Source organism: Cnephaeus nilssonii (assembly GCF_951640355.1).
Source record: "Cnephaeus nilssonii genome assembly, chromosome: 20".
In the NCBI taxonomy this organism is placed as follows: domain Eukaryota; kingdom Metazoa; phylum Chordata; class Mammalia; order Chiroptera; family Vespertilionidae; genus Cnephaeus; species Cnephaeus nilssonii.
The window spans coordinates 43479913-43620763 of record NC_137091.1 but is presented as its reverse complement, the minus strand read 5'-3'; the positions used below and the strand labels follow the sequence as shown (position 1 = coordinate 43620763).

Genomic DNA, 140851 nt, shown 5'->3' with positions numbered 1-140851 from the left:
TTACAGAGAGGAAGAGAGAGGGATAGAGAGTTAGAAACATCGATGAGAGAGAAACATCGATCAGCCGCCTCCTGCACACCCCCTACTGGGGATGTGCCCGCAACCAAGGTACATGCCCTTGACCGGAATCGAACCTGGGACCTTTCAGTCCGCAGGCCGACGCTCTATCCACTGAGCCAAACCGGTTTCGGCTTGTTGTTCTTTTTTAAATATATTTTTATTGATTCCAGAGAGGAAGGGAGAGGACAGAGAGATAGGAACATTAATGATGAGAGAGAATTATTGATCGGCTGCTGCCTGCACGCCCCCCACTGGGGATCAAACCAGAAATCTGGGCATGTGCCCTTGACCAGAATGGAACCGGGGACCCTTCAGTCCACAGGCCAATGCTCTATCCACTGAGCCAAACCAGCTAGGGCGGTGTGTGGGTTCTTGACCTTGTGCGGGGAAAGATTTCACAGCAGGAGTCCAGGTGGTTGTGAGAGTGCGTTCATTAAAGCTGGGACAGCGACACAGGAAGGGCTTCGGGTAGAAGGAGCTACAGGAGACGGGGCTGTTTGCTCACTGGGGAGTCAGAGACAAGGGGGCCTGGGACAGGCCGTCGCTCCCTGGCTGCAAGTCTTTGGGGGCCCTGAGAGCTCGGCGGGAGAGGGCAGAGATCACAGCCGAGGGGGGAAGCCTGGGCACGCTCCAGAGGGAGGGCAGCGCTGGGTTCTTGGTCTGGAGGTTTCTCGCTCTCCTTTGAGGACAGGCATCCTAGGTTCTAGAACGGGCCAGGCTCATGTATGGTGAACCTGCATGATCCCGTTTCTCTGAGGTTCTAGAACAGGCTAAGCTCGTGTCCGGTGATCTAGGTCAGGATAGCTGTGGGGGAATTGACAGGGCGGATGAAATTGGAACCCCGGCAGGAACCTCCCAGGCCGGTTCCGTGTGGGCTCTCGGCGCCCCCTGGCGGCCACTCTCTCGCATCTGTCTCGCTTCCCCTTGAACTTGGGAGATCCAGCATTTGACCGTCCACAAAGGGACACTCAGAGAGAAGGGCTGTTAGTGTCCACGCAGGACCACAGGCGGCGCCACGAGACCGCTCCTGGCGTGGTCACCTGGGGTCCCCACCATGGTGCTCCCACCCCCTCATAACTCCCCCACTGCCCCAACCTCCAGCAGTTCAGTTCCCAGAAATTCACCCCCGACCCACCCTCCTCCCTCCTGGGGGTGCTTCCAGCCGCCCTGGTCCCCTCTCCCCACCTCTCTGGCCGCTTCCTCTGTGTCCCCTTTGCTGTCTCCCTCCATTCACTCAGTTCCCCTCATTCCTCCACCCCCTTAACTCGATCTCCCTTTCCCACCTCCCTCTTTAAAAAAAATTTTTTTAATTGATTTCAGAGAGGAAGGGAGAGGGAGAGAGAGATAGAAACATCAATGATGAGAGAGAATCATTGATTGGCTGCATCCTGCACACAATCCAGGCATGTGCCCTTGACTGGAATCGAACCCGGGACCTTTCAGTCTGCAGGCCGACGCTCTATCCACTGAGCCAAACCAGCTAGGGCTATATATATTTTTAAAGATCCAGAATCGGACCATTTCTCACCTCCACTGATTCCGCCCTGGCCCAGCACCATCACCGCCCCCCTCCACTGTTGCAATTGTTTTCTTGCTGTTATTCCTGCTTCATCTCTTGCCCCCACGATCTGTTTCCCACCTGCAGCCAGAGGGACTCTGTCTGGTCCCAGGTTGCATCATGGGCCTCATTCCCTCCTTGGCTGCAGGCACCCAGGTCCCCTTGCCCTGCCTGAGGTTCCCAACCCCAGGGCCTTGGCACGGAAAAGGCTTTCCCTGTGGTGTCCGTACGGCTGCCTCTCTTGTTTTATTCCAGTCTCTGCTCCAATGTCAGCTACCAGGAGAAGACTCAGAATTTTGGCTTGGTAGCTGGGTGGGTGAGGGCGTGGGGCCAAATGGCAGGGCTATTTTAAAGGGAGAATAGACGTGGCTTGGGTGGGACTCAGATCCCAACGAGCCACTCTCCTCGTCTGTGCTTCAGGTTCCTCAGCTGTAAAAAGAGGGTCACAATAGCATTGTCTCACTGGGACCAGAACAAGGACCGGGGACACAAACAGCTTTGTCCATTCGGAACAAGTATTGACGACTTAAATGACACATCATCAATCAAAGAAAGGGAGCCCTGGCTGGTCTGGCTCAGTGGATAGAGCATCGGCCTGCAGACCAGAGGGTCCCGGGTTCAGTTCTGGTCAAGGGCACATGCCCGGATTGCGAGCTTGGTCCCCAGTGGGAGGCGTGCAGGAGGCAGCCGATCAATGATTCTCTCTCATCATTGATGTTTCTATCTCTCTCTCCCTCTCCCTTGCTCTCTGAAAACAATAAAAATATGTTTTATAAATAAGTAAGTAAGTAAGTAAATAAATAAATAAATAAATAAATAAATAAATAAATAAAAGGGAGGGATCCGTGATGTTGCCGGGTTCTGGTCTGGGGACTTATGTGAGTGACATTCCAGAGTTGGGGTCGCAGGATGTTAGACCATCAGCTACCCCCGCCCCGAGCATGTTGGGCAGGAAAGGCACAGAGGGGTGGAGGCCTCGGCCATCCCTGTGTGCTCCTGCCTCGGTGGAAGGCTGGGCTCTCTAAGCGGGAGGAAGGAAGTCCTGGCTGGGCCCTGACTCTGGGCAAGTCTGTGTGGCTTTGGGTTAGTCCCTTGCCTTCTCTGAATCACCATCTCTTTTGTTGGCAAATCAACACAGCAAAAATGTCCACTTTTCACTCGGTTTTGTTTCATGCTCACCTCTTAGAATTTTAAAAACGATTTTCCTGCCCTAGCTGGTTTGGCTCAGTGGATAGAGCATCAGCCTGCAGACTGAAGGGTCCCAGGTTCGATTCCAGTCAAGGGCACATGCCCGGGTTGCGAGCTCAATCCCCAGTGGGGGTCGTGTGGGAAGCAGTCAATCAATGATTCTCTCTCATCATTGATGTTTCTAACTCTCTGTCCTTCTCCCTTCCTCTCAGAAATCAATAAAAAATAGCCTATCTAATAAAGAGGGAATATGCTCATTGACCATCACGCCCTCACAAAATGGCAACCCCATAGCCTATAAAGAGGGAATATGCTAATTGACTGTCACACCCTCAAAGATGAGGGCATCACCTTCCCCTGATTGCAGGGTGGACTCCCACCCCTGAGGGCTCCTGGACTGTGAGAGGGGGCAGGCCGGGCTGAGGGACCCCCCACTCCAGTGCATGAATTTTCATGGACTGGGCCTCTAGTGTATACATATATTTTTTTAATGATTTTCTTTAACATAAAAGTAGTTCATGCTTGTCACAGCAGGAATTGAAACCTACACAGAAACCACCCCAGGTGTTTCAAACAGGAAGATATTGACTACAGGGAACCGGGTGCTTACAGAACCCTGGGAGGTGGAGCAGTGGGCTCTGGGCCCGGCCTCAGGGATGATGCCCAGGATGACAGACAGCACAGAGCCCACGGACCAGGGGTGCTCCTGCCTCGGAGGCTGCCACTGGCCCCCCTGGTTCAAGACCATTGTCCTGGCTGTGACCTGGACCACTTCTGCCCTCCACCTCTCTGGAGGGACTGTAACTGCGGAGGTTGTTCTGCGTCCAGAATCCAGTGGCAAGAGGGTCTGGGAAAGGCAGTGGCTGCTCCAGCCTCGGCAGTGAGGCGGGTGGTGGAGGCCAGCCAAGCCCACTGTGTCCCCCAAAATAAAGAGCAGGGAGCCCTGGCTGGTGTGCTCAATGGTTAGAGCACTGTCCCGCACATGGAAGGGTCTCGGGTTTGATTCCCGGTCAAGGGCAAGTACCTGGGTTGCAGGTTGGATCCTGGCCCTGGGTTGGAGCACATGTGGGAGGCAACCCATCAATGTGTCTCTCTCACATTGGTGTTTCTCTCTCTCCTCACCTCCCTCCCTCCCTTCTCCACTCTCTAATGGGCCTGCGCTGGTTCCATTCCAGTCAAAGGCACATGCCCGGGTTGTGGGCTTAAGCCCCAGTAGGGGGCATGCAGGAGGCAGCCGATCCATGATTCTCTGTCATCATTGATGTTTCTCTCTCCCCCTCTACCTTCTTCTCTGAAATCAATAAAAATATATTTTAAGTCAATGGGACAATATCCTCCTGTGAGGATTAACAAAACAAAACAAAACAAGAACAGGGAGGAAGCCGAGACACAGAAAAGCAGATGTGAGGAAGAATATGTCAACAGATGGTCCTTGGCACCAGTTCAACACCAACAGGAATCCCCAGTTTGGGGTGCGGTGACAAAGGGAATTTTATTCCGTGCAAAACAGCTCACTGTGACACATGGGGGCAGCCCGGGCCCGGGCCCCTCTGGCGGGTCGGCTTTGCCCCTCCGGGTCTGCTCTGGTCTGAGCCGCTCGGCTTTGCGCTGCTGCACTTGTCCGCTCTGCTCCAGCGAAACACGGCCAGGGTTTCAGCTCAGCCAGGGAAACGTCTTCGGTCTCAGGTGGAAAGGGAAACTGTCCCAGAGCCCGCGGGGAGCTGGCTTACACAGAAGTTCCCAACCCTGGTCCCGGAGTAGTTTCTCCTCATGCAAATGAGGACTCCAAGTCCTTGCAGTTTGATTGGTCCAAAAAGCACTGTCCTGATTGGTCAGAATAGAGTTGCTGTGGCTGGTCGCCCTGCACAGCTCCGGATTGAATGGGGAAAGCCTCAATCCTATTGGTTGAAATAGGATTCCAGGAACTGCTTTATGGACCACAGGGCAGAAACACCGTGCGGGCAGGCAGTTCAGTGCAGAGCCAGGTAACTCAATGCGTGTCTCCCTGAAGTGCAAAGTACATGAGAGGCCTGTGTGGAAATGGCTGGTTCGGCTGTTTTGTTTGTTTTGTTTTGTTTTTTTGTTTTAATTTGAGCCCAGTTAGCCACCAGGAGTCCTTCTTAGTCGGTGTCTTCTTTCTCAGCGTTCACAGTAGCAATCCCCATCATTCCCCATCCAAGTGTGGCCCGCAGCCCCAGCGTGCATCCTCCCGGGCCTTCTCTGCCTGTGTGTTTATGACATTGTAAACTAGTCGGGGTCATATTGTGCCCTGTCCCCGTTTAACAGTTCTCTGGGACAGATCGTAAGTTTTCCCCCAGATCATTAAAAATCTTTCCAAAAGCTGATCTTCCCTAAGTGGTAGTGAAATACCCCAAGTGTGGACATCCCCCTTGTCAACGCCCATTTCTTATTGCTCTACATTGGGACTTTCTCTTTCTGACCTTCCAGATAGCACAGCACAGGCATCTTTGTGTACGTCGAGGAGTCTCTGTCCACATTTCAAATTCCTATATATTTTTTAAGTTTTCTCCATGATAGAAAAGGTGGAGACCCTGGGAAAAGCCACAGGAAGGAGAAAGCAGCCCCTAGGATCCCCAGAGACCGTGGGCAGGTCGGGCTGATGAGCCTGTGCGGACCTGTTTGTCCACAAAGCATCAGAACGTAAACAAGTCCGTTATTACGCGTGCGTCCTGCCCCTGGGTTAGCGGCCACAGAGTCTCCCTCCCTGGAAAGGCCGGGCTGCCTGAGTCCATGACCACATTTCCTTCCATTCTGCACCGCGCTCTGCGGGACCGGCCTCTGCATTATGCTTCCCCCCAAGTTTCCGGCCACTTCCTTCGGGCACGTTCCCAGGAGTGCAATCAGTGGGCCAAAAGGTAAAGTCTTTGTGAGGGGGCTTTGGCACAGATTGCAAGTTTCCATGCCTTTTTTTTTTAAAGCCATTTTTGTTTTTTCCCTAACATTGTTTTAATGGCAAACACTCATCTAGGATTTACCCTGTGCCAGGCCCCGTTCCAAGCACTTTCAGATACAGACTCACTTTGTCCTGGCGATAAACGAGTGAGGTGGGTAATATCATGATGTCCATTTTGCGAATAGGAACCCTGAAGCACAGAGAGGGTGAGTAACCTTCACAAGGTCACACAGTGGATATGCAACTGAGCTGGGATTTGAAATCGGTACGCTGGACCCCCAAACCCCAGCTCTTAACCATTCTAGGCTCCCGCCTACAGATGACCCCCATCCTCTGAAAGAGTCAAGTCGTCCTCATTCCGCGGGACAGATTACCCAGTTAGTGGGTAGACCTTCCCAGTTGTTTTATATCACAGAGGCAGGTCCAGGTTTTGTGGTGCCTGAAGCTTTCCAGTTTGGGGAACCCCTTTAGGAAAAGTTACAAATTCAACGAGAGATGCAGGGCCTTGGAAGGAACCAGTGCCAATAAGTAGCCAAAACAAGCTCCCTCGGCATCTCGCTCAAGCCCATGTGCCTGTCTCCCAAAGTTATTAGGGATGTTTTCAAACAGTAGTCAAGCTTTCCGTATACCCTCCCACCGAGACCCTACCATTCACATTTCACTGCACTCTGGTTTGTTTTTAAAAGTATTTTTATTGATTTCAGAGGAAACATCAATAATGAGAGAATCATCCATCAATTGGCCACTCCTACATTCCTCCCACTGGGGATCAAGCCCACAACCCGGGCATGTGCCCTGACCGGGAATCGAACTGTGACCCTTGGTTCCTAAGTCGATGCTCAACCGCTGAGCCACGCCGGTTTTTGCTGCATCCGCCCATTCATCCCGATGGTTTTATGCACTCCCAAGGAAGCCACAGGCATCAGTTCAGCTTGCAAATCGTTTAACTAGAGTTCAGCATCCCAAGTTTTTCCTTTTGCTGTAAAATTCAGATGTGAAAGGTAATTGACGTGCCGTGAAGCACGCACATGCCTTTGCCACAGAACCGTCTTTGCACACACGGGAACGGGCACGTTTCCCCAGGCCATAAAACAGCGTGAATTTCCTGCGGACTCGGCCTCACTCAAGGCTGCAGGATTTGCCCTTGAGCAGCTGTGACCACCTCACCCCATCCATGAATTGGGCGGATGCGCTGATGGCCACCTCTGGACATTGAGTTTCCTCCCTTCTCCCAGCAGGTTCCTCAGATTCATTCCCCAGGATGTTTACTGGGTCAGAGGCCAGGGCTTAAGGCTTTTAAAAAAAATCTTTATTGTTGAGTTTTACATAGTTTGGGGCTCTTTAGCAGGCACCTGGAAGCTTTCATTTCCACCTCAACCTACCATCCTACCTCTCCCCCACCCAAACTGCCCCCAACCCAGCTGTTTTATCTGTACAACATTCCCTCTTATTTTTAAGACAGGAGAGGGGAACAGTTCTTAGTCATGATGTTTTACAGGATGTTGGGGGGACGGGGGCGGTGGCTCTGATGTCTCCCCCTTCACCAATTTATTTTCTAAATTGCTTGCTCTATTTTCATAAGTACCTTGTCCTGGAAAAACCTTTCCAAGTGGCTGCAATAAAAAATAGAGAATGCTGCCCTAACTGGTTTGGCTCAGTGGATAGAGCGTCGGCCTGCAGACTCAAGGGTTCCAGGTTCGACTCCAGTCAAGGGCATGTACCTTGGTGGTGGGCACATCCCCAGTAGGGAGTGTGCAGGAGGCAGCTGAATCGGTGTCTCTCTCATCGATGTTTCTAACTCTCTATCCCTCTCCCTTCCTCTCTGTAAAAAAAAAAAAAAAAAAAAATCAACAAAATATATTTTTAAAAAATATATGTTTAACAGAAAACTAAAAATACTGAACACTTGTCTCTTACAAAAGATACACTAGACAAAGTCAAAAGGAATAGCCTGGAAGAAATGTTTGGAATATGTATGCCGGACTTCAGATCTGTAATAAATAAAGAGCCACTACAAATAAACAAACATGAAAATGACAAACGGCCTAGAAAAAAAATGGTCTAAAGGTCTGAACCTGCACAGAAGAGGGAATTGCCGTGATCCTACAGCGATGCTCGCCCTCACGGGCACAAGTAAACAGCAAGATCACGTGGTCGTGAAGCCACGAGGGAACAAGTGGGCTCTATGCGGCTGGAGGGTAAAGGTCAGCACAGCCTAACTCGTCAAATGACCCCTTAGATATACTTCCCTTCAGCCCAGACTCTTGACCTAGACACGTGACATGGCACGTGCAGCTATTCGCTCCAGTGCCACTAGGGGCAATATGGGCCTCGTAGTGGAATCTGACACGCTCTGTCCCTGAGCTGTGACAAACAGGAAGTGCCTTGTAGACCCTGCTCATTCCCTACCGTGCACTACAAGGCAAGTTAGAAACCACGCATGGTATGATTCTACCCAAGAAAAATAAAAAATAATTTTATTTTCACATGGACAGTACGGTTTTTAACAGTGGCACACGGGACATAATGGCTCCCTTTACCCCAACTGCAGTGACAGCCAGCTCCGCAGAGGGTTGAATGGAGGGCAGGTCACGGATGACAGCCACGGGTTTTGGTCTCTTCATGCACCGTCTCCATGACTAACAGTGACAACAGTCCTTTAGTACTTGGAGAATTAAGGTTTCGGAAAAGATTACATAGGTGTGTGGGGGAAGGAAAAGTCTCTTTCCATGCTTCTGTTCCCTCGCCTGTAAAATGGGTAAGTCTAGCGCCCTTAACCGGGTGGGCGTGAGGGCTCTGCCTGAAAGCCACTCCCACTGTGACAGGCCTGTCATCAAAACCCGCCCCTCACCGCCTGGGCCAGAGCAGGGGGCTCCCCCAAGCCAGAAACCCAGGTGGGACCTCCGCTCCTCCCGAGCCTGCCAGCGCGTCTCCTCTCAGACCCTCAGGGGAAAGGGGGGCCCAGTCTGTCCCCTAGGGACAGGCCCTCTGCTAGTCCTGGGCTCTCGCCAGGGCTGGAGGACATGAAGGTTCTGGAACCTACACCCCTGTGAGCGAGAGGGGGACAGACAGAAGCTGCCCACAGAGGGGGAGTAACACGCGAGGCCCAAGTGTTGGTCCGAAGGTGCTTTATTGAAGGGCGAGGCTCCGCATCAGCAGCAGCTACAACCTGGGGACAGAGGAGGGGGCTGAGGGTAGACGAGGGCAGTGGGGGCCCCATGTTCTCACCCACTTGACACCCCCTCTGGTTTGGGCTCTTCCATTTCCTTTTGGGGACCCTCCTGCCCCCCAACTCTGGGTTCAGGTGCACCTGGTGCACAGTTACCAGGTTGGGACAGGCCTGGGGACCCCGTGGATGCCACAGGAAGGAGAAGGGGCGTCACTCACTGGATCTCCCGGAACGCCCGCTTCTCCACGAGCTTCACTTTGTACTTGCGCTTGAACCTGGAGAAAAAGGAGAGCGAGCTGGTTGGTGGTGCATGCCCACCAAACACTGGGGGCCCCCCCTCCAGGCAGCGGCCCTCACTTGGCTCTCTCCCGGGGCTCGATCATGTTTCTCCTCTGGAAGCTCTTGAACCGGTCACGGAGGATGTTGCCCTCGGGCTGCGGAGACAGAGGGGGTGTCATGGGCGCTGGCAGAACCCCAGGCCTGACCTCTGACCTCTCCCGGAGGGTCCAGCCAGGGCTCAGGGAGGCTCACTAGTTTCCCGTCCGCAGAGCCTCGGGCGCCAGGGCTCCGCTGGCCCTGAGCTCCCGGGGGGGACGGTATGACCTCCCGCTGCCTGAGCTGGGTTTGGAGGATCACAGGAGGAGGCCGGTGAGGTGGAAGGGGGCGCACAAGCAGAGGGAGCGGCGAGGCCAGGCCAGGGGTCAGGGGTCAAAGAGGGGCACAGCAGGCCCACTGAGGCAGCACGGGGCTGCAGGCCAGTGGCCGGGCGAACACTGGGCTCCCTCTGGGGCACTGGGGAGCCATGGAGGTTACGAGTGGGGAGGAACACGGTCCCTTCTGCGCTTTAGGGTGACCCTCGGGGACTGGAGAGGACAAGGGCGGCAGACCAGGGGCTGCGACGGGGCCGGGCTGGGACGAAAGGCCTCTGAACCCATCACATCAGCTGCCCCGCACCCTGGGGCCCGCCATCTGACCCGTGCCCTCAGCCCCCAGGCATCAGCCCCACTGGCCCAGCCTGGGGGCAGCCATAGTGTCGCCCACAGCCCCTGGGGGGCACGGGGAGCAAGGATGATGTCATCACCGGGCACGGGCCCCCGCACAGCCCTCGGCACCCCCAGCTGGGCCAGTACCTTCAGGGTCCGGAGCGAGTCGGCCAGCTCTGAGCTGAGCTGCACGTCGATGTCGGGGGCCTGGTACCTGGAGAGCAGGGCAGGCGTTCAGGGGCCGGACCAGGCAGAGTCCAAAGACCCCTCCTGGGGAGTGGGCTAGGCAGTGGGCCTCTGAGGACACGGGGCTTCGGGGGAGACGCGGTCTCGCAGGAGGGCCAGGCTGAGCACAGGCAGGGCACTGGGATGGGGATCAGGGCCCCCGCCGGCCGCCCCGAGGACCCCCCGGGCCTCACTTGAGCCGCCCCAGCCTGCGGGGCTTGTCGGCCTCGGCCAGCCGCTGTGCCCGCCGTCGTTCCCGCCGCCGCGCCAGCTCTGCCAGCCGCTGTGCCACCTGGGCCTTGATCCCGCGCAGCCTGAAGAGCTCCTGGTGCCGCAGCCGGGCGGCCCGCACCGCGGCCTGCTGTGCCCGCTGCAGGACGGCTGGGGTCAGGCCTCGGCGCAGCGCCCTCTGCCCTGCGGGGCCTGGTCTCCACCCGGGCCCCCCGCCACCTCCCACAGGATGGCTCTCCTGGCCACCTGAGCCCCGGTCACAACAGGCCAGCTGCTCGTTTCCCCACAGCTGTGGTCTCCCGAACCTTCCTCACCCATCAACCCCAGCGCCCCGAATGGGCAGGAGGACCTCGGTCTAGCCTGTCCCCCTGCAACCCCTGAACCCAGAGTGGTGTCTGGAGGGCGCTGGGAAACAGTCTCAATCAGCTGGCAGAGCAGCTGCGAAGATCCCAAATGGAGGGGGAAAATAGAGAAGGGGTCGAGGGACCAGGGAGGGCGGGCGGCGGACATGATGGAAAGTGGGCTGAGGACAGAAGAAATCAGGCTGCGGGAGCAGAGAGCAGACCTGAGCCCACGTGCTCACCAGCATCCGGGCGGCCTTTTCCCGCCGACGCTGCTGCTCCGTCTTCTTCTCCACAGCGGCCAGGCGGGCAGGCGTGGCGGCCTCGGCTCCTCCGAACTGGTCATCTCTGGCCTGGTCTCCAGCCCCCTCGGGCCCCTGGCCCTGGCCCTCGCCTGGCTCCCCCTCCCCATCCGACTCCTCCAGCAGCCCCTGGCACATCTCCTCAAATGTAGACTCCTGGGGGGAGAGGGTGTCAGTGGACAGGGAGGGTGTCAGGGGCCAGGCAAAGGGGAGACTCGGAGGAGGGGAGGGGTGGGCAGGTGTGGGCTCACCTGGGTGGCGGCCTGCTCGGCGGGGGGCAGGGCCAGCTGCCGCTCCAGCTTCTCCGCCTCCCTCTGCCGCTGCAGCTCCACCTCGTGGGCTTCCCAGAGCAGCGTCTGGGGGGGACAGGGTAAGGTAAGTGCGGAGCCCCGGACCTGGTCCCCCACCCCAGCACCCAGCCCCTCCTCTCCCTGGTTCCCAGTTACAGCCTCACCCGCCCTCCCCGCAGCGGCTTCCCTGCCGGTTCTCGTAAAGGACAGTCTGGGCTGCACACACCGTGATTCATTTACATGAAACACCCAGAAACGCAAATCCGTGGGCAGGAAAGAGCGTGGTGGTGCCTAAGACGGGGGGACGGGACTGGGGGCGATGAGCATTGCGGTGATATCTACAGGGCTCAGCGCATATACGTGGCACCACCGACATGTGCCCCTAAGTGGGCGAATCCTATGGCACAGGAATTATTACATGTTTTTATATGGCAAAGCATTACATGCTTTTAGAAAATGATGATCTTCCCTCCTCCTCCCCAGCACCCCGCCGCCCACACCTGTCCAAGGGGAGCAGACTGCGGCCAGGCTCCTCCCACCATCTGGGTGCGGCATTTGTTTCTGCCGACACCACGCCGCTACCATGTGGGCCCCCCCTCCACTCCTGCTGTCAGACACCCTCTAATGCCCGATGTGGAACAGCATTCACGCGTGTCCTGCACCTACTCATGACCTCGTTCCTCTCCGGGAACATGTGCTCCCGAGGGGTGTCCCCACTGTTCACACCTGTGCTCAACATACGTCTGCGATGAACAGGGATCTCACAGCCAGGTTTCTTGTGGCTAAACTGCCCTCGGCCTTAGGCACTTGGCCACAGGCGTCTGTTAACGGCTTACTAAGGCGCTCTGCACCCACGTGCCGTGAACTTCCCAAGAGCTGTATCCACTGTACCCGCCTGAAACTCCCATTCTCCTCCTCCCACAGCTCACTGCCCCGTCCTCAGCTGTGTCCCCTCCTCCAGGAAGCCCTCCTGACCCCCAAGCTGGGTGTGTGGCCCCTCTGGGTTCCCCCTTCCCAGCCCCGCCTCTGGGTCATCACTGTCTCCTCTGCTGGACTGCGAGCCCCCGGAGGACAGGCCTGGGACTAACTCTGAGCCCCAGCTCTGGGTGGGCTCGGAGAACGTGCCGGCGAGGGAAGGCCGACCCCGCGACTTAGGCACCGGCTGAGCGGGCTGCGTACCTGGTGGTCCTCAAAGGACGGGTTGTAGGAGGCTCCGGAGGGTGTCACCTCCACAGCAGGCACCTGGGACGGCTTGGTGTGGAGACGCGGCGGCCGCTGGACGAAACGCCAAGCAGGTGAGGCCTGGGAGCACCGGGACTCCCTCCTCACGGGCTCCAGGCTGGGCGGTGCCGTGGGCGCCCGTGTCTGGGACAATGGCCACCTGGTTCCCCGGGAGTGGCGTCCCCAGGACCAGCCAGCCCCCTGCCGGGGCTCTGCCCACCTTTCCTGAGATCAGCCCCCGTGACCCCGCGGCCTGTCACTGACCCTGCAGCAGCGCCCAGAGCAGCCCTCCACCCCCTGGGCACCTGTGAGAGCCACACAACCCGGGCCCACTGGGCCCTCTGCATCTTAACCAGACCCCAGCGATCGCGTCTCCCCCCCCCCCCCCCCCCCCCCCCGGGCTGAGCAGCACCCGCACAGCACCTCCACTTGCAGACTTTCCTCGTCCCTGCCCCCTGCCTGCCCCTGGCCCCCCCAGCAGAAGCCGGGGGTCACCCGGATACCCTGCCCTCATCCCCCTCCCACCTCAACCCCGTCTCCTCACAACCCATATCCCACCCTCTCCTTTGCAACAAAACAGCAGAATAAAACTCTGAAACCTGAGCTGCTCCCTCTGCCTCCCCCCAGCCTCCCCCACCCCCAGAGGACGCCTGAAGGACGCCCCCGCCCCCCTGCCACTGCCTGGCCTGGAGGCTCCCCAGGTCCCTAACCCTCAGCACCATCTTCTCTGCGGCAAGGGCTGCCCTGAAGCACCTGCTCTCTCCCCGCGAGGCGACCAGCCAGGTGCGTCCCAGCAGGACGGGCTCTGCGCCCCGAGCTCTGCGGCCCAAATGCAAGGGCGTCCCCCGCTCCCCAGCCCCTCGCCCCTGACCGCCCGGAACGCCACTCACCTTCACTCCTTTCTTCTTGGTCTGCTCCAGGAAGAAGGGGTCCTGGCCAGCCAACGGCCGCTCCAGAGGGTCTGCGGAGGCAGCGGGTGCTGGGGGCTGGCCCGTGTGGGGAGCCGCCATGACCCCTCCGACCCTCCCTTTCCACAGATGGCTCTGAAGCCCGGGAGGGAAGAACTGACTCTCAGACCCCGAGGGGCCCCGAAAACCAGGCAAAAAGCAGCTGGCGGGCTCCCGAAGGCAGGAGAGCGCGGGGCTGAGGGCGGGAGCCGGCCCTCCGGACGCCACTTCCAGACTCTGCCGAGGAGGGTGAGGAGGGTGGAGACACCCGCAGGGCACCCCTTAGACATCACGCACGCTGTGACCCCCCCAGGTGACTGCAGCACTCACTGTCTGTGGCCCAGAGGTCGTAGAAGGGCCGCTCGGCGGTGTCCTGGGGCCCGGGCCTGGCGTTGGCCGCAGGAGGGCTGCGGAGCCGGGCCTGCGCCCTGCGCACCTCTCGGGGCAGCTCGCCCTGCTTTGCCAGCCTCTCCCATAGCTGCTCCTTCCGCTTGAGCTTCTTGGCGTTGGGGACCTGGTGGGCAAGGATGCTGGGCGGGGGAAGCGCACAGGCAAAGTGGGTGAGGGCAGCCCGGGAAGGGCCCGGCTCCCCAGTCGGGCTCCCCACCCCTGCTCGCCCCACCACTTGGGCACCCCACCTCCAGCAGCCCCTCTCCCAGGCCAGCTTCCTCCCAGCAGCTTCAGAGAGCATCTGCCAGGTCTGTCTCCAGCCCAGGCCTCTCTGAGCCTGAGGCCCAAAAAGCAATGCCCCAGGGCCCTTGCCCCATATCTCCCAGCACCTCACACCTCACACACCACACCTCACACACCACACAACGCCGACCTCAGCATGCCCCTCCTCCTGCCACACTCCCACCCTCCACCCACCATCCACCCATCGCCTGACCACCTGCCCCTCCTCCAGGGGTCAGTCACTAAGCCCGGCCTGACCCACCTCCTGCCCCCCCATCCCGAGTCCCTGGCAGGTCCAGGTCCCATCCTCGCCTGCTCCAGCCACAGCCCCCCAGCCCTGCCTCACACCCCCTAATCGTTCTCCAAAGCCCAAATCTGACCCCATCCCGGCCCTCCAAGTGACCCACCCCCTCCCCCTCCCTCCCCGGGAGCTGCTTCCGGGCAGGAAGTGAGGGGCTGAGCACAGGCAGGAGGCCCACGCCGCGGGAAAGCAGGGCCCAGAGTGTGGGCACTCACTCTTTGGGGGCAGGGATCTTGGAGGTGTTCTCTAGCACCAGGTCCACCCGCAGGGGCTTCTTGGGGAGCAGTGGCCTCTTCTGGCCTCTGGTCCTCTTCCTGTCGCGCTCTGGGAGTGGAGGGAGGAGAGGAATCAAGGCCTAGGCCTCCGCCTGTCCCAGGCCAGCTCCTCACCCCCCACATGGCCGTTCCATGGCACCTGCGTCCCAGCAGACTTGGGGGCCCCGGGCTGACTCAGGCCCCTGCCTGGGGAAGGACGCCCCCAAGGCTCTGTCCCCCACCACACGCATCCCCCGGGCCAGCTGGACCAGCCCTGTGCTGGGCGCAGAGGGAGTCAGCCCCACAGCCCACACACAAGAGGCTTCCGGACACGGCGGGGACACGGCCACAGAACCAGAAAGACCAACAAGGAAGGAGCAGGTGGCCAGGGAGCTGGGCTCGGGACCCGACAGGCCGATTCTCAGCACAACAGCCTTTACGTCTAAAACCTCCGTGAGAAGCAAGAGCTCCAGGACAAACCCGTTCCCTCCCGTTCACCGTGGGACCCCGTGAAAACGACTCTGCTCCTCTGGCTCCCAAATGAGATGTCAACGCCGACCTCGCAGGGCGGCTTGGGCGCCAAGCGGTGACACCCGTGAGCTCGCAGCCACTGCCGCCTCTCCGCCCTTTTTAACCTAAAGCAGAACCTACACACGCCCCTCCTGCTCCCGAGACCTCCCTCCCCCCGGCGCAGCCTTCCCTGCTTCCTCACCGGCCACGGGGCCGTCCTGACTGCCTGCCTGAGCCCAGATCCCCTCCTGTGAAACCCACCTCGTCAGCAGCCACCCTGCCCTCGCTGAAGGTCTCCTCTGCCTGAAAGCGGGCCCGGCCCCTCACTGACCTGGGTCCGCTCGCTTTGGTGAGAACAGGTCCCCTGACTGATCTCCATGACCGGGAAGGGTGTCCCGCTGCAGAAGCCGCTTGGCATGTGCTCGACACGGCTGTCAGCGTTCCCATGAAGCAGACCCCTTCGCCTGCTCTGCCCCCCGTTACAGCAGAAGCCTGTTCCCGGTCGGTGTCCAGGTGCTGACAGACACCCTCACCGTCCCTCACTCACTCCCCCACCTGTCTCAGCACCTCCCGGCCCTGCATTCCGGCAAATTATAACCAGCGGGTTAAGACCAGTTTCTCACCTACTCCTTCAAGTGGGCCCACTCCTTCTTATTAAAGCAGGTTTTATTAACTAAAACTGGTCTGATTCCTTTACTGCAGGTCCTTGACTTGCTTTTCGGCAAACTGATGAGCCCCGATATTTTACGTCTAATCTACTCATCGAGACAGACCCCTGCTGCCTTTTCTGTGCACTGAGATCCGATACCTCCTTTAAGTTAGGGCCCGGCCTGCTTTCTGCTCATCTCAGGCCCTCTTGTTTGTGAAAGGGTTAAAGAGAATAAAACGGAGCACAAAAAGACTTATTGTGCTCAGCAGACATTTTGCAGAAAGCTTGCAGCACCGCATAGCTCAGACAACCAGACACCTGGTCCAGGGAGGAACCAAGGATGGACGGGACCCTGACGTCAGCAGAGCGGCTTGCAGCCAGCAAGGAGGAATAAAAACCTCTCCCTGCTCTCTTCGCTGATGCCTTTCTCAGGCTCAGCCCCCCTGTACCCAGGTGCCGGGAATAAGTCTTTTTTCATACGTTATGGCCTCATGTCAGAGGTGCGCGACCCCGGCCCACTCCAAACCTTCCAGTTTACAGTGAAGCCCCTCTTAGGAAGTGTCTGCCATCCAAGCCATGTCATCCGCGCAGACTCTCAGAGGCTGAGGTGGGCTAGACAACACCAATCATTGCCTAGCAACGCCACAAAGCCCTTCCTCACCTCTGTCCTTGGGGCCAGTATCCACGAAGAAGAGTTTATCATCGGGGGCCTCCGATACCAAGCCACTGGGAGATGGAAATACAGAATGTCAGCCACAAAAATAAAAAAATAAAGAACGTCAGCCACAGATGTCCGGGAGGGAGCAAGGTGCTGCGGGAGGAGTAGGTTTCGCTTCGCAGGGAGGGCCCAGCTTCCGCTTAGGCTCATTCAAGCCTCGTCTTGCTGGGGTGGGACCCCTGCAGGGTCAGGCTTCTCCCGGCGGTTTACAGGACGCAATACTTAAAGTCCACTACGCCAGGCTGGGTGCATGGGTCACAGACTCTAGAAAATTACAGGACAGGTTTCCCTGAATTCTAACTTAACGGGGAGTCCCATACCTGGTAACCCGACCAAGTCCCTCAGCCGCCCACCCAGGGTCCCCAGCACAGGCGCTCCCAGCACCCGGAAGTCCCCAGCCCGCTCGGGCTCCCCGGACCAGATAGAACGTGGCCCAACAGCCGGAAGTCCCGCCCCACGCACCCGCTCGTGCGCTCCTGTAGCCGCACGTCCTCTAGGAATTGATCGACTTCCAGCCCCAGCGGCTCCTGCGCGAGCCGCCGCCAGCCCCGCTTCTTATTTCTTGGGCCTCGCCGCCGCCGCCTCAGCGCTGGGTCCACCGAAGTGGGCCGCAGCCCCAGGAAGCCGGAATCGGCCTCGCTTTTCGAGCGGAGCTTGCCGCTACCACCACTGCTCCCTGCCGCCATCTTGTTAAAGGAAGTCTCCAGCTGCCGGCAGCGGAAATCCGGCGTGGGGCATGCGCGCGCAGATCTCCCGCCCACTTCCGGGACTCGCGGCGGCGGGCGCCATCTTGGTAAAGGGGATGGGAGGAGCCAAGGGGCAGGGAGGCAGCCATCTTGAGCAAGGGTAAATGGCTCCTCCCTCCTCTGCGGATTCCCGTCCGCCGCGGGTTTTAGGTACTTGGCTCTCGCCCCGGCCAAACATCATTCCCAGACGCCCAGGAATATTTTTAAATCTGAGTGTTATTTTTTAAAAATAGTCTTCTTAGAAAAGGAAAATCGGAACCATTACTGGCAGATTCGGGGCAAGGCACGTTCCAATCGCAGAACGCTTGGCCGGTCAGTGTACCAACCCTGGAATCCTGGCAATCCGGGAGCTTTCGGGATGTGGAGGTTGGAAGCATAGGAATGCACAGGCGAGGCATGTTAGGAACACACTGTTAGGTCTCCGCAGGCGCACACCCAGGGCGTTCACCTTGGGCAAGCTGCGGGCGGAGCTCCGCCTCGGTTTCCCCGTCTGTAAAATGGGGGTGCTAACAGCACATCTGTCTCATCGACTTTCCTGGAGAATAAACGAGGTAATATATTCCTGCGAAGCTTTTACGATTGTGCCTGGCACCTAAACGTTAGCCCTTGCCGCTGCCTCAGCCCTGCGCTTCATCTCGGACCCAACCAAGTCTTCACTGTTTACAAATAAGGAAGGAAGCTCGGCGGCCCTGGCACCCAGCCCAGGGCCCGGGGCCTCGTGGAGGCTGCTCTAGGCTCCGAGAGGAGGCCAAGGCGCCGGGAGGGGAGGAGCCCGCCGAGTCGCACAGCGCGGGGAGCCTCGGGAAGGAGCCGGGCCCTGGGAACGCGGGCGCCCGCCACCCCGGCGGGGGACTCGGCCCGCAGCCCGCCCCGCTCCCGGGTGGCCGCCAGGGGGCGCGGGGAGCCGCGTCCCGGGCGCCGTGGGTGTGGCCTCGGGCGTGTGTCCACCGCCCCGCGAGGGCGAGTCCCCGGTGTGAGCGCGCACACGGGTCCGGCGGGAGCACCGCCCCCCTGACCCCCCGGAGCCCGCGTGTCCCCGGAGGGCCGCGTCCGGAGCTGCGCGCCCGGGGGCCGGGGCAGGCCGTGCCCGAGCTCGCGCGCTCAGCACCCCACGCCCAGGGCCCGGTTCCCAGGCCCCCGCGGCGGGCGGCGGAGGGAGGGGTGTCCCGGAGGGAGGGCCCCGGAGTAACTTTTCTACGGAAAGTATGTCGCCCTGGCCCCCAGCCCAGACTGAGTCATCAGGCTCCGCAGCGTTGAGTCACGGCCTCCACCCTCGCCCCGGAGAGCTCGGAGGGGACCCCTCGCCAGTCCTGCCCGCCCTCCTCCCCCGGGGTGGGGAGCCGGGCGATCCCCCCCACTGCCCGTCCCCAGACAGCCGACTCCCGCGTGGAGAGAAGCCTTGGCTTTATTGCTGTGGGGCCGCCGTCCCCTCCCAGGCACCGGGTGGGGGGTGGTGAGCGTGGGAATCCCAGCCAGCGCCCCGGAGGGGGCATCGTCCAGCTATTTTTATCTCCCCCGTCTTTTCCATGGGGTCCCCACCAGCGTCAAGCACTAATATGGGGTGATGGCAGGAAAGGGGGTGTGTGAGGTCCCTACAGGGAAGAGGGGGGGGGGCTGTAGCACCAAGAGCCTGTCCCCCCAAGACATCCCTGAAAAGGGGACTAGAGTTAAGCCCTGGGGTCTTTTCTATTTGGTAGGGGCGCCCCTTAAATATGACCTGATGGTGGGCAGCGAGGCTGGGCCCCAGGGGTCTCAAGTTCGGACCACCAGCTGCGTGGGGGGGGGGACCTGGGGGAGAGGAGCCAGGCTGGGTTTTCAACCCAGGGCAGGTGGGCGGAGGACATAAATGCCCCACAGTCTGGGGGAGCAAAGATCAGGGGGCTTTGGGTCCCCTGAACATGCTTATTAAAGTAGGGTGTGACGAGCTCAGGGAGGGGCTAAGAGGGGTCCCTGTGAGGAAGTAGGAGGTTGTGTCTCCCCTGGGAGTCCCCAGTGGTCCTAAGGCCTGAGGACATGGGGGGCAGGGGGCGGGGGGGTCCTTTCCTGGATGGGCAAGAGGAAGAGGGGCAGGGGGCCTGTCTATTAGTCATTTTATGGGGCGAGGCGAGGGGTCCTGCCCAAAAGGCGGGGCGGGCCTGGTCAGGGCTGGTGTGTGTGTGTGTGAGCGACAGGTCGTGCTCTCTCCTGAGAATGTCAGCTCCAGGAAGGCACGTGTCTGCGTCTCTGCTGGGATCCCCAGTGCCTAGAACGAGCCCCAAACCCAGAACATAGTAGGTGCTCAATAAATACTTGCAAGAATGATGCCGGGATGGATGCCTGTGTGTTAGTGTGGGTGTGGTGTGCCTCAACGTACGTGTGGGTGGAGGTGTGAAGGGCGAGCAGAGAAGTCTTGCCCCTCCCCTGGTCCCCTCTGTCTGGCGGTGGGGGGGTAGAGAGACCCCCATCCTTTCGGCTGGGAAGGCGGCAGGCAGGGTGCATGTGGCCAGGGTAGGGATGTGCGTGCAGCTGACCAAAGCCGGGGAGCCACAGCAGGGCCGGCGGGAGGGAGGACCCTCGGGCAGCGCCGGCTCACTCTGCGGAGCCCTTGTGGCGCCGCTTGGAGGGCGGCACGAGGCGCCGGGGCAGGTTGGTGGGCAGCCCGTGGCCCTCGAGCTTGGCCTCGATGAGGTGGCTGGCCAGGGCGAACTCCTCGTCGTCCAGCATGCCATCCCGGTCGACGTCGCTCAGCTTCCAGATGCGCCCCAGCACCGAGTTGGGGAGCTTGGTGCCCACCATCCAGGTCTTGGCCTTGGTGCCGCTCAGCTTGCCGTCGGCGGGCGCCAGGTTGTAGAAGATCTCGTCGTACTTGGACTTGTCCTTGGTCACCACCCACTCGGCCTCGTCGTCCGAGCCCTCCTCGCCGTTCTCCAGGGCCTCGTCGGGCCCCCGCTCCACGAACGGGCCCATGTGGGTGCCCTCGAAGGCGCCGCCCTGCACGCCCACCTCGGTGCTCTCCAGCTCCTCCTGCCGCAGCAGAGGCATCAGCTTGGCGATGTCGTGCGTCAGCAGCTCGTCCAGAGTCTCCAGCAGCTTCGGCTTCAAGGAGTGGAACTTGGTGAAGTCGTGAGCCATCAGCAGCTCCTGTGGGGGAGGGGAGAGGGGCGCCGGGAGTCAGGGGCACTGTCTCAAGGCCCCCAGCCCCTTGGTGGCACGGGGACGCTGGAGCAACCCGGGCAGCAGCTCTTGGCCCAGCGGTGCAGACACGTTTGGATATCCGCCTGGTGCCCACCACTCAGAAGGGACCGGGGAACAGGGTCCGGGCGGCCGCCCCCGTGCAGGGCGGGCCCTGGGATCACTGGACAGTAGGGGGCTCGGGGGACCTCCGGTGACTCAGGCAGCCGCCTGGCAGCTGGCGGAGGAAGATTTCAACATTTTGACATCAGCTCCAGAGCACTCAAGAGTCGGCTCTCGGCCCTGCCTGCCCCCTTGGCACACCAGCTGCCCGGCCAGCACCCCACCATGATGCAAGTTAAAGAATGCAATTCCTGCCCGAGCCAGCTTGGCTCAGTGGATTGAGCGTCAGCCCGCGGACTGAAGGGGTCCCAGGTTCGATTCTGGCCAAGGGCACATGCCTGGGTTGCGGCTCAATCCCCAGTGGGGGGTGTGCAGGAGGCAGCCGATCAATGATTCTCTCTCATCATTGATGTTTCTATCTCTCTCTCCTTCTCTCTTCCTCTCTGAAATCAATGAAGAAATATATTTTTTTTAAAAAGAAAAAAGAATGCAATTCCTGCCGCTCTGTTAGCTCTGTTACCCACAGCACGGGAAGGCTCGCTGCCAGTGCGGGAGTTCGCTTCGGGATCTTTAAGAGACCCTGGGGACTCCCAACCCCCAAGAAGTCTTCTTTTGCTGGAGCAGCTGCGGGGCTGGGTTTGAGGCCACCCTGCTTCTCACTGAGGCAGCTCCAAGTCCCCGACACAGAGTCACGACAAACACTGACCCATGACAACGGCAACACAGTAACTCCCAAAGCCGAGGCGCAGAGACCCACTGATCGCGACCATGAAGAGATGAGGTGTGCCTGGCCAGCGTGGCTCAGTGCTTGAGTGTCAACCTATGAACCAGGAGGTTCGATTCCCGGTCAGGGCACATGCCCGGGCTGCAGGCTTGATCCCCAGTGGGGGGCGTGCAGGAGGCAGCTGATCAATGATTCTCTCTCATCATTGATGTTTCTATCTCACTCTCCCTCTCCCTCTGAAATCAATAAAAAAATATATTTTCCCCCAAAAAAGTGATGGGTGTGTGATGATGAAGCGGGGGCAGGACTCCAAGGCGGGGCTGCGGGGCGCCCACCCAGCACTGCCACCTGGGGGCTGTGTGTCCTCGGGTAAGGGACTGTACCTCTCTGGGCCTCAGTTTCCACCTTTGTAAAACAGGTGGGTAACAAGCACTGCCCTCCTTTGTGGGGGCGAGGCGAAAAAGGCTAAGTTAATTCATCTGGATAAAAATGCCAACGTCACATTAACGGTGCAGCCCCAGCCGGTGGCTCGGTTGGAGTGTCGTCCATGCACCAAAAAAGGCTGCGTTTTAAAATAAAATAAAATAAAATAAATGCCCTAGCAGGTTTGGCTCAGTGGATAGAGCATCGGCCTGCGGACTGAAGGGTCCCAGGTTCGATTCCGGCCAAGGGCACATGCCCGGGTTGCGGGCTTGATCCCCAGTGGGGGGTGTGCAGGAGGCAGTCAATCAATGGTTCTCTCCTATCATTGATGTTTCTCTCTTTCCTTCTCCCTTCCTCTCTGAAATCAATAAAGAAATATATATATATATTTTTTAAAAGGTTGCGGTTCGGTCCCCAGTTGGGGCACATATGGGAGGCCGCCGATCGATGTTTCTGACATCAGTGTTCTCTCTATCTCAAATCAATAAACATATCCTCGGGTGAGGAGTGAAATAAAAAACACTGTAACAATATTAGCAGCTGCTGTTTAGCCCAGCACTTCACAGTTGGCAAGCTCTGGAGATATTTTTGATTGTCACTGCGGGGGGTGGGGAGGGTGTGTGGCTACTGCTGGTGAGTGGAGACCAGGATGCCACTAACTATCCTGTGACAGAGTTCTCTGGCCCCGGATGTCAGCAGTGCTGAGGCTGAAAGGCCTTGAGCTGAGGGTTTGAAAGCATCAGTACCCGGTGCTCCGGCAGCAGGGAGACACGGCCGTCAGGATGCCCGTTTTCCAGTGGGACAAACTGAGGCTCAGGAAACGAAGCCACGTGCCCACGTTCACGGAGCTGGTCAGCGGCCAAGGCAAACGCACGCTCCCAGGATTCCTCCGCCTTGGGCTGGAGACATCTCAGACCCAAGGGTCACAGGCCGGGTCAGCCCTCAGAGCAGGCTCAGCCTGGGCAAGGCTCCAACCTGGACCCGGTCTCCACGTTGACTCGGTCACTCCTGACCTGCCCACCTCCTCTCCATCTACCCGGACCCACGGCTTTCCCAGCACCAGGTAGCCCCAGGCCTGGGGATGTGCGGAGCCGCTCACGCGTCCCCCAAGGTCAGCACCGGAATCCCTGAATGTTACGCGCGTTCCTGGCCACGTGGAGGGAAGACTCCACTTCCCAGCTTCCCTTGCGGTTGGCCAAGGCCATGACCCAGTTCTGACCAACTGGATGTCAGCACGAGTTACAAGCGCAACGTCAGTAGACTCGCCCTGTTCAGTACAGTAACCACATGTGATTCTTTAAACGTAAATGAGTTAAAATTAAATAAAACCTAAAATGTCAGTTCTAAGGTGGCTAGTGGTTGCCATTTTGGAGGTGGCAGCAGAAAGCACTTTCATGCCCTGACCGGTTTGGCTCAGTGGATACAGCGTCCGCCTGCAGACTCAAGGGTCCCAAGTTCAATTCCGGTCAAAGGCATGTACCTTGGTTGCAGGCACATACCCAGTGGGGAGTGTGCAGGAGGCGGCTGATTGATGTTTCTAACTCTCTACCCTCTCCCCTCCTCTCTGTAAAAAATTAATAAAATATATTTTTTTAAAAAAGAAAGCACTTCCATCATCGTAGAACGTACATGGGACAGCACTGTTTTATAAAGAGAGAGCCTGCCCCATTAGCTTCCCCTCCCCTCCCCTCCCCTCCCCTCCCCTCCCCACTCCTTGCTGGCTGGAATGCAGACGCAAGGGCTGGAGTCTCCACAGCCCTTTTGTGCCATGAGGGGTTCTTGGGCCCGGAGGCCAGGCATGGAGGGGAACTAAGACAGGGCTTGGGTCCCTGGCTCTGTGAAGCATACACCAGCCCTAAATCATCCTCCAGGACTTTTATTTACGAAGGAGAGAAATAAACGTCTATCCTAATGAAGCCATAATTATTGGGGATTTTTTTCTTCACTCCCTTTTCCCACCTCATCAAACCATGCTCCCATGGAACCATGTGCAGGAGGTGCTTCCAGAACCTGCCATGCAGCCTCCGGTTTTCCAGACCCCATCCCGGAGCCCACAGAATCCTGCCCCCCCCCTCCCCCAGCCTCCCTGGGGCGGCCGCCCACCTGCATCTTCTGGCAGTCGGGGAAGTCGCCGGGCGAGATGTGGTGCTCCAGCTGAATCTTGGCGAAGATGACGGGCAGCTTCAGGATCAGCTGCTTCTTCTTGTTGTCTTTCCCGAACACGGAGGGCATCTCCTTCTTCAGGTAGCTGATGATGTACGCATGCACCTACGGGGGAGAGTGCCGCCTGAGCCCACCTCAGCCACCCGGCGGCTCACCGCGTGTGCCCAGGCCGGCGGGGCTCAGTGGGATGGGTGTCCGCCCCTGTGCCGGAAGGTGGCCGGTTCGATTTCCCATCAAGATGCATGCCTGGTGCCCTGACTGGTTTGGCTCAGTGGATAGAGCGTCGGCCTGCGGACTGAAGGGTCCCAGGTTCGATTCTGGTCAAGGGCATGTACCTTGGTTGCGGGCACATCCCCAGTGGGGAGTGTGCAGGAGGCAGCTGATTGATGTTTCTCTCTCATCAATGTTTCTAACTATCCCTCTCCCTTCCTCTCTGTAAAAAATCAATAAAATTTATTTAAAAAAAAAAATGCATGCCTGGGTTTCGGTCTAGATCCCTGGGCAGCCAATCGATGTTTCTCTCTCTCCCTCCCCCTCCCCCTCTCCCTCTCCCTCTCCCTCTCCCTCTCCCTCTCCCTCTCCCTCTCCCTCTCCTTCTCTGTCTCCCTCTCTCTCTCCCTTCCTCTCTCTCTAAAAATCTTTTCATTTAAAGGTTCCCAGGCCTCCTGCTTGGAGTTGCTGATACACTAGGTGCAGGGCAGGGCCTGAGACCTCTGCATTTCAAACTGTTCCCGGGAGCTGCTGCACCATTGCCGTCACAGGCAGAAGGGCCCCCCCTCTCTGGGGGGCAACCTGGGCCCCTCCCAGGCTGACGCACCCTCAGCACCGTCCACTCCCAGACCCACACACAGCCCAGCCTCTCCCGGCCCCTCCGGCCCGGGGCTGAGGCCGGTCAGCATTCCTGGGGACGCTCTGTCTCAGGGCGCCCTCTGTGGAATTCGGGCCCAGCCCCCAGAGCTGTGTCCCCCTCAGCTGCGCCCATCTTGGGGAACAAATGGCACCCCCACCTACTCCTCCCCAGCGGAGGCCAGAATTCGGGAAATCAGTCCTGATTTCGATCTTCTTACGGCTCCCCGGCCTCCTCCAACGCTAGGGAGTCCTCTCCTTGCCGCCTGCCGTCACCCTCTCTCTCCTGGGGGGACACACCAGTCACCCCATGGCCTCCCGGCTTCTCTTGTCCCTACAAACCCTTCTCCACGAAGCAGCAGCGGGAAGTTTTGGGGTTTGTTTGTTTGTTTTTAACATACTTTTATTGATTTCAGAGGAAGAGAGAGTGAGAGATAGAAACATCAATGATGAGAGAGAATCATTGATCCGTTGTCTCTTGCACGCCCCCCACTGGGGATCGAGCCTGCACCCTGGGCATGCGCCCTGACTGGGAATTGAACCTGGACCTGGCGATTCATAGGTAGATGCTCAACCACCAGCCACTCGGGCTTGGCTGCTTGTTTATTTTTTTAGGGAACAAACACCAGACCACGAGATGCTGCTCCAAAGGCTCAATTTGCTTTCCATCCAAGTTCAAAGTTCTTAAAGGGCCCTACAGCAGCAATTCTCAAAGTGTGGTCCGGGGAACCCCAGGGGGTCTCGAGACCCTTTAGGGGTTCAGCCAATCAAAAGTGCAGTGGAACCTCGGCGCTCACAGTTAATTCGTCCCAGAAGGCGGTCTGGAAGCCGAGTCGCTCTTCCCATTAGAAAGAATGTACACGGAATTGGTTCCAGACCCCAAATGAGTCCCTGTCTTAACCTTTCTTATCCACAGTACATGTCTAACGTCCTGGCTAATTGATAAATTAGCACTTCGAAAACGAAAAGGACATGGAATGTAAATGAGCATTTAACAGAAAGGAAAGGAAATGTACAGTAAAAAGGGAAAATCTAATAATAAGCAGCAACAAGAGCCAAAAAACCCCAGGAAAATATTCACAATACAACGTCCTGGCTGGTGGTCGCGCGTTCTCTCGCTGGTTTGTCGCCTGGGAGACCTGACTGATCACACAGGTGCCGGCATGTAAGGGGCGCTGGGGTGAGAAGCAAGCTGTTCAGAGGGGAGGCCTCAGAGAGCGGAGCCGAGGCGAGACTGTGTTTGAATAATAATAATAAGACGCTTTTTTTTTTTTTTACTTTTCATTTCCTCCCGAGTGGACGGTGGAGGTTTTTTTTAAGGCTACAAGATAGGGGAAGCCAGACAGCAAAGAGATTTGCAAAAATGTAGGACAGGTGCCCTGGCCGGTTTGGCTCAGTGGATAGAGCATTAGCCTGTGGACTGAAGGGTCCCCGGTTCGATTCCGGGCAAGGGCACAGTTGTGGGCTTGGTCCCCAGTGGTGGGGCACGCAGGAGGCAGCCGATTGATGATTCTCTCTCATCATTGATGTCTCTCACTTTCTCTTTCTCTCTCCTTCCCTCTCCCTTTCCCTTCTGAAATCAATAAAAATATTTTTTAAAAATGTAGTACAGGCACCCTGTCCTCCCTGACTTTTTTTGTTTCGAAAATAGTTAATTTTCATGCAACATGTTACTTAGGTTGACTGATGTGTGTTGTTACTTTAAATGATCATATAATATTAATTATTGATATTTATTAATATAAATTAAACATGATCAATAACCTACTGGCAACATTTCTAATAAATGACTACTTAATAATTCTGGAACCATTCGTTACTGGTTCCTTAATATCACGTGATAAACATTAAACATTGTCTCCGTTCTGAATTCTAACACGATCAGCACAGACACAGTCCATGTGAGACAACTTCTCTGGGGTGCTCAGTCATTTCTAAGAGTGTGATGGGGTCCTGAGGATGGAAGGCTCCAGAAGCACTGCTCTCCCTGACTCGGCTCCTGCTGCCTCACCCAACAGTATCTCCCCCTGGTCGCTGCTCCAGCTTCCTCGCCTGCCTTCCTGGCTTTACCAGATGCCGCTCGTCCCCCACCCCAGGGCCTTTGCACATGCCACTCTCTGCCTGGGAATCGGCCTGGGCTCCCGCAGCTTCCTTTGGCGTCACCCCTCACACAGGCCATCCTCTGGGAGCAGGTGCCCCCCCCCCCACCGCCCCATCCAGTTATTTTCTGTCTCCGCCTTTATCGTTTTGTTCACACTTATCACAATTCGTTACTACGTTACTGCTCGGTTGGTTTGTTTGTTCTGTCCCTTCCCATCAGACTGGGAGCCCCGGGCGGGCCGGGGCCTGGCCCGGGCCTCTGTCCTCCGCGCTGGCACAGCATGCACACAAACACTCGAGAAATATTTGGAGCCCCAGACAATGCGCGGGGGGGACCTCTGAGCCGCAGGCTCGTACGTTATCAAAAAGCAAACAGGGAGGGCAGAACAGTGAGCACACTGCATCCCATTTTAAATAGGAAGCTAAAGAATGACATGTATGTGCTCACATGAAAACAATGCATCTAGGAAAAGGCGCAGAAACCAATCCTGGGGCGGGCGGAGCCCCGAGAGCTGGGGGCAGGGGCGGGAGGGAGCGTGTTTGACAAACGTGAATGCTTTACCATGAGCTGGTCTCAACCGTTGGCTTAAAAACACTTATTAAATGAATCATACGTTTAGAATGCTAACAATTCTGGTGAGTCTGGCTGGTTCTGCACCCTCACCCCCCCCCCCGCCCCCCCCGTGTCCTCCGGCCACCCTGGGCTCCTGTTCAAGCAGGTTCCTTGCTCAGGGCCTTTGGGCTTGCTGTCCCCTCTGCCTGGTATGGTCCCCCCAGATCTCCACTCAGCTCCCCTTCCCCTCCTTCAGGCTCCGGCTCAAATATCACCTCCTCCGGGAGCCCTTCCCTAACGCCCCTTAAACAGTCCCTCACCCGTCTCTCTTCCCTCTGCCTCATTTTTCTTCAAAATCCTTATTGCATGCGATATTACAGATTCATTTCATATCCACTTCCTCATTAAAAGTAATTCTAGCCCTGGCCGGTTTGGCTCTGTGGATAGAGCATCAGCCTGCGGACTCAAGGGTCCCAGGTTCGATTCCGGTCAAGGGCATGTACCTTGGTTGCAGGCACATCCCCAGTAGGAGGTGTGCAGGAGGCAGCTGATCGATGTTTTTTTTGTTTGTTTGTTTTTTAATGTATTTTATTGATTTTTTACAGAGAGGAAGGGAGAGGAATAGAGAGTTAGAAACATCGATGAGAGAGAAACATCGATCAGCTGCCTCCTGCACACTCCCTATGGGGAATTGAGCCCGCAGCCCTGGCATGTGCCCTTGACCGGAATCGAACCTGGGACCTTTCACTCCACAGGCCAACGCTCTATCCACTGAGCCAAACCGGTTTCGGTTGATCAATGTTTCTAACTCTATATCCCTCTCCCTTCCTCTCTGTAAAAAAAAATCAATAAAATATATATATTTAAAGAGTAATTCTAATCTAATCTAATCTGGCTTGCCCCCAGCTGTGTCTCCGGGGCCGAGACCAGCGCAGGGCAGTTCAGTAGCGGGCAGCACCTGTTCCTTAAGTGCGTGTCCCTGGGCGGCTCAGAGCAGCGCAGTCTGAAGGTTCCGGGCCTCTCCAGACTCAGACCCTCCCAAGACCTTGGCCTCAGTGTCACAGCGCAGCTCCCCCCTCGGCGGAAGGGCAGAGCCGAGGACTCATCCGCACCCTACCCCGAAGAGGGGGGGCTGCCAAAAAGAGTCCAGAAGGGCTTTGTGCCCTTGGGGGAGAACTTTTTTTTAAAATCCGCACCCGAGGATATTTTCCCATTGATTTTTAGAGAGAGGGAAAGACAGAGAGAAACATCGATGTGAGAGAAACACATTGATTGGTTGCCTCCTGCACGCACCCCACCAGGGCCCTAACGGGGGAGGAGCCTGCAACCAAGGTATGTCCCCTTGACCGGAATCAAACCCGGGACCCTTCGGTCCACAGGCCAATGCTCTATCCACTGAGCTACACTGGCTAGGATGAAAGCATTTTATTTGATTTGATTGATTTGAGAGAGAGAGAGGAAGGCAGAGAGAGAGATCGGTTTGCTGTTTAGAGAGAGATGGATTCATGCATGCATTGGCTGATGCTTGTCTGTGTCCTGACCGGAGATGGCACCCGCACCCTCGGTGTACCAGGAGGAAGCTCTCGCTGACGGAGCTACCCGGCAGGCGCCAGCATGTTTGATGATGGGACTGACTGCGCAGAACCACACGCGGGGCGTGAGCAGGTGACATGGGGCAGGGGCGGGGCCTGGTCACCGGGACCCTGGGCCTGGACCAGCACTGGGGAGCCACGGATGGATGGATCCGCAGCAGGGAGGGGAAGGAGGTGTCCGCAGGTGAGAGGGGCCAATCAGGGCAGGGGTGTGGCTCGGTGTGGGCGTGGCCTGTGGAGCGGGGCCAATGGAGCGAGGGGGCGGGGCCCAGGGGCGGCTCCTGGGGGACCCAGCAGCCGGGAGGTGGTGGGACGCTGATGGCTTTTCCAGAGAGGAAGCGGGGGAAGGTGCCAGGAAGAGATAAGGTGGGAGGGCGGGGCGGGCCGGGGCGCGGGTCCCGGACTCCGGGGTTTGTCCCGGTTTCCGGAGCCGCCTCCTGTCCGGCGGGGCTCCAGGTGTCCGGCCCGACCCTGTCCCTCGGTCCCGCGGCCTGGGCTCCAGCTCTTGCCGCTCTGCCTCCCTGAAGGGGCCTGGGGGCTGGGAGCCCCAGGGAGACTGAGACTGGGAGGAAGACAGAGAAGGAGGGAGCAGATGATGGTAGATGAGATAGATGATAGATAGATAGATAGATAGATAGATAGGTAGATAGATAGATGATAGATAATGATGATGAAGATAGATAGGTAGATAGATAGATAGATAGATAGATAGATAGGATGAGGGAGGAAGAGGAGAGAGACCGAAGGAGGGAAAAATAATAAGAAAGAGAGGGGGAGCCCGGCCAGCGTGGCTCAGTGGTTGAGTGTCAATCTATGAACCAGGAGGTCAGGGTTCGATTCCGGGCAGGGGCACATGCCCAGGTTGCCGGCTCGATCCCCACTGTGGGGTGTGCAGGAGGCAGCCAATCGATTATTCTCTCTCATCACTGATGCTTCTATCTCCCTCTCCCTCTCCCTTCCTCTCTGAAATCAATAAAAAGTATGAATAAATAAAAAGAAAGAGAGGAGGAAAGAGGGGAAGAGAATGAATGAGAGGCGCAGGGAGAGAAAGGGAGAAAGAGTGAGGGAAGGAGAGAGGAAGAGAAAGACCAAGAGAGAGGCTGAGGAAGAGGTAGAAATAAGGATATAGAGAGAGACGGGGAGTCCAGAGCCTGGGCAGAGCAGGGAAGAAAGGTGGGTCCTGAGGCTCCAGTCCACACCGCGCCCTCCCTCCCAAAGAGGATTCCTGGGGTGGGGGTGGGGGTTCTGACTCACCCCCTCCGAGCTGCTCCTTAAACCTCTGGCTCCTTCACCTCCCGGGCCTCCCGGCTTGCCCAGCTTCCTGCCCCACCTCCATCCTGGCAGCCGCCCCCACGAATGTTCCATTTGGCCTCCAAAATCGCCCTGAAACCAGTACTCCCCCCCCCCCCCCCCCCCGCCAATAGCCCCGTCCTGATCCAGGCTCCTCCCAGCTCCTCGGCACCCAGCCCCCTCCCTGGTCTGTGCCCGGGTCTCACCGCCCGGAATCCACCCTGCCGAAGGCAGCTAGTCTGACCCTGTCCCTCCCTTACACTGCACCCTCCGTGGCTCCCCAGGGTCTTGGGACAAAGCACACATTCCTGGCCAAGCCCTGGGCGCTCTGACTCCCACGCCTGCCAGCCTCAGAGTCAGTACCGCCTGCATCGGGTTCAACGGACATTTTCCCTCGTCCCCAAGCTTGCCATGTTCTCATCTCCAGCCCAGGTGCTCGCCGCTCCCACTGCCTAGAACCCCTTCCCTGCCTGGTCCTCATCCTCCAGTTTGCAGCCCCCTCCTCCAAGAAGCCTTCCAGGGTTCCCCCGGGCTCCCCAGTCCCAGCCCTGACCATGCTGGGTCTTCACGGTCTGGGGATGGGACTGTCCCGTACCACCCGGCACAGGGCCAGGCACAGAAGAGATTTTGTTAAATGCGTTTGTTCAGCGTCATTCGTTCAATACACTGAGTGGCCAGATTATGATGATCTCTGAACGCATAATAATCTGACCATTCAGTGTATATCCTATATAATAAAAGGCTAACATGCAAATTGTCCCCTCGACCAGGAGTTCGACCAGCAGGCAGGCCGACCAACTGCCCATGTCCCCTCCCCCTGGCCAGGCTGGCCGGACCCCACCCATGCACGAATTCATGCACTGGGCCTCTAATATCTATATCTATATCTATATCTATATCTATATCTATATCTATATCTATATCTATATCTATATCTATATCTATATCTATCTAAATCTATATTTATATGCACTGAGTGGCCAGATTATTATGAGTTCAGAGATCATAATAATCTGGCCACTCATTGTAACTGTTTACTGAGCACCAGCTCTGTTCCAGGCGCTTGGGGTGCAGCAGGGAACCAGTTCGGAGAAAGATCCCTGCTTCTGTGGTGCTTAAATGTGAGCAGCGGAGACAGCAGTAAACACCAAAACCCACTGAATGGGTAACTTAGGACCAGGTAGTATGACCCTATGAAGAAAACTGCAAGAGGAATAAAGCAGGACTTGCAAGGGGGAGTAGGGGGAGAGGGATGAGGGGGCGTTATTTTCATAAAAAAGGAGGCCAGGCAGGGAAGCCTCCTTGAGAGGTGACGCTTGAGTAAAGACGAGATGGAGGTAGGTGACAAGTGAGCCAGGTGTACCAGGTGGGAGAGGGGTGAGTGAGGGGAGGTCTCCAGGAAGAGGAAACAGCAAGTGCAAAGGCCCTGAGGTAGTGCTGAGGAGGCCAGTGTGACATGCAATGAATGATGGGAAGGAAGAGGAAACAGCATGTGCAAAGGCCCTGAGGTAGGGCTGGGGAGGCCAGTGTGACATGCAATGAATGATGGGAAGGAAGAGGAAACAGCATGTGCAAAGGCCCTGAGGTAGGGTTGGGGAGGCCAGTGCGACATGCAATGAATAACGAAGGGAGTGGACGATGACAGAGGAAAAGCAGGTGGCGGGTGGGAGGGATCGCTGTGGACCACAGGGAGGGCTTGGTTTTTGCTGAGACAGGAGTCCTGGGCGGGACACGGTACCATCTGACTGGCTGCAGGTGATAAATGAAGGGCTAACAGGACAGAGAAGAGACAGGGAGACATGGAAAGAGACAGAGACAGGAGCGCAATGGTAGAGGAACAGTTCTCCACGCAATCCTGCTCCCGCCAGCTCCCGCCGGTCCCCTGTGCGCCAGAAGGCCCCGCTTGGGGAACGCTCTTGGACCGGACAGCTCACTGCTCAGAGCTGATCAGTTGGCGACTAGCAGCCAAGAGGAGGGTCAGAGGAAAGCCTGGAGCCGCCCCAGCCCGCCGCCCCCTGCCCGGCCCCAGGCCTGCTCACCCGCACCAGCTGGGCCCTCTTCACCATGCCCCCCAGGCCTGCTCACCGCACCCGCCGGGCCCTCTTCACCATGCCCCCCAGGCCTGCTCACCCGCACCGGCCGGGCCCTCTTCACCATGCCCCCCAGGCCTGCTCACCCGCACCGGCCGGGCCCTCTTCACCATGCCCCCCAGGCCTGCTCACCCGCACCGGCCGGGCCCTCTTCACCATGCCCCCCAGGCCTGCTCACCCGCACCGGCCGGGCCCTCTTCACCATGCCCCCCAGGCCTGCTCACCCGCACCGGCCGGGCCCTCTTCACCATGCCCCCCAGGCCTGCTCACCGCACCGGCCGGGCCCTCTTCACCATGCCCCCCAGGCCTGCTCACCCGCACCGGCCGGGCCCTCTTCACCATGCCCCCCCAGGCCTGCTCACCCGCACCAGCCGGGCCCTCTTCACCATGTCGTTGAGCTTGCGCAGCGCGGCGTGGCGCGGCAGGCCCTGGATGTCCCGGAACAGGTCCTGCTCCTCCAGCTCGAAGAGGCGCCGGTTGTCGGGCACGAGGAGCGGCTGGGACCAGAAGGAGCCGATGTAGACGCGCAGCACCTCGGGCGTGCCCACCACCTTGCCCAGCGCCCACATGAGCGCCCCGTACACGCGCATCAGCTGCTGCGTCTCCACCATGTCGGCCTTGTTGAGCACCACGCGGATCTTGTCCTCGTGGCCGCGCAGCGCGCCGATGGCCTCGGAGAACTCGTCGGAGATCTCCAGCTTGTGCGCATCGAACAGCAGGATGATGAGGTCCACGCGCTCGGCGAACCAGCGCAGCACCGCCGGGAAGTCATAGCCTGGGGGGCGGGGCGGGGGGCAAAGGTCAGCCCCCCTCCAGCCATCGGAGGCGTCCATCCCTTTGGGTTGACTATCAGAACCGCTGTCTATGTGAAATAGCCAAGGACCTCAGAGCACCCCACTGCCCCGGCTTCGCGCAGCCCCATCACTCTGGCCCCAGTCCCTCAAGCCATCTAGCTACAGGGGCAATAAGCCCTTCCCTTTTTCTTTCATTCATTCATTCATTCATTCATTCATTCCTGCCTCATTCATTCATTCAGCAGATGCCAGTGGTATGCCTTGGTTCGGGTGTACAGGTTGTTAAAATACTGCAGTGTTGCCCTGGCTGGTTTGGCTCAGTGGATAGAACATCCGCCTGCGGACTGAAGGATCCCGGGTTCGATTCCGGTCAAGGGCACATGCCCAGGTTGTGGGCTCCATCCCCAGTGCGGGGCGTGCAGGAGGCAGTCGATCAATGATTCTCTCTCCTCATTGATGTTTCTATCTCTCTCCCTTCCTCTCTGAAATCAATAAAAACAACAACAACAAACAAACCCCCACAACAGCGCTGAGTGCATGGGGATGAGTCATTCACCCTGCTCTGTGCGGGGACACGGCTTGCTCAGGCAGCCCAGTCCCGCCCTTACCGGGCTCACGGTCCACTGGGACACAGACCTGTCCCCACAGTGGTCAGGCCGGGGTGGGGGAGCCCCGAGGGGATGCCTGAGCCCGCCTGGGGAGTCCGGGAGGGCCCCTCAGAGGAGGGGCTGCGGAGTGGCCCCCTGGGGGACGGGGCGCTAACTGGCAGAACAGGGAGCCACAGCTGATTCCCTGAGGCCACTTCATGCTCCGCTCCATAACTCACTGAACGTCCAAACACCCCAGGAAGACCCACACGTTTATGCCCCCCTCTTTCCAGAGGAGAACATGGAGGCACAGAGAGCTGAAGGGATTTCCTCAAACACACCGGAGAGGAGGCCGCAGAGCGGGAGTCTCCCCGGGCCTCCACGCCCAGCCTCCCGAGGAGGAAGCCGGCTCCTCGCGGCAGCTGGGGCCTGAGGGACGGGTGGGGCACATTGTGTGGGGGGAGGAAGGGCCGGGTCACCAGAGGGACGGCAGCTGGGGCCCCCTCCCTCCCGTTTCTACACAAACACACACACAGCCCGGATTTGGAAAGTGTGGCTCATGCCGGAGGGAAGGCGGGAGGGAGATTGAGTCAGCGTGGGAACGGGAGACGTGGCAGAGACAGGCCGGGCGCCTGCGCACTCACCCAGGAAAAACAGTCACATTGACACTCCCGTAGCACCTACTGTGTGCCACACACTGCTTTCAGTGCTCTGCACAGTGTTTTTAAAAAACATATTTTTATTGATTGTAGAGAGAGAGGAAGGGAAGAGGGAGGGAGACAGAAACACTGATGTGAGAGAGAAACATTGATCAGTTGCCTCCGGTATGCACCCCAACTGGGGATCAACCCCGAAACCCGGGTATGTGCCCTGACCAGAGAATCCAACCTGCACGCGCTCAACCAACTGAGCCGCGCCGGCCAGCACTCTGCACGTTCTGACATTTAATTTTAACCCTCAGTGCACCTATGAGGCTGATACTATTATTATTCCCATTTTACAGATGAGGAAACTGAGGCACGGGGAGGTTAAGTAGCTTGCCCAAGGTCCCACAGTTCTTAAAAATAGCAGAGTCCAGATTTGAACCCGGCCAGAGCGCTCCATTGCGCTACAATCACACACACACATTCACAGATACTACACACACGGGCAGCCACGCACTCCGCCAATGCTCACACGCGTGTGCTCACACGCAGGCGCCCACCCAGCACACACCGGCCACACGCTACAAGTTGCAGACGCCCAGACACACTCTTGCCCACAACCTGGGACCTACACAGCTATCCGAGGTCACACCGTCACGCCCGCGATGCACACACAGCCCCGCAACCCCCCAGACGCAAAGGCGCCCGCACGGACACAAACACACAGTCCCACAGAGGCACAGCCCTCACGCACTCTCACTTGCACACCCAAGCTCACACTGTGCACAGAGAACTATCACACACAGTCCCCACAGCCCCCTACAGTTCTCCGAGGCACAGTGTCAGCCAGGCACAGGCACAGACTCCCAGGGGCGCGCGCACTCTACCCCCTGCCAGGGAAGGAGACCCTGCTCTCTCCCCTGCCGTCCCCCCCCCACACACACAAGGCCTTTGGGCCCCCTGGCACCCCTGCTCTGGTTGCAGACCCGCTAGGTTCCGTTCTCCCAGGGACCCCGCCCCCTGCCTCCCCCCGGGGCTGGCGGCGCGCCCTCCGATCGCTCCCGCAGCTGCCCCTGCCTTCTCCCCGGGGACGCGCGCCCGCTGGGCCGCCGCCAGGGACGCCGTAACCCTCCGCGCCCTCGCCCCGCCCCGCGCCCAGCCTCCCGGTCCCCTCTGGCCCACACTGCTGCCTCCTTTGCCCCAATTCCTGGCCTCCGGGGCTCGGGGCGGGGGACGGGAACGCTGGGCGGGGGTGCGGGGCACAGATGCGGAACGCTCCGGGCAGCGGTGGGGCGGGCTCTGGAGGCCCCGCTGGAATTCGCCCCCCGCCGCTCCCCCTGCACAGCTGTTTATAAATTCCAGGCCACCCTTGGCCCCGGCCCAGGCTCCCTCCCAGCCCCTTCCCAGCCCCATCGGCGGCCCAGGCCAGCCCGGAGCTCCAGCGCCCACGGCCTCCCGGCCGGCTCGGCCTCCCCTCTGGGCCTCGGCCTGCCTCCCTGCCTCGCTCTCTGAACCCCTCTCTGTCTCTGACGTTGTGTATCTCTCCCTGCCTCTCTCTCTTGATCTCTCCCTCTCAGTCCTTCGGGCCCAGACGTGCAGCTGCGGCCTGTTCACACGTGTTCACCCACCACCTCCCCCACCGGCAACGTGTGCCAACGCGGGAGACTCACAGCCTCTCTCCACCAGCTCCCTTCCATTCCGGGCAGCTGGCACAGGGCAAGTCCTAGCAGGGACCCGGCCCTCCTCCCTCGGACCTGGGAGTCCCCGTAGTCAGCGCCCTCCTCCCTCAGACCCAGGGGTTCAGGCCCCCAGCCCCTCCTCCCTCGGACCCAGGGGTCCAGGCCCCCAGCCCCTCCTCCCTCGGACCCAGGGGTCCAGGCCCCCAGCCCCTCCTCCCTCGGACCCAGGGGTCCAGGCCCCCAGCCCCTCCTCCCTCAGACCCAGGGGTCCAGGCCCCCAGCCCCTCCTCCCTCAGACCCAGGGGTCCAGGCCCCCAGCCCCTCCTCCCTCGGACCCAGGGGTCCAGGCCCCCAGCCCCTCCTCCCTCAGACCCGGGGTCCAGCTTCACTCACCGCGGCTCACTCTCTGTTTGGCACCCGACAGGATGCCTGGGGTGTCGATGATACTAATGCTCTCCAGGACCTGGTTGGGGAGGTGGGCGCACATGAACCTGGGGTGGAAGGAAGGGCAGGGGTCAGTGCAGGGAGGGACAGGAGGAGAGGATACAAAAGAGGGGAAGCCAGGGTTGCACCGAGCTTAAATCAGGTCCAGGGAAGGGAAGACCTAAAGCGAAAAGGGAGATGGGACAGAGAATAAAAACTCTAAATAAATCAGAGGTGACATTTACTGAGCACGTACTTTGTGCCGGGGGCTGTTCTCAGCACTTTCATGATTGTGATTCATTTAGTCCCCAAACAATCCTGTGGTGGGGGGCCTCCGGTTATCCCCATTTGCCAGATGAGGGTCGGGGAGGCACAGAGAGGTCAAGTCCCTTGCCCAAGGTAGCCCAGCAGGGCAGGCTGGCTCCCCTGGTGAAGAGCAGAGACCGGACTGGGAACGTCCAGGAAGCGAGCAAGGCATTGGGGCTGAAAAGGGGAGAAACACGGGCGGGGAAGGGACAGAAAGGGGGGGCCCGGGGCCGGGGGAGGAGCCCCCTCCGGCGCACACCTGTTGAGGAAGGTGTTTCCGAAGGGGTTGAGTTTGCGGAAGGGCTTCTCGGGGTCCACGATGAGGGCGTTGCCCGGCACGGTGCCCTCGGTCTCGCCGTGCATGACGGCCACGAAGCAGTCGGTGGTGGGCTCGGGCCCCACGCGGGAGCCGGGCACCTCCTGCTCCAGCAGGTACTGGATGAAGCTGGTCTTGCCCGTGCTGTACTGGCCGGCCACCAGCACCATGGGCTTGCTGTCGAAGTCGGCGTCCTCCAGGGCGGGCGAGTGGAAGTCGCCAAAGCGGTAGTGCTCCTCGAGCGGCAGCAGCTTGGTGCGGTACAGCTCCTTGAGCGCCGAGGTCACCGTGCAGATGGCCTCGGGCCGCTGCCCCCGCGCCCCGCCGCGCTTCAACCAGCTGAACATGGTGGCGGCACACTCCCCACGGGGCGCTACCCGCTGGGCTCGCCGGCTGAGGGAGACGCGCAGGGGGAGAGCTGCCTGCGGGAGAAGGAGAGGGGGTGGATGGAGGACTGCCTGGTGGAGGAGGGGAAGGAAGGAGCTGAGCGGCGGACCGGGAAGAGGAGGAGGGTGGGATGGGCAGAGGGAGGAGCAGCGAGCACGGAGGATGCATGGCGGGAGGTGATGGCTGGAGGAGAAGGAAGGTGACTGTCCCATCCTAACGGCGGAATGACGGAGAAGGGGGGCTGGTGCGGGAGACCAAGGAAGGGACAAGGGAAGGGTGCCGAGGCCGCCCAGAAGAAATATATTCCTTCGCCCTTTTCTTCTCCCTTCTCCCCTCCCATCACCTCGCACATCGACCCTGAAATCCCTCCATGTGTCAGGAATGGTGGACCCAGAAACCGGCCAGAGACCACACACCTCCCCCTCCCCAGCCCCACTCAGAGCTCCCATGAGGAGTGATGCCGGGGAAATGCCAGGCAGTGGACGTGTGGGCCCCAGAAGGGGACGTGACAAACCGGCCACACATCCGAAAGCTCTGGCTGGGCTGATATTTTTTAAAATATATTTTATTGATTTTTTACAGAGAGGAAGGGAGAGGGATAGAGAGCCAGAAACATCGATGAGAGAGAAACATCGATCAGCCGCCTCCTGCACACTCCCACCTGGGGATGTGCCCGCAACCAAGGCACATGCCCTTGACCGGAATCGAACCTGGGACCCTTCAGTCTGCAGGCCGACGCTCTATCCACGGAGCCAAACCAGTCAGGGCTGGGTTGATTGTTGAGCTGCTCCCTGCAGAGTGGGCCTGACAAGGGCATCGAGGCAGAGAGGATGGTGTGTGAAGAGGCCTGAAGCTGTGACAGGCATGAACCGGGTGGCTGGCTGGACACAGGGGCCCGGAGGGGTGAGAGGTAAAGCTGAGCCATTGCCCAGGTGTGCCCAGGTCGGAGGGGCCTTGGGCGTTCAGAAGAGTAACTCAACATGTATGATCACTGCATGCCAGACGCTGCTCTACTCTCATCTTCCCAACACCTTGGTCAGGTAGGGCTGTTATTATCCTCACTTTTCCGACCAGGAAATGGAGGCTTAGAACGGTAGCAGTAACTTGCCGAATAAGCTAGAAAGTGCTCAAGCTGGGGCTCCAGGCAACCTGACCTCAGAGCCTGCACTCTCATCACAGGTCTAAAACATTAGGAAGAGAAATAATTACCAACCCAGCGGCAACGAGCACCCCTGCCCCCAGACTGTGTTCTCTACACGCCCCTCCAGCCCCTCGCTCTCTGTAGGATCTGTAGTGATGCCCCTTCTTTCCTTCCCGATCTCAGTCATTTGTGTCCTCGCTTCCTCCCAGCTCCTTGATCAGTCTGAGTAGATGCTTATAATTTTACTGATCTTTTCACACAGCCAGCTTTTCGTCATATTGGAGACTCTAAATATCATTTCCCACCGGAAGAAGCCAGGGCTCCTTAGAGACACGGCTGATCCTGGGGCCGCAGCAGGGCAAGAAGCGAGCCTAAATCAGATGGTGGGGAGGTGCTCAGAGACGGACGGGGCATGTCCCGGGGACACAGGCCCCAGCCTGAAGGGACTCCCCCTGGCTAAAGATTGGACAGTTTGAGCATCAAAAATAATTGCAAATCAGCCGGGGGCCGGCGTGGCTCCGTTGATTGAGCATCATCCCAGGCACCGCGAGGTTGCCAATTCGAATCCCGGTCAAGCTTGATCCCCAGTGGGGTGTGTGCAGGAGGCAACCAATCGATGTTTCTCTCTCATCGACGTTTCTCTCTCCCCCTCCCTCTCCCTTCTTCTCTCTGAGAAGCAACACACATTTTAAAAATAATCGCAAATCAAATATGTTTAAGAGTCCATAAAGTCATAACGATTTTTTTTTTAAGGAGGAGTCCGGGAGGAGAGGTAAAGAAGAGGCAGGAGCTGGGACCGGGCTGTCGGCCGAAGGAGGGGGCTGGGTTGGTGCCCTAGGGAGGGTGGGGCCCGGGGTACGTGGCTGGAAGGGTGCTGGGGCGGCTGGAAGGGCGATGGAGTTGGTGAGGTGGGAGAGGAACTTTTGTGTGGGAGGAGGACCAGGTAGGACCAAGAAGGATGAGGGCGGCGGAGGGAGACCCAGAGCCGGGACCTCCCCGTTGAGAGGACGGGGAGGGGAACTGAGAGCGACTGGTGGAGACGGGGAGCGGTGGGGGGACTGGGCAAGACTGGGAGGGACGCAAGAGTGGGGGGCAGTGTTACAGACCGGAGGGGCTGGGGCGTGGAGGGGGCCGGTTTCAGGGGGGCCTGGGGCCGCGGGAGACCGTGCACTCTGCGGGCGGGGACTGAGGGTCTTGGGGGAGCAGGGGCTCCTCGGGAGCCAGGGCGGGCTCGGGGCTGGGTGTCGCGGGGGCTGGGAGGTGACCGCCGCGGTCGGGGGCCACTCACCGAGGGGCGCGCAGGCGGCTGGGCTGGGCGGGGGTCCCGCGGGGATCGGAGGCGCCCGCGGAGCGGCCTGTGCTCGCGGTCCCGTCCGGAGCCGTCTGAGCCGGGTGGGGCCTGCAGCCCGGAGCAGGGAAGGGAGGGGCGGGGGGGGCGGGACGAGGCGCCCCCCCTCCCCAAACCCGGCGCCCGGCCTCTGGCGCCCCCTGGTGGGGAGCGGGAGGACGCCTTCGCGAGGTGGGTAGGAGCTGGGGTTTTTTTTTCATTCCCCGTTCAAATTCGGGTTCAAACTCTACCTCCACCGCCGGCTCTGGGCCCCTCCCTGATCCCAGCCCAACTTTTAGAAACATGTATTTTTACTGATTTCAGAGCGGAAGGGAGAGGGAGAGAGAGACATCAATGATGAGAGAGAATCATGGATCGGCTGCCTCCTGCACGCCCCCCACCGGATGGTGGCCTCCTGGTTCATAGGTCCACACGCAACCACTGAGCCACACCGGCTGGGCTCTGCCGCCTTCCTAACACGGGAATGAGAAGAACAATCACAACAGCAGCGACAATAACGGCGATTAAAAGGCTTGAGCGACCCTGGCCGGTGTGGCTCAGTGGATAGAGCGTCGGCCTGCGGACTCAGGGTCTCAGGTTCGATTCCGGTCAAGGGCATGTACCTTGGTTGCAGGCACATCCCCAGTAAGGGGTATGCAGGAGGCAGCTGAATGATGTTTCTCTCTCATCGATGTTTCTAACTCTCTATCACTTTCCCTTCCCCTTCCTCTCTGTAAAGTATCAATAAAATATATTTTAAAAATAAATAAATAAAAATAAAATAAATAAATAAAGAGCCTTCAGTGAGTTCAGGAAACTCCTCTGCTCACTCCTCTCCCTGGCTCCTCACACTCATAGCCAAAGCCCAAACGGTGGCCCACACGGTCCCACAAAACCCGCCATGTCTCTGCCCGCACCTCCCGCCGCCCTGTCCCTCTCGCTCACTCCCCGCCAGTCACTCTGGCCTCCTGGCTGTTCCTCCAGCACAGCAGCAGCCCTCCGACCACAGGGCCTTTGCACGTGCTGCTCCCTCCACCTGGAAGGAATGGCTGCTCCCGCCGCTCCTTCAGGCCTCTGCTCAGATGCCAGCCCCACAGAGAAGCCCTCCCTCATCTCTCTACTTCCTGCCGCGCCGCCATCTGGCCCCCGTGGCTGCTGTTTCTCTCCAGGCCACCACTCTGCCTGTTCCGCCTTCCTCCCCTTAAGCGGACTGTCTCCCCACAACAGCAGGAGCCCGGAGGGCAGGGATTCCCACCCGGGGGGGGGGGGGGGGGGCTCACTGCTGTGTCCCAGCCTAGCCCAGGGCCGGGCCCCGGAGGGAGGGGCTCGGTAAGGATTTGTTGAGTGACTCCCTCACGTTCACGGGGCGCTTCCCATGGGCAAGCGCCGCTCTGAGCTCTGACTTCTCAGAATATCCCCGAGAAGTAGGGATGATTATCCCCATTTTACAGGTGAGGCAACTGAGTCCGGGAGAAGTGGACTCCGAACACCCAGAGCGACGGTTCAGGGCTGAGCCCCTGCCTGGTCCAAGGCAGGTGTGTAGAAAACATCGCTCTCCTAATGCAGGTCCCCAGCTCGGTTTTCTCCCAGCGGGGGGCTCAGAGCGCACCGGGCCCCAGTCAAAGCCCCGCCCCGCTGCCTGCTTGCTGGGCCACCGCAGGGCGGGGCCTGCCTCCCTGGGCCCAGTTCCTCCTCTGTCTCCCCTCACAGGACCTCTTCCCTGGCGGCCCTGCCTTCCCCACCCCGCCCCAGTCCCCACCTCCTGTTCCTTCTTAGCTCTTACCAACATGGGCCAGAATGTGTCTGTTACTTATTTTACTTCTTTTCTCTTTTAAAAAATATATTTTATTGATTTTTTTACAGAGAGGAAGGGAGAGGGATAGTTAGGAACATCGATGAGAGAGAAATATCCATCAGCTGCCTCCTGCATGCCCCCTATTGGAGATCAAGCCTGCAACCAAGGTGCATGCCCTTGACTGGAATCTAACCCGAAAACCTCCTTCAGTCCGCTGAGCCAAACTGGTTAGGGCTTACTTCTTTTCTAAAATGGATTTTTATTTTTAATGTTATTTGTTGTTGTTGTTAATCCTCACCTGTGGATATTTCTCCATTGATTTTTAGAGAGAGTGGAAGGGCGAGGGAGAGACACAGAGAGAGAAACATCGATTGGTTGCCTTTTGTACATGCCCAGACCAGGGCCGGGGATCAAGCCTGCAACTAAGGTACATGCCCTTGACCAGACACTTCAGTCTGAAGGCTAACGCTCTATCCACTGAGCCACACCGGCTAGGGCTATGTTACTTATTTTTAATCTCCCCCACCCCAACCCACAAGAAAGTCATCTCTCCGAGGGCAGGGATTTGGGTCTGTTGTGTTCACTCTTGTTGCACCAGCGCCTAGAACAGTGCCTGGCACACAGCAGGCTCTCAGGAGATACCTAATTGGCTAAATGCAGCAATGGCCATATGTGTAAATAAGTGGAAGTTAGCAGTAACTAACAATATTACCACTAAGAGGCAGGCCCTATTCCTTTCTCTTAGTTTTATTATTGACTAGAGGCCCGGTGCACAAAATTCGTGCATGGGGGGGGGTCCCCTCAGCCCAGCCTGTACCCTCTCCAATCTGGAACCCCTTGGGGGATGTCCGACTGCCCGTTTAGGCCCGATCCCCTAAACAGGCAGTCAGACATCCCTCTCACAATCCTGGACCACTGGCTCCTAATCGCTCACCTGCCTGCCTGGTTGCCCCTACCTGCCCCCCCCCCCCCTTGCTGGCCTGATGGTTCCTAACTGTCCCCCCTGCCGGCCTGGTCACCCCACACAGCCTGCTGTTCAGTCGTTTGGTCGTCCCTCACTAACACCCCTGCCGGCCTGGTCGTAGGTAGCCATGTGCGAGGGTTAATTTGCATATTACCTCTTTATTATATAGGATTTTCAGAGGGAGGGAGGGAGAGAGAGAGAGGAACATCGATTTGTTGTTCCACTTATTTGTGCATTCATTGGTGGTTGCTTCTGGTATGTGCCCTGACCAGGGGTCGAACCCACAACCTTGGCATATGGGATGGCGCTCTAACCACCTGAGCTGGTCAGCCAGGGCCCAGGCCTATTCCGAAAGCTTGTCATGGACCATCTCCTTTCCCCCTGTTCTTATATTTATTATTGCTATTAATCCGATTTCTCAGATGGGGAAGTTGAGACACAAGAAAGGGAGTCTCTCTGGTCCAAGGAGTAGAATGACGAGGAGTCCAGCCAGGTTGCCTGGCGGCAGACCCCTACTTTCATTTCTACCCGGAGACTTCCCAGTCTCAGTTTCCCCATCTGTCCTCAGGTGAAATCCAGGAGGGTCCGTGTACTTGGCCTAGGAAACAGCGACTTCTGGACTTGACGCTGAAGCTCAGTGTGAGCCACAAGCCAGCAGCCTCAGCGGCCCTGGACCACGGCCCCGGGAGGAAGCCCGGTTTCCAGCGCTTTGCAGTTATGTTTGGTAGCTGTTTCCTCATCAACCCCCAGCCCAGCTCGCTCTATTTAATGTGTAATTCATAGCAGCCCCTATAGCGTGTCACAGGTCGTGGGTTTCTTAATAAACAGATAACTGTATTTCAGTAGAATTGCTTCTCTTGCAATCCCGTGGGTGTTATTTCACGCATTTAAAGACATTATTCTAGCCCTGGCCAGTGTTCCTAAGTGGTTAGAGCATCGGCCCTTGCATCAAAGGGTTGAGGGTTCGATTCCTGGCATGTACCTGGGTTGCAGGTTCAATCCCGGGGCAAGTGTGGGAGGCAGCCAATCGATGTGTCTCTCTCACATCGAAATCTCTCTCTCGTTCTCTTTCTCCCTCTCTCCCTACCCCTCCCCTCTTCCCTCCCTTCCACTCTCTCTAAACATCAATGGGAAAACTATCCTCGGATGAGGATTGACAACAACAAAAATGTAGACATTATTCTGGGAAGGGTCCGTGGAGTGAACGCCCTGCCTCATCAAACATCCTTTGAGCCTTAATAAGGGGCTACTGTCTCCTCACTCTCCCTGCCTGCTCCCTGCACCAGGGGCTCTTGGAGACCTGCCCACCCCCACCCCCCCACACACATGCCTAAAGCTTCCCCAACACCCTCACAGCCTCTGGAGCCCCCTCCCTCTTTTCCCATCTGTCAAAACTGGATGGAGAGTCCTAGCTAGTTTGGCTCAATGGATAGAGTATCCGCCTGTGGACTGAAAGGTCCCAGGTTCGATTCCAGCCAAGGGCACATGCCTGGATTGCGGGCTCCATCCCCAGTAGGGGGCGTGCAAGAGGCAGCCAATCAATGATTCTTTCACATCATTGATGTTTCTATCTCTCTCTCCCTCTCCCTTCCTCTCTGAAATCAATAAAATATGTATTTTTAAAAAAACTGGATGGAGAAATTCTGGCACATTCTACAACATGGATGGACCTTGGAGACGTTGTGCCAAGTGCAATAAGCCAGCCCCAAAGACCAAATGCTGCGACGCTTCACGCATGTGAGGCGCCTGGAGCAGTGACACTCACACAGACAGGAAATGGATGCCAGGGCCGGGCGGAGGGAGGGGGGCCATGTTCCGTGGGACAGACTTGGCGTTTTGCAAGATGAAACGAGTTCCGAGGGTGGATGGTGGCGATGGTTACACAGTGTGAGTGTACTTAACGCCACTGAGCTGCTTACGCAAACATGGCGGAAATGGTAAAATTAAAAAAATACATATTTATATATATATGGATTTCAGAGAGGGAGAGAAAGATAGAAATGTCAATGATGAGAGAATCATGGATCAGCTGCCTCCTGCAGCAGGTGCCCTTGACAGGAATCGAACCCAGGACCTTTCAGTCCTCAGGCGGACGCTCTATCCACTGAGCCAAACCGGCGAGGGCAGTAAACTTTATGTTACGTATATTTGACCACAATTTTTAAAAAATGGAGCCTGGCTGGCGTGGCTCAGTGGTTGAGCATCGACCTATGAACCAGGAGGTCACGGTTCGATTCCCAGTCAGGGCACATGCCCGGTTGCGGGCTTGATTCCCCAGTGTGGGGCGTGCAGGAGGCAGCCGATGGATGATTCTCTCTCATCACTGATGTTTCTCTCTCTCTCTCCTCCCTTCCTCTCTGAAATCAATAATTTTTTAAAAAATGGAGAAAGCAGCCAGTGAGCCTCGGAGTTACTCAATGAATCGTGGAATCTTTAGTCTTAGGTTCCAATCCTGCTCCGGGCCCTGGTTACTTGGGTCCCGAGGTAAACGTTGAGGCCTTTTCCCAGATGGGGGACAGTGGGACCCCACAGACACCCACCAGGCTGCTCCCAGCATCCGGGAACTTATCTAACAACTTTGGTCCCCAAGGCTCACTTTACGGGAACGGAGATCAGTTTGGGCCCCCTCCCCAGGGTGGGGGTAAGGGGCGAGGGGGGGAGGGGTCTCGCTATTGCCACCCTCGCCGCAGCTCCCTGGTAGCTGGTTCCCAGAGGTGAAGATGGTGGGCTCACAGCCAGGCCGCCACTTACTGCATCCCTCGGGCCTCAGTTTCCTCACCTGCACGTTAGATACAGGTGAAGGGCTTGGAGCCGCGCACGGGGAGTGCTCCGCACAGGTTTGTCATGTTCCTCTGCTCCGGGTGCGTGCAGCTGGAGCCCGCGGAAATCACCGGCAAACCTTTTTGCGTGACCACGTGGGGTCTTCCTGGAGCCTGAGGGAGCTGCCTCTCTCCTTCAGCGCTTTATTCTGCATGTGGGGGACGTAGGTGTGCAGCCCGGCAGGGCGGGGTCACCCCCAGGGGGCCCCATGGGTCAGCTTCCCCACCACAGACACCCCCAGGGGCTTGCAGAGAACTGCAGTCCAGCCGCCTGTACTCCGCCAGGGACCCGGCTGGGCGGATGCCTCCCTCGCGTCTGTTCCCCATGCGGCCACCAGAGGGCGCCGGGGACCCTGTCAGCTCCCAGCCCTCTGCTCAGAATTGTCCCGAGGCTCCCGCCTCCCTCAGGGGAAGGGCAGGGTCCTTCCTGGACCCCAAGGTCCTACACCACAGCCCCCCGTTGTTCCCTCTGACCCTGCCCCCGGCGTGGTGCTCCGTGCTGGCTGGTGCTCCTAAGCACAAGCACAGAAAGGCTGCGACGTGCCTCGCGGAGAAAATACGGGTTGGATGAGCCTCGTTGGGTGTGCGTTGGAGTGCTGTTGGCCGCGTTAATCAATCAACAGCATAGATTAGTAAATTGTCTTTCAACAGAAACACACATAAAACAAGCTGACACTCTGATCATTTGGCAAAAGTGCTGTGACCAGAGGCTTAAAGTATTCGTTAATTTCATGTCTCAGGAGACCACGGAACATTAACATGAACCAGGATCTCGGAGAAAACAAAATAAATGAATAAACGAAACAGAACAGAAACAGATCCGTGAACAGAGAGAACAAGCTGATGGTTACCAAAGGACAGGGGGTGGGGAGATGGGAATTAAAAAAACAAAACAAAAACAAAACCTGCCCTAGCAGATTTGGCTCAGTGGATAGAGCGACAGCCTGCGGACTGAAGGGTCCCGGGTTCGATTCCAGTCAAGGGCACATGTCCGGTTGTGGGCTCGATCCCCAGTGTGGGTGTGCAGGCGGCAGCCAATCAATGACTCTCTCTCATCATTGATGTTTCCATCTCTCTCTCCCTTTCCATTCCTCTCTGAAATAAATTTTTTAAAAAATTAAAATTAAAAGAAAAAATACGCCTGTTTGGTTGAGCTGTTCAGTCTTCCTCCTTCACTAAGTCTGTCCCCAACCTGCTCCCCCCCCCACACACACCCTCAGGGCAGGATTCCTGTGTGCCTGGTTCATGCTGCACCCCTGTGCCCGGAACAGGGCCTGGCACCCAGTAGGTGCTCAGCAAATACATGTGGGATAAGCCGCCCTCTCCCCCTCCCTCCCCAGGTCTCACCCCAACCCCCAGACTCCAACCCCAAAGACACAAAAGCAAAGGGCTGAGGGGGCGTCGGTAGTTTTAAAAAAAAAGATTGGTTTTTAATTTACAAGAGTTCTAAATGTACAGAATTCTCCATTAAAAAAATCGTTATACACAATAAATACAGTACAAAAATTTATCTTACAGTACTAGTTTTGTCTCCGAGATTTCAAAATCTGGCGCGGGTGGCTGGCGGCAGGAAGAACAGAGGGAAGACTGGTGGGGAGGGGGTGGGCGGGGGAGCCCGGCTTCCTGTTTTGGAGGCGCTCGGATTTCAGCGGGGGGGACGGGAGGACCAGAAATCTCTCTCTCGCTCACTCAGGCGAGCGCACCCGGGGACACAGGACCAGGAGCCGGACGCGCACACGGGGGAAGTGGCAGGTGCCCCACAGCGGATCCTGCAACGCGGGCTCACGCCCCTTCCCTGCGTTTCCCTTTACGGCCTGTTGGGGGCGGTGTTGCAAGGCTGAGAGCGGCCCCCGGATCCTCCCTCCCAGCGGAGCGCCCTCCAGGCCTGGGTGGGGAAAGCCACAGACAGGCCGGTCCCAGCCGGACACGCGTGAGCAGTGGGCGCCATCGGAGTGCCCCATCCCTGGCAGACACACGCGTGTCCCGGGACGCGGGGGCGGAGTGTAGCGGGGGCGGGGGGAAACGGGAAGCGACACACCAGGTTTACCCCTCTTTGGGGGACATTTTACATGGACAGCCCCCTCCCCTAGATCCACAACCCCACCCAAAGACCCAGCCGAAGCGGGTGGTGGGAAGAGAGGCTTTTGTGACTCAAATAACTTAGGCAAGAAAAACTCAGGGGACCCCCGGCTCGTGCCCCCAGGAGGCTGAGGTCAGATTCCCAGCTGCCGGGGTGACCACAGGAGCGAGGTGGGGGGGGTGTGGGGGGGGAGGGGAGACCAGCCCGGTGTTATCTGTTCAACGTCCTGGCGCCGAGGCCGCCGTTGTGACTGGAGGGCGGGTAGGCCTCCGGCCTGTGCAGGGGAGACCGGGAGGCGGGCGGGACAGCCGCCGGCGGGGCGTGGGGGTACGGGGGCGCGGGAGTCCGGCCCGGGGCCTGCTGCAGGTTCAGGATGCTGTCGATGGCGCTCTGCAGGTGCTCGGTGAGCGTGTCGTCCTGCGGGCTGTCGCTGGAGAAGCTGGCCTGGTCCACGTCGGGGGACTCCGACTTGCGCCGCTTCGTGGGGGGCAGCGGGGGCGCCTCCCAGGCGGGGTCCCGGCTGCCGCCGCCCTGCCCCGCGCCGGCCGCGGCCTCGGGCGGGGCCGCCTTCAGCATGCGCTGGTACAGCTCGTCCTCCACGGCGGCCAGCTCGCGGATCAGGCCGCTGGTGGCCTCGTCCACTTTGGCGGCCGCCGGGCTGCCGCCCCGCGCCCTGCCCGCGCCGGGCCCCTCGCCGCCCAGGGGCCTCCACGTTCTCGCGGTACGTCTTCCGCAGGGGCAGGCGGGGGCAGTGCGGGGGCCTGGGCCGGCGGCTTGTGGTCCGTGGCCGGGGGTGGGTGGTCCACGGTGCCGTTCATCTGGCCCGTGGGCGGCGGCGGAGGTGGGGGCCGGGGCGGGGGCTCGGCCGCCTTGAGCGGGGCGGGGGGAGGCGGCGGGGGCTGGTGCACCGGATCCAGGGCCGTGTTGTGGACGACCTTGCTGAGCCCCGCCTCCTGCTTGATCTTGAGCTTGAGGCCGATGCGGCTCCGGGCCTCGTAGGTCTTTATGGGGGGGCGATTGCGCGAGGGCATGGGGCCGTCCTCGTCCGCGTCCAGGGAGGAGGCGGCGGAGGACGCGGAGGACGAGGCCGACAGGGAGGAGGAGGCGCGGGCCCAGGTCACGGAGGGCGAGCCGCCCCCATGCCGGATCACCAGCTTGGTGGGCAGGTGCAGGGGGGGCTGGGCGGGCGCCCCAGACGCGGAGGGCGGCGGTGGGCAGTGGCTGGGAACCCGATGTCCCTCCGAAGAGACTGCGACAGGGAGGCCGAGAGAGCGCGAGGAAGACACGTACTCATCTGCAGAACGAGGGGGCCAGGAACCCCGGTGAGGGAGTGCCCGGCTCCTGCGCAGACGCGCTGGGGGGCGTGTGCACTGAGCAACTACCACCCCCGGGGGGCCCCCTTCCCAGCAATCCCCACAGCCCAGCACTGGGAGGGTGGGGAGGCACCCGGAACCCAAGACTGGATGCCACCTTACGTTTTGCAACTGGGGTACCTTGCTTGCTTCCCCCCAGCCTGGCTGTGCTCCCCTGCTTTCCTATCCCCGGGAAGAAGGGTCCCTCCAGGCCAGGCCGAGGGGTGAACAGGCACTCAGTTCCCAGGGAGGCCAGCCACCGCGGGAAGGCGGGGCTACGGCGCCACCTAGCGGCCAAGTAAGGTGAGCCCCCCTAGTCTAATTAGGGTGCGAGAAGGAGGGGGCACACCTCGCCCTCCCCCACCCCCCTCACCAGGCTTCTCCTTGGCCAGCTGCTTGTCCAAGGCGAGGGTGGTCTTCTCCTCCTGAATGAACATCCGGTCGATCATCACCATCTCCGCCGAAGGGCTCACCCTCTGCAGGGAGAGAAGATGGGCAAGTGAAGAAGCCAGGACGGAGGGAGGGGATGCGGGTGACAGGGCTGTGACCTAACAGCCAGCCTCCTTCCCTCCCCCCCTCCCTGCCTCCCTCCCTCCGCGAGGGCAGCGCAGGGTCCCGGGGAGCCAGGGGAGGCCACCCTACCCGGGACTCCTCCAGGAGCAGGAGGCGGTACTTGTTGAGCATGGCCTGGGTGCGCTTCAGCAGCTGCGTGGAGACCGTCTCGAACTCCTCGTCCACTGCGAGAAAGAGCAGAGGCCCGGGGGCCCCGACGTTGGGGGGGACTGGCGGGGCAGCGTGCCTGCCACCCCTCCGCAAAGCAGGGCCCGGCTGGGGGCAGTCCCGGGAGGCCTCACCTCGGTGGTAGTCACTGGGGGAGGGGAGGGCGCCCTGGTAGACGTGGTAGGGCAGGAGGCGGTGCAGGGCGTCCTCGAAGGAGGGGAAGGCGGTCTTGTAGTCCGGGTGCAGGACGGAGCCCTGATGTTTGTGCAAATGCTCCAGGAAGCTGGGGGGGGGGGGGGGGGGGAGACCACACATGCAGAGCCGGTGGTGAGGCCAGGAGACAGCAGGACCCCAGCCCCGGCCCCAGGCAGACCACAGCAGGTGCAAGAGGACACTTGGGACACAGGCGCGGACTGGCCTGATGTGTCTCCCTGAGTCTCTGATGACAACCAGAGGAAGCAGGTGCTCCCTTTACCTCCATTTCACAGGTGAGAAAACTGAGGCCCAGAAAGGGGAAGTGCCTCCACTCAAAACATACAGTGGGGAAGGAAGAGGCAGAGCCGGGAGTCAGCGGCAGAGCCTGAACCGCATCCTCCATGCTATGCCGCCTCCCGCCACCAGGGAGCAGCACGCCCCCACGCTGTCAGTGGCCCCACCGCAACCTCAGGAGCGCAGGGAGGCTGATGAGTGGGTAAAATCCTATTCTTCCCACCTGAGCTCAAGTGAGTGAGTGAGGTCCCTATCGTGTGCTGAAGACCAGCGCTGCCCACACCCCCTGGGGCAGGATTTGGTCTGTCCTGTTTCCAGAACCCAGCACAGGACGGCAGGGAGCGAGCACCTGACCAACACTCTCGGTGGAAGGAGGGCAGAAGACAGGGAGAGTGCACGGGCAAGCATCCACCCCAACACCCACCCCTCCACCCACCCCACCCACCTACCCACCACCCCTCCACCCACCCCACCCACCTACCCACCACCCCTCCACCGCCCCCCCCTCCGCCCGCCCTGTCCGAGGTGCCCAGGGCACACCAGTGCCTCCCTCCCAATGCTGGCAGCGCCGCGGGGCCACAGTTGCATCGAACCCTCACCCGTCGGCCTATTCTCCTGACTACAGCACCCCATTTTCCAGAGGGGGAGCCTGGGGGTCTGGGAGGGAACCCGCCCCGGGAAGCCGCGGGGCTGAGAGGAGGTGGCTCGGGGCTCTGCACCCGGGCTGCCCGACCCTTCTGCAGGGCGGCCCCGGGAAGGCGCGGGGTGGGGAACTCACCAGGCTTCTTTGCTGGGCTGAAGGGGGGGTGGTTTCTTCAGGCCGCTCAGCTTGCTGTCATACTGCAGGCAGAAAGGCGAGTGGGGGATCCCACGGGGAAGCCTGCCCTCCCTCTGCACCCTGACCCCCACCCCCCAGCCTGGGGCAAAGACAAGGCCCATCTCCCCCAGGGGTACTGCCCTGCCCCTCACACTCCACTCCAGGGGAGACCTGGGCTGGGCTCTGGTGGGGGACATGGAGAGGAGAGGGTGACACGCAGGCGCGGACCCTGGCACCCCCAGCCAGGGACCCTGCAGCCCCCTCCCGAGCGGCCTCCGCCTGCCTGCTGTCTGGACCCCGGGAGCACCCCCGGCACCTCCCTCCCTGCCCTCCCACAGACCTTCTTCCCACCCAGTCCTCCCTCTGCCTCAGGCCTTCAGCTCCCCCCCCCCCCCCCCCCCCCGCCATGCCCAGGCCTCCTGCACGGCTGTGGTGGGTCTTGTCTCCAAGTCTCTCCAGCCGGGTCCCTCCACCCGTCCCTCTCACTTCTACAGATGTGTCCTTGTCTTCCTGCCCCCCCATTTCCAACAGGTGGTCCCTGCCTCCATACCCCCCCCCCCCAGGTCTCTCCAAATCCTCTCTGGAGTTTCTCACCCACCTGTCCTGAGCTGCCACCTGAGCCTCACGTCCCTCCTCCTCCCTCTCAACCTCTCCCCTGCTCCCGCCCCAGGGACCACCCCCCCCAGGGACCACCCCGGGTCTCACTCAGGCCATCTCTCCTACGTCGCCTGCCGTCTGGGTGTCTGCGGGTCTCCCATGTCCCCAGCCCAGACTGTCCTGCTGTCTCACCACCGGCTGGGTGTGTCTCATCCGCCCGCCCACCAGCCTCCCTGCCCCGCTGGCCCTTCCGGGTTCGGTTCACTGGTGGCATGCTCAGCCCCCGCCCTCCACTCGGGGCCCCTTACCTGCACCCCGGAGGGCTTCCCGGGGCCCGGTGCAGTGGCCTTGGCCACACTCAGGGTCGGGAGGCTGCTGGCAAAAGCTTTGTTCTCGGCGGGAAGCAGAGGCGGGAGGCCTGGAGGCGGGGGGGGGGGGGGGGGGAACATGGCTCAGAGGTCACTGGCACAGAGGCCCCGTCCTCACACGTGACCCCCAAGCCTGCACCTCGCTGCCCCGGTCCTTTGGCTCGGTGGCCCCGCCAGCCCTCGGATCTGGGGACAACCCTTCCTCCACCTTCCCTGCCCCTGAGATCTGAGGGACCCCTCAGGCTCACCCCCCCAGCTCAGCCCCCACCCACCTTCAGGCCCCAGCTCTCCTTCGTGGGCAGCCTGTCCCCTACCTGCGGTGGCCATGGGCGCCGGGGCGGGGGGGTGGCTGGGGGCGGCGGGGGTCCCGGATGGGGCCTGCCCGCTGACCAGCACGGAGGCAGTGGGGCTGGCGAGGGGCCCCAGGCTGGTGGAGGTCTGCGGGGCGGCGGGGGGTCCCCCGGCCTTGCTCTGGAGAATGATTCCGGACGGCACCTGAGGAGGGCACAGTGGTTGAGGGGTGGGGGGCACACACCAGAAATGGGGTGGCTAGGCACCAGGGCCGGGGGGAGGGGAGGGCTCCGGTCAGACTAAAGGGGAGGGCCGGGGGCTCGCGGGCGTGCGGCGGGCCAGCCCCTGCCCCGTTACCTGGTGAAATCTCTCCAGAAGAGCCTTCGGCTGGGGCAGCGCCGGGAAGGGGGCGGTCACCATCTGGAAGGTCCGAGGAGGCGGTGGAGCGGGGACTGAGGGCTCGGGGACCAGATGGAGGGTTGGAGGGGGCGTGGGGGACTTGTGGGGCCCCTGGCCGGGGGGGAACTGGAGCTGGAAGTCGGGGGGCGTGGGGGCTGGCAGTCTGGTGGATGTCTCTGAGGAGGCCACCACGGAGGAGGTGGAGGCAGGTGGGAGGTGGGGGGCTGAGGGCAGCGGCCCCTCGGGGGGCTGGGAGGGGGGGTGCAGAGGGGGCTGGGGCTGGGGTGGGCCTGGGGCAGTGGGGGCAGGGGTGCTGACAGGTGGGGGGACGCCCAGCTGGTTCTGGATGACAAAGATGCCAGGCAGGGTGGGGGGAGCCTGGGGTGGGGGACAAGGGTGCAGAGCGGGCTCTGAGGGGGGGCGGGACAAGCTCTGGGGCTGGGAGGGCGGCCGGGAGTGGGGGCGGGAGGGCGGGCGGGAAGGGGGCCTGGTGGGGTGCGGGGAGGGCAGGTGGGGGCTGTCTCCCAGAGGGGCCTGGTGAGGTAGTGACGGGGACGAGGAGGGGCCGGGGCCCTTCAGTGGAGCCGCTGCTGGGATCTGGGCAGGACAGGGAGGGAGAGGCAAGGCGCAGGGTCAGAGCCAACCTTGGCTCCCACTGCCCCACACACCGGAGACCCCAGCCACTCCCCCGACACCACCCTTCTGAGCAACCCCTTGTCCTGGGACGCCTCCTCCAGGACAGCGGCTATCCTTCCCACCTCCCCACCTCCCCCTGCACCTGTGCCCCCTCAGCCCCTGCCTCACCCCTGCACCTGCCCCCTTATCCCCTCCACACCCTGCCCTCTGGTCTCTCCCCCTCACCCCTGCACCTTCCCCCTCATCCCCTCCAGCCCTCTGCCCTCCGGTCCCCCATAGGCCCCGCCTCCCCAGTTCCCCGGAGGAAGGCAGCTCTGCAGGGGGGGCAGCAGCAGGGGAAGCAGCGGGGACGCCACGCCAGCTGCCAGCGGGGAGGGCGGCCAGGGAGCGGAGCACAAGCAGCGAGGGGGAAGGAGGCGCCGCGTCCCAGCAGCCCACCCGCCCGCCTGCCCAGCTAACCAAGGAAAGCAGACGCCGGTGGGGATGCCTTCGCTGCGTGCCAGGCGGGGACGGGGGACCCAGGGCGCTGAGGAGGCAGCTGAGGGGCGGGCTGTGACTCCTCGCCCCGTTCTAAGGCCTCGCGTGCCTGCTGTCAGGGCTGCGGGCCCGCCTGGGCCACAGGAGCCTGCAGGGACGGGCATGTGTGTGCACACGAGTGTGGGGCGTGCACACGTATGACTTGCACCAGAGCCGGCACAGTTCTGCTACACGGACACGGCGACCCTGCCTGCACCGCCTCAGCCAGGGCACCCCGCCCCCTGCCCACTCCTCCCCAGGGGTCACCTCCCCAAGAACCATGACCTCGGTCCCGTGTACCCGGACCGGCACCGGCACCGGCACCGCGAGTCCTCACCCCGGTGGCAGCTCCCTGGCCCGGCATACGCTGGCGCCTGCGCCCACCCGTGTGGCCGTCCACGGCCCCGAGAGCTGTGGCCACGTGGGACCGACTCACGGGGGAGACGCTGAAGCCAGGAGCGGAAACGACTGGTCCAGACGCCCGTCTCACCCCCACCCAGGACCTCAGAGCTGGCCGAGCACTCGGGGGACTCGCTCGGGTCCCCCAGCGCTGCCTCCTCCAAAGCCGGGGCTCTGGGCTTCGAGCCCCCAAGGTGGTCTGACTCGTGACTTCAGAGTCATGACCTGCTTCAAGGCGCCAACGCTCTGACCCTCCCAGCATCCCCTCCACGCCTGGGCCCGGATAGCCGGCGATCCAAAACAAGATCCAGTTCATCACCAGCTCCCTCCACACCCCCCAGAGGCCTGCCGCCCGGGGAGAGGTCGGAGGGGCAGCCTGGCTCTCACAAGGGGCTGATGAGACTGTCGCCTGGATAACCCCCCGGAAGGCAGTTTGCTCTGGTGACCTTTGACCTGGCGGTCCCCCACCAGGCATCTGTCATGAGGGGCCACCAGGCCCTTGCTCACAGGACTATCCACGGTGGGAGCATTTGTAAGAGAAAATAGGAAACCAACCCAAATGGCCCAAAGCAGGCGTGTGGCTGAGTGAGTCGGAGAGCCGGCCCCTTCCACACCTCCCCGCACGCACGGCCAGCACAGCGCGCTAGAACGCGAGTGAAATGAGAAGAACGCGTGACATGACGCCGGACAACGGGCTAAACTGCATTAGAACAGTGCATTAGATCAGCGGTCGCCGGCTGGTGGTCCGTGAGGTCCGAAAGGCTGGCGACCGCTGGATGAGACAGACAACAGTATGGTCTCCGGCTACACTTGCTGAATCTGAATAGCATCTACCACGACCGAGAAGGAGAACGTTCCTGTTCTAAGGGCCGAAATACTCCACTAAAATATTAAAGGTGAAGAGGAGCCGCATGTCTGCAAATGATTCTCAAGGGACTTGGGGAAAAAATGCTCTTGAGAGAGCCAAGGAAAGGATTAAAAAAAAAAGAGGGGGGGGGGGGCGGGGGAAAGCAAAGTATTTATAATGGGTTTGTCTGGCATGACAGCCAGCTTCTGAGCCGGCCTCCAGCGATCCCACCTCCTCACGTCCCGTCTCCTCTGACCCTGGGCCGGGGCTGGTCTCTGCGACCCACAGAATTCAGCCGGTGACCACAGGCTGCTTCCCAGGCTAGGTTCTAAAAGACTGCAGCGCCCTAACCGGTGTGGCTCAGTGGATAGAGCGACGGCCTGCGGACTGAAGGGTCCCAGGTTCGATTCCGGTCAAGGGCATGTACCTTGGTTGTGGGCACATCCCCAGTAGGAGGTGTGCAGGAGGCAGCTGATCAATGTTTCTCTCTCATCGATGTTTCTAACTCTCTATCCTTCTCCCTTCCTCTCTGTAAAAAAATCAATAAAATATATTAAAAAATAAAAATATAAAAGATTGTGGCTTCCATGCGGGGCACAGTCTCCCCCTCTTCCTGTTTGATGTTCGCTTTGGTGGAAACCGCTGAGCAGCGTGTTATGAGCTCCCCGTAGGGAGGCCCCACGGAGGGGAGCTGAGGCCGCCGCCGCGAGCGAGCCACCGTGGAGGCCCGTGCTCCAGGCCAGTCAAGCCTTCAGCCCTGCTTCACACCCTGAGCTCCTGAGCGGTGGGAAGCCGGAACCCTCCCGCAGCTACTTCCAGATTCTTGCTGCTTAGAAACGGTCTGAGATAAGTTAATGTGGGTTGTTTTAAGTGGCTAAGTTTTGGGATCATTTGTTACACAGCAGTTCATAACTAATACATCTGGTTAAAGAGTAAAGGGCTCTCATGCGTTCTTTGTACTATTCTTGCAACTTTGCCTAGATTGGAAATGATTTGAAACTGAAATCTAAAAATACCCAAATTTAAATTTTTTTTAAAAACCTGTTCTCATTAAAAATGCAGAGACAAACACACACACACACACACACACACACACACACTCCACCACAAAGTAAAAAAAACACACCAAATGATATATGCAATTCATAGCACAAACTTCATCTCTCTCATATGTAAAGAGCCTCTAGAAATCACTAAGAATAACAACCAGTGAGCAAAAGGGGGCAAAGGATGTGACCCGACAATGCACAAGAAGGAAAACACAAAAGGCTTAAGTATTTCAAGAGATGCCCAAGTTCACCCGTAATAAGAGAAGTGCACATCGAAAGCACCCCATGGAACCATTTTCACTCATCACGTTAGGAAAAAGCCAGACCTCTCATACATTGCCCGTGGGCGTCTACACTGGCACGCTGTGCTACCACTCCAGAGGAAGGCAATTCGGCAGCAGCTACCAAATTGTAAGTGCACATTCGCTTTGTTCCAGCACACAGGCTCCTGGGAAGTGACCAGACCACACACCTGTCTGTGGAGCGCCAAAGCCTGGCCATGGTCTAAAGCCGTGGTTCTCAACCTTCCTAATGCCGCAACCCTTTAATACAACTCCTCATGTTGTGGTGACCCCCAACCATAAAATTATTTTCGTTGCTACTTCATAACTGTAATTTTGCTACTGTTAATGAATCATAATGTAAATATCTGTGTTTTCCGATGGTCTTAGGCTCTACAGACCTACATACAGATCTCAAGAATCGCTGCTGTATTTAATCGACTAGAGGCCCGGTGCACAAATTCATGCACAGGTGGGGTCCAGCCGGCCCACCCTGATCAGGCGGTCAGGCTGAGCTGGCGGGGGGGAGGGGCCGTGGGCGGTTGGCCAGCCAGCCCCGCCCCCTGGTCAAACTCCCAGTGGAGGGGACAATTTGCATATTAGCCTTTTATTATATAGAATGCCACCGAGGGCGCACTGCTGCCTGGCACTGTGCTGGGCGCTGGGGACACAGCTGAGACGAAATAGACAAACGCTGCCCTCGTGGAGTTTATACTGTCTCTTTTTTTAAAAAAATAGATGTTTTTTGTTAATCCCCACCCAAGGATATTTTTCCATTGATTTTTAGAGAGTGGAAGGGAGGGGGAGATACAGAGAGAGAGAAACATCAATATGAGAGAGACACATCAATTGGTTGCCTCCCGCACACGCCCAGACCAGGGCTGGGGATTGATCCTGCAACAGAGGCACGTTCCCTTGACCAGAATTGAACCCAGGACCCTTCAGTCTGCAGGCTGGTGCTCTATCCGCTGAGCCAAACCAGCTAGGGCCATACTGTCTCTGTTTTAAAATGGAAAGCCCTTTATCCCGAGAGCCTCCTCTGGGTGAACTGGGATGTCGGGCACCCGAGGAGGGAGCCGAGACAGGCAGGGGCACAGCAGGTAACGCACGGAAGTGGCGGCACAGACGGCCGGCCCAGCTCCCCACACAGCCTCGAGGAAGGGACTCCGCCCGCCCCAGTCACGCGGCGGCGGGAGGCTCGGAGAGGGGAGGCGCTTGTGTGTGTGACCCTTCTAGGAACAGTGCTTCCGACGTGGGTCTCTCCCAGGCCAGGCGCCCTGGCCCCTCCCCCACTCCTTCCCGCCTGCTTTTCCTTCCCGTGGAGAGATGACCTGGTGCCTCCGGACCGGACCCGGCTCTACCCCATACGACAAAGGTTGTAATAGTAACAGCAAATGTGTATCAAGTGCTCGCTCTGTGCGAAGCACCCATGAACTCATTCACACCTAGTAGATCTGTAAGCAACTATTATTCCCATTTTCCAGATGAGGACATCAAGGTCCATCAGTCCCAGGGACGTACTGAGGTCAGCACACGGCCTGGCACATGTTAAATGTCTCTCCCCAAACACCTGCCGGTGAATGAAGAAACCGGCTGCTTAAAGGCACAGGCACTGAAATCACGAGTGAAAGCCCAGCTTGCTGCCATCCTGGATCTCGCTGATGCCATTCCCTCCTCTTCCTTCCGATACAATCCACCCATCCCCGGGTCCCTTTTGAATGAGTACAACATCTCCCCCTCCAGAGTAAAAGATGGCTGGCTCTCCCTAACCTCTCCTGTGCTTATGACGCATAAGAGACAAAAGCTAAATTTCCTAATATGTAAAGAGTTCCTACAAATCAACAAGAAAATGACCAATAACCCAAATGTCAGAATGGCAAAGGGTACGAACAGACAATTCCATAGAAAGGAAAACACAAATAGTTCTCAATCTATGAAAGCCTGCCCAGCCTCATTCACAATAAAAGAAACGCAAGTTAAAACAAGATACAGCCCTGGCCGGTTTTCCCAGTGGTTAGTGTCGGCCTGCAGCCCTAAGGGTGGTGGGTTCAGTTCCCAGTCCCAGGGCATGTACCTGGGTTGCAGGTTTCCCTGACCCCGGTTGGGGAAGGCAAGTGTGGAAAGCAACCAATCAATGTGTCTCTCTCACATCGATGCTTCTCTCTTCTTTTTCTCTCCCCCCCTCCCTCCCTCTCTTCCACTCTCTCTGAAAACCAATGGAAAAAATATCCTCAGGTGAGGATTTTAAAAAAACAAAGAAGATACAGCCTGGCCAACATGGCTCAGTGGTTGAGCATCAACCTATGAAGCAGGAGGTCACGGTTCGACTCCCGGTCAGGGCACATGCCAGGGTTATGGGCTCGATCCCCAATAGGGGGCCTGCAGGGGGCAGCCAATCAATGATTCTCTCTCATCATTGATGTTTCTATTCCTCGCTCCATCTCCCAACCTGTCTGAAATCAATAAAACAAAACAAAACAGCCCTGGCTGGTTTGGCCAGCGGATGGAGCATCGGCCTGCGGACTGGGGGGTCCCGGGTTCGATTCCAGTCAAGGGCACATGCCCGTGCTGCGGGCTGGATCCCCAGTGGGGGGCATGCAGGAGGCAGCCGATCAATGATTCTCTCTCATCATTGATATTCCTATCTCTCCCCTCTCCCTTCCTCTCTGAAATCAATAAAAATATAAAAAAAATAAATTAACAAAATAAAACCTTTGCTTCCTAGGCAAATACAGAAAAAAACTTTTGAAAACAAAACAACACAAAAACCCCACAAGACACAATTTTCCCCCTACCAGACTGGCCAAGTTGAATATATTGCTGAGGTGTGGGAAAGCAGGCACAGGTAAAGGAGAAACCGATTTACACTCCCCGGAGACAACACCTGTCAAACCACAGATACAAGTGCTCAGAGGCAGCAATGTCCTTTCTAAGAACCTAGCCTAAGTGATGGCTGCGCTGTCCCTCCTTGTAGCCGTGCTCATGGCGGGTGAGGACCAGAGGTGACGGCAGCGCCCACAGGGCTGCCGTGAGATAACAGCAGGACACCCCACAACAGAGCCCGCTGGTACAGAAGAGCGAAGCAGCCGTCTCCACGACAAAACTTCAGCTGATAAGAGCAGGGCTCCCATTTCTATAGAAACGGGAGGAAGAGGATCCAGGGGCCACCTTGCTGCCCGTGCGTGGAAACGCAGGGACAGAGGAGGCCAAGTTCCGGAAGGGCTTCTCGTCCGTGTCTTTTGAAATGGGAGCGATCGGCATGTTTTATCAACCCAGACGGGAAAATGAGCATTTTAAGAAGTCGGCTGCGTCCTGCTGTGTGTATCAACCTCCTGCCTGGTGTGCGGGCTCCGCGGGCGGCCCTGGTCTCGGGGTCCGCGGAGCCCCGAGAAGTATCTGAGAAGCGAAGGAGCCAGCGAGACAGAGCAGCAGGCAGGGCAGCCAGAGGCGGGGAGCGAGGAGGGCGCGGGCAAGGCTGGTCCGGGCAAGGACAGAGGCTGCTGGGGTTCATCTACCTGGGGGGCTGGCGCCGGGGAAGCCTGGCCGTCGGGGGTCTGAGGGCCAAGGCCGGCTCCTTTGGCGACGGGGGTGGTCGGGGCTGGGTCTTGGGCAGGAGCTGGGGCGCTGACTATGACCGAGGCGGGCACGGACAGGTGGGGGCCCTCCGCGGAGAGGGGCTGCTGGCTCCTCTCCTGAAACGGGCAGCCCACACAGGGTCACCAGGCTGCCCCGCGGACCTGCAGCCACCCCCGCCCCCGGCCCCGCCCCCACTGACACTCCAGAGAAGGGGGAGGTGGGGACCCGGGACGAAGGCACCCAGAGGCCGCAGCCTGGGCAGCTCCTTCCACTGAGTCCCTGGAGGGCAGCCGTCTTCTAGCTCCCCTCCCCCCCCCTCCCTCCTCTCCACGTCCTGCCCAATGTTCCTGTGATCTCGCCCCAGCACTCCAGCAGGGCAGTCTGTCTGTCAGCCAGTCCCTCGCTCTCCAACCCTGTCTTTCTGTCAACCAGTAGCTCTCCTTGTCTGCCTGTCCCTCTCCCTGTCCATCATCTCAGTCGGCCCCTCTCCCTGTCCATCATGTCAGTCAGCCCCTCCTTGTCCTTCACCTGTCAGTCGGCCCCTCCTTGTCTGTCCATCTTCCTGTCAGTCAGTAGGTCCCCGTCACCCTGGGGCCTCCTTGGGGACCCTGGTGCCGAGCAGGGGTGCCCTCTCTGAGATGCTCTCCTAGCCTACAGACCTCCCCAGCCGCCTCGCTGCCCTCAGCCCCTCTCCACAGCAGAGGCCCTGCCCTCACGACCCCTTCCTGTCCCTCACCCCCCACGCCCACAGCCACCCCCCGCCGCCCCCCCGCCTGGGTACCTGGGGCAGGAACATCTGCAGGGAGTCCTGAGTGAGGATGGCCGTGGCAGTGGCGGACGGGGGCAGCACGATCTTCTCCGGGCTGGACGCCAGGCCCGGGCTGGGCTGGGGGGTGGTGGCCTGAGGCGGGTTGGCGGGCTGGGGCGTGGGGGCCTGTGAGGGGGGCTGCTGCGGTGCCTGCGGCTGCTGGAGGCCCAAAGGCAGTGGGGTGCTGACCGTGGGAGGCGCCGCCTGCACGGTGAGGACAGGCGCGGCCTCCCCGGCGGGGGCGGGGGTGGCGGGCTGCACCAGGCCGTCGGGGGCGTTGAGCATGGCCACGGCGCTGGGGGGCAGAGTGACGCCCTGGAGGACGGTGGTGGCGGTGGGGCCGGTGGGCGCCGGCTGGCTCTGCGTGGGCAGGCTGCCCGCAGCCAGGGACACGGGCATCTGGAAGAGCGCCGGCTGGCCCACCTGGATGGGGGCCGAGAGGATGTGGGCGGCACTGTGGGCCCCCGAGTGGGGGGCCAGCACGGGGCCCAGGCTCAGCGGTCCGGCCAAGTTCTGGTTGGTGAGGATGGGGTTTGCGATGAGCTGTCCCCCTGCGTGCGGGGCCGCGGCCGCCAGGATCTGCCCCCCCACGTTGGCCGGCAGGGCCGAGAGCGACTGGGGGAGCTGGACGGCCGAGGCGCCGGGCAGCAGGAACTGGTTCTGGCCGGGCAGCATGTGCTGGGCGGGGATGACGATGCTGCTGCCCTGGTTCAGGAGGTGGACGCTCATGGGCTTGCTCAGGGCCCCGGGGGGCTGCGGCGGGGCGGCCCCCGTGGTGGTGGCGGGAGGCTGCTTGAAGACGTTCGCCTGCAGGGCCGGGGCCGGGAAGCCCGAAAGCACCACGTTCTGGCCGGCCTTGCCGGCCGCCATGAAAGTCAGGTTCTGGGGGGCCTTGGGCTGCTGCGGGAGGCCCCCCGCCTCGCCCTGGATGGTGAGTGTGGCGCCCGCGGGGGCGAAAGGCTTGGGTGTCAGCTGGTAGAGCTTGGGGGGCAGCACGCCGGCCGGCTTGGGCTGGATGGGCGTGGGCGTGCGGTGCAGGATCACGTTGGGCGCGGGCACCAGCGGCGACGTGCCGAGGCCGGGGGCCACGGCCAGCGGCTGCCCTGAGGGCGCCCCGGTGGCGGCCGCAGGGGCGGCTCCCGCTCCTCCGAACACCGAGTTCCCGTTGAGCGTGGTGGCCACGGCGGCCGGGAGGTTCTTCTGGATGACCAGGCCGGCGCCCTGGGGCGAGACACCCGCCGACGCCAAGGTCACTGGTTCCGAGGGCCGGCCGCCGAGGCCAGGTAGCCACTGACAGGCACCTGCTTGGCCAGGAGCTGGGAGGTGGGCGGGTTGAGCGCCATGACTGGCTGGCCCACGACCTGGATGGGTGCCAGGCCGAGGGTGGCAGCCGTGGCGCCCCCGGGGCTGCCGTTGGGCAGGCCCTGGAGGCCCGGGATAGGCTGCAAGGTCACGTTGCCCAGGCCCACAGGCTGCAGGAAGGGCTGGACGCTCAGGGCTTTGTTGACCACATCCTGGGGCGGCACCAGGGCCTGGTGGGTCAGCACGGTGGGCGGGGCCTGGAGTCCCAGCAGGTCTGTGCCCCCCGGGAAGAGGGCCTGGGGCCCCGAGGCCACGGCAGCAGCCCCCGCAGCACCCGCCTGGCCGGCCCCGCCATCTGCGGGCTGCAGCGTGGGCAGCTGGAAGGGGCCCAGGTCCAGCTCGGCCTCGGCTTCGAGGGTCTGCTCGGTGATGTTGGCCTCCTGGAGGCTCTGCTGCAGGATGTCGCAGGGCTGGTCGGCGCCCCCGCCCCCGCCGCTGCCCCCGCCGCCGCCGCCGCCCCCTGCGGAGGGTGAGCCCAGGATGTCATCCTCCAGGAAGTCTAGGTCCACGCTGGGGGCTGGCTGGCTAGGCTCCGGGTTCAAGTGGTTGCCAGAAGCTTCCTGCACGTGGAGCTGGAGGCCAGATAAGATGGGAAAGGGCGAGATGAGCAAAGGGCCGGCTCAGGGCACGGCTGACACAGACACGAGGTGCCGGGGGCTGGGGGCGGGGGGGGGGGGGGGAGCCGGGGGGGCACAGTCGGAGAGAACATTCCTTTTGGAAGTGGTTGCACCCGGGTTGGCTCCCAGCTCCCCAGGGCTTAGCTGGGAGCCTGCTTAACCTGCCTCCACCCCCACTGCAAACACCAGCAGCACAAAAACCATTTACTAACCCGTCCTACGAGGCCCTTGATTCTCACCCGCAACTCCAAAACCCCAGAGGCTCTGAAAACCATGGATGCTTTTATAACGTGGCGGAAGCAAAACCTGACCGGCACTGATGGGCGCTCTTAAAGGCATCATTTACCCACGTGACGGGACCCTTCTGACGTCTGGCCCCGGAAAGGTGAGCAAGCCTGCTGCTGTGTGCAGCACACACGCCCCTGCATCACCTTTCCGGAATCTGAAAACACCTGCCCCGAAGGTTTCGGATAAAAGATCATGGTTCACCCTGGCTGGTGTGACTCAATGGTTAGAGGGCTGGCTCAAGCACCAAAGGGTCGCAGGTTCGATTCCCAGTTCGCTCCCCACCCCTGGTCGGGGCATGCCTGGGAGGCAACCAGTTGATGTCTCTCTCTCTTCTCACATCAATGTTTCTCTTTCTCTCCCTCTCTCTCTCCGCCTCTCTCCCTCCCTTCCACTCTCTCTAAAAAGCAATGGAGCCCGGCTGGAGTGGCTCACTGGTTGAGCGTCAACCTATGAACTAGGAGATCACGGTTCAATTCTCGGTTGGGGCAAACGCCTGGGTTGCAGGCTCGATCCCCAGTGTGGGGCATGCAGGAGGCAGCCGATCAATGATTCTCTCTCATCATTGATGTTTCTCTCTCTCTCCCTCTTCCTTCCTCTCTGGAATCAATTTAAAATACACACACACACACACACACACACACACACACACACTGAGTGGCCAGATTATTATGATCTCTGAACGCATAATAATCTGGCCACTCAGTGTATATCCTATATAATAAAAGGCTAATATGCAAATTGTCCCCTCGACCAGGAGACCAACAGGCAGGCCGGCCAACTGCCCATGTTCCCTCCCCTGGCCAGGCTGGCTGGACCCCACCCATGCACGAATTCATGCACTGGGCCTCTAAAATACACACACACACACACACACACACACACACACACTGAGTGGCCAGATTATTATGCGTTCAGAGATCATAGTAATCTGGCCACTCAGTGTATATTAGAGGCCCGGTGCATGAATTCATGCATGGGTGGGGTCTGGCCAGCCTGGCCAGGGGGAGGGGACATGGGCGGTTGGCCGGCCTGCCTGCTGGTCGAACTCCTGGTCGAGGGGACAATCTGCATGTTAGCCTTTTATTATATATGATATACACTGAGTGGCCAGATTATTATGCGTTCAGAGATCATATATAGCAATGGAAAAAATATCCTTGGGTAAGGATTGACAAAAAAGAAAAAGAAAAAGAAAATGTTTAATGTTTCTCTATTAAACACAACAGCAGCAGCCCTGGCTGGGAGGCTCAGTTGGCTGGAGCGCTGTCCCGTGCACCAAAAGGTTTTGGATTCCGTTCCCGTTCAGGGCACATACCTGGGTTTCGGGTTCGATCTCCAGTCGGGGCGCATATAGGAGGCAACCGATCGATGTTTTACTCTAACATTGATGTTTTTCTCTCTCCCTTCCCCTCTCTCTAAAATTCAATAAACAAACCCTTGGGTGAGGATTAAAAAACAAAAATAATAACAACCATAAACATAACAGCAGCAGCTGCTACTGCACACAAACCTTAGTTTGTGCCACGTGCGAGTCTCACATTTCTTTTTAATTTTTTAAAAATATGTTTTTATTGATTTCAGAGAAAAGAAGGGAGAGGGAGAGAGATAGCAACATAATGGTGAGAATCACTGATCGGCTGGCTGCCTTCTGCACACCTCCCTATTGGGGATCGAGCCCACAACCCGTGCATGTGCCCTGACTGGGAATCGAACCGTGACCTCCTGGTTCATGGGTCGATGCTCAACTACTGAGCCACACTGGTTGGACTCCGACACTTCTTAAATACTTTCCATGCACAATCCAGGACAGGCGGGTATAAATACGCGTATGAGTATTTGAACAAATATTCCACAGGCAATCATTATGCTCATGGCATGGAATCCAGATATGAAGGTCCTGGGGTGAGTGGCCATCTGACCAGAGAGCTTCCCAGGGTGGTCGTGACATTCACTGGCATCAAGTACGGGAGGTGCTTGGAGCCCAGCCAGGGACCGTGTGGGCATTAAACAACGAGAGCAGTGATGAGAATAATGGTCACGGAATAAGAATATAGGCTCATGGTTCCAGGTCTATAAAGGCAATTACATGAAATGATGTTTATTTGTTGGCTTCTGGATGTAATCATTTATATTACGAAAGATAACTTATTCAGAATATATTATTATAGCTGTGAGAACTAAATGAAAATTACTTTAAGGGTCTGGCATAGAATGCATGTTCAGTGAATGACAGTTATGATGATGAAGAGGGAGGAGGAAAACGGGGGGAGGGGAGAGGAGGAGGGCGGCAGAAGCAGCAGGAGAGGAGGAAGAGGAAGATAAGGACATTCAGTAATGGGTCCAGCACAGCCAGGCATACAGTAGGTGCTCAATAAATGACCCCTGTGGTGCCCACTCTGGGCCTTGTCCATCACCCCACATTCACTTTTCAGATGGAGACTGAGGTCCGTGTCAGTTGATCCCTTTCCCCCACTAGGTCACCCCCCAACAGCCGAGCAGGGACAGGCCTCCAGGACCTGTTCCCAGAGAAGTATTCCCTGGTGAACGCCAGAGCCAGCATCTGCCCCAACTCCCCAGAACAGCTTTGCATCGCTGACCCCCAAGGTCCCCCCCAAAGCCAGGGTGCTCCAGCAGCAGAGGTCCCACCTCCCCCACCCTGCTCTCTGACTGCCTCCCACCCTCCGCCCAGCACAGTGCATCATGGGGATGAGTGTCATGTGACCCCTCCCTCCTGCCTTCGGGGCCTCCCTCCCACCGGCTGCTGCTGTGGACAGCTTGGGAGATGTCTGGGAGCCTGCAGCCCTCCCCCAGCCCGGGAGCCACTTACCCCAGGACCTTCATAGAAGGCACTTTGGGCCTCCCCAGGATTATCCAGGAGGTCGTCACCATCGAGCTGTAACAAGACCCGCCCCCACCCAAGGTCAGAGGTCAGCTGGACGGCAAACCAGCCCTGCTCAAGAACAAAAAGACAAAGACGAGGTGGGGGGCAAGACGACCCCAACACAGTCCCTCAGCCTGGCTTCCAAGGCTCTCCTGACTTCATGGCTGCCGTGACGAGAGAATCCTGCCTCCGCCTTTGCCCACGCCGTGCCCTGCCTCTCCCCCTGGTAACACATCCTTCAGGGCTTGTCCTATATGCCACCTCCTCCCATCGGCTCTCGGCCCCTTCCCACTAAGTCACTCCAAGTAGCCGGCCCGGCCCCCCAGCCGGCCCCACTCTGCACGGCACTGTCTCTGGGAGGCAGGGACTGGCTGGTTTCCGGGAGCGCCTTCAGGACCTAGGACAGAGCCCGGGTCCACACCCAGTGGCTGTCCACGGCCGGGGTGGCCTCACCCATCTCTCCAGCGGATGTCTCTCCGGAGCCACAGACTATTTCCAACAGCCCTCCCTGGGTTCCTGGAACCCACGCCAACCTCCCAATCACAGAAACCCGTATCACAGCCCGCTCAGCTGCTCAGGCCAAAATCCAGGAGGCATTCGAGACACCTCTCTTCCTTGACATCAAGTCTAGGAGCTGCCTCCCACCCGGACCCCACCAGCGCCTGGCCCCTCCTCACCCCTGCCCCGGGGCCCAGGCCCTCGTCATCCCGTTGCACTGGCCTCCACTCCACCCACTGACACTTCTCCTTCCCTCCCTACGCGTGTGGGCTGGCTCGGTGACTTGCTTCTGGTGAGTACAATCTGACAGAAGTGACTGCGTGTGACTGGAGACCAGGTCATAAAAGGCACTGAGCTTCGGCCCTTGGGTGACTCACGCTGGGGGAGCCACCTGCCCAGTCGTGAGGACACTTCAGCAGCAGCCCCAAGGAGACGTCCCCGTGGTGAGGAGCTGCAGCCCCATCTTCTGGCCCCAGACAAGCCCTCAGACGACAGCAGCCCCAGCCGACCCCTGACTGCAACCCCAGAGAGACCCTGAGCCAGACCCCCAGCTAAGCCGCTCCCTGACGCCTGAGCCTCATGAACGGCGAGAGCTCCAACGTGTTGGTTTAAGTCACCAAGCGTTGGGACAACTTGTTACGCAGCCCTAGGTGACTGATACAGCTCCCCGTGGATCCACAGACTCCCACTCTCCCCTGCTCTGCCCCGCTCTCCGGGGTGATAATCGAGCACGGCTTTCTCCTGCTGGATAGCACGCCAGAGCTGCCTGCCGCATCCAAAGTAAAACCTCAACTCCTGGACCCAGGTCTTCCGGGCTCTGCACGACCAGGTGACGTTTCTCGCCTCGTCTCACTTCCTACCAGTCTCCCCTCCGGTCCAGCCCCACCAGCCTTCTTTCTGTTCCTCAACCATGCCAATTTCCCCACCTTTGTACCTGCTCTCGGCCTGCCCGGGGCACCGTGGCACCTCCCTCTGACCCTTCAGGTCCACCTTCAACGTCAGCTCCTTAGAGGGACCCGCCCTCACCTCACTGGCTAAAGAAGCCCCTGCCCCCCCCCCATTCATTTCCTTTCAAACCTCTTTTGTTGGGCAAGTGACACTATTCTTTCCCGTCCTATTCTGCACGGCGCTTTCCACGGTCCCTTTCACTGGCTATTGGCTACTCTGTTGACCAAGGAAATGTGGACGGCGTGAGGTCAGGGATTTGCCATCTCTTGTGCTCTCCTCCGCAACCACCCTGCCCGGCTCACGGAGGTCAAGGGGCAGATGTCTACTGCCTCAGGGAACACGTCAGTTCCCCATTCCACAGCCCCTGCCCCGGACACCTCCTGCCCAACACTCACCTTCTCGGATCCATGTAAGAAGTCATTGAGGGCCTGAGGGTCACTGAAAGAGAGAAGGGAAGAGGCACTGAGGAGGCAAGGGGCGGGTGGGGGAGGGGAGGGGGAAAGAGGGTGGGGGGAGCCAGTTACTCACCAAATCACGTCTAGTAAGCATCTCCCATCCTCATCATCCATTGCCACTGGGTGGGGCGGGCGGGGCGGGAAGAGGGCAAGGGAGAGAGGTTAGACTTCAGCAGCATACCAGGGCCTCCCTTCAAGGACCATTCCAGGGCAGGCCCCTGGGTGGGGTCAGGGGGTCAGGGTTCTGTTCCCCTGGGCATGGGAGGGGTTGGGGTGCCCTCCCCGCTCCCTCTCTGTCCCCAGAATCTGATAACGATGATGATATCACCCAAGACTAAGCGAGCCTGAGAGCCTGACCCTGCGCAGCCCAGTGCTAAGCACTTCACACACTCTTAGCTCATCCTCCCAGCATCCCTCAGGGGGTCCTGTCACTCCCACTGCAGGTGAGTACATGGAGGCTGAGCCCGTCAGCATGCTGAGGATGAGGATGAGGATGAGGATGAGGATGAGGATGAGGATGAGGATGAGGATGCAGGCGGCTAACAAGTGCTGCACAAACGTTAGCTGGTCCAACCCCCGGGACAGGGAGGGATGTCAGCCCTGTCCCACAGCTGAGGGACGTTCTCCGCACCCACCCATCCACCCCCAGCCCACCCAACCTCCGTCTTTCCTAACACCCTCCCTCCCTCCAAGCGTCCACCTGTCCATCCGGCCAAACTGCCACTCGAACATCCGTCATTCTCTCCTTCCAGCACAGCCGACCCAGCCTTCCCTGCCCATCCCTTCCTCCCAGTGATGCTCGGAGGACAGAGAAGCCACACCCAGTCTCCCCCCACCCCCCGCCCTGTGCTGCAGCCCAGGGCCCGCTCTTCTCAGACTGTCGTGGACCCACACTAATCTCACACGCTCGCTCAGCCGGCCCCGCCCCTCACCCACACAGCATGCTCTGAACAACCCTCACTGAGCCCTCCCAGTCCCACTCAGCTCCCAGGAGCCCCACGTGCCAATCACTCTCCCTCCCAGAGTGGGCCCTAGGACGGCCCCAGGAAGTCCCTTCCGCGGCTTTGCTGCATTGAGTGGCTTCTCTCTGACTCCATGTCCCAGCCCTACCTGTCCGTCCCTCCCCCACCCCCGTGTCGCCAGGTCTGTGGCCTCCAAGCCCCTGCCCTTCTCTACCAGCCACAGGAGGGGGGGCAAGGCCCGGCAGGGGATGGAAAGGCAAGTCTGAAAAGAAGCTGGAGAAAGGGGGGATGGAGAGCCTGCCCATAGCAGGGTGGAGGCGGGGGGATGCCCACATGGCCCAGGGGCCCGGCTGGAGACAGGGGCTGCAGGCTCTGCCAAGACGGAATGTTCCTTCCCAGCCCAGGGGCCCAGGTGGGCCCAGGAGGGTGAGCGAGGGATGCACGGGGACCCCCTCCCCACTGGTTACCTGTGCTACAAACGAATCATGAAGGGAAGGAGGGGGTGTCCACTCCAGGTCTACGCGGGGCCCCCAGCAGGGGACTTGGGGAGTGTCCTTTCGGGAGCCAGCTGTGGAGAGAGAACGAGAGAGAGACTGCGAGTGAGAACGTCAGCGAAAGGAGGAAGATGTAGCTGGGAGGGGAGAAACGGGATGGGGGACACGAGAGAGAGCGGAACGGTTGAAGATACGAGGTTAAAGGAGAGGTCAAATCCACTTTATAACCACATAAACCAGCACTACGCATGGTCACATATACACATGTACTGTGCCGTACGTACATATGCACAGGGCAGGAGAGATACATCGGGCACATAATCTACAATAATAGAAGTGTAATATGCTAATTAGACCAGACGTCCTTCCGGACAACCTTCCAGACGAAGCGGGGCTGCGAGGGAAGCCCGGTCCCGGGTGCCGGAGGGAAGCCGGTGCCGGCAGCCGGGGGAAGGAAGGCCCACTCTTGCACGAATTTCGTGCACCGGCCTCTAGTGGTGCATAACACTGTACAACAGCATTTACTGGCACATCAGTCACAAAATCCAGCCAATTCTGGCGTCTGCGGGACTTCTGTTCTAACGCTGCCAGGAACAGTGAATCCCAAATCCCCACTCCCAGGACACACAGGAACTAGGTTCCCACAAGCCTCGTCACTCTTTCATCCACCAATCCATGGCGTCCTTGTGACGCCTAAGGAAGCTGACTTCCTATAAATTGTTGGTCGTTCCCACTGAACACGCAGCCCGCAGCACGCTAACTCGGGCCTGAGCGTAGCCTCCCTGACACGGTCCTTCCTGCCGGGCACATCCCGCCCCCCTGGTCTTAGGGACACTAGGCAGGGCCCTCAGCTGGACACACGCGTGGTGTGCGTTTTTCACGGCTCTGCACACGTCTGCAAGTGACCTGGAAAGAAGCACGTGCATGGAAGAGCTGGGGGTTACCCACGGTAGCGAGCAGGCCAACTCACAAACGCAGAATCCGTGAATCAGGAGGTCCCGCTGTCAGGGACGCTGAGTCACTGATGCGGGCCCACTGTGTGCTGGCACGGGTTTTAAGCAAACCACTCTGCGTATTAACCCGTTTCCCCTCCTCTAAATCCCATCGGGTGGGGCTTTTGTTAGCCCCGTTCCATAGATGAGAGACCGAGGCTCAGAACAGCTAGCAAAACGCCCAAGAGCCCTCCACGGCCGGCGGCCAGCGGCCAGGCTGCCATGGGAGCGGAGTCCCCCACTCAACCCCACTCAGCCGCTATGACACAGAAGATGCTCTTTGCATCGTTTCTCTTTCAAGATCTGACGCAAATATGGCAACAATGTCAAGATAAGGGGCTGGTGACTCGCTCCCGCAGGCTTTTGTTATCGCTTTAGGAATGCCTGCTGATAGTCAGATCCGAAGGGATAAGAGAGGGCGGCACAGAAAAGAGGAACAGCGGCCAGCTCCCCCTCCTCCTCACCCAGAAAGGCTAGAAAGCAGCTGCCACAAGGCCAGTGTCCCCCTGGATTCCAGGCGCACGCCCTGGCCTGGAGGCTCTCACAGGCCCTCAAGGGCATTTCGAGGGAGCAGCCAGGTTCCAAAATCTCCCCTCCTCCCTCCCTCCAGTCCGGGGCGAGGCCTGCGCTTTGTGATCAGCCAGGAGGGGCTGTTACCCCAGCAGCCTCTCCAAACCCACAGGGGAATGTCGCAGGAGGCTCCAGACTTTGAGAACATTTTTTAAAAAATATTTTATTGATTTTTTACAGAGAGGAAGGGAGAGGAATAGAGAGCCAGAAACATCGATGAGAGAGAAACATCGATCAGCTGCCTCCTGCACACCCCCTACTGGGGATGTGCCCACAACCAAGGTACATGCCCTTGACCGGAATCAAACCTGGGACCCCTCAGTCCACAGGCTGACGCTCCATCCACTGAGCCAAACCGGCTAGGGCTACTTTGTATATTTTTCAAACGTTCCATAATAAAGAGAACAACATGTAATGATTAGCAGGCCTGGGCTCCTCTCAGATGTCCCCCAGTCAACTGGGTACCCAGGTTGGCATCTGTCTCCTATTGGGTTGATGCCAAGAGGTCCAGCGTGGGGTGATGGTTCTGGAGTTAGAGTCAGGGGGGGGCTCAACTCCCTGCTCCCCCACGCACAGGCTGGGTGACCTTGGGCAGCTGACTTCGCCTCTCTGGGCCTCAGTGTCCTCAGTTTCCCCATCTGGAAAACGGGGATAACAGTATGTTCCCCCATAGGAGTGTTTTACACCAGGGGTGGGGAACGTCCGGCCCTCGGGTTGCATAAGGCCCATGAAATCATTTGGTCTGGCCCTGCCAAGGCATTCAGAGTGAGTTAATTAAATGCTTGACCCACTATGGCAGGCTAATTTTTAAAAATATGTGTATTTTTATTGGTTTCGGAGAGGAAAGGAGAGGGAGAGAGAGATAGAAAGATCAATGATGAGAGAGACTCATTGATCAGCTGCCTCCTGCATGCCCCACAGTGGGGATCCAGGCCCCAACCCAGGCATGTGCCCTGACTGGGGAATTGAACCGTGACCTCCTGGTTCACAGGTCGATGCTCAACCACTGAGCCACACCGGCTGGGCTAGCAGGCTAATTTTTAAATTGGTAGTTTTGTATAGCCTTTGAATGATGTTATAAATATCCAAATGGCCCTTGGCAAAAAAAAAAAAAGGCTCCCCACCCGTTTTACGTGAACACTGTTAAACCTCACGTATTTTGTAAGTGATATATACTCGTTATACAGGCCTACCTCGGAGACATTGCGGGTTTGGGTCCAGACCACCAAAATGAAATATGGCACATGAGTTGTAATGTTTTTGCTGGTGGAAAATCTTGCCTCTGATTTGTTAAAGAAAGAAAAGGGTGTGTGTGTGTGTGTGTGTGTGTGTGTGTGTGTGGCCTGGCCGGTGTGGCTCAGTGGATAGAGCGTCGGCCTGCGGACTGAAGGGTCCCAGGTTCGATTCCGGTCAAGGGCATGTACATTGGTTGCGGGCACATCCCCGGTGGGGGCTGTGCAGGAGGCAGCTGGTTGATTTTTCTCTCTCATCGATGTTTCTAGCTCTCTATCCCTCTCCTTTCCGCTCTGTAAAAAATCAATAAATTAAAAAAAAAAAAAAAGGGAGGGGAGAGCAACATCTGTGAGGCGCAATACAATGAGGCATGCCGGGACTTACTGTAACTGCCACTGTGAATACCACGCCGTGTGGTCATCCTAGAGCTTTCTGGCTGGACCCGGTGTTGGGGACAAAAGTCCTGGTGCCCTTTGCCATGTGTCACCCTTGAGCACAACTGGGAGGGTTTACCTGTCATCCGCTTCCGTCGTGGCTTATGCACACGGTCTGACGTAAGCTGCCGACACCAAGTCTCCTTGAAGCCTTCCAACCCCCTATGACAGTGATGGGCAAGCTTTTGAGCTTGATGTGTCAAACTTCGCCAAAAAACTGAGCATAACTCGGGTAGTGTGTCACTTTGAGGAAAAAACTAACTCCAAGACTCTAGTCGCAAATGTTTCATCCTCAGGAGCAGCAAATGTTTCATCCTCGGCATGCGGCCACGTGTCATCAGAAATGGCTACGCGTGTCAGTGCTGACACGCGTGTCATAGGTTCACCATCACTGCCCTATGACTACCCCATTTCTCCGGTGAGATAACGGAGGCTAAACAGAGCGGGTGTGGGGAAACCAGGGGCCACACACAGGGATGAAACGTGCCCGCGCCCCTGTGCTCGCGGCCAGCAGGCAGAGGGAGCCTTTAAGGACACAAATGGACCCAACTGGTGAAAAAGAGAATGTGACCGCTGCCTGGATAGTTCTGATATTCAGGAATTGGGAGTAAGATTGTAGGTGTAGTAATGAAACCGTGTCCTTTTTTCCCTCTTCAGAGCCCTTACCTTTTACAAATACATCCTGAAATATTTAGGGGCGAAATGATAGCATGCCTGTGCTTTACTGCAAAATAGCCCAGTTGTGGGTGTGCAGGGGGCATGTAGAATATGCTGGCCAAGACGGTAGCCACAGGTGGCTATATACATTAAAGTTCAAGTTAATTAAGTGAAATTAGGGCAAAGGACTTGAACAGACATTCTCCCAAGAAGATACACAAATGGCTATGAGCACATGAAAATATGACCAACGTCACTCGTCATTAGGGAAAATGCAATCAAAACCACAGACACTGGCCCTGGCCGGGTAGCTCAGTTGGTTAGAGCATCGTCCCAATACGCCAAGGTTGCCGGTTCGATCCCCCGTCAGGGCGCTTACAAGAATCAACCAATGAATGCGTAAATAAGCGGAACAACAAATGGATGTTTCTCTCAAATCAATAAATAAAGAAAAATAGAAAATAAAAATAGATTTTAAAAACCACAGACACCTCCTCACACCCATTAGGATGGCTACTGCCAATAAAACAGAGAATCGCAAGTGGTGGCGAGAATGAGGAGACGTGGAACCCTGTGCACGGCTGGTGGGAACGCAAAGCGGCACAGCTGCTGTGCAGGGTCGGCTGGCGGCTCCTCAGAAAATTAAAAATAGAATCACCACATGGCCCAGCAACCCCGCTTCTGGGTACACATCCAAAGGCACTAGGGCCTCGAGGAGGTATGTGCACGCCCTGTTCACAGCAGCCCAGACGTAGAAACAACCCGTGTCCACCCACAGGTGAACGGACGGATGAGCAAGATGGGGTGCGTACAGACGACGGGACACTATTCAGAGAGGGAACTCTGACACGGGGTACAACGCGGGTGACCCTTGAGGACGTCGCGCTAAGTGAAACGCACCAGTTACAAAAAGACAAGTGCCACTGACTCTACTTGGAGGTCCAAACACACACATACATACACACACATACACACACTCACACACACACACACACAGAGGAAGCAGGATGGTGGCTGCTGGGAGGGGGGTGGGGGGGCGCGGGTTACGGGGGTTGGATTGGGGTTATTGAACGGGTGCAGAGTTTCAGTTTTACAAAATGAAAAGAGCTCTGGAGAGGGATAGTGGGGACGGCTGCACAACTTAACGCCCCTGAACTGTACGCTTAGAAACGGCTAAGAGCCGAAACCGGTTTGGCTCAGTGGATAGAGCGTCGGCCTGCGGACTGAAAGGTCCCAGGTTCGATTCCGGTCAGGGGCATGTACCTTGGTTGCGGGCACATCCCCAGTGGGGTGTGTGCAAGAGGCAGCTGATCGATGTTTCTCTATCATCGATGTTTCTAACTCTCTATCCCTCTCTCTTCCTCTCTGTAAAAAATAAATAAAATATATATAGAAACGGCTAAGATGCCCGGCCGGTGTGGTTCAGTGGTTGAGCATCAACCCATGAACCAGGTGGTCACGGTTCGATTCCTGGGGGCGTGCAGGAGGCAGCCAATCAACGATCCTCTCTCATCATTGATGTTTCTATCTCTCTCTCCATCCAATTAATTTAAAAAAAATTTTTTTTAAGTGGCTACGATGATAGATTTTGTTACATGTGTTTTACCACAGTTGAAAAGAAGGATAATTAGGACTATCCAAGTTTTAAATAAAAATATTTATAGCCCTAATCGGTTTGGCTCAGTGGATAGAGCGTCGGCCTGCGGACTCAAGGGTCCCAGGTTCGATTTCTGTCAAGGGCATGTACTTTGGTTGTGGGCACATCCCCTGTGGGGGGTGTGCAGGAGGCAGCTGGTCGATGTTTCTCTCTCATCGATGTTTCCCTTTCCTCGACACACACATCCTCAAAAGCTTCCGGAAAAGTGACTCCCGGGGACACCATCGGTGTGCAAAGCTGCCAACCCTGAATCGTTCACACGGGAGGAGAAGCTTTAAGAGCCATCACGTGGTTCCCGCCGGACTCCCCGAATGGAGTGGGCACATGGACAGAGCCACAGCCAACCGATGAGGGGCACACACACGAGCCTGAATGAGATTTTGCTACTGTGAGCCCCTGAGCTTTGGGGCTCACTGGTTACTGCACGTCACTCCGCCGAAGCTGACGGCTGCACCTTGGAAAGCCCACAGGGGCCCCCTGATTCCTCCCTCTCAGGCCTTCGCTAACTCTATACCCACTGACCCCTCTCGGGCCCCGGGGAGCTGGGAAGAACGCGGACTCACGTCTCACAGCTCAGGACACAGAGTCTCAGAGGGACCAGGACCACTCCACGGGGCGGAATTCGAACTCGGACCCCGAGATTCTGAAGAGCCTCCTTCCTCACCACCTACCATCAAAGGCAGGAAACGCCATCCCGGGAACCACAGGCAGTTCCGGAAGACAGCCGTGACGCAGCCACGACAGAATGTCCTTCCAGAAACGCGTGTGAATTCCTCCGGCGCTCGTAATGCCACGGGAGTTCTGCGCTGTCATCGGGAGCTGTGCGGACGCCAAGAAGCTTACAGGACAGGAATTAAAGGCCCCGAGAGCTCCAGAAACAGGCAGACTGCAACTCCCCAATGCGCATGTGAGTAACCCGCGGGTCCCTTGCAAGTCATACAAAGCAAGTCGACAGGACCGCATCGCTGGCTGACGGGAGTGTCGGGATGGGAAGATAAGTGGCCACGCCTGGCGGCTGCTTTTCCCAACACGTGTCCCCAGCCCTCCTCCTCTCCCTCCCAGGCAGCCTGATGCTGCTCAGGGTGACCCTGGCCAAGTCCACGGTGTAAACAAAAGGCCGTGGTTCGGAGTCCGTCTTTTACAAACAACAGGCCAGGCCGCTGAGGGCTGTGAAATCAAATCAGCAGGCTGTGGCCAGGATTTTTTTTTTTTTAAATTGATTGATTGATTTTAGAGAGAGAAAAGGAAGGGAGGAGGGAGGGAGGGCTATTGATTTATGCATTCACTGATTGATTCTTGTATGTGCTCTGACTGGGGATCAACACGATGCTCTAACCAATTGACCTACCCAGTCAGGGCCAGATTCCTTTTTTTTTTTTTTTAATTAAATGATATAGAATAGAAAATGGAATGGGATAGAATAGAAAAGATTAAAAGGCAACACATGTTAAGGATCAGCTTGTGACACTGGTTTCAATTACGTGCGTCTGCACGGGCACATATTTCCTACTGTGAGCTGTCGTCAAAACAGCTCTAAAACAATTAGACAAGCCAGCGTCGCCTACCCCTTAGTCAGACGTTCCCAGGCTTCCCTGCGGCTCAGCGAGGCGTAGCTTTCTGCACACAGTAAAAGCCCAAGGGCACAGGGCTGGGTTCTACTCAGTGAGACTTTGGGGGAAGGCTCTGGCAGACTTTGGGAACGTGTTCCTTCCAGAGTATAAAGACTGAACTGCCCTCGCCGGTTTGGCTCAGTGGATAGAGCATCGGCCTGCGGACTGAAAGGTCTCAGGTTTGATTCCGGTCAGGGGCCCATGCCTGGGTTGCGGGCTCGATCCCCAGTGGGGGGCGTGCAGAAGGCAGCCAATCAATGGTTCTCTCACATCATTGTTGTTTCTATCTCTCTCCCTCTTCCTTCCTCTCTGAAATCAATAAAAATGTATTAAAAAAAAAAGACAGAACTGCTCAGAAAGAGAGGCTTTTGCTCCCCGCTATCGGCGTTGAACATAGTTGTGATGACCGGAGCTGTGGCAGCCAGTTTGCAACCATGAGGCAACCAACCCGAGGCTGATCCGGTCCCTTCCGAAGGATGACTATCGAGAGGAGAGAAAAAGGCTGGGTTCTGAACACCTCCTCACGGCTACCTTCCTGGAGAGTCTTCACCCGGACCATTGACGTTCCTGTTAGGGGCTCCTTTATTTACAGTCAGATACAACCTGACACAAATGAGCTCCCACCTCTGGTAACTTTGCAACCCAACCCAACCCAAGGACTCTTCCCCGGGGCAAGGACGGGACTCTGTGAGCCCACTGGGCAAAGAGGCCCGGCCAAATGGAGGGGACCTGATGGTGAGGGAATCTGAAAAGAAGGACCACCATGGTGACGGCAAAAGGAGCCAGAAACTCTTTCCTCCCTCATCCCACTCTCTCTTTGCAGCTCCCCCATCAAGAGATGAGGTCCAGCCCCAGCCGGTTTGGCTCAGTGGATGGAGCGTCGACCTGCAGACTAAAGGGTCCCAGGTTCGATTCCGGTCAAGGGCACATGCCCAGGTTGTGGGCTCCATCCCCAGTGTGGGGAGTGTGCAGGAGGCAGCCAACAAGTGATTCTCTCTCATCATTGATGTTTCTATCTCTCTCTCCCTGTTCCTTCCTCGCTGAAATTAATATAAATATATTTTAAATATATTTTATTGATTTTTTACAGAGAGGAAGGGAGAGGGATAGAGAGCTAGAAACATCGATCAGCTGCCTCCTGCACCCCCCCACCCCCCACTGGGGATGTGCCCGCAACCAAGGTACGTGCCCTTGACCAGAATCGAACCTGGGACCTTTCAGTCCGCAGGCTGACGCTCTATCCACTGAGCCAAACCAGCCAGGGCTAATATCATTGTGGCAGAAGTGATGTGTGTTCCCGAGACTCCGCCGAAGGAGACCTGGCAGCCTGGACTCTCTGCCCAGCTGCCATGTGGAGAGGCCGGGCTAGCCTGTCGGAGGGCGAGAGACACCTGCCCGTCACCGCCATCATCACGGCTCACAGCCGCCCAGGCCCGGACGTAGATCCACCTACTCAGCTGGCCACAGGCACCCAGGTCAGGCCAGACGTGCCCCGTCCCAATCCCAGCCACGGTGGAGCATCCTGTTTTCCAAAGATGCTGCGACCACGTCCCCACCACCCAGGCCTCCCCCGGGCGACCTTTCCGCTCCCCGGGCGTGGAGGGAAGGGGTGCCGGCTTCACCCAGGGCAGCGCACAGACGGGCCACGAGGCGACTTCTGAGCGAGGTTGCAGCAGGCAGTGCAGTCTCTGCCTTGTCCACTGGGATCGGACCTGAAAGCCAGCAGAAAGGAGCCTGACTACCCTGAGGCCACCGTGCGAGGGGCACGCCACAGCTCGTCACCTGAAGAGACCACACGCAGGCACGCTGGCTGACAGCCGAATCGTAAGTCCCCCCCGCCCGGGGCCAGGTGAGTGTGTGGACAGGCCTCTGCCCCGCCTCGGAGTCTCCCAGCCCAGACCCAACATGTGGAGCAGAGACCCACTGGGTCAAATTCCAGGTGAAATTATTCTTCTTCTTTTTTTTGGTTACTCCTCACCAAGGATATTTTCCCCAAGGATATTTTCACCGCTGATTTTTTTTTTTAAAGAACAAGTGGAAGGCAGTGAGGGGGAGACAGGGAGAGAGCGAGAGAAACATCAATGTGAGACACATCGATTGGTTGTTTCCTGCACGCTCCCCGGTTGGGGCCAGGGATCGAACCTATAATCCTTCGGTGCTCGGGCTGACGATCTAACCACTGAACCACCGGTCAGGGTAAATTCCACGTGAAAATCGTTTTCTTTTCTTTTTTTTTTTTTGGTTAATCCTCACCCGAGGATATTTTTTCATTGATCTTTTAGGGGGAGTGGAAGAGAGAGGGAAAGACAGAGAAACATCGATGTGAGAGAAACACATCCATTGGCTGCCTCCTGCACCGGCCCTGACCAGGGCCAGGGCCAGGGAGGAGCCTGCAACCAATGTACATGTCCTTGACCCAGAATTGAACCCGGGACCCTTTGGCCTACAGGGCGACGCTCTGTCCACTGAGCCAAACCGGCTAGGGCCCATGTGAAATTCTTGACCCATTAAACCATGAGCACAATACAATTGTTGCTTTAAGCTACTATATTTGGGGTGATTTGTTAAACAGCAATAGTAACCAGACCAGCCTCTAAATTTGGGAATTGTATTGTAGCGGTAGCTGATACAGCCCTCCTGAGGCTAAGGGCCAAGCCCTGACTCGCCCAAGTCTTAGCCATTCCGCCTCCCTCACCTCTCCGCTCTCGCCTCCTTTCCCCGACCACCGCTCCTGCCCAACCGACACCTCGCCATTTCCCTCGCCACCTACCCATCCACCCATCCACCCAGCCTGTGCCAACACTCAGCTTGCTCATAACTGGCCGCACCTGTTGTTAAAACACTCAAGCACTTCCGTACCGACTGGTAAATAAACGCTGCTCCAAGCCCCAGCACCCCGCTGGCCCGGCTCAGGACCCCCTGAGGCGCCCCAAGACCCAGCAACTGAAGGGAACCCCCTGGCAGAGCAGGAGCCCTCCGCCCTCCTTCCGCTCCACGCCAGGCATGGCTGATGGGTGCCCACGAGCGGCTGCTTGTGATGAACTTGAAATATTGCCTCCGCTGCAGCCATGGACCCGCGAGTGTCACTCAGCTCCTCCTGTATTCCCGCCCTGGGCTGGGCGCCGAGACAAACACGGTCATACATATGATGGCCAAACACGGTCATACCTGCCCGGAGCTCAAGCCCACCAGTAAGGACATCAGTCATACTCGCACGAACGACCGAGTAAAGCCCGCCAGGCTCCCTGTGGCCTCTGCTCCTCCGTGCCAACCCCCTTCCTCACTGGCCACCAGCTGACCTGCCCGAGCACAAGGCTTAGGAGCACCCCTCGGGTGGCTGGAGCCGGGAAGGCCAGGCGTTCCGGGCGATCTGTGTCTGTGCCCCGCGCCTTCAGCTGCCAGCACTTCCTGCTTCGTTGTCTTCTTTGTCACCATAGCCAAGGTGTGCCAAGCTCCCCGTGCTGGGTCCTGTTCTAAGTGCGTCTTCCTGTTTCATTGCATTCGTAACAATCCGATGTGGCAGGTGCCTTTACCCTCACACCCATTTCACAGATGAGAAAACTGAGGCAGAGCTGGGATTTGAACCCAGGCCGCCAGGCTCCCAAACTCATGGGAACTAACTACACAGCGGTAGCAGCCTGGCTGGCTTCCGGGCCAAACCCCAACCAGTGACTTTCTGCAATGCCCGTACAGGTCCCCACCGGCCCGCCCTCTGATAACCCACTGGGGCCTCTCCCCCTTACACTGTCATGAAATGCCACAGAGAAGCAGTTCACTTCCCACCGGCTCAGCCAGAAGGGCGGATCACGATGCTTACAAGTGTCCCCCTCGTGATGTGCTTATTCCTAAGGCGTCTGTAGTGCGCTGCATGATGGCCTCCCGAAAAGATCTGTCCCCCAACCAGAATCTGAATGTGGCCTTCCTTATTTGGGGGGGAGGGGGGGAGAAGGGAATCTTTGCATATATTAGTATAACTGAGAGGAGATGAGATCATCCTAAATGATCTCGACAAGCCCTACACCCAATGACTGATGACCTTTTAACAGAAGACACGAAGGACACAGGGCATGTGAAGACAGAGGCAGAGATCAGACTGATGCAGCCACAACCCAGGGAACGCCTGGAGCCACCAGACGCCGGAAGAGGCCACCCAGGACCCTTCCCCAGCTCCTCAGCGAGCACGGCCGGCTGCCCTGCGGGCCTGCCCACGCCTTGCCGCTGGGCTTCTGGCCTCCAGGGCTGAGAGGTTACATTTTTATGATTTTAAGCCACATTGGTTGTCATTGTTACGGCCCTGGCCGGTGTGGCTCAGTGGTAGAGCGCTGGCCTGCTCACCGAAGGCTCATGGGTTCTATTCCCGGTCAAGGGCACGTACCTGGATTGCAGGTTCGTTCCTGGCCCCTAGTCAGGGCACCAATCAATGTCTCTCTCTCACATAGATGTTTCTCTGTTTCTCTCTCTCTCTCTCTCTCTCTCTCTCTCTCTCTCTCGCCCTCCATTCTCTCTAAAAATCAATGGAAATAATATCCTCAGGTGAGGATTATCAACAATAAATAAATATATAAATAAACATTGCTTCAGGTGAAGATTTTTTTAAAAATAATAAAAATAAATAAATGAATGCAGGATGTAAGTTATAAGATCGACACGTGTCACCTGTGCAGGGTACATCATATATACACACTGACCGCCATGTACAGTTGTCCAGGTTGTTCACTGCACAAAGAAACCCAGCCAGGGGACCCGAGGGGCCTCAAATCCAGTGAGGTGCTGACACCCGCGAGACCCGGATAAGGGCGACACCCACCAGGAGGAAGGACCCCCTTCTCCGAGCACACAGAGGAGACTCTGCTGGGACGGGGCCTCTCCGCGGAGGCACCTTTGGCGATTCCGTGCAAAGGCCCGCAGAGCTGCCAGCACCGGACGTGGAGCTGCTAGCATGCTGTGTCTATGTCAAGGCCAGAAAAGGAAAACAGGCAAGAAATGTTGGCCGCTTGCCCGCTCCCACCCCTTCAGGGGAAGGGAGAGAAAGAGCAATTTGAAGCACAATTAAAATCTACCCCATCTTTATTCTGAGCGACCTTTAGAGCTCTAAGATCACGGGGTTCCTTACAACGGAAAAGTGTGCCCTATAAAACCGGCACTGCCCAGGAAGGGCCTGGGTGCCTGGCTCCGAACAGCCCAGTTCATGGTTACCCACGAGAAATGTTTGGTGTGTTCTCTGGGTGTTCTCAATGCAGCTAGAAAGCTGCAGGCCTGCCAAGAAATCCAGGTACCTCAAGAGGTTTTAGATTTTTTCCTTTTTTTTTTAAGAGGAAAAGAGAGAAAGAGAGAGAGAGATCTGTTGTTCCACTTATTTATACATTCGTTGGTTGATTCCTGCATGTGCCCCGACCAGGGATTGAACCCTCAGACAATGCTCTAACCAACTGAGCTACCCGACCAGGGCTAGATTTTTTTCTTCTTCTTTAAATATATTTTTATTGATTTCAGAGACAGGAAGGGAGAGGAAGGGCGAGGGAGAGATAGAAACATCAATGATGAGAGAGAACTGTTGCTCGGCTGCCTCCTGCACACCCAGCAGTGGGGATCGAACCTGCAACCCGGGCACGTGCCCTGACCCGGAATCAAACCGTGACCTCCAGTTCATAGGTTGACACTCAACCACTGAGCCACACCGGCCGGGCTAGATTTTTTTCTTAATACCAGTTTATAAAAACCAGGGCAACTCTGAGAAGGACTGAAACAGGCAAGGGGGTGGGGTAGGGGAATGAAGGAATGGACCCAGGGCCTTCAAGGCATCAGGCCACAGAGAAAGCGCCAAGTTCAGGAGGAAACGCGCGGAGAGAAGCCAAGGGGAGAGAAAAGCCGTGGCTGCACCCTGCGTGGGCCTTGGACCCCTCGGTCCGAAACCTGAGCCAGAACCAGCAGGTCCGGGCGGGGCCGGAGTGTGTGCCTTTCTAACAAGCTCCCAGGCGCTGCTGACATGCTGGTCCAGGCCCCACACTTGGAGAGCCGCTGCTCGAGAAGCTTCTGTCTCTTTAGTCTTCCTTTGGGGACTTCTGCTCTCAGACCGAACACAAGCCACAGTTCCTAGCCGGTGTCCAGGCCCCGGACAGAGCGGCCTCAGAGGGTCATCTCCACGGCTCAGAAGGGTAAACAGAACTTGGATTTGCTTCATTCGGCAACAGACCCTCCCGGGAGGATGAATCACGAGGGCAGGCCTTTGCCCCTTTGCCAGAATCGTATTTTCCCAGCGTCCTTTGCAGCCAAGTGTAGACACGGGAAAGATTTTTACATTTGGACAAAAGACAGAGCCTTAACTCAGGAAGATCTGTCCCCGCCCCTTCTCTCTGGGTGGGAGACGGGTGTGGAGCTTGATGGCAATGGCTGGTGCCACAGCAGCCGTTTGGCGCTCCTGAGGGGGAAGGTCAAGACAACGAGAGACAGACCTGATGGTCTGGCCCGCTGAGCTGCCCGACACCCCGCAATGGCCTTTTACTAGAAGGTCTCATTCCAGAGGAGAATGAAAAGCCTGGGTTAACCAAGGTTAAACCACACCTAACTCCATGACCCAGCTATTCCACTCCTCGGTATGGACTTAGCGGAACTGAAAAGTAAGTCCACAAAAACACTGCAGAAAAATTCCCCCGGCTCCCACCCCTTATTCACCAACGCCCCGAACTGGGAACCGCACAGCACAGGTGTCTCCTGACAGGTGAACGGATAAGTAAACTGTGTTCCAGCCACACAATGGAACACAGCTTAACAATAAAAGGAAATAAACTGCTAATACGTGGAACGGACACGGTGAATCTGAAATGAATCACGCTGAGCAAAGGAAGCCAGACATGAAAGACTACCCACCGTGTGGTCCCTTTAGGTGAAGTTCTAGGGAAACCGGTGGGGAAAATCCGAGGTGGAGGAGGGGAGGAGGGCTGTCAGCACTGACTACGAAGGCCCAAGGGCTCTTCTGGGATGATGCAAGGGCTCTTGGGTGGTGGTTCTGTTTTCTTTCTTAAAAATATATTTTTATTGATTTTTTACAGAGAGGAATATAGTGTTAGAAACATCGATGAGAGAGAAACATCGATCAGCTGCCTCCTGCACACCCCCCACTGGGGATGTGCCCGCAACCAAGGTACATGCCCTCGACCGGAATCGAACCTGGGACCCTTCAGTCCGCAGGCCAACGCTCTATCCACTGAGCCAAACCAGTTAGGGCTGTTCTGTTTTTTTGTGTTTTTTTTTAGGGCTGTTCTGTTTTCAATGTGTCAAGTTCATTAAGCGGTGGTAAGATCTGTGCATTTTTGTTGTGTCAATTCTCACCCAAGGATACTTTTTCCATTGATTTTTAGAGAGTGGAAGGAAGAGAGGAAGAGGTTTGGGCGGGGGGGAGAGGGAGAGAAAGGGGGAGAGAGAGAGAGAGAGAGAGAGAGGCAGGCATCGATGTGATATCTACATGGGGCCTGGGATGGAACCTGCAACCCAGATATGTGCCCTTAACTGGGAATTGAACCCATGACCCTTTGATACAGGGGCTGACGCTCTAACCACTGAACTAAATGGGCCAGGGCAAGACCTGTGCATTTTACTGTACATAATTCTATCTCAGAAAAGCACAGCTAGTATTATTTAAAAAAAAAAAAAAAAGCCTACATGACCAATTCTTATTAGCGGCAGTTCTATTCCATAATAATAAAAGCCTAATATGCAGACTGTCCCCTCAGGCGGTCGTTGGACTGGGAGACCGGGGAGTTCAACTGCTCGCTATGAGGTTCGCTGATACCAGGGGGCACGCACTGTGACCTCGCTGGCCACCTGGGGGTGGGGGTGACTGGGACAGAGGTGCGGAGGTGCGGTGAGAATGCGGGATGTCCACCGAGCTCGCTCTCCCTCCCCCTGCTACCCTCCCCCGGGGTCGCCAGGGCTCGCCCTGGGGCAGCCCCCGCGCTCAGGTGCGGCCTGGCTCCCCCGTGCGGCCTCTCCTGGGTGAGCTGGGCCGCAGCTGCCGGGACCACAGGGGCCGGGCAGGCTCCCCATGGGTTCGTGCAGGAGCCAGGCTGCGTGGCCAGCCGGGAGAGAGCGCGCTGCCCACCTGGCTTCTGTGCAGCGCCGCTGGGCGGCCCGGAGGCCCACACTGCGCCCCAGCCCGCGGCACCTGGCTGTGCTCACATCTCCACACGTGCCCAGGTGCTGCCCAGGGCCCAGAGGTCAGCTGGGACCTGCCCTTCCACACCAGACACTTGTGCTGCGATCGCGGCCAGGCCTAGGAACCGCACCCGTGCACGGACTTCGTGCACCGGGCCTCTAGTCTCCCATAACGTTCCACCAACAGAGTCAGGGGCTAAGGAGCTGGGCTGACCCTGCGGGAAACACAGATTGCTGTGAGCCTCCTGTCGCAACGTTTTCATCCACCGACCAACAGGTCATGATGTCTTATGTGTGCTTATGTTTAAAGACACGTGATGTATGTGGCTGATTTGTTCACATGAACACACGGCCAGCGGCACTATGACTCACACCCGAGGGGAGCTTCATTCTGAACACATTTCCTCTGAGTGACACATCAGAGCCTTCTCCAGCTCAGGACGGCCAGCCAGCACTTCGGCGTTGTGCTTGGAGACGTGCATTTCAAACAGCTAAGTCACCAACAGAAAGACACAAACATAAGCCCAGCGGGCATGGCTCAGTGGTTGAGCGTCCACCTATGAATCAGGAGGTCACGGTTAGATTCCGGTCAAGGGCACATGCCCGGGGGTGTGGGCTTGATCCCCAGTAGGGGGCGTGCAGGAGGCAGCCGATCAATGACTCTCTCATCATTGATGTTTCTAACTCTCTCTCTCCCCCTCTCCCTTCCTCTCTGAAATCAATAAAATTATATTTTAAAATAAATTAAGAGTATATATTCTAAGTGCCTTTGTTAAGCCTGAAGAACTCCAAGAATCTATACAGCACTGAACACTGACTATTAGGACGGTGACCTCGAAGACGGGAACCACTGTGAGAGGGAGACATTTCACTGCACATTTTTCAAAATGACTTTGGGCTTTTAAGTCATATGAGCGTACTAACCATTTCAAAAGCTACGTTTTAAAAAATTAGTTGGAAAAAAAGTAAGAGTATTCTTTAAGCCATCACTAGTTGGGTAAAACGTTACTTGCAGCCGAACACACACAACGAAAAAGCTACTGGGGTGAAAGGGAGCACCAGGATTTGAACCCAGGTTTCCCGGACACCGAAGCCTGGGCTGCTTCCCAAGACATCCGGAGGCCTCCTTCCTAATGCCCCCGAGAACTCTGGGAAACGGAGTGCCTGCGGGATGGGGCCAAGCTTCCTTCCCTCCACCCTGGTGTGGTGGGAACGCTTTCTGCCCGATTCCACCCCACTCGCCTGAAGATACGCCCCGTGCGGCTCCGCATTCCCATCAGCTAGGGCAGTGGTCGGCAAACTCATTAGTCCACAGAGCCAAATATCAACAGTACAACGACTGAAATTTCTTTTGAGAGCCGAAAACCGACTTCTGCGCATGGGCCACGAAGTTTCCATCACACTGTACGTGCGCGCCCGCACGTGGTCTTTTGTGGAAGAGCCACACTCAAGGGGCCAAAGAGCCGCACGTGGCTCGCGAGCCGCGGTTTGCCGACCACGGCACTAGTCCCACAGGCAGCCAAAGTGACCCACGTTATTTAAGGTCGTGTCGTTCCCCTCCTCAGGACCCTCCATGGGCGTGTGGTTTGAGGTGGGGATCTGATTTCATCTCTTTCCACAGGAATGACACTGTGGGCACCAGCTCCATTTATTAAGTCTCTCTCCTTTCCCACCACTCGGGCCCGTGGCCACTCGGCCTCGTACCAGACCTCCAGACCTGTGCCTGGCTCCTGTCCTATTCCATGGGGAGAACGTCAATTTCCATGTAGTCCCCAGTTTGAGAAAAAGAACAGATTCAGCTGGACAGGTCAGTACTCTGGGCTTTGAAGCTGCAGACGGCGACTGGTGGTCCAGACAGCGAGCTGTCTTCGAAAGGCACGGGGTCAGGGACCATGATGTCCTATGCTTGACGGTAAAGTCCCGTTTTTTCAGTATCTAAGTAAGCTGACTTATAGGTTATTAACTTAAAAAAAAATTTTTTAATTGATTTCAGAGAGGAAGGGAGAGGGAGAGAGGGATAGAAACATCCATGATGAGAGAGAATCACTGATCGGCTGTCTCCTGTACGCCCCCCTACTGGGGATCGAGCCCGCAACCCGGGCATGTGCCCTGACAAGGAATCAAACCTTGATGTCCTGGTTCATATAGGTCAGTGATGGCGAACCTCTGACACGCGTGTCAGTGCCATTTCTGATGACACGCGGCCGCTGAGGAGGCCGCATGCCGAGGATGAAACATTTATGTTATTTAAACTATAAATATCGCGAAATAATGTTTTTTCCTCAAAGGGACACACTACCCGAGTTATGCTCAGTTTTTTGGCGAAGTTTGAAACACCGAGCTCAAAAGGTTGCCCATCACTGATATAGGTCAACACTCAACCACTGGGCCACACCAGCCGGGCTGTATTATCAACTTTTTAACTAAGTTAATCCTCCCAAAGGAGACAGAGTGTGTAAAAAAGTGTTCACAAAGATACCAAATGATTACAGATAATAACTGTACAGACACAAAAGCTCACATATCGTAGGATTCCATTGATATGAAATGTCCAGAAAAGGTGTATTTGTAAAAAGAGAAAGCAGAGCCCGGCCAGTGTGGCTCAGTTGGTTGAGTGTCATCCAACCAATACACACACACACACACACACACACACTCACACACACCAAGGCACATGCTAACCATGGGCCAGGTGACCAAGGGTAACGCCAGGGGTAACGAGGCATGCCGACCGTGTTAACCTTGATGTTATATGATGACCAGGGCTCTTATCCTCTGTGCTCTTCCTGCCAAAACCCCGAGCCCCTGTCCATTCATGAAAAAACAGCAGCTAAGTCCCAAGTGAGGCGCGGCCTCCACAACCTCTGGCGGAACTCCTGGAAGGAGCCCGAGACCCTGGCCCAGCCACGAGGAGCCACGGAGACCACAGGGAGCTCGCTGTAAGGGGGTCCCGGAGGAGAGAGGACACCAGGGGAGAGCTAAGGAGACGGAGTAAATTCGGGAGGGGCCAAGAGTGACGGCGCCATGCTGGTTTCCCGGTTGTGACCAGAAGGCCCTAGTGCTGTAAAATGCTAACATTAGCCCTGGCTGGGGTTGCTCAGTGGTTAGAGTGCTGGCCCAGGCACCAAAGGGTCGGGTTCCACCCTGGCCCAGGTCTCTCTCACATCTGTTTCTTCCCACGTGCGCACCCCTCTCCCCCAATCTCTCTCTCTCTCTTCCTCCCTCCCTTCCACTCTCTCTAAAAATCAATGGGAAAAAATGTCCTCAGGCCCTGACCGGTTTGGCTCAGTGGATAGAGCATCGGCCTTCGGACTGAGGGGTCCCGGGTTCGATCCCGGTCAAGGGCATGTACATTGGTTGCGGGCACATCCCCAGTGGGGGTTGTGCAAGAGGCAGCTGATCGATGTTTCTCTCTCATCGATGTTTCTAACTCTCTATCCCTCTCCCTTCCTCTCTGTAAAAAAATCAATAAAATACATTTTTTTAAAAATGTCCTCGGGTGAGGATTAACAAAATAAAAATAAATGAAATGTGCACCTTAGGGGAAACTGGGTGCAGGGATGTAAGAACCCCGTGCCGCGTCTGCAGGCGTTTGCTTTATCTCCTGCTCTCATTGTCACCAGGCCAGGGAGACTCGGGGCTGGGTTCACAAGGGCAACCCCCGCCCCCCACCGGCACTTCCACCTCCTGCTCTTGTTTTCCTTTTCTTCAAAAGGCTGATGACTATCTGACACGCTGTAAACCTGATTTATCTTATCTGCGGCCTGTCTCCACCAGGAGGGGCCGGCCGGTTTCTGTGTGAACAGTGACCGGCTGGCTGCCGGCTGCCGCTCTGACCACAGCTGATGCCGAACAGCGTCGGCCCCGACCCCAGACCCCACACAGGGGCGGAGAGGGAGGGTCCACGGTGGGGGGACACATCCACAGGCTGACGAGGACCATGGGGCTGGGCTCAAAACGGGGCACCTGACACAGGAACCCAGAGAAAACCTGGAGGTGGGAGCGGAGGAGGAGGTGAAAGGTCACGGGGTGGGGGTGAAACTGGGCCTCAGCACAGACGCTGCTCAGAGAAGGGAGAACTGAGCAGAAGTGCTGACGGGGCAGGCGCCGCGTGGGAACGAGCAGTTCAGAGAGAGACGGGGCAGTGCGAGGAAGGGGGGCAGGGAGGAGGTGGCATCTCCCCCGGACCTACCTCCCCTGCCCCACCCCACGCACCAACCCGAGAGGCCAAGGCACCCAGTCCGTCTACACCAGCGGTCCTGCCCACGCAGCGCCAGGAGCCACCCAATGACAAGGCAACCAAAACCCCAGGCAGAGGTGCAGGACACCCCCGGGGGGCGGCACCACCTTGGTGAGCCCCATCAAACCCAACAGGACACCCCCACACCGGGGACAGGACCCCGAGGCAGCCACCTCCACGTCTGCATGGACAATGCAAACCTCTAGCTCACCGGCACCGTGCAAACCAACATTTCCCAAGACCACACAGCAAGAGTTAAAGAGCTAAAGCCAGCCGCAGGGACTAGGATTCTAGAACATTCTATGTGGGGCACGCCTCCCTCAGTTTCTATCTGGCATCATACACAGCCTGGGGCTACTCTCTATTGCTTCCACCCTTATGAAGAGCGGGACAGACGTGGACCGAAAGGACATATTCTAGAACAGCGGTCGCCAACCGGGGGTCCGTGAGGTCTGAAAGGTTGGCGACCGCTGTTCTAGAATGCTCATAGCATCCCTGAACTGGAAACAGCCCAGGTGCCCGTCCACAGGAGAATGCAGGAACAGGGCGAGGCACACCCACACAACGGAATACTACACAGCCAGGAAAAAGGAGCAAGCCAAGCACTGATACATGCCCCGTGCGGGAACCTCAAAACCAGGATGCTGAGGGAGAAAGCCCGGCTGCAGGGTTTCACACGCCAGGCACCGGCCAGGCAAGGCTGACCTGCGGAGTTAGAACCAGGGTGCGGCCCCCTAGGTGGGGTGTCTGTGGGGGTAGAGGGTTAGGAGAGCACAGGCATCTGTAGGGACTGGCCATGTTCTGTCTCCTCACCCACGAGCTGGCCGGACGGGGTGTCCGCAGTGTGAACGGCGCCCAGCGAGAGGCTTCTGGAGTGTGCACTGTGTGTGCTGTAACTCAACCAACAGTGATCAGAAGGGGAAGAAACAATGAAAAAGAGTAACTGTCGCCCGCAGCTACGGCTGCTAGCGTGTAAAATGGTGTAAGTGGGAAGCCGTCCAGCAGTTCCTCAAAAGGGAAACACGGCCAAAACCAGTTTGGCTCAGTGGATAGAGCGTTGGCCTTCGGACTGAAGGGTCCCAGGTTCGATTCCGGTCAAGGGCATGTACATTGGTTGCGGGCACATCCCCAGTAGGGGGTGTGCAGGAGGCAGCTGATCGATGTTCCTCTATCATCGATGTTTCTAACTCTCTATCCCTCTCTCTTCCTCTCTGTAATAAAATCAATAAAATATATATATTTTTTTAAAAAAGTGAAACACGGAGCCCGGCTGGCGTGGCTCAGTGTGCGTCAACCTGTGACCAGGTCACAGCTCCATTCGGGGTCAGGGCCCAGGCCCAGGTGGTGGGGCTCGATCCTCAGTGAGGGGGGGTGCAGGAGGCGGCCAAGCGATGACTTTCTCTCATCATGGATGTTTCTATCTCTCTCTTCCTCTCCCTTCCTCTCTGAAATCAGTAAAAATATTAAAAAATAAAAAGAATGAGACGTTTTGTTTTTTTTAAAAAAGTTAAACATAGTTTTACCCTGTGATACCCAAGATAAATGAAAACCTATGTCCCCGTAAAAACAGGTACACAGCCTTGAAAACATGCTGAGTGCAAGATGCCAGGCACATACGGCCACATGTTCTCTGATGCTGTTTACGTGAAATGCCCAGAACAGACAAATCTATAGAGACATGGGCTGGGACAGATGGGAGGGATGGTGGGTGATGACTAAGGGCCACAGGTGATTAAATGTCCTAAAACTGATGGCAGTGACGTTACACATCTGCGAATGTCCTGCAAACCACAGAGCTGTACACTTTACATAGGTGGGTTGCACGGTATGTGAATTATATCTCAATAAAGCGGTTTATAAAAGACTGCGAGGATGTTGTTTTATACCTGCCAGATGGAACATATATGCATTTTATCCTTTTAAAAAGCAGCGAATATGTACTGACCACACCAAGGCACTTGATTATCCCCATTTTACAGAGTGAAAACTGAGGCAACACCTGCCCTGAGCTTGCCCGAGGTCACAGAGCAGGTGTGTCCAGAGCCCGGCTCTCAGCCCTTCTGTGGCCGGGCCCTCCCGCTGCCTGCGTCCTTCTGCGAGTCGGGGAGGAGGGACAGACCTCCCTGCCCTCCCCCTGCGCCTCTGCTGCAGGAAACGCCTCCTTCTGCTTCGATAAAATCACTCGTTCATTCATTCAAAATTAATGATTTCCTGAAGCTACATTATGCCCGACTCTCCAGCAGCCTCCTCACTGGTCCTCCCTGCCCCCGGCCCAGTCTAGTCTTCACAGGGATCTGGTTGGAACTGAGGCAGCTCCGGTCCCTCTGGGCTCAGAGCCCCATCCAGGTGCCTGTCTCACTCACAGTAGAAGCCAAGTCCTCACGGCTGCCCTCCAGGCCCCATAAGATGGGCCACTGTTCCTTCCGCCCTCGGCCCCACCCTCTCCCTTTGGCTCCTTCTCAACCGTCTTCAAACTCACCAGCATGGCCCTGCCTCCGGGCCTTTGCGCCGGCGCTCCCTCTGCCCAACGCTCTTCCCCAAACGCCCACAAGTACTACCCTTCACCCCCTTCAAGTCTCCTCACATGTCACCTCCAAAAGGGCAGGGCCCACGCCGGCGCCCTGATCCCCTCTATCCTGCTTTCTTTGTGGTTAAGCACACCCACCACTATCTGACACAGCAAATACTGTACTGCCGGATCTTAGTTATTGTCTGTCTCTGAAGGAGCTGCTTGAGAAATATTTACTAAACATGGGGTGACCGTGGACCGCTGCGCAGTTCTGACCGCACAGCCCTGGGGGGAGCCGTTCCCAACGACAACACTGCAGGCCTGGGTACGGACTCGACACGACCACAGTTTTCTGGCAGGTGGCATTCAAGGCTTGCGAGGAAGGGACATCTGTTTTGAGTTCCACAAAAGTGCCACCCTTGTTTAAGCGTGGAGGCCGCCACGCCCCCGGGCGGCCAGGGTCCACGCCCCGCTCTGATGGGAAGCAAGCGCTGTCGGACCCCGGACAGGGGACTGCTCCGCTCCCACTTCTCGGGGATTAAATGAATCTGTGCGTGTGGAGTCCACGCTCCGGGGCTCACAGTAGGTGCCAGGGAAGCCAGCGCTATTATCAGAAGTAGCGATTGTTTCCAAATGCCCAGGCTCAGGCTTCAAAACACAGAACACAGGGGGAATGTTTCCAAGCACAAAGCGCTTCAGCACGGTCTGTGCCGGGCTGAGCCCACCCCTCGGTTCGGAGCTCGGGAGCTCTGGGGGTGGAGCCAGCCCTGCTCACGCCAGGACCCGGGCTCTGCGTCCTTCCCCGGGCCAGTGGGGGACACCGGTGTCCACACGGTGGGGTAGGAGCCCCAGCTCCGGGGCACAAGCCCTCAGTGGGCACTCTTCGCTCACGACGCACCCGCGGGCCCGTCCCCCAGAGGCCCCCGGACTGAGCTGGACCTCCTGGACTTTCCTCGTCTTCAGCTCTCAAAACACATCAGCCTTGTCAACTGGGGCTAGATGCCCAGCGGGCAAGGGGGAGAGCAAATCGACTGGGAGGACGTGATGATGCTCCACGTCGTGAGCCATTCGGGAAAGGCACCCCAGAACCATCAGGAGAGACGGCCGCACACCTAGCAGCATGGTTACAATAAACGGGAGAAAGTGGGGTCCTCGTGCACTGCTGGTGGGAAGGTACAACGAGGCAGCCACTGTGGGAAACGGCCATTGTCCGGCGGGTCCTCAATAAATTACCATCCGACCCAGCAACGCCCTGCCCAGGTACATACACAAAAGAAATAAAAATACATGTCCAGCCCTAACCGGTTTGGCTCAGTGGATAGAGCGTCGGCCTGTGGACTGAAGGGTCCCAGGTCCGATTCCGGTCAAGGGCATGTGCCTTGTTTGCGGGCACATCCCCAGTTAGGGGATGTGCAGGAGGCAGCTGATGAATGTTTCTCTCTCTCATCGATGTTTCTAACTCTCTATCCCTCTCCCTCTCTGAAAAAAATCAATAAAATATATATATTTTAAAAAATGCATGTCCCCACCAAAGCTTGCTCCTCCCTGTCCACAGCAGCATTATTCATAAGAGCCGAGAAGTGGAAACAACGTAAATGTTCACTAACTGAAGAATGGACCAACGAAATGTGGCCCGTCCACGCAGTGGCGTGTTCTTCAGCCACAAAAGTTACGAAGCACGGATCCATGCTACCACATGGGCGAACCCTGAAACATGCTGAAAGGAGCCAGAGACAAAAGGACCACATGTTGTAGGATCCACTTGTATGAAATGTTCAGTGCAGGCAAAACTGCAGAGACAGAGGGCAGACTGGCGGCTGCCAGGGGCTTGCCGTGGGCAGGAGGGCTGGGGAAATGAGGCTGCCAATGGGTCCGGGACTTCTCTGTGGGGTGGCGACGATGCTCTGGAATGAGACAGCGGTGATGGTTGCACAACCCTGTGCGTATACTAAAACCTCTGAATTGTACATTTTAAGAGGGCAAATTTGCCGGTGCAATTCCCGTTTCAGGCTCAATCCCCGTAGGGGGCATGCAGGAGATGGCCAATCCATGTTTCGCTCTCATAGCGACGTTTTCCTCTTTCTCCCTCTCCCTTCCTCTCTCTCTAAAAAAACAATTTAAAAAATTACGATATGTTACCCGGCTGGCGTGGCTCACTGGTTGAGCATCGACCTATGAACCTGTAGGTCATGGTTGGATTCCTGGTCAGGGCACATGCCCAGGTTGTGGGCTCAATCCCACATTGTGGGGTGTGCAGGAGGCAGCCAATAATGATTCTCTCTCATTATTGATGTTTCCATCTCCTTCTCCCTTCCTCTCTGAAATCAATAAAAATATAAATTTTAAAAAAGTTATGATATGTGAATTACATATCAATACAAAATGTAATAAAAAAGCACACCAAACAGCTGGTATCAGGTTTGATAATGTCATTTTGGTTATACAAAAAAAAAACACACTTGTGTTTGTTGTTTAATACATACTGAAATATGTAGAATTAAAATGATGAGCGATCTGGGATTTACTTTAAAATACTTCAACAACAACAAAAATGAGATCAATAAAGCACGCATGTCCTAATGTTCATCCACATGGAACACGGGGATAACTAAGGGGGTCATTCTGCTGTTCTCCCTACTTCTGTGTACATGTGGAAATGGTCATAATTTTTTTTTTTAACACACGCACCCTCTGTCCCAGCAAACCCACCTCCGGGATGTTAACGTACAGCCCCACTTACACTCACACACACCAACCGCTGTACATGGCTCCTCAGGGCAGCCTTGCTTGCAACGGCCTGAAGCTGGCCCACGTGTCCACGGAAGGGGACTGGCGCAGTAAGTTAGGGTCCTCCAACGGACTACTGCCCAGTCTATTTCTGCAGCTGTGAGCGACGCTGAACTTGATAAGCTGGAACCTCCTGGATACATGGTTGAAAGGCAAAGGCAAAAGGGCAGGCTGGTGCGTGCATATCCTGTCATTGGTGCCTCATCAAGTCTGCGTGTGCTTACACATGCACAGAGCAGCGCTTTGGCGGGAGTTTTACCTCTGGGGAAAGACCTGCGTGTAGACGGCTGGGAGTCGGGGGAGGGAGGGAGGAAGTCTCTGATACCATTTGAGTTTTAAAATGTGCTTTCTATTCCCCAAAAAAATAAATAAATACATAAAATTTTTAAAATGTTGACTGATTTCAGAGAGGAAGGGAGAGGGAGAAACATCAATGATGAGAGAGAATCATTGATCGGCGTGCAGCCCCACACTGGGGATCGAGCCCTAAACCTGGGCATGTGCCCTGACCAGGAATCGAACCGTGATCTCCTGGTTCATAGGTCAACGCGCAACCACGGAGCCACATCGGCTGGGCTAAATATATACAATTTTTAAAAATATATATTTTGTTGATTTTTTTACAGAGGAAGGGAGAGGGATAGAGAGTTAGAAACATCGATGAGAGAGAAACATCGATCAGCTGCCTCCTGCACACTCCCCACTGGGGATGTGCCCACAACCAAGGTACATGCCCCCGACCGGAATCGAACCTGGGACCCTTCAGCCCGCAGGCTGGTGCTCTATCCGCTGAGCCAAACCGGTTAGGGCAATATATACAATTTTTCAAGCCCCAAAGAAAAGCTGTTTTCTAAGTGTGGCCTGTCCAGCACGTCTCCCCTGGGGCTGGATTAGAAGGATCAGGTTGTGGGCTCCCCGGGGGTGGGCAGCCAAGCGGCGGCTGAGGCCTCCCTGCAGGGAGAGCAGAGCCACCCCACGGGCCTGCCCAGGGCTCCCTGGAAATGGTTTCCAGACTCCCACTCCCTCGGCTGAGGCTGGGGGAGGGGGAGATACAGCACAGAAAGAACAGGCGGGAGGAAGAGAAGGGAGAAAAGAAGGGGGAGGAGGAGGAGGAGAGGGGGAGGAGGAGGACTGTGTGCTATGGGAACAAAAGAGGTCTGAGCAGTGAGTGGCTGGAAACGCCTCTTTGGCTGAAGAAATGGCCTCCAAGTAGCTTTGTCCATAACTGACAAAAGGTGGAAGCCACCCAAATGTCCATCAACTAATGAATGGATAACCAAACATGGCACATCCGTGCTCTGGAGTATTGCTCAGCCGTAAAAAGGAATGAAGCATGACACATGCTACCACAAGGTGAAGCTTGAAAACATTAAGCGAAAGAAGCCAGACACAAAAGACCCCATATTGTATGAGTCTATTTGTATGAAACTAGAGGCCTGGTGCACAAATTTGTGCACGGGTGGGGTCCCTTGGCCTGGCCAGTGATCAGGGCTGATCGGGCCGGCCAGGCGGGGCGAGGGACCGCAGGAGGTTGGCCAGCCATGGGAGGTTGGCTGTGGGAGTGCACTGACCACCAGGGGGCAGCTCCTGCATTGAGCATCTGCCTCTGGTCGTCAGTGCGCGTCATAGCTACGGTCCGGTCATCCGGTCGTCAGGTCATAATGGTCGTGTACACTTTTATATATATAGATGTCCCAGAACAGGCAAATCCGCAGACAAAGAAAGTAGATAGAAACCTTTATACTTCAATAAAGATTAAACACACACACACACACACACACACACACACACACACACACACACAGACACAGAAAACCAGACCGAGGGACTTGAGGAAGGGACCAGCGGGACGCCCACGCCTTGTGGTGCCTCCGGAGGTCACGTTCAGTAAGAGGTGAGATTTAGGACTGGTGTGAAGCAGGGAGGAGGGGAAACCCTGCATTGTTTCAAGCAATCTGTTTATGAAAAAGGATCTACAGACATATGCTCTTGCTTCAAGCAACCACACTGATTCCACAGAATTCCTGGGAATGGCTTTCTGCCTCCAGTTTCTCGCCGACCCGACCCTCACCCTGCCCTGGAATACAACATCCAGTCTCAGATCTGAGGAAACAGCTTTCCCGCTGGGGAGGAAAAAAACAAAACCAAAAACACTTTCATTCATTCACTCAGCAGATATTTACTGCGCACCTACTATGTACCACAGGCCCTGGGAGGCCCCACACGGACTTAAAATTCTCCTAGAAGGAGCACACCATGATCAGTAAACACATTAACCTACGATGGTGTGGTTAGTAGCAACAGTGGTAAGCGGCTAGGAGGTGACTATACGCAGGTAAGGAAGGATGGGGAGGTTTCAATACTAAAACAGTGGTCAATAGAGGTGACATTGAAGCAGAGACTGGAGTCGATCAAACATGTGGGGGGAAGCGCGCCAGGCGGTGGGACAGTAAGCACCAAGGCCCTGAGGCAGGAATGGGTCTGGGTGGCTCCAAGAACAACTAGCCCATTGGGAGGTGGGCGGGGAGCATGGGGAGTGACGTCAGAGGGGTAGTTAGGGGAGCGGGGGGCATGGGAGGCGAGTGGGTTTTGTCCTAAGTGTTCTGACCTGCAGTATCGCCTCCATGCCCCCAGTGGGCTTCTCACACCGGGGCTGGGGCACGTGGGGAGCTGAGGGGGTCCTCGGAGAGGCCCAGCAGTTGCCCACTGCAGTTCAAACTTTCTCACATTTCCGTTTTCATTGTCAATGGTTTTCAGACCGTGGGCTGCAATAGCTGAGCAGTAATGAAATCAGTGTAATGGGGATCAACCACCACTTCAACAAATGGAGGAAACGAGAATTTTACAGTGTATTACTGAATGACTCACAGGTAGTCAGGTTTGCACAAAACTTTGGTTTCAGGTGTGTGTGTGTGTGTGTGTGTGTGTGTGTGTGTTTGTGTGTGTATGTCCATCCATCCTGGGTCACGGTGTAAAACATATGTCTTACTGGGAATTGCAAGTTAAAAGTGAGGAAAGCAGTGAATCCGGATGCCCCTTCCTCCAGAACGGAATCCTTCCCACCCACTCCACTGGCCGTGCCAGCATCTATGAACAAACACCTACTGTGGCAAAGACGGTCGTGTGTACCCCCAAGACTATTTTCTTTTCCTCCTAGGCTGGACTACATTTCCCAGCATCCCTTGTAGCTAGGTGTCCCCATGTGACTGAATGTTAAGTGGATTGACATTCGGTTCCAGGCCTGTCATATAAAATATTCCTCCGCTATTTTTCTTTATTTTTTTAAAAATATATTTTATTGGCCGAAACCGATTTGGCTCAGTGGATAGAGCGTCGGCCTGCGGACTGAAGGGTCCCAGGTTCGATTCCAGTCAAGGGCATGTACCTTGGTTGTGGGCACATCCCCAGTAGGAGGTGTGCGGGAGGCAGCTGATCGATGTTTCTCTCTCATTAATGTTTCTAACTCTCTATCCCTCTCCCTTCCTCTCTGTAAAAAATCAATAAATATATATTAAAAAAAAAAAAGACAAAAAAAATAAATAAATAAAAATAAAAATATATTTTATTGATTTTTTACAGAGAGGAAGGGAGAGAGATAGAGAGTTAGAAACATCGATCAGCTGCCTCTTGCACACCCCCTACTGGGGATGTGCCCGCAACCAAGGTACATGCCCTTGACCGGAATCGAACCTGGGACCTTTCAGTCCGCAGGCCAATGCTCTATCCACTGAGCCAAACCGGTTTCGGCACCTCCGCTATTTTTCATCTACATGGACCCCAGACTTGGGAGAGGGCAGAGCCACTAGAGGTTTCCTCAGTGAGTTCACAAGAGGCTGCTCAACCAGAAACACCCTCACCGGTCAATGACATGCGCAAGGAAGATATTTTTATGGTGTTAAGCCACTGAGAATAAAGGGCTTATTTGTTACAGTAGCTAGCGTGACCCCTGCTAACTCACACTCCCACCAGATGAAAGCTGGTCGACTAAGCAGCCTGATGGACGAAAAACCTTATGCAGAAGTTCCAGGAAGAGAGGAGAGGAGCGGGATCGAAGTCTCTGACACCTCAGGGTACGACGGGCGGGCGTGCCCAACGCAGCCGAGCTTACAACAAAGCAGCAGGGCCGCGTCCAAGGCCAGAGACTGAGTGCCCACAAAATGTTCTAAGCCGTATCAAGTTCGTGTTTGGAAAAGAAACTTAAGCTCCAGGATCGGGGCCAACCTGCATCTCCAGCCCAACCCCACACCGATGACAAGAGCCTCCATTTATAAATCACCGCTATCATACGCGAGGTGCTGGGCTTCCGGAACAACCCTGCACAGCAGGTACCTTATCGCCCCCGCCCCCGACAGACGGGGAAAGCTGAGGCCGGCGGCTACCCTGACGACAGGAACCCCGGGTGCTACCAGGTGTGTGAGTGCCTAATTCACACACTAGCCCGAAGGTGGGAGCCCGGAATGGATCGAGAGGGCAAGGACGTGCCAGCAGTGCCCGCGGGAAGTATCTGTTGAATGGATGAGCAGCTGCTTTTCCCCTTTTCACAAATGAGGCAGTGAGGCTCAGAGAGGGCATGTCACTGACTCAAGGTCACCCAGCAAATGAGTGAGGGAACCGGGTTTCGGGTGAAGATAGGACCCCAAAGCACCACCCTGCCTTCTCTGCCAGCCTGCTCCTAGTGCCCATCACACCCACCCGGGACCCAATCATACCACCTTTTAAGCCTCAGGCCCTTTTTTCTGTTCTTCCCAATTTTCTCTCCCCCCACCTCCCCCTCAATGCACTTTCTTTTGGCTTATTCACAACCTCCTGAGTTCCTCACTCACTAATTATTCATGCTTTTAGCAATTAAGGACTGAGACTCATGCCTTGTGCCTCTGTTCTAGATGCTGGGGGTGAAGGGGAAATCCCTGTTCACTTAGGCAGTGGTTCTCAACCTTCCTGATGCCGCGACCCTTTAATACAGTTCCTCATGTTGTGGTGACCCCCAACCATAAAATTATTTTCGTTGCTACTTCACAACTGTAATTTGGCTACTGTTATGAATCGTAATGTAAATATCTGTGTTTTCCGATGGTCTTAGGCTCTACAGCAGCGGTTCTCAACCTGTGGGTCGCAACCCCTTTCACAGGGGTCACCTAAGACCATCGGAAAACACAGATATTTACATTACGATTCATTAACAGTAGCCAAATTACAGTTGTGAAGTAGCAAGGAAAATAATTTTATGGTTGGGGGTCACCACAACATGAGGAACTGTATTAAAGGGTCGCGGCATTAAGAAGGTTGAGAACCACTGACTTAGAGCTTATGTTTCTGAAGAGCATAAGGATGGAGACAAAAAATAATATTACAGCCCTGGTCGGTTTGGCTCAGTGGATAGACTGTCGGCCTGCGAACTGAAGAGTCCCAGGTTCGATTCCGGCCAAGGGCACATGCCTGGGTTGTGGGCTCGATCCCCAGTGAGGGACGTGCAGGAGGTAGCCGATCGGTGATTCTCTCTCATCATTGATGTTTCTATTGCTCTATCCCTCTCCCTTCCTCTCTGAAATCAATAGAGATATATATTTTTTAAAAAAAATAATAATAATATTACACTAAGTATTTACAGGTATTTCATTCGCATGTATTTCATTCATACCGAGTGACTAAACGTTCGTGTACTTTGTAAATTATATTTATAAATGTTAACGTAGAAATGCTATGTTATATATAGGATTATTTATAAACTAGGGGCCTGGTGCATGAAGATTCATGCACAGGAGGTGGGTCCCTCAGCCCGACCTGCACCCTCTCCAATCTGGGAGCCCTCTCCAATCCGGGAGTTTCTGTCTGTCTTTGCAATCATATGAGAGAATAGTCTGAGACCCCAACCCAGTTTGGTTTGTTGCTCACAGAATAATAGAGGCTTTTTTTTTTTTTCTTTGCTTCATTGGTGGAGATTTCCTGGAAGTTTTAGGATATCTTCCCTTTAATTTTTCCTAGACACTCTGATTTTACTTATGTCTCTCACCTTTGCTTTCCCTCCATCTCCCACTGCAACAGTAACTTGCTACAGACTCACTTTGCTCTAGTGTCTAGGAGATCTGTCTGCCACCAGAACTATGAGTCCCAGAATTCCTGGTGCTCCTCGCACTCTGGGTTTTCCCTTCCTGCTCTGTCTCCGTCCCACGGCCTCCCGCTCTGCCAATTCCTCCAAACCGCCAGCTCTCCCTCTCTGCTCTCTGTCTGGTGGCTTGGGAAGTGAAGTTCCCCAAGCCGCTCCACTCTCCACTGGCTCTACTACTCTGCTCTCCGCCCAGCACCTGTGTGTGCAAATTAACCTGCCACGGCGGCGGCGGCGGCAGCGGCGGCGGCGGACCGGCCGGGGCGTGCGGCTGAGTCTTTGACAGCCCCACGCCCCGGCCGGTCCGCCCGCGCAGGCGGCGGCGGCGGGGGACCGGCCGGTGCGTGGGGCTTGATCATTTGCGTAGGAGCGCGAGTGCCTCCCAGCCGGACTGTGGGACTCTGGAGGGGCTGGACTGGGGTACTCTGGCGGGGTTGGACTGGGGGACTCTGGCGGGGCCGAGAACACTAGGCGCCGCCATTTTGTAGCGGAGTGACGTCTAATTTGCATACTACCCTTTTATTAGATAGGATATTAAAAACACTTAGAGACACTGCTGCTTGCCTCCCACGCTGTGCACTGTGGGGAGAAGGCCTTTGCCTACACCCCTCGCCGGCTGCCCCGCCTCCTGCCAGCCCAGGGCGGCCCGTGTGGGCGGCTGCCATTGCCCCAAGGAGACAGGACGGAGGCGGTGTCCAGTCGCTGTCCCCGACTCTGCACCAGGACCCTCGGAGGCAGGTGGCCCTGACCCACGTGGGAGATGTCCTTCCGTTCGACCAGGCACCCCACCCGACACAGACCGCCTGGCTTGGGCGGACAAGACCTGGCAGGGAGCACGCTGCCCAGGCTTCTGCCAGGCTCCTCCGGGGATGGCACACGGGACGAGCTCCACTTCCAACCCCGGGTGACCCAGGCCCGGGCACCGTGGTCCCAGCAGCAGGGCCTCTGGGCTCCTAAGGTGACCTTTGTCCCCACCCACACGACAGGCTTCGAGGCAGCATGCCAGCTTCTCCCTGCACGAGGCTATGAATAGAGCTGTTTTCCATCCCTACCCTACCTGTTTATTAATTATTTGTTATCCGGTCCGATTCCCCAGGGGATGTGTGGTAACTCACAGGAGGCACATCTAGCAAAAGTGGCAAAACTAAGAAATAGCACCAGAGGAAATTCAAAAGAAAAAAAATATATATTTGCAATATAAAATATTTACATAAAATCAAGGTAAATATAAAATAAATGGTATGTCAGAAGTTGGTAAGTGCCATGGAGGAAAAGCAGTGAAGGAGAAGGGCAAGGGGTTTGCAATTTTATTTATTTATTTTTTTAATATATTATTTTATTGATTTTTTTTACAGAGAGGAAGGGAGAGGGAGAGAGAGTTAGAAACATCGATGAGAGAGAAACACCAATCAGCTGCCTCCTGCACACCCCTACTGGGGATGTGCCCACAACCAAGGTACATGCCCCTGACCGGAATCAAACCTGGGACCCTTCAGTCCACAGGCCAACGCTCTATCCACTGAGCCAAACCGGTTAGGGCGGGTTTGCAGTTTTAAATAGAGTGAAAAAGCCAGGCGTGATGGAACAGGGGAGGGAGGGAGCCACGGAGGAGGGGAGCCGCAAGTGCAAAGGCCCTGAGGTGCTTGTTTGTCTGAGGTGAGGAAGCCAGCGTGGCTGAAGCAGCGAGGGGGAGAGTAGTTAGCGGGAGACGAGGTTAGGTAAAAAGCCAGGGACCAGATCATGTAATAAAAGTAATAACAGCTATCCTCAAACTATTCCAAAAAATCCAAGAGGAAGGAAACACTTCCAAGCTCTTTTTACAAGGTCAGCATTATCCTAATTCCAAAACCAGGTAACGACACTACAAAGAAAGGGAATTACAGGCCAATATCCCTGATGAACATAGATGCTGAAATCCTCAACAAAATATTAGCAAATCCAATCCAGCAATATATGAAAAAGATCATACACCATGACCACGTGGGATTTATTCCAGGCTGCAAGGCTGGTTCAACATTCGCAAATCGATAAATGTGATACATCACATAAACAAACTAAAAGATTTTTTTAAAAAAAAGATCATATCAATAGATGCAGAAAAAGCACTCAACAAAATCCAATACCCATTTTTGATAAAAACTCTCAGCAAAGTGGGAAGAGAGAGATCATACGTCAACATGATAAAGGCCATATATGACAAACCTACAGCCAACATCATATTCAATGGGCAAAAACTAAAACCATTTCCCCTAAGAACAGGAACGAGGCAGGGATGCCCGCTTTCACCACTCTTATCTTATTCAAAGTAATACTGGAAGACCTAGCCACAGACAAGAAGCAGAGATAAAAGGCCATCCAAACTGGAAAGGAGGAAGTAAAACTGTCATTTGCAGTTTTACTGGTGACATGATATTGTACATAGAAAACCCTGCCGAAACCGGTTTGGCTCAGTGGATAGAGCGTCGGCCTGCGGACTGAAGGGTCCCGGTTCAATTCCAGTCAAGGGCATGTGCCTTGGTTTCGGGCACATCCCCAGTAGGGGGTGTGCAGGAGGCAGCCGATCGATGTTTCTCTCTCATTGATGTTTCTAGCTCTCTATCCCTCTCCCTTCCTCTCTGTAAGAAATCAATAAAATAAATAAATAAATAAATAAATAAATGAACTCAGCAATGTAGTAGATGCAAAATTAATACCCAGAAATCAGTGGCATTTTTATACACCAATGATGAACTCTCAGAGAAACTAAAAAAATAATACCACTTACCATAGCAATAAAAAAAAATGACGATACTTAGGAATAAACTTAACCAAAGGAGGTAAAAGACAGGACATTGAAAAAAGAGATAGAGGAGCTGAAACCAGTTTGGCTCAGTGGATAGAGCGTTGGCCTGCAGACTGAAGGGTCCCAGGTTCGATTCCGGTCAGGGGCATGTACCTTGGTTGCGGGCACATCCCCAGTAGGGGGTGTGCAGGAGGCAGCTGATTGATGTTTCTCACTCATGGATGTTTCTAACTCTCTATCCTTCTCCCTTCCTCTCTGTGAAAAATCAATAAAATATATATATAAATTTCTATCTATCAGTTGCTCTTCCCTGAGTTGTAAATTTGCTGTATTAAATTGAAATTAAAAAAAAAAAAAAGATGGACAGAGGACCTAAAAATGCACTTCTCCGAAGAGGACAAACAGATGGCCAAGAGACAGGAAAAAATGCTTAAAGTCACTAATCATCGGAGCAATGCAAATTAAAATAACAACGAGGAACCACCTCACCCCTGTCAGAATGGCTGCCACCAATAAAACAACAAACAAGTGCTGGTGAGGATGTGGAGGAAAAGGAACCTAGTGCACTGCTGGTGGGAGTGCAGACTGGTGCAGCCACTGTGGAGAACAGTTTGGAATTTCCTCAAAAAATTAAAAATGGAACTGCCATTTGACCCAGGGATCCCACTTCGAGGAAGCCTGAAACACCGATCAGAAAGAATACATGCACCCCTATGTTCACAGCAGCACAATTTACAATACCTATGATCTAGAAACAGCCCAAGTGCCCATCAGTAGATGAGTGGATAAAAAGCTGTGGTGGCCCGGCTGGTGTGGCTCCGTGGTTGACCATCAACCTATGAACCAAAAGGTCACGGTTCAATTCCCGAAAAGGGTACATGCCCGGGCTGCAGGCTTGAACCCCAGTAGGGCGCGTGCAGGAGGCAGCTGACCACTGATTCTCTCTCACCATTGATGTTTCCATATCTCGCTCCCTCTCCCTTCCTCTCTGAAATCAATAAAAAATATATATATTTTTTAAAGCTGTGGTATATTTACACCATGGAATACCATGCAGTTGTAAAAAAGAAGGAACTTTTACCTTTTGCAACAGCATGGAGGGACCTGGAGGGTATTGTGCTAAGCGAAATAAGCCAGTCAGAGAAAGACAAATATCACATGATCTCACTTATATGTGGAATCCAATGAACAAAATAAACTGACAAACAAAATAGATCCAGAGATAAGGAAGCATGCAACAGACTGACGAATTTCATCAGAGGGAAGGGGGTGGGGGTGGGTGAGAAGAGATTTACCAAAAAGCTTCCATGCATCTATGCATAACCCATGGACAGACAACACTAATAGTGCGGTGAAGGCCTGGGGAGGGGGCCGGAGCGGGGAGGGAGGGGGTTAGTGGGGGACGTCTGTAATACTTGCAACAATACATTTTAAAAAAGAAAAAAAAAAAAAAGCTAAAAGGTAGAAACAACCGAACTGTCCATTAGCAGATGAGTGAATCAACAAAATGTACTATATCCGTACAGTGGCGTGCCATTCACTCTTAGAAAGAAATGGAATTCTGAGACATGCTACCAAATTAATGAGCCTTGAAAACTATGCTCAGTGAAGTAATCCAGATACAAAAGAACAATTACTGTATGATCCCACTTACACTAGGTAGCTACAATAGGCAAATTCACAGGAACAGAAAGTAGACTAGAGGTTACAGGGGCTGGTGGGAGGAGAATAGGTGGTTATTATTTAATGGGTACAGAGTTTGTGTGTGGGCTGATGACAAAATTCTGGCAATGGACACGGGTGATAGTTGCACATTACGGATGTCTTAGTGCCACTGAACTGTACACTTAGAAGTGTTAAAAATGGTACATGTTATGTTAGGCACACTTTACGGCAATAAAAAAATAACAGCTAACACTTAGGTTGCCTTGGATGTTTCAGGAAGTGTTCGAAAAGCTTTAGCTGTGTTAATTCATTTGCTGCTCCAACCACCCTACAGAGGAGGAACCTTCTAAACCGGTGCTGTCCAAAAGGAATATGCCACGAGCCTCGTCGTATTTCCAGTGGAGAGAATAGGTGACTTTATACATACTATACTAGGAGCCCAGCGCCGCCCACCCAGGAGTCGCCGGTCCGGCCCTGCCTCCCTCTCCGGCCCTTGAAGCAGCCGAGGGGGCTGCTGATCAGGCCCTCCCCCAGCACAGAGGCCCCCGCCGCCCCGACCCAACTGCCCCCGACACTGCACGAGCAACTGCTCCGGTCCAGTGGACCCGTTCCGGCGTCCCGGTTAATTAGCATATTTCTCTATTTTTTATGTATAATTTTTTTTCCCCCCACGGTGTGTGTCGGGGCCTGGGTTTCACCTCCCCACATCGAGTGGACAGTGAGCTGAGGCCCCCGGTGACTCTGGGCGCCGAATCTCACCCACGGTCACGGCCAAGGCCACAGGTGATTTTCAACCAACGCCGATATATAATATAATTTTAATAACATATTTTATGTAACCTGATATATGCAAACACAATCATTTCAACATGCGATCAGGATTATAAAATGTTAATATTTTTATTAAAATAAAAATACTATTGCCCTGGCCGGTTTGGCTCTGTGGATAGAGGGTCAGCCTGCGAACTGAAAGGTCCCAGGTTCGATTCTGGTCAAGGGCACAGGCCCGGGTTGTGGGCTCGATCCCCAATGGGACTTGCAGGAGGCAGCTGATCCATGATTCCCTCTCATCACTGATGTTTCTATCTCTCTCCCTCTTTCTTCCTCTCTGAAATCAATAAAAATATGTTTAAAAAAAATACGACTGAGGTTAGTTTACATCCCCCCCCCGCCCGCCCCTTCATTCTACGCCTTTGAAATCCAGTGCGCAGTTTTCACTCACAGCTCATCCAGTGCCCAAGCGCCACCCGTGGCCAGTGGCTACTGCCCGGACAGCAGAGTTCCGGGCCGCGGTGAGGACTTGGCTTTTACTCTGAGTGACAGGAGCCTCGGGAGGGCTCTGAGCGGAGGAGGGATCAGGAGCTGAGTCGGGTTACGGGAGGGTCCCTCCGGCTTTGTGAGGAGCAGATTGTGTCCCAGGAGGAGGAGATGGCAATGGTCCGGGCAGGGGCTGGATAGGGGTGCGTGGAGGTGGGGACATGAGGCCAGGTTCTGGAGACGTCCTCTAGGCAGAGGCGACAGGTGCACAGGAGCGAGGAAGAGGTGGCCAACACAACAACGTGAATCTACTCAACTCTACGGAGCCGTACATGTCCAAAGGGCCAGGCCAGTGGTCGGCAAACTCATCAGTCAGCAGAGCCAAATATCAGCAGTACAACGAGTGAAATTTCTTTTGAGAGCCAAATTTTTTAAACTTAAACTTCTTCTAACGCCACTTCTTCAAAATAGACTCGCCCAGGCCATGGTATTTTGTGGAAGAGCCACACTCAAGGGGCCAAAGAGCCGCATGTGGCTCAAGAGCCGCGGTTTGCCGACCCCTGGGCTAAGATGATAACTCCTATGATTGTATTATTTACCACATAAAAAATTTTTGAATTTAAATTAAGAGAGAGAGCCCTGACCAGTGTGGCTCAGTTAGTTGGAGCGTCGTCCCGTACACTGAAAGGTTTGATCCCTGGTCGGTGCATACAGGAGGCAACCAATCGATGTTTCTCTCTCCTCTCTCTCTCTCTCTCCTCTCTTTCTTCCCTTCTAAAATCAATAAGCATGTCCTCAGGTGAGAATTTAAAAATAATAAATAAAATTTTAAAAATAAAAACGAAAATGAAAGAGAGAGAGAGAGGGAGGAGTCAAGGATGATGTAATGTGCTGAGCTTTGGTTTGGTTTTGGGGGAGGGGAGCGCCGTGTTGGACACACAGTTTGGGTGCCTCGGAGACCACCCTGGAGAGTGCAGCATCGTGGTACAGGCCGGAGACAGCATGCCTGTGCCGGGGAGTGAGTACAATCTCCTCGGCCCGCTCGCCCCTAATTCCCCTGCCTCACCATCCACAGGGCCTGGCCTCTCTTCGGTTCCGTGACACTGCTCCTGGCCCATCATCCCATTCCCCCTTCCTCCCTCATCGCCAGCCACGGCCCGGCAGACTCCAGGCTCCCGGCTTCTGGAGAACAGGTTTCCAGAAGCCCCCCTGCCCACTCCTACCGCCCACCCAGCTTCCCCGCCTTCAATCCCATCAAGGGTTGACGAGGCGGCTCATTGTGAATCGTCCAGCAGCGAGCGGAGAACCTGAGGATGCTAACCGGTGTGTGTGCAGCATGCAGCCGGGGACGTGGGGAAGGGGAGACGGGATCTGCACGCACATGGGTCCACGATCCTTTACCCAAACCCCTGGAGCCCAGATGTGTCCGAACGCAGCCTTGCTCCCCACTGTGCAGGGTAATGGCGTGCCCGCGTCCATCACAGAACACCCCCAGGAGGCTCGGAGGCGGCACCTGTAATCAAACCCTAATATTCCTGCAGCCAAACCCATGCATTCACTTGCAGAGTGACACAGACAGACTATAAATAGCCTGGCTTCAGGTCTGGCCCTGCGGCCAGTCACGGCGGGACCATTACTGATGGTGGCGGTGTGGTGTTTTGATCAGACAAACCCGGCTTCAAATCCCGGCTCTGCAGTTTTCTGAGCCTGAGCAAATGGACTTCGTACCTCGGGGGTCTCGGCCCTGGGGATAAGGGAGGATCTGGCTGTTGCCTGGAGGACTTACATGAATCATAATGACGGACAGAGAGAACAGCAGCAGTAGCCATAATGGCAGCTAACCTTTCCGGAGCCTCCCTGGGGTCCAGGCGGGTCCTGGGTTCTGTGCGGCCATCGGGTCGCTGGCTGGAGCCCCCGCACAGGCCCGGGGGGCAGCCCTGCTGTTCGGTTCCCTCCGTCCCCCGAGGCCCGGAGTAGCTCGCCCAGGAAGTTGATCTGACACAGGCCTTAAACTCGGTCCAAAACCTGGGTCAGGCAGCCCCTAGGTCAGGCTGACCCGTTCCCGATGGCGATCCCCGCCCGCCGCGGAGATAACGTAAACAACCCCGGCGCTGTTTTCCTCCCCAAACAAGCCCAGAGGGAGGGAGTCATTTTACTCCGCCGCATGGACAGGGCGCCCACACGTGCGGCCTCCGGACCAAGGCTGTCCGCCTCCCGATCTCACGCCACCGGAGCCGCCACCCTCCTTCCGCCCCCTGAGTGTCCTCTCGCCTCTCCTCTTTCAGTTCCCCTGGAACCCGGGCCTTCCTCTGAGCTCACAGGCAGCTCCAGAGGCTGCCCTGGGCCTCGGGGACGGAGCGTTACTGACGCAGGAGCCGGGCTGACTCTGGCCAGTGTCCCCAGGGCCTGGCACAGGCCTGGCACGGAGCAGTCGCTCAATAAATCCTGGCTGCTGTTTGCACGGGGTGAGAACGGTGAAGCCTTTGTGGAATGCAATTTGGCAGGGCCCACCCACATCTCGGCGCAGCTTCCCTCTGCCTTAGCGAGTCCTCTTCCAGGAATCTGGCTGGTAGAGGCACTCTTGCACAAGCGACGGAAGGTGTGGCTGCAAGAATGTCAGGTGGCGCCACTCCCCAGCTCAAAAGCCCCCCGTGGCTCCCATCTCCCCGTGGACTCCACGCCCCAATTCTAGTCCAAGATGCAGAATGGAACCGCTAGGGGAGGGGTGGGGAACGTCCCACCCAAGGGCCGTCTAAGGCCCGAGAAATCATGTGGTCTGGCCCTGCCAAGGCATTAGGGGTGGGTGAGTTAATTAAATGTCTGACCACACACAGCAGCTGATTTTTAAGCTGATAATTTTGTATGGCTCCCGAATGATGTTATAAATATCCAAATGGCCCTCAGGAGCAAATAGGGTCCCCACCCCTGCTCTAGAGCAACAAAGAGGTAGTGTGAATCCGCTAACAGTGGGGGTAAGAGGGAACACTAAATTACTCAATTCATCTAAGGGAGGCAGGAAATGAGAAAAAAGGAACAAAGAGCATGGGCCATAAACAGAAAACAAACAGCAAGAGGCAAGATTTAAATCCCGCCGCATCCATAACACCGTGAACAGCTGATGGTCTGAGCCAGCGCTCTCCAGCAAGGAGTTCCACTCCCGAGCACTTTTTTTTTTAATGTATTTTTATTGATTTCGGAAAGGAAAGAGAGGGAGAGAGAGATAGAAACATCAATGATGAGAGAGAATCATTGATCGGCTGCCTCCTGCACACTCCCTACTGAGGACTGAGCCCACAACCCAGGCATGTGCCCCTGACGGGAATCGAACCCGGGATCCTTCAGTCCACAGGCCGACGCTCTATCCACTGAGCCAAACCAGCTAGGGCTCCTGAGCACTTTTAATACAGCTGGTCCAACTGAGATGTGCTGTGAGTGTGAAACGTACAACAAATTTTGAAAACTTACGTGTAGGAAAACAACGACTGTATAGCAAGTGTTCGTGAGGGTGTGGAGAATGGGAGCCTTGTGTACTGCTCGATGGGAATGTGAAATGGTGCAGCCACTGTGCAAAACAGCAGTTCTTCCGAGAGCTAAACACAGAATTACCATATGACCCAGCCACTCTACGCCTAGTTTATATCCAAAAGAACTGAGTCCTGGCCCGTGTGGCTCAATTGGTTGCGCTTCCTCCCGGGCACCGAGAAGTCCCCGGTTCGATTCCCATTCGGACATATGCCTGGGTTCTGGCCTCCATCCCCAGTACGGGGTGTGCAGGAGGCAGCCGATCAATGTTTCTCTTTCATCGGCGTTTCTCTCTCTCTCTCCCTTCCTCTCTCTCTGTAAAATTAATAAAAACATGCGGGGGGGGGGGGGGGGGCGGGCGGGGGAGGAGAAAAAAGAACTGAAAGCAGGGGCCCAGACAGACTCTATGCCAATGTTCAAAGCAGCACTACTCGCCATGGCCAAAAGGTGGAAACAACCCCAGCGTCCACCGACGAACAAGTGGATAAACAAAATGTGATGTACAGACAATGTCATATTCCTCAGTCATGAGAAGGAACGAAGCATGGATACATGCTACCACACGGAAGAGGCTTGAAGACATGACACTCCGTGAATTAAGCCAGACACGGAAGGATGACTACTGTATGATACCACTTATACGAGGCGCCTAGAGCAGGCAAATCAATAGAGGTTACTAGCAGAGGAGGGCCTGAGAGGGTATGTTTAGTGGGTCGAGTTTCCGTTCGGAACGACGAAGAAGCTCTAGAAGAGGGTCGTGGTGCTACATACACAGCATTGCAAATACACCTGTCACCGCATCAACCCTGGTGAATTTCATGGTATGTGTATTTAACCAACTATAAGACATCTCAGTAATGATTTTTACATTGAACACAGGTTGGAATGATGTGATAGTATTTTGGGTATATTAGAGTACATAAAATAGATTCATATTAATTTCCCCTGCTTCTACTGTGGCTACTAAAAGATTTCAAATAACATAAATGGTTAGCATTTTATTTCTACTGGCCAGCAATGATCTTAATATTAATATGTTAATCGTCAGATGGAGACTGTCAGACTATATGCTATCTGCAAGAGACACACTAACTATAAAGACACGCCCTAACCGGTTTGGCTCAGTGGATAGAGCGTCGGCCTGCAGACTGAAGGGTCCCAGGTTCAATTCTGGTCAAGGGCATGTACCTTGGTAGCAGGCACATCCCCAGTGGGAGGTGTGCAGGAGGCAGCTGATGGATGTTTCTCTCTCATCGATGTTTCTAACTCTCTATCCCTCTCCCTTCCTCTCTGTAAAAATCAATAAAATATATTAAGATATATATATATATATATATATATATGTATATATGTATGTATATATGTAGAGAGAGAGATATATATAGGCTCACAGCAAATACTGGAAATAAACTTAAAAAAAAATCCATAAGGTAGAGGGTAAATAAATTATGGTCGACTGCCCCGGCTGGGTGGCTCAGTTGGTTGAAGCGTTGTCCCATATACCGAAATGTTCTAGATTGCTGACATGGAAATAATTCGAAGACATTTGTTCAAGTTAAAAAGTAAGGATAGAAGAATTCATATGGTATGTATGCTCAAAGGAAAAAAAAAATGTATGCCTAGAAAAGGGGGTTGAAAGAATACAATGCAATTGGCCCTGGCCGGGTAGCTCAGTTCGTTAGAGTGTAATCCCAATACGCCAAGGCTGCAGGTTCGATCCCCGGTCAGGGCACATACAAAAATCCACCAATGCCCTAGCTCAGTGGTCGGCAAACTCATTAGTCAACAGAGCCAAATATCAACAGGACAACGATTGAAATTTCTTTGGAGAGCCAAATTTTTTAAACTTAAACTTCTTCTAACGCCACTTCTTCAAAATAGACTCGCCCAGGCCGTGGTATTTTGTGGAAGAGCCACACTCAAGGTGCCAAAGAGCCGCATGTGGCTCGAGAGCTGCAGTTTGCCGACCACGGCCCTAGTTGGTTTGGCTCAGTGGATAGAGCATCAGCCTGGGTCCCAGGTTCAATTTCAGTCAAGGGCATGTGCCTGGGTTGTGGGCTCGATAACCAGTGGGGGGCGTGCAGGAGGCAGCCGATCAATGATTCTCTCTCATCATTGATGTTTCTATCTCTCTCTCCCTCTCCCTTCCTCTCTGACATCAATAAATACATATATATTTTTTAAAATATATTTTATTGATTTTTTTTTACAGAGAGGAATGGAGAGGGATAGAGAGTTAGAAACATCGATGAGAGAAACATCGATCAGCTGCCTCCTGCACTCTCCCTAACTGGGGATGTGCCCGAAACCAAGGTACATGCCCTCGACCGGAATCGAACCTGGGACCTTTCAGTCCGCAGGCCGACGCTCTATCCACTGAGCCAAACCGGTCAGGGCAAAATATATATATTTTTAAAAAGCCACCAACGAATGTATCAATAAGTGGAACAACAAATTGATGTCTCTCTCTCTCTCAAGGCAATTAAAAAAAAAAAAAGAATACAGCACAAACTTCCCACAGAGGTCCCCTCTACGGAGGGAGGGGGGACAGTGAAAAGAATTATAGTGTTTTATGACTCTTTTTCCTGTGTAATAATTAATACAGACCTTCCCTCAAATTAGCAAACCGGAAGCTAAGAGCTGAGGAATCTTATTTTAGCCTGGGCACCCAAAGTCTCAGACTCGCAGAGAGCCTGAAGCAACTGGAAACCCAGGGGAAATCACGTTTGCAATTCAAATGTGTGGTCCGGGAGCGGCAGGGGCCTCACCTGGGAGCCCTTTAGAAGCGCTGAGCCACAGATCTACTGAGTCAGAACCCACACTTTAACAGGCCCCCAAGGAATCTGTGGCCAGGTCAAGTTTGAGAAACTGTTGGTTGCTGTCTGCATCAGTGGGTACAGACTAAAAGCTGGTTAGTGACAATAATAGCAATGACAGTGAGAGTGATCAACTACCTTTATTTTTTTTTAAAGTGTGTTGTTGTCTTTTTTTTAACATATGTTTATTGATTTCAGAGAGGAAGGGAGAGGGAGAGAGAGATAGAAACATCAATGATGAGAGAGAATCATTGACCGGCTGCCTCCTGCACGCCCCCTACTGGGAATCAAGCCCACAACCCAAGCATGGGCCCCTTCACCGGAATCAAACCCCGGACCTTTCAGTCCGCAGGCTGACGCTCTATCCACTGAGCCAAACCGGCTAGGGCTCAACTAGCATTTGTAACGTGCTTATATGCCAGGCACCTGACAACACATTCTCTCAAATAAGATCCCACAACATTCCCATCAATAGATAATTTAGATAAATCTAAGGCCTCATATCTGCCGTCCCAACCTCCAAAAATCTCTAACCATCCTTATGTATCCCTCTCAGTGTCAACAGCCACAGGCCCCTCAAAAAAACAAACAAACAAACAGCCACAGGCCCGTCAGCAGCAGAAATACTTGTTGCTGCAGAAATCCCAGTATATTTGGCCAGGGAGCTTGCTAGGTATTCCCCACCATCATGTGCCGAAATAGTCTGAATTTTGAAACACGGTCCCGGTTAGTGCCATACATGCAGCACTTCTGTTAACACGCGATGTCACCGAGCTGACCTGCAAGGGGAAGGGAGTAGGCCCCTCTCACTGATGGGGAAACTGAGGCTGAGAGAGGTGGGGGCGGGCCCTTGCTCCAAGTTCCTCAGCCGGCTGCAAGCCAGATGCGCCTTGGGAGTCCTGACCCCTCACCCCATCCCTTAGGTCTTGCTGACTCATACCAGCTTGTCACTCACCCAGGCTGGCTCACAAGCTCACAAACTCACACACATCCTCGGTCTGGGGGAAGCTGGGGCGGCCCCGGTTATGCTAATGAAGACACAGAGGAGGGTCAAAGAGAAAGGAAGGAGGGACGGCACCCTGCTGAGCTCAGCTGAGACCCAAGCTGGATCCCAAACCAAAGTGGAGGCAGAAGGGTGAGGGCGGCTTCCAGATTGTGGGCTTTCTCACTGTGGCTCCGGTAACAAGGAAGTAGAGAGGTTTTCTAGGTTCTGCCTGCGGCCTGACCACCACTGAGCAGCTGTGCGGTTCTGGGCAAGTCACTTAACAGCTCTGTGCCTCAGTTTGTTCATCTGTAAAACGGGGATGCTCACTGCACCCACCTCCGAAGGTCCTTCTGTGAGTGGATGAGTCAGTGCTTAGGAAGCGCTGAGACCAGTGTCGGGGCAGTGCTAGCTGTTATTATTATCATCGTCGCTATGGTCACAATCTATGTTAAAGCTCAACCGGATCCACAAGCGCCCCGAGATCCTTTGCCAGATTTGGGGAGAGCCCAGTGTGTATTTCTCCGGGAAGAAGGTCTGTAGTCTCTGATCAGATTCCCCAAAGGACCTGACACCTCTTTTCCCAAACGGTGAACCCCAGCATACTGTCACCCTCAGGCCGAAAGAGGGTGGGCTGCAGGCTCCCCTGCCCCCACCACCGGGCCCCCCTCAGTCCCCTCTCTTCCTGTCTCCAAGCAGGTCCACGCTGGCTCCTGAACTCCTTCCCAACCGCACGAACACCTTTCCTCTCCCTTCATGCCTCTCCCCTCGCCTCCTCACCTCCTCACACTCCTGGGGCCAACCTGGTGCTGCCTCTTCCAGAACTTTCCTTCACTCCTTGCCTTCTCTCTCCTGAGCTTGTAAGCCTGCTCAGATCCTGAAAAACCAATCTCATGCGCTCTTCCTCCTCCCCACCTGTGCAAAGGCCGCCTGGCCCCTCATTTACGCACTAAATTGCCGATTACGAGCTTATTCCGAGTCAGGTCCTGGGGAGGAATTCTGTCTCGGGAATAAACGAAGGCAGTGGTCGGCAAACCGTGGCTCGCGAGCCACATGCGGCTCTTTGGCCCCTTGAGTGTGGCTCAGTGTTAGAACCACTTCTTCAAAACAGGCTCGCCCAGGCCGAAAACCGACTTCTGCGCATGGGCCACGAAGTTTCAATAGCACTGGCCGTGCGCGCCCGCACGTGGCATTTTGTGGAAGAGCCACACTCAAGGGGCCAAAGAGCCGCATGTGGCTCGGAAGCCGCGGTTTGCCGACCACTGCACTAAGGGACGCGAAGGAAGCTGGACAGGGTCAACGAGGAAGGCTCCCTGGCAGAGGCCTGGGAGACAGGAAGGAGTTGGGGGAGACCTCTGCAGGCAGAGGGCACAGCAAGGACAAACGTGGGAGGAAGGACCAAGCGTGGTGCATGGAGAAGGCAAGGTTAAAGGTGAGAGGTGAGGTCAAGGACATAAGCCCAGGCCAGACTGGAGGGGTGCTGTCTGAGAGGTGAGGGTTAGATGTTTACCTGAGCATGAAGGAGCTATAGAGGACAGCAAGATATCTTCCTTCCTTCCTTCTTCCCTCCCTTACTTCCTCCCTCCCTACCCTCCCGCCCTCCCTCCCTCCCCCCTTCCTTCCTTCCTTCCATGGGCCATCCTTCCCCTTTTTCATGGCTCTTCATTGCGTTCCAGTCTGGCTCCTGCCCCCACTACCCATCAAACCCAGGACATCTTTGCTTCCAGAACAGCTGCTTCCAACCCAGGAAGCCCGACCTCCAGTCCATGTAAGCTGCAGCCTTTCTCGAACTCCCCTACGCTGTTCCTGGGACGCTGACCGTGCCGGACCCTGCCCCTCCTCCCTCTCTTTCTCTGTTTGGGTCAAAGATGCTCCCGCTCTACACAGGGGCGGCCACCTAGGTTGATCCTCAACCCTCTCCTGTCCTCTCCTTGGGGACTCATCCCCATCCCTGGGGCTCAATTATCACGCAGTGCCACCGTCCCTCACTTGAGACCCCTACAGTTCACTCATTCACTCTCCATCTCTCTCCTCTCTGCATTCCTCCACCAGCCAGGAGGGTGCTAGAGCTTTGCTCTCTGGGGCTTGAGTTCCCCAAACTACCAGCGCTCTATCACGTCCCAAGACAGGGCAGCTGCATCCAGCCAGTTGTTCAGGCCAATGACCTTGGGTCATCCTAGACTCCTCTCTCTTTCCTCCCATCAGCAAAACCACGGCACCCCAGTTCCCAGCCTCCATGTCTCAGGCCCTCCTTCCCCATGAAGCGTCGACGGGCTTGTGAAGTGCATCCCACGCTCCTCTGCTGGGAATGGCCTTGAATCCAGAGCCTGCCCCAGAAGCCCCCTCCTCCAGGAAGCCTGCCCTGATGCCCCCACATACCCCAGAAGTCATGTCTCCTCCCAGCCTCCACCAGCCCAGCTGATCGAGATACTGATCTCACATTGCAGGGAGGATGGGTGTGTACCTCCTGCCCTGTCCCTGAGGGCAGAGCTCTAAGGCCAGGCACACAGAAGGCCCGGGTGTAGGTCTGAATTAACCAGTAGAATCCACCTGGATTCAAATCCTTGCTCTACCAGAAGCTAGCTGGGTGACCTTGGCCAAGTCACTTTACCTCCCTCTCTAAAACAATCAGTAAATTTTGAAAAAGTTATCTTTAAGAACAGAAAGCTTTCCACATCTTGACTCACTTAAATCTCATAACAACCCCGGGAGGGAAGTTCTGTTACAGATGAGGAAACGGAGACCCAAAGGGTATTTGATTGCCTGGGACCTGGCCTCCATTTAAAATGCCAACACTGAGCCCTTGCTGGGTGGCTCAGTTGGTTAGAGCATCATCCGGATGCATCGAAGTTGTGGGTTTCATCCCAGTCAGGGCACATACAAGAATCAACCAATGAATGCATAAATAAGTGGAACAACAAATCAATGTTTTTCTCTCTCGATCTCAAAATCATTAAGAATAAATAAAATGCCAACATTGATTGCCTAGGGCCGTGGTTGGCAAACTGCAGCTCGAGAGCCACATTCGGCTCTTTGGCCCCTTGAGTGTGGCTCTTCCACAAAATACCATGTCCTGCACGAGTCTATTTTGAAGAAGTGGCGTTAGAAGAAGTTTAAGTTTAAAAAATTTCGCTCTCACCCTAACCGGTTTGGCTCAGTGGATAGAGCGTCAGCCTGCGGGCTGAAGGGTCCCAGGTTTGATTCCGGTCAAGGGCATGTACCTTGGTTTCAGGCACGTCCCCAGTAGGGAGTATGCAAGAGGCAGCTGAATCGATGTTTCTCTCTCATCGATGTTTCTAACTCTCTATCCCTCTCCTTTCCTCTCTGTAAAAAATCAATAAAATATATATATTTTTAAAAAATTGGCTCTGAAAAGAAATTTCAATCGTTGTACTGTTGATATTTGGCTCTGTTGACTAATGAGTTTGCCGACCACTGGCCTAGGGTTTTTTTTGGGGGGGGGAGGGGGGGGAGGCAATAAAAACATGGGTCTGATCTCACGGGAGACTTTGCTACTTCTCTTAATAATAACAACAATAATAATAATCCCACTAACAGTTTTTGAGCCCCTGCTATATGCCAGGCCTTGCACACCCGTGAGCACGTCTGAGGTGGGTCTCCTGTTATTCCCATGTTTTCCAGATGAGGAAACTGAGGCACAGAGCAGGGAAGCCCTGTCTGTTTCCAGAGTCACGCCAGAGCAGCCTGCTATGTGCCGTCCAGTTTAGAATGCCAACATTGTTCCCATGTGCCTTTGGGGAAGACAATGGGGACCTTTCAGAGTGGAGAAGTCAGCCTGGGTCCCATGGGAGGACAGTAATCACAGCGAAAACAGCAGCGACCTCAGCTGCAGGCCCGGCCTGGGAGAGCTCTGTCTCGTTAGGCCCTCCCAGCAGACCCTACAAGGGAACCGGCCTGAGTCCATTCTACAGACAAGGAAACTGAGACCCAGAAAAGGCATCCCTTGCCCAGAGTCATGCTGTGATGAAGTGGAAGAGCCAGCGTTCCCTCCCATGCCTGCCCGTTTACGGGGTTCACGCTGCAGCCGAGTTGAAAAGGCCCCGGGAGAAAGAACGAACAAAGAATGACAGACAACACCACCACCGGTTGTATGACTACCTATGAACGTTTTTAAAAAATATATTTTTTTATTGATTTCAGTGAGGAAGGGAGAGGGAGAGATAGAAACATCAATGAGAGAGAATCACTGATCGGCTGCCTCCTGCACACCCCGCACTGGGGTCGAGCCCGCAACCCGGGGGTATGCCCTGACCAGGAATCTAACTGTGACCTCCTGGTTCATAGGTTGATGCTCAACCACTGAGCCACACTGGCCGGGCTACCTATGAACTTTTTATGGATGTTAGTAAACCCTCACAACAACCTTCCAAAAGCAGGTACTGAGCTGAACCCATTTAACAGAGGGGGAAAACCGAGGCCTAGGGGAAGCAAGCCTCTTGGCTGCAACCATTCAGCCAGCAAGTGGCAGAGCCAAGATTCGAACCAACAGACAGTTGGCTTCCCAAGCCCACGCTCTTGACCTCCACACCAACCGGCAAGCACACGAAGCAGGCCACAGGCAGGAGGAACAGGCCAGGAGGTCACAGGACCCCAAGACCCCCGGGATGGTCAGGTGGGATGAACTGAGCAGGAAGGGGGACGACTTCAAGATACGGCTGCCACGGGACCTCCTCGGGGTGACCAAACGACAGGCGACAGGTTAAGAATCCAGCAACCCCGCTTCCAGGAGCTGATCCCACAGGCGTGTCCATGTCCCACTAAGACACGTGGACGCATGCCTTCCCTCTCCGCGCGCTGCAACTTTTGGAAACATCTCCACGTGCACGTATGTCAAGTCAGGGAGGATTCCCCCACTCCGCGGAATACCATGCAGCCAAGAAAAAGACGAGGAAACCCTCCGTGCACAGCACAGGAGTGTCTCCCAGGCAGCTGAGGTGGAAAAAGCCACCTGCAGAATGATGGGAAGAGAGTGCCACGGTCTGAGCACAATACACACTTTTAAAGATAGACACACAGGTGTACATGTGTGTACAGAGCATCAGAACTGAGGAGCTGCGTCTGGGGAGGCAAGCCGGGGTCCCAGGGGCGCCAGTGGAAATGGAGGAGACATACTCCTTTGAATGTGTCCCACGTGCCTGTATCGCTTAGAAAGAAAAAGAGAGAGAGAGAGACGGGGGAGAGAAAGAAGTTGCTTCCTCCTTGGGGGCTCACAGACTACCCGACAGACTCGGTCAAATCCCACATGGCGAATCCAGCCCTGAAAACAACACGTACCTTTCGCCTCCTCCTGGACTGGGTCCCAACAACCTAACGGAGCCCCAGGGCCCTGGCACACAGTAGGCCCTCAGGAAGTTTCACTGGAAACCATTCAGGAAACAAAGGCAGTCTCCCCAGCTTTCTCCTGCCAACAGACCCCCCACCACCATGAATACACAAACCACACACAACGAACTGTCAGCAAAACTAGAAATGCCTTGGAAAACATTCTCTCCCCATTGGGGAGACTCACAGGGCCCCGAGACACAAAGGCGTCAGTCAATGGGGACAAACCTCTAATGGTGGGACTCCAGGCAGGGCGAAGTCTAGAGAAGGAATGAGGAGGGGCTCCTTGGGGACAATTCCAGTAAACATTTCCCATGTGTCCCCAGTGTGACGCATCCTAGGCTGGGGAGCCAGCTCTCAGGCAGGCCCTGCGCCCTCAAAGAGAGGGGACGAACCGGGTAGGAACAGTGAATAAGTGGGGGGCCACTCTTTCGAATGGAGGGGGAACACTCGACACCCACCGTCGATGTTGTAGTTCAGGAACTTACTATTTCTACTAAGAGAGAGAGTGCCTGGCAGGGGGGGGGGGGGGGGAGGGAAGGCACTAAGAGCCCAGGCCAGACAACCAAGCCCCCCGCCCTCTCCCCTGCAGGGCAGGAGAGGGAGGATGGCAGCCCCTCGGTTGCTCTCCAAGCCCAGGCCGCTGGGAAGGAATGCCATGCTTCCCTGTTTCCAATTAACTCCCCACCAGCAGCCCTCCGCATTCTTGAGACCAGGAGTCAAGGCAGCCACAGGGAAGCTGGGAAGGCTGGCGGGAACTCTGCTGGTGGCTGGACCCGGGGAACCCTCCCCACACCTGGGGGACACCCTCCCTCCCCGCCCCACCCACCCCCATCACCCCCGCCCCAGGGCTTGGCGCTGACCTCTTGGCCCCTCCACAGACTCTTGGAGCTCAGAAGGGGAAGAGGACCCCACATCCCCAGGGAATGCCCCAGAGGCCTCTGGGAAGGAAGTCCGCAGGGAGGCGGGCAGGGCATAGGCCTGTCCCTCTGGGGCTTCCTCCTGCTTCCACCTCAAAGGAAATCTATTCCTACTTTCAGGAACCACGCAGCCTCAAGAGGCCTACAGGCCCCCTCCTGCTGCCCACCCAGAAGTATGACTCCTTATGCCTGTCATCTTCCGGAGGAAGACATTTGCACATCAAGGAGAGGACAGCAGTTGGGGGGCAGGGGCTCCCTCAAAATGTGGTCTGCCCAGCTCTGCTGGCAAACGTGGAGCCCGCCTGCCCCAACCCCAAGCCATGGCCCAGGCTTCCCCGGAACTCAGTTTCTTCATCTAGTGAGGGAGGTGACCCAGGACCCCCAAAGGTGGATTCGGCAGCACCAGTGAATGCCGAAGGGGGCGGGCCCAGGTCAGACGGGTGCAGGGGTATGTCGCCGGAGCGGAATTATCTACAGCGGGCCTCGGCGGCCACAGGAGCATCCTCAGGGGTGGACACCTTCTGTGATCTCCGTAAAACCCCCAGCACCAGGCAATCCTCCCCACCCTACAGGCATGCCACATCCCACCCGCTGAATGAGAAATAAAAATAAAACGTTTGGACACGTTCACCCCCTCAAGGTCAGCTAAGGGAACTGTCATTATCCCCATCTGCAGATGAGGAAACTGAGGTCGAGGGAGTGAAATGACCTCCCCAAGGAGTGTGCAGGGGAGCAGGAGTGTGCCACCAGGCCCAGCGGAGAATGGGCAGGAAAGCTCTCTGCCAGCTGCATCAGGTGCCACGGAGGGCCGCAGGGCACAGTGACAACCAGGTCCCCAACCAACAGCTCAGCTTCCCTCCCTGCAGGGTTGAGGAGCAGCAAGCCAGGGCAAGTCCCGGCTCAGGGGGGGAAGAGGATGACTGACAGTGGGGCTGGCTCCTGGGTGACCTCAGCCAGGCCTGGGACACCCCCTTCCCCTGACTCACACACCTCCAACTCTCAGCTCCCACAGGCACATGCTGGGCCACAGGTGAGATGACCCCGCCCTCAGCCCAGCGTCCAGGTGCACTCTGACAGCTCTGTCCAGGGATTTAACTACATTTGAGACCCAGGTCAACTGAAATCAAAGGGACCAAGTGCCAAAGAGGGGTACAGGGGGACCTAACGGTTTTGAACGGAGTTGGAGAAACCCGAGAGGGCTATCAATTGGGGCTGTGTGACCTTGGGCAAGTCACTTAACCTCTCTGAGCCTCCATTAGCCTGCCTGCAAAATGGACTAACAGCAGTCCCTACTTCCTCCTCCCACTGTGGCCACTTTGCAGCAGCCCTCATGGTCCCTGGGTAGAGAGACGAGCTTATTTCCAACCCCTAGGAGTCGGGGAGCTATGGGGAAGGGCGGGGGAGGTCAATGAACCCCCTAAGTCACACCTGACACCAGCACATGGGCAGGGAGTCGTTCCTGAGCTGTCAGCTCCCCTGTTCTCCCACCATCCCGGAGGTCAGAGTTGACTCAGCCTCACCCCCACCCCCGCCGCAGGTGAGGGTTTGAGAGCACTCAGAACTTACAAATCTCAGGCCTTGGTGTCTTGGTGTTTCTACAAACTGTTTCCCAGAACAAGCGCCCTCGGGAAGATGTGAGGGAAGTGCAGGCGCTCAGTACAAACCCAGATCCTTGTTACACCATCGGAGGGCTGTGACAAAAGGGGCTGCCAGTCCGGACGGACGGAAGGCTGGGCCCGGACTGCAGCCCCTGTCCGGGGACACCGGCGGGCCGGGACCTGTCACCCTCCGCCTCCCCAAGGAGCTGACCCGGCGGCCTCTGACCCCACCTCCCTGGAAGCTCAGCTGCTCAGAACCACAAAGCAAAACAAAGGGGCGCGGAGAGGAAGGAGCCACCGTGCCTTCCAATCACCGCCGGCGCCCGCGCCCCAACCCGAACCCTCCCGCGGCTCCTCGCCCGCTTCTCCGCTGGCCGCGGACCAAGGCCTGGGCAGCCCGGGTCCCCTGTCTCCCCGCGGCCGCCCGTGACAGCAGCCGGAGCAGCAGCCCAGGGGCGGCCCGGGATGGGAAAACCAGATGGCTCCATCCCTCCTCCCTCCTCCATCCCTCCCTCCCGGTGCCCGCGGCCAGGCGGCCCTCCGCAGGGGCCCGGCTCGCCCGGGCTCACCCCAGGGAAAGGGCTGCCTTTGTCTAAAGGTCACCACCCGAGCGCGGTGCCCGGGCTGGGCCCGGTGCCTCCCCTTCCCGGGCCGAGGGGGTGGAGGTGGGGGGCCGCCCCACACCCCGCGAGGTGACAGGGGTAAGGCTCACCTCCCTCCTCACTCCCCCGCCACGGCCCCCCTCTGGGACCAGCCAGCCCGCTGGGGAGGGGGTCCGCTCCTTTCCCCGCCGGGGGTGGGGGACCAAGTCAACTCCTTTCATTGTTTAGGGGCGATGGGGAGGGGGAGACCCGGTGGCCTCCTTCCACATCCATCCCTCCCCAGCTGGCCGGGGGCCCCGTTTCCCCCCGGCAGCCCCGGGAGACACTTGGGGAGGGGGCGCCGGGGACGGGCGAGAAGGGGAGCTGAAGTCTCGCCGCCTCCGGCCGGGAAATCACCGTCCGCTGCCCCGCTGCCCTCCTCTTCCCCGAAAGGCCGGGGAGGGCGAGGGGGGGAAGCCCGCGGGCCGGGGAGGGGGTCTCCCGCCCCTCCCCCCGTGGAACGTTAGGTCTCGTCTCTCCGCCGCTCCATTGTATCCCCGGCAGCCGGCGGGAGGGCCGGGAGGCACCGAGCGCCGGGTTTGGGCAGGGAAGCCGGGTGGGGGGGTCCCCGCAGGATCGGGGCGGCGGTGATGGTAGGAGAGACGCGGGGGGTGGGGGCTGCCGGGGGCGGTGGGCGCCGAGCAAAAAAAGGAGGCAGCGGACGCTGCGCCCCGGTTGGGGGGCTGAGTGTGTGAGTGTCGGGGGGGTGGGTTCGGCCCCGGCTCCGGCTCCCCCCACACACACCCTCGCCTCCAACCCCCACTCCCCCCTCGCTTTTGCGCCCTGTCACAGCCCCGACTCGCAGGTAGAGAGAGTTAAGAGATTTAAAGAGAAATTGCTACATTGTGAGAAACTCACCCTGATGTTTGAGCAGCCGTCGGCGCGGGGTCTCCGAGACGGCCCCGCACGGGCTGCACAGGGAGGACCCAGAAGGGGCCGACCGGCCGGGCCGGTCAGCGCACTGCCTGATCGCATGGCGGCCGCCCGGCAGCCTCCGCCGGGTCCCCGCCGCCGCCCCGCGCCGCGGCCCGGGCGCCCCGGCCCCGCGCCCGCTCCGGGGAGGACCCCTCGGGTTTGCAAAAAAAAAAAAAAAAATTATTTTTAATTAAATGCAAAAGAAAAAAACCTTTACAGGTTTTGTGTTCCGCCCCCCCTTTCTCGTCCTCCTCCTCCGCCTCCCTCCGCCCTCGCTGGGGGAGGGGCTTGGGGAAGCCCCGCCCCGCTCCCGGCGAACCGGCCCCGGCTCCCGGCGCCGAGCGGCGGGCCCGCCAGCGAATGAGAGGCCGCGGCCGCCCAGGGAGGGGGCCCTTCGCTCCAGCACCGCCCCCTCCTCAGCCCCAGTCCCGGGGGTTTGGGGGCGCGCCTTCTCAGACTCCGGTGGAGTCCGGCGATCGCCTCCATCGACGCTCGGTGTTGCGGGAGAGCTAAAGGGACTCGCGCCCCCAGATCCCGGGCGCCCAGCCCGGCTGGGAAGGGGTCGCCGTGCGCCCGGGGCGCGCCCCCGATTCGGGCGAGGGTCGCCGGGCGGGAAGACGCGGTGGTTTGAAAAGGTAGCGGGAGTCGCGTGTGGAGAAGGAGGGGAAGGTCTCGCCTGTGAAACCGCGCAGGAGCCGGGAGTCCTCGCCATAAGGTGGAAGGTGGCGGGGGCTTTGGGGCGACTGGCCGAGACCCCGGGCTGGCTGACCACGCATCCCAGTCGGTCTTTGCCGAGCCGCGACGGCCTCGCGGAGGGCGCTGGGGACACGGGTCGGCCCTGCTGCAGAGCCGGCCTGGTGGGAGTCCCGCACCCCAGGTCGCCGCGATAGTGCTGGGTCCGTTTCCTCCCGCCCTGGCCGTGAAAGCTTCGCGGGCGGGACACAGAGATTCACACGTTCATCCAGGGAATGCCTGATGAGCGCCTACTGTGTGCCCCGTGCCGGGCTGAGGGCCCCGCGGAGATCAGCCCAGGCCTGCCTGCCCTCCTGGGGCGCACAGGGGAACTTAGGGTCCCTTAGTACCTTCTGTCTCCCCAGGGCCTAGAACAGCTCCGTGCACACAGAAGCTGCTCAATACATGTGTTCAATAAATCAGTGACTGAGACATATCTGTTTTTTAAGCTTTAGCATTTACCTCGTGTTTTTGTGACACTTCATATTATTTAAACATTTCTTTCCTTTAAAAAATTTTTGTTAAGAGACCACAGTGGCCCGGCCGGTGTGACTCAGTGGTTGAGCGTCAATCTATGAACCTGAAGGTCAGGGTTCAATTCCGGTGGGGGGCGTGCAGGAGGCAGGCGAGGTGTGGTTCTCTCTCTCCTTTCCTCTCTGAAATCAATAAAAAAAAAAAAAAGATATTTTTTTAAATGTAGATCTTCCTCTTGAAGAAAGCAAGGTTTTGTGAAAGAAAAAAAAAAAAAAACAACACTGAGAGAGGCCACAGTGGTTAAGGGCCCTGACCCAAGTCAGTGAGCCCCAGTTCACATCCTGCCTCTGCCACTTCCTTGCGTGTGACCTTGAGCAAATTCACTTTTGTTTGACCTTGAGCAGATTCACTCTGCCTCCATTTCCTCATCGTTAAATAATAGGCCTCACTTCGTAGGGTCATTAGGAGGAAATGAGCTGTGGGGAGAGCCGCACCTCGCAGCAAGTGCCTGATATAAAGTGTTGGCTGTTATTATTGTATAAAAAGTAAACTATCAAGTTCAAAAGTGAACACATGGGTTGCCCCCAAACAAGAGCGTGGTAGACCACTGTTATAAGTGGCCTCGCACTGCGCGTAGGTGACCCTGCGGGGGAACAGCAATAGATACACTTACACTTTATTTTTGTGTAGCTTGCCCTTCCATTGGCTATGATTGAACTACACCTTGAGTATTCATTAACTAGTGCCAAGTACAATGTTTCCAATCCTCAGTGCTGCCTCCTGGGAAGAGACCTCTGATAACCCCTCATCTGGAGGCTTTTAGCTACTCCCATCTGATAGTGCACAAAACCGCATTGGCTCTGAGAGAAGTGTTTTGCCCAAGGTCACATAACCAGGAAGAGAGACCTGAAATCAGCTGGGCGGCGCTTTTCTCTCATAGCTGCCAGCCCCTGGGCTACATGGGATTTGGGGAATGGCTCTCTCAAAATGGACATACTGGAGGCATTGGGGGGAGGGGGTGTGTGACTGTCCAACTTTATTCATTCATACAGGAAATATAGTTCAAGTGTGTGTCAGCCATATAGTAGTGACCAAGAGCACCCTGGTTCCCGCCCCTTCCCCAGCACACACCGTATATTAGGGGACACAGATCGTGAGCAAGGAAGTAAATAGGTCACTTAGCCTTGGTTTCTCCCCACCTCCCTGGCAGGTCCCAGGTTCCCTGGTGCGTTATGGTATCCCTCACCCCTAGAATGCAGCCTGGCATTCTGTTCAAGAAACGTCTAGGTCCAATGAATAAAGAAATAAATAATACCCACTATTCCACAGGCACACCTGATCTCTTGGGGAGATGGTCTTCAGGCCAACCAATTGGAAGGGGCCTGGCTGGGTGTGAAGGAAGCCAACAAATAGCCAGCCCCGAACCTCAGCTGTCAAAGCCCTGAGGTCAGGGTTCGATTCCGGTGGGGGGCTTGTCCAAGGCCAGTGTAGGATCAGTAGGGGCTCAAATAGAAAGAGAACTGCTGTCCTTTGGGGGTGACACGCCCCTCCCCTTTGCGAATCAGATGCAAGTTGTGAGTTTCAGGTGAACTGAGTTGGCCTTTGACTCAGACAGGTTAACCGACCTGCCCAGGACTGGCCAGCCAGGGTAGGGACTAATCCAGTACCCCTAGCTGTCACCAACTTTGTCTCTGAGTCACCAAATGAATTGTGTGGGCGGGTCACTTCTTCAGCTCCTCCGATTTCTCATCTAGCCAACGGGAATGTATAGTCAGACAACAAAATCTGCTGCCAAACATTTTATCATGAAATTTATTGGGGTAACATTGGTTAATAGGGTCATATAGGTTTCCAGTGTACATTTCTGTGATACATGATCTGTATATTACATTGTGTGCCCTCCACCCAAAGTCAAATCATCCTCCATCACCACATACTCAGCCCCTTTGCCCTTTACTACCCCACCCCATACCCTTCCCTCTGGTAGCCACCACACTGTTGTCTGTGTCTATACGTTTTAGTTTTATATCTATATTATGAAATATTTTTTAATATGTATTTTATTGATTTTTTACAGAGAGGAAGGGAGAGGGATAGAGAGCTAGAAATATCGATGAGAGAGAAACATCGACCAGCTGCCTCCTGCACACCCCCCACCAGGGATGTGCCCGCAACCAATGTACATGCCCTTGACCGGAATCAAACCTGGAACCTTCCAGTCCGCAGACCGACGCTCTATTCACCGAGCCAAACCGATTTCGGCCATATTATGAAATATTTTAAACATGGAAAAGTTAAAGAAATATAATGAAACCTTAATACCCACCATCCAGGTTTGCCTGTTACGCTATTTGCTTCCTCGCATCTGTGCATCTATCCATTCATCAAATCCATTTTATTTTTAGATGCCTTTAAAAGTAAGTGGCACCGCTGGTGTGGTTCAGTGGTTAAGCGTAGCAGGCCCATGAACCAAGAGGTCGGCAGATGGATTCCGGTCAGGGCACATGCCCAGGTTGATCCCCAGTAGGGGGCATGCAGGAGGCAGCCAATAGAGACGATCGATGTTTCTCTGTCATTGATGTTTCTATCTCTGTATCTCTCTCCCTTCCCCTCTCTCTAAAATCAATAAAACCTTTTTTTTTTTTTAAATAAGTGGCTGACTTCTGTTTACCTCCCCCTGAATACATCACTAAGCAGGTAATCCTAACTCCCTGTTCTGAAAAACTCCGAGGACTGTAATAAGAACCCCCTGGGCCAGGTGCTGGCTTTTATTTAAATTTCAATTCTATCCTCTTTCTGTGAAAGAGAAGAACGTTCAAAGAGGTAATAGATTAGGATGGAAGAAGATGCATCCACCCTTCCTAGACCAGCAATTATGCTGCTACCCTGGGCTCCTGGCACAGGATCCTTGCCTGCCAGTTTGGGACTTAATCACTGGGTCATGGACACCTCACAAATGTTTGCTGATGGAATAAAGGGCTCCCAAAAAGCTTGCTGTGAGGCAAATGGCTTCTCCTCTAGGCCCTTGCAGCCACTCAACAAGCATAGCCCTAGATATTGCACCTAGGATTATGAACACCCCCTGCTCTCATGACCTTAGATTTCTGGGTCCCTCACCTCAACCTTTAATAGACTGTTTTAACTATAACTGTGCAGCTAAAAAGGAGCGTCAGGAAAACCCTATTTGCTGTGGGAGGGTCCCCAGTACATTGCAGAACTATCCTGCCTTTTTCCATATCCAACGCACTGGCTCCGAGTCCCTCCGGATGTTAACGCTGCAGCCAGGAGCACTCGGCTCCCCGCAAGTGCCACAGCATTTCCGGTCTTAGCCACTCTCACTTCGGGTCCTCCGCACCCCACCAGCTACCCAACAAGATCCCTTTACTTCTAACGGCGCCTTGCACCTCCTACTCGCCCAGCAGCTCAGCTCCTACCCTGCAGGACCCTGATTAATGTCTAGCTTGATCGCCCCTGCTTAACAGAGTAGTGTTTTGGGGTGGTTTTTTTTTTTTTTTTAAATAAATGGGTTGTGCCTCTGAAAGTCTTAAACAACGCCCATCGCGGTCCTCCCTCGCCCCGGCAACTGCAAAGTTGAAAATTCTGCAACCCAAGTTCTGTTTCTTGACCTGGGAAGGGTGCAGTTTTCAGTCGAGCGGCACACTTAAGACCCGTGTGTTTTTCTGTATGCACGTAATATTTCAATAACAAGGGCGAACAAAACAAGACAAAGCCCTGCCCAACCCTAAAATACACCTGGCGCCCTTCCACACTTCCTTCCCTGGGGCCTGCGAGGAGAAAGTTTCCATCCAGGACTTGTCCGTGATCCGAGTTTTAGCGCCGGGCGCGGGAAAGAAGAGAGAATCAAAGGGCACAGATTCCGGGGCGACCTCCGCCCTCTGACCGCGCCCTTTAAATGGGACTGGGAGAGCCGGAGCGCGCAGCCTGGCTCCCAGCCCGGTCGCCCGGCTCCGAGAACCGAGACCTTGCGAGGCGACCGAATCAGGCAGCTGCGAGCCCAGCCCGGCCTCGGGTCCTCAGCGCGGCAAGTGCGGGGGGCGGGGTCTGGCCGCCCATTGGTCCAGGCCTGGGGGTGTGGCCACCGCTCAGACCCGCCCCCATCCCCCGCGGGGTCGCGTGAGCCTCGCGCCGGCCCGAGGTATTATTCATCGGGGGCGGGGCCCGGGTTTGTTTACACGTCGCCATTGGTTGGATTTGAATCGCCCCGACTGGGGCGGGACTCGGAGGGCCGGGGCCCTGCCTGACAGCTTCGGGGAGGCCAATGCCCGCGCTCCCTGCACCGCCACAGCTCTGGGACCGTGCAGATCGGGGTACCCTCGGCCGATGCGAGCAGCGGGGGGCCGGCAGGCTGAGGCTTCCGCCCGTTATGTGATAAAACACTAACCAAGGGGTGGGGAGCGTGGTTTTTGTTTTCATAAAAATGCATGAGGCAAAACAAACTCGGAAACAGCCTAGCTGTCCGAGGATGGGGTTCTCAAGTAAGTTGTGGTCGGACCCACAATCGGACACGAAGTAACCGTAATATGAGGAAGCAACACATGAACCGACACGAAATGAGCTATGTATCCAGTCAAGGGGGAAAAAGCGGAGAAGGGAGCAGAGTGTGTATTAGTATGAAAGGTGCCGAGTGGGGGAAGGTGTGTTGACAAATACAAGCTTTGCTTGTTAAATGCCCAGAATATCTATCTTTGAAAGAAGAAGAAAAAAAAATGGTAACAGCAGGTGTCTGTGGGGAAGGAAATAGGGTAGGTGGAGTGTAGATCTTATTGTACTTTTGTAAGTTTGAACCTTGTATCATCCATTCAAAGAAATATATAACAATGTAAATACAGTGGATAGAGCATCTGCAGGAGGACTAAAGGGTCGTGGGTTCCATTCCGGTCAAGGGCAAGCGCCTCGGTTGCAGGCTCAACCCCCTGCCAGCCCCAGTTGGGTGCATGCGGGAGGCAACCAATAGATGTGTCTCTCTCACATCGAAGTTTCTCTCTCTGTCTCTCCCTCTCCCTTCCACTCTGAAAATCAATGGAAAAATATCCTCGGGTGAGCATTTAAAAAAATAAAAATAAAAATATGAAGTTATGAGAACTCTCCCTTTGCATCCATACCTTAACCCTACTGCCACTAAGAAAACTCAAAACTCTGATTGACTTGGTTATGAAGGTCAGTGGCCTGCGCGGCCCCACCCCCTCCACTTTGAAACTGAACAACCAGGGGGTCCCAGCTGCCTGTCACTACTGGAGCCAATAAAGCAGAGACAAGGTTGAATCATAGATGAGCATTTATTCCCATAATGCTGGCAGTATGGGAGAGCAGCAGGTCATCCAAGAAAATCTGCTCTACCTCCCCTTCCCATAAACCAGCTGCTTATATTGGGTAGGACAAAGATTGCATGGGGAGCCCTGTCCAGTTAGGCTCAGTGGATAGAGCATCAGCCCATGGACTGAAGGGTCGTGGGTTCAATTCTGGTCAAGGGCACATACCTTGGTTGCAGGTTCCCTGGCCCTGGTTGGGGTGCAAGCAGGAGGCAACCAATGGATGTGTCTCTCTCACATTGATGCTTCTCTCTGTCTCTCCCTCTCCCTTCCACTCTCTCTAAAAAATCAATGGAAAATATCCTTGAGTGAGGATTAACAACAACAACAAAAAGATTACATGGGGAAGTGGGCAAAAGGAATAAGAATGGGTAGAATGGCTACAGGTTACAGCCAATTCAGGCTGGGGGGGGTGGGAGCACCAAGGGCAGGTGCTTCCAGGATTGCTCCAGATTGCTTCAGCAACAGGTTGTTAATCTTTCCATGTTGATAGGCAGCAGGAAAGGAGAATGGACTGCATTCGGATGTTTAACTCCCATGTCTCGAGGCATACAACTCTCAGCCAGGTTGGAATGTGCTTTCTCTAATCAGAACAGAGCAATCATGTTAACAGAGCATGATTAATAGCTACACTAATAAAAGAGAAATATGCAAATTGACTGTGCCTCCACGACACCCACAAACCAATCAGGAGTGAGTATGCAAATTAACACAACAAAGCTGGTGGGTTGATTTGCATATGCAGGGGCCTGCTATGAGGGGGAGGGGAGGGCGGAAAAGACTGAAGGCTCTGGCCAGAGTGAAGGCCTGGGTTCCGGGTGCCGGAGGAAAACCCTTGCTGGCAGCCAGGGGAAGGAAGGCCTATTGCACAAATATTCGTGCAACGGGCCTCTAGTTTCTAATAATTATGGCTAGTCCCCACTATTCTATTTCTGCCCCTAACAAGTGCAATGACATGGGCGGGGGCACGCTGGGAATGAATTTCCTCACCTGTTCACCAGATATCCAGGCCCAGATCCAGAGAGTGGTTTTATTTGTTGCTTTAACATCCCAGACGCCAGGGAGGGAGGGGGGCACTTTCTGGGCGATGCTTGTACAGAGGAGGGGGAGGAGGAATAGGCCTGTCTTTTTAGGAAAGAGAAGGGAAAAGTCAAACCTGGGAGAGGACCCTTTAAGAAGGGAAGCCAGCCTCCTGGGGAAAATGACACCAGGGTAGAAAGGAGAGCTGTCTGGCTTTGATGCTGATTATTATGCTTTACTCCAGGAGATCTGCAGAAGACGATGCAAAGGACTTCCTGCAGCTAATGAGTTCGGGTCCGTTACGGAAATTACTTGTAAGGGCTTTCTCTGTGTAAGTACGCCACAGGGTTGGTGAGACATGGTTTAGATAGCTGTGCAAGCCACACGTGCCTAGAGTGAAAATGTACTGGGCCACGGGTTGATGGAGTTACAAGTAGTACTTATCTATGCCAGCCCAGGTACATAGATAAAGTCAGTGAATGCCCGATGACCCTAGCAAGTAGTAGGGTCTAATCTCATCCCTGGTTTACAGATGAGGAAACTGAGTCACAGAGAGGTTATAGAATTGCCAAAACCAGGAGCCACAAGGATTCGAACTCAGGCAGCCCTGGTCTAAAGTTCATACTTTAACCACCATATTACACTTGCCCCTAAAAAGTTTCTGTTTTTTGTTGCCTTGTTTAAAAAGATATATGAAGTTTTGTACACCTGAAACCTATATAATTTTATTAACCAACTAGAGGCCCAGTGCATGAAAATTCATGCACTGGAGGAGGGGGTCTCTCAGCCCGGCCTACCCCCTCTCCCAGTCTGGGAGCCCTCAGGGGCAGGAGGCGACCCAGCGATCAGGGGAAGGTGACGCCCCCATCACACCTCTGATGCTGCCACTGCCAGCAGCGCAAGCCTTGGCTGGCCCTGGTTACCTGAGCCTCGGGCGGCCCTGGGTGGCTGGAGGGCTGAGGGGACTAGACACTGCCATCTTGTGGCTGTGGGTGCCTCCATCTTTGAGGGGATGGTAGTCAATTAGCATATTCCCTCCTTATTGGCTATGGGTGCTGCCATCTTTGTGAGGGCATGATGGTCAATTAGCATATTCCCTCTTTATTGGATGTCACCCAAATCAATTCAATACAAAAGACAAAAAGCTATATGAAGCTTGATGCAGATTCTTTTTTGTGTGTGAAGGCTGAAGAATTTTTAAAATTTATTGATTTTAAAGAGAGAGGGGAAGGAAGAGAGAGAGAGAAAAAAACATTGATTTGCTATTCCACTTATTTATGGATTCATTGGTTGATTCTTGTTTGTGCCCTGACGGGGGATCAAACCCTCAACATTGGCGTATCGAGAGGACACTAACCAACTGAGCAACCTGGCCTGGGCAAGAAGGTTTCTGGTGGTTCTCCTGTATTCTCTACCAGGGCAAGTTTAATTGTGTGCAGTACCTTCCACAAAGGCCGAGTTTTGCCCTTGGCCCTCCTGCCCCTCTCACCACGGAACGCGTTTCTGGTGCTTACTGTGTGCCTGGCACACTGCTCGGCCTTTCGTCGACGTGAGCGCAGTGAAACCGTACAACAGCCCTGAAGTCAGAATCATCGTTCTCATTTCACAGATGAAGACTCTGAAGCACAGACAAGTTAAATAACTGGCCCAAGGTCCCACATCTCCTTGCAAAAAAGAAGATGAAGTCCAAGAATGGCTCTGGCCTCCGTGGCTCAGTGGTTGAGCGTCAACCTATGAACCAGGAGGTCGAGGTTCAATTCCGGGTCAAGGCACATGCCCGAATTTAGGTCTGGATCCCCAGTGTGGGGCATGCAGGAGGCAGCTGATCAATGATTCTCTCCCATCATTGATGTTTCTATCTCTCTCTCCCTCTCTCTTCCTCTCTGAAATCAATAAAAACTTATTTTTTTAAAAAAAGTCCAAGAATGGGCCGGTCATGGCAGGAGAGGAAGGAAGGTGTCTAAAGTTGAGAACCACAGAAAGGGAGTTCAGCTAAACCACTGGGCTGGGGAACGTGACACCGTGGCTGTAGTGAGGTGGCGGTGCTGAGGTGAGTCTGCTAGTCATTAGGGAAATGCACATCAAAACCACAAGGAGGGAGAGACCACTGCCCACTCACCAGAGTGGCCATAATCCCAAAAGGGGGAATTACACGTGTTGGGAGGATGTGGAGAAATCAGACCCCGCACACACTGCTGGCGGGCGAATTGGTGCAAGGGATGGAAAACAGATTTGTGTTTCCTCAAAGAGATGCACATAGAGCTACTATATGACCGCTCCCAGGTATATACCCAAAAGAACTGAAAACATATATTCAAACAATAACATGCACCCGAATGTTCACAGCAGCACTCTTTACAATAAGCAATCGGTGGAAACAAGCAAAATATCCATCAATGGATGAGTGAATAAACAGAACGTGGTAGAGCCATACAATTCAGCCGTAAAAGAACTACTGATCCACACTATAGGAACCTTGAAAACATGCTAAGTGTAAGATGCAGATACAAAAGGCCACACATTGTATGATTCCATTTATTTATTTATTTATTTATTTATTTATTTATTTATTTTTAATCCTCACCCGAGGATATTTTTTCTATTGATTTTCAGGGAGAGTGGAAGAGAGGGGGACAGACGGAAACATTGATGTGAGAGAAACACATCGATTAGTTGCCTCCTGCATGAGTCCTGAGCAGGCCCCGGGCCCGGGGAGGAGCCTGCAACAAGGTACCTGTCCTTGACTGGAATCGAACCCAGGATCCTTTGGTCCGCAGGCCGACACTCTATCCACTGAGCCAAACCAGCTAAGGCCCATTTACTATTTTTAAAAATACATTTTTATTGATTTCAGAGAGGGAGGGTAAGGGAGAGAGAGAAACATCAATGATGAGAGAGAATCATTTTTTTAAAAATATATTTTATTGATTTTTTACAGAGAGGAAGAGAGAGGGATAGAGAGTTAGAAGCATCGATGAGAGAGAAACATCGATCAGCTGCCTTTTGCACACCCCCTACTGGGGATGTGCCCGCAACCCAGGTACATGCCCTTGACCGGAATCGAACCTGGGACCCTTGAGTCCGCAGGCCGACGCTCTATCCACTGAGCCAAACCGGTTTCGGCGAGAGAGAATCATTGATCAGCTGCCTCCTGCAGGCCCCCTACTGGGGACCCAGCCCACAACCCAGGCATGTGCCCTGATCAGGAATTGAACCTCGACCTCCTGGTTCATAGGTCAACGCTCAACCACTGGGCCAAGCTGGCCAGGCTGTATAATTCCATTTACATGAAATGTCCAGAATAGGCAAATCCACAGAGACAGAAAGCAGATTAGTAGTTACTGTTAGGGGCAAAAATAGAACACTGGGGACTAGCGATGGTTATGGGAAATATTAATCATGCTCTGTTAACCATGATTGCCTTGTTCTGGCTAAAGAAAGGACATTCTAACCTGGCTGGGAGTTGTATGCTCCCAGGACCTGGGAGTCAACCTTGGACTTGGGAGTCAACCTTGGAATGTGGTCCATTCTCATCCAAGAACTGCCTATTCTCATGGAAAGATGAACAACTTTGCTGCCCAAACAGTGGAGTCCCACCCCAGCGTCTTACTTCCCCACGTAATCCTGTCCTACCCAATGTGAGCAGCTGGCTTATGGGGGGCTGCGCAGCAGATTCTTGTGGATGACCTGCTGCTCCCCCATGCTGCCGGCAGGATTGGAATAAACGCTCGTATATGTTCAACCCTGTCCCTGCTTAATTGGCTCAAGTGGTGACAGGCAGCTCAGACCCATTGATTGTCCGATTACATTACCAGGGGCTGGGGAAGGAGAAAGGAATAGGAGTGTTAAATGGGCACAGGGAACTTTTCGGGGTGATGGAAAAGTTCTGGAATTAGAATACCCTAATGTCACTGAATTGTACACTTTAAAATGGTTAAGATGGTAAATGTTATGATATAAAAACTTTTAATTTAAACATGTTTTAATTTTTAAAAGGTGGTGAGAAAGCAGAGGTGTTGATTACACATGACTTAAAAATTGGAAAAAAATATATGGCAACATATACAAAGAGAGGAGCCAAAAATAGCTGGCAGGGCTGGTGGCGGGAAGGAGGTCTGGGGAGATGGCAGTCAAGTGAGGTCCCGTCACTGCACCTACTCTGGAGGGAGGGGCTCCTCAGAGGCCGGGCAACCTCCTGGAGCTCTCACCGGACTATAGGGGATACAGACCCACCCCACCCCCAGGGTAGACAGGGTTAGGATGGGAGAGCCAGGGGGCTGTGGGAGCACAGAGCAGGCCCCCAAAACCAGCCTGAGGTTCAGGAAAGCTTCCTGGAGAAGGAAGGAGGAGGAGGAAGAGGAGGGGGAGGGGGAGGAGGACGAGGAGGTAAAGAGGAGTTTGATAGCAGAAGTTCCTATGGACAGCAGTGTTGATATTCTGGGCCTAGAGTAGAGACAGCCTGGAGTTTCTAAATCACAGATCAACCTTGACACTTCCCTGATTGAACCCTCCTGTGGCTCCCCAGTGCCCTTGGGGTAAAGTCCACACTCGACAGCCTGGCATCAGTTCATTCCACACACTCCCTGAGCACCTGCTCTGCGCCCCGCACAATGCCGGGGACAGAGTGGCGGTGAGACAGGCCCAGCCCTGCCCTCATGGGGCTCACCCCCCGGTGGCAGAGACAGACATAAAACAAAACATTTCTGGGGGCTGCTAGGGGAGGTCAGGCAGAGGTAACCCAGCCCCTGTGGGCTTTCCAACTTCTTTAATTCCTAAAGGACTATTTCACAAGTTTTGCTTCTCTACTGTTTTGTACCTTTAATTTGTTCTTACAATCATTTTTTTCCCTTTTTCCTTAAATGGGTTCCCAAGGGCTCCCTTAGGCTTACCATAAACAAAAATAGTCATGAAATCACAGGTGCGATGGACTGCTTACTTTCCCCCCCTAACATGCATTAAATAAAAGCATGACCACCCTGGCTGGTGTAGCTCAGTGATTAGTGTGTAAACCTGCACACAAAGGGTCTCAGGTTCGATTCCCTATCAAGGGCATGCACCTGGGTTCAAGATTCTATCCCCGGGCACCTGGGAGGCAACCAATCTATGTATCTCTCTCACACTGATGTTTCTCTCTCCCCCCACCCCTTTCCACCCTCCAAAAATCAATGGGAAAAAATATCCTTGGGTAAAGATTAACAAAAACAAATAAAAATAAATGCATGACCATTAAAAGAAGCCACCTGGAAATTATCTCAAAGGCTACTTTAGGAACTGGTGACCCTAAATCTGGGGGTTCGGGGAGGCCTTCCAGAGGGAAGTCAGTTTTAAGCTATGACTTGCAAGGTGAATAGAGTTGGTCAGACAAAGGTGGACAGGGCCCTAGCCAGTTTGGCTCCGTGGATAGAGCGACGGCCCGTGGACTGAAGGGTCCCGGGTTTGATTCCAGTCAAGGGCACATGGCCGGGTTGCGGGTTCAATCCCTAGTAGGGGGCGTGCAGGAGGCAGCCAATCAATGATTCTCTCTCACCATTGATGTTTCTATCTCTCCCTCTCCCTTCCTCTCTGAATCAATCAATACATATATATGTATATATATTTATATCTATCCTATATAATAGAAGGCTAATATGCATATCGACCAAACGGTGGAACAACCGGTCACTATGATGCTCACTGACCACTAGGGGCAGACACTCACCGAAAGAGCTGCCCCTGGTGGTCAGTGTGCTCCCACGGGGGGAGCACCGCTCAGCCAGAAGCTGGGCTCACAGCTGGCGAGCACAGCAGTGGTAGAGGGACCCTCTCCCGCCTCCACAGCAGCACTAAGGATGTCTGACTGCTGGCTTAGGCCCACTCCCCACAGGGAGCGGCCTAACCATCAGTCGGACATCCCCCGAGGGTTCCCAGACTGTGAGAGGGTGCAGGCTGGGCTGAGGGACCCCCCCCCTTGAGTGCATGAATCTCGTGCACTGGGCCTCTAGTATATATAAAAGCCTAAGTGACAATTACGACGGGATGACAGGAACGACCGGTCGCTAGGATGCACACTGACCACCAGGGGGCAGACCCTCAATGCAGGAGCTGCCCCCGGCCAGCAGGCCCCAATCACTGATGGGGCCTCCCGGGCAACCTCCTGGTCCCTCCCCCCAGCCAGCAGGCCCTGGGCTGGGAGGGAACCAGGGGTGGGTGGCAGCAGATGCGGCCCCTTTCCCAGGGGCTCCAAGGGCCAGATCCCTCCTCAGGGCCAGCGGCCAACCTCCCGGGTCCTTCTCCCTGTCCGGCAGGCCCCAATCGCCCACTGCCCGCCCACCGTGGTGGCGGTTGGCCTCTCCCTCCAGCTGGCAGGCCTCAATCGCCTAATCAGGGCCTGCCAGCCAACCTCCCAGTCCCTCCCCCCACCGCAGCCGGCAGGTCCTGGGCTGGGATGGGGGACCAGGAGTGGGTGGCTGCACGAGCAGGCAGCTTGGGAAGGAGGAGGCGGGGAACCTGATCGGCCCTGATTGCAGGCCAGGCTTAGGGACCCCACCGTGAACAAATTTCATGCACTGGGCCTCTAGAATATATATGAAAAGGTGGACAGGAAGAGCAGGTGCAAAGGCCCAGAGGCACAGCGTCTGAGAAAGCAGGCAGGCCCGGCTGCTGGCGTGTCAGGAGTGTGGCTGATGAGGCTGAGAGGTCGGGAGGCCGGGAGACCAGGCAGCCTTACAAGCACACCGGGTATTTGGAAGTCGATCCCAAAGGGGATGCACTGTCATGGAAGGCTTTGTTGTCATCGTGTTGTTCCTTTTGATTACTGTACACATCACATACCACAAAGCTCACTAACAAGGTGTGCAGTTCAATGGTTTCTCATAGATTCTCAAGGCCTTTCAGCCATCACCCCTAACTAGTCCCAGATCATCATTGTACTGAGTCATGTCCCCAAAGGATCTCAGGAAGGTGGGGGGGACTTGATCACCTTTACCCTTTCCTGCATCCCTGGGGCTGGCGTGGGGAGAAGAGATTGGGGGAGGGGAGAAGAGGGGAAGCGAGGAGACCAGGGAGAAGCTGGGGCTCACAGTCAGAAAGGGGAACTGAGGAATCAGATGGCTCTTGGTTCACATCGAGGCCCATTTATTTAGTAACTGCGGCCTTGGGCCAGTGACTGAACCTCCCTGCGTCTCAGCTGTTCCATCAGAAAAACGGGGCGAAATCCTCGGGTCGCTGTGAGGACTGGGACGTGCTGGGCACAGACCTGGGACGGAATCAATCTCCCCACATCCTGTCATCGTCACTGTTCCCATCGGCTTCCAGGACCCCGGACAGTCCCAAGTGCTTCGGGCCTTCAGCTGTGGTTGCTTTTTGGTTGCTAACGACAAGCAACCTTAGAAGTAGGTGTTGCCCTAGCTGGTTTGGCTCAGTGAATAGAGCATCGGCCTGCGGACTGAAAGGTCCCAGGTTCGATTCCGGTCAAGGGCATGTACCTTGGTTGCGGGCACATCCCCAGTAGGGGGTGTGCAGGAGGCAGCTGATCAATGTTTCTACCTCTCTATCCCTCTCCCTTCCTCTCTGTAAAAAAAATCAATAAAATATATTTTTTTAATATATTTTATTGATTTTTTTTAATATATTTTATTGATATTTTTTTAATATATTTTATTGATTTTTTACAGAGAGGAAGGGAGAGGGATAGAGAGTTAGAAACATCGATGAGAGAGAAGCATCGATCAGCTGCCTTCTGCACATCCCCTACTGGGATGTGCCCGCAACCAAGGTACATGCCCTTGTCCGGGAATCGAACCCGGGACCCTTCAGTCCACAGGCTGATGCTCTATCCACTGAGCCAAACCAGCCAGGGCAATAAAATATATTTTTTTTTAAAAAGAAGCAGGTGTTATCATCCCCCCTGATAGAGGAAGTGCCTTGGTCCATCCAGGCTGCTGTAAGGGAATACCGTAGGCGAGGTGGCTTAGAAACAACAGAAGTTCATTGCTCCTGGCTCCGGAGGCTGGACATCCAAGGTCAAGAGGCCGGCAGATTTGGTGTCTGGTCCGTAGACAGCTGTCTCCTTGCTGTGTCCTCCACCTGGCGGAAGGGGTGCGGGAGCTCTCTGGGGTTCCTTTTATAAGCGCACTCATGCCGTTCATGAGGACTCCAGTCATCGCCTAATCACCCTCCAACAACCCTACCTCCTCCCATCACATTGGAGATTAGGCTTCAATATATGAATGGGGGCGGGGGCACACAAACATTCAGTATCCTGCAGGAGGAAACTGAGGCACCGAGAGGTGAGGTCACACCCCTGAGGCCACCTAGCTAGTCACTGGCAGAGCAGGATTAAACCCAGGTTTCCCCCCCACTGCCCTTATGTATGATTGTTTTTTGTGTGTGTGTGGTTTTTTTTTGCTGATAAATAGACAGGTTTAATGATGCATTGTTCTTCACACAGATGCCTGCAGAGTCTTTAACTAAAATCCAGGAATATGCAAGTAGGCAACATAGACCAATTAGCCAGATCTAAAATAAACTGGCTTCTTGTAACTACCCTGTAAACATCACAGCTCTTCTTCCGTCCAAAATGAACATAATCTCACATGAAAACAATGTAGGGGAACCAGAAACCTAGTTTTGTGGCCAAAAGGAAAAATAGCAATGTGGTGGTTAGTTGGTGAAAGCAGGGAATCTGGAGCCTTCACTGTGCTGCTTTGCTCTTCTTACTCTTGCTCTTTTTGTCCCTTTTCTTCAGCCCATCCATGTTTGCTCTCAATAGGTTTGAATAAGCCATCTGAAGCTTATTCACTTCTTTGGAGCTCACCACTGTGCTAATCTTCTTTTTCCCATCAGTAGCTCTTAACAGACACTTGTTGTCTGAGGGCTCAAAGCCCTCCACTGAACCTTTCCTTGGAATGGGTTTAGTTCGGCCATCATACTTCTTCAGGGTGATGGACACACTGCCCGACAGCCGGCACTTCTGGAAGAGCCGGGTCAGCTCCGTCAGGAACTGCTCACTCTCCAGCAGAACCATCCCGGCTCCGCGGGCCCCACTCAAGCCACATAAGACCCAAGCAATCGGAGCCGGAAGTTCCTCCTTATGTATGATTGTTATTGTGAGTCTAGGCAAGAGGTCATCTGCGGGGGTGGGGGGGTGGGGGGGTGGGGGGTGGGATGGACCACATGCAGATGTGGGGAAGGAAACCAGACAGTCTGGGATGGGAGAGTGGGCGGAGCCAGGGGGGACCCTCAGGAGCACTTGAGAAGAAACCCTTTCCCTCAGGAGATGGAAGGAGTAAAGAAGAGGCGGAGACTTTAGGACAGGCCTGATCCAGAAGGGAGCGGGGGGGGGGGGGGGGGGTCGTCAGGCTCTGTCGATGGGCGAAAGCGGGGCTGGGGAGTGGGTAAGGAACGGGATAGAGACTCCCCCCAAAATATCAAAGGGACTCATAGAAAGAAGTGAAGAACAGGTTGAAGTCAGAAAACAGGGATGTAGAGCAGGTGGGGCAACAGTGGCCATCGGGACCAGGCTTTCGCTGGCTCATGGGAAAGAGAGCAGCTACAGTGAGCATCACTCTTACCTGCCTCCAGCCCACCCCTCTCCCCCCACCCCTGGATGCAAACCCTTGCCTTGTGACTTCGAAGCTCCTTCCATCAAGAGATGGAGTCTAGCCCCAGCTGGTGGCTCAGTTGCTTGGAGCATCGTCTTGTACAGGAAAAGGTTGCAGGTTCAATTCCCAGTCAGGGCACATACCTAGGTTTTAGGTTCGATCCCCAGACGGGGGCATACAGGAGGCAACCGACCAATGTTTCTCTCTCACATCGATATTCCTCCCTTACATGGATGCCTCTCTCTCTCTCTCCCCCTCCATCCCCCTGCCTTCCTGCCCTCCCACCTCCCTTTCCTCTGTCTCTAAAAACAATAAACATATCCTTGGGTGAGGATTTTAAAATTCTTTTTTAAAAAAATATATTTTATTGATTTTTTACAGAGAGGAAGGGAGAGGGATAGAGAGTTAGAAACATCCATGAGAGAGAAACATCGATCAGCTGCCTCCTGCACGCCTCCCACTGGGGATGTGCCAGCAACCAAGGTACATGCGACCAGAATCGAACCTGGGACCCTTCAGTCTGCAGGCCAACGCTCTATCCACTGAGCCAAACCGGTTAGGGCTTAAAATTCTTAAAAAAAAAAGGGGGGGGGGATGGTAGCCAGTTTGGCTCAGTGGATAAAGAGTGTCGGCCTACAGACTGAAGAGTCCCAGTTCGATCCCGGTCAAGGGCATATGCCTGAGTTTTGGGCTCAATCCCCAGTGTGGGGCGTGCAGGAGGCAGCCCATCAATGAGTTTCTCGCATCATTGATGTTTCTCTCCCTCTCCCTTCCCCTCTGAAATAAATATATATATTTAAAAGGAAGATGAGGGAACTTGTGCTCTGGGGATGGGCAGCCAGGGGCTTCCCATCTGCCGGCCTTGGTTTGCCCAGGGAAGCACCGTTTGGAGCAGGATCCCCAGCCGGAGGGCAGGTGGGGTGAGGGTGGGAGCCTGGAAGGAAACAGTCCTCTCCATCCAGCAGAAAGCAGCCCCGGAGACGCAGGGAGCGGGCCCTGTGCCCTTTGGAGGCCTGGGACTGCGGATTCAGGTAAAACCCGTCGGGCTGGCTGGGTGGTTTCCTTCTGCAGTTTAGCTGGCACCG

General features: G+C 55.9%; 4 protein-coding genes across 5 annotated transcripts; all 4 read right to left on the bottom strand.

Moving 5' to 3' along the window:
- Positions 1–6530: 6530 nt before the first annotated feature.
- Positions 6531–17339, bottom strand: NOP53 (NOP53 ribosome biogenesis factor; the record flags this gene model as incomplete). Of its 2 annotated transcripts, XM_079800773.1 has the most annotated exons (13): positions 16996–17339; positions 16477–16541; positions 14618–14726; positions 13760–13959; positions 13373–13443; positions 12441–12536; positions 11223–11327; positions 10912–11127; positions 10292–10467; positions 10020–10086; positions 9247–9323; positions 9108–9164; positions 6531–8889 (listed from the first exon to the last, which is right to left on the bottom strand). In XM_079800773.1, exons 1-13 carry the CDS (start codon positions 17217–17219, stop codon positions 8883–8885), a joined length of 1470 nt encoding a protein of 489 aa, XP_079656899.1. In that variant the 5' UTR covers positions 17220–17339. The 2 variants fall into 2 exon arrangements, with proteins under 2 accessions (XP_079656899.1, XP_079656898.1); XM_079800772.1 differs by lacking the exon at positions 6531–8889 and having other exon boundaries at positions 9104–9164; positions 16996–17247.
- Positions 17340–18666: 1327 nt separating this feature from the next.
- Positions 18667–40028, bottom strand: EHD2 (EH domain containing 2). The gene is made up of 6 exons (XM_079800771.1): positions 39899–40028; positions 37026–37504; positions 36431–36528; positions 32696–33108; positions 23803–23967; positions 18667–20399 (listed from the first exon to the last, which is right to left on the bottom strand). Exons 2-6 carry the CDS (start codon positions 37427–37429, stop codon positions 19848–19850), a joined length of 1632 nt encoding a protein of 543 aa, XP_079656897.1. The 5' UTR covers positions 37430–37504; positions 39899–40028; the 3' UTR covers positions 18667–19847.
- Positions 40029–46950: 6922 nt separating this feature from the next.
- Positions 46951–122769, bottom strand: BICRA (BRD4 interacting chromatin remodeling complex associated protein). Its single transcript, XM_079800758.1, is given in 18 exon segments — positions 46951–48289; positions 48291–48359; positions 48361–48889; positions 49321–49423; positions 49590–49684; positions 49802–49950; positions 50935–50996; positions 51879–51988; positions 52253–52433; positions 52587–53225; positions 59872–60048; positions 60714–62002; positions 62005–62674; positions 65835–65900; positions 67730–67772; positions 67863–67908; positions 69219–69319; positions 122573–122769. Coding segments are annotated over 16 exon segments (4707 nt in total). The 5' UTR covers positions 67904–67908; positions 69219–69319; positions 122573–122769; the 3' UTR covers positions 46951–47805.
- Positions 122770–138560: 15791 nt separating this feature from the next.
- On the bottom strand, positions 138561–139244 carry LOC307116655 (signal recognition particle 14 kDa protein-like). Its single transcript, XM_079800797.1, has one exon. It carries the CDS (start codon positions 139187–139189, stop codon positions 138857–138859), a length of 333 nt encoding a protein of 110 aa, XP_079656923.1. The 5' UTR covers positions 139190–139244; the 3' UTR covers positions 138561–138856.
- Positions 139245–140851: the final 1607 nt, after the last annotated feature.

Excerpts from the sequence above, each read along its gene's own strand:
- EHD2 (XM_079800771.1), bottom strand. The coding sequence starts at position 37,429 with ATGTTCAGCTGGTTGAAGCGCGGCGGGGCGCGGGGGCAGCGGCCCGAG. Across the intron at positions 33,109-36,430 it reads CAAACAGAGAGTGAGCCGCG|GCTATGACTTCCCGGCGGTG; the intron begins GTGAGTGAAGCT and ends CCCGCCCCCCAG. Across the intron at positions 23,968-32,695 it reads AGAGGGCCCGGCTGGTGCGG|GTGCATGCGTACATCATCAG; the intron begins GTGAGCAGGCCT and ends TCTCCCCCGTAG.
- LOC307116655 (XM_079800797.1), bottom strand. The coding sequence starts at position 139,189 with ATGGTTCTGCTGGAGAGTGAGCAGTTCCTGACGGAGCTGACCCGGCTC.